The sequence below is a fragment of the Equus caballus genome, chromosome 5, assembly GCF_041296265.1.
Source record: "Equus caballus isolate H_3958 breed thoroughbred chromosome 5, TB-T2T, whole genome shotgun sequence".
NCBI classification, from domain to species: Eukaryota; Metazoa; Chordata; class Mammalia; order Perissodactyla; family Equidae; genus Equus; species Equus caballus.
The window spans coordinates 9,515,360-9,624,742 of record NC_091688.1 but is presented as its reverse complement, the minus strand read 5'-3'; the positions used below and the strand labels follow the sequence as shown (position 1 = coordinate 9,624,742).

At 39.9% G+C, this 109,383-nt stretch overlaps 4 protein-coding genes, 1 long non-coding RNA gene and 10 other non-coding genes across 34 annotated transcripts; 13 read left to right on the top strand and 2 right to left on the bottom strand.

Moving 5' to 3' along the window:
• The first annotated feature begins 8,556 nt into the window (after positions 1-8,556).
• Positions 8,557-18,961, top strand: SERPINC1 (serpin family C member 1). Of its 2 annotated transcripts, none has more exons than XM_014739461.3 (7): positions 8,557-8,829; positions 10,870-11,239; positions 11,556-11,771; positions 12,647-12,784; positions 14,496-14,886; positions 16,096-16,160; positions 18,706-18,961. In XM_014739461.3, the coding sequence occupies exons 1-7, from the start codon at positions 8,789-8,791 to the stop codon at positions 18,874-18,876; spliced, it is 1,392 nt and encodes a 463-aa protein (XP_014594947.1). In that variant the 5' UTR covers positions 8,557-8,788; the 3' UTR covers positions 18,877-18,961. The 2 variants fall into 2 exon arrangements, with proteins under 2 accessions (XP_014594947.1, XP_070123816.1); XM_070267715.1 differs by having other exon boundaries at positions 8,579-8,829; positions 14,496-15,037.
• On the bottom strand, positions 15,915-46,586 carry ZBTB37 (zinc finger and BTB domain containing 37). Of its 12 annotated transcripts, none has more exons than XR_011439011.1 (7): positions 46,420-46,586; positions 45,718-45,912; positions 43,653-44,612; positions 41,854-41,953; positions 34,547-35,575; positions 25,452-25,694; positions 15,915-16,322 (listed from the first exon to the last, which is right to left on the bottom strand). XR_011439011.1 is itself a non-coding variant. In XM_070267712.1 (5 exons), the coding sequence occupies exons 3-5, from the start codon at positions 44,573-44,575 to the stop codon at positions 35,087-35,089; spliced, it is 1,512 nt and encodes a 503-aa protein (XP_070123813.1). In that variant the 5' UTR covers positions 44,576-44,612; positions 45,718-45,912; positions 46,420-46,546; the 3' UTR covers positions 33,529-35,086. The 12 variants fall into 12 exon arrangements, 5 of the variants coding, with proteins under 5 accessions (XP_070123813.1, XP_014594943.1, XP_014594946.1 ...); XR_002807854.2 differs by having other exon boundaries at positions 34,399-35,575; positions 46,420-46,546; XR_011439012.1 differs by having other exon boundaries at positions 43,653-44,609; positions 46,420-46,546.
• Positions 46,587-46,637: 51 nt separating this feature from the next.
• Positions 46,638-50,663, top strand: LOC100630746 (uncharacterized). Of its 3 annotated transcripts, none has more exons than XR_001380702.3 (12): positions 46,638-47,125; positions 47,476-47,528; positions 47,725-47,757; positions 47,959-48,000; positions 48,319-48,350; positions 48,678-48,724; positions 49,007-49,052; positions 49,242-49,271; positions 49,459-49,510; positions 50,148-50,178; positions 50,373-50,412; positions 50,591-50,663. It is a non-coding gene; the product is annotated as an uncharacterized lncRNA (long non-coding RNA). The 3 variants fall into 3 exon arrangements; XR_001380701.3 differs by having other exon boundaries at positions 46,712-46,876; XR_011439015.1 differs by having other exon boundaries at positions 46,791-46,876; positions 47,959-48,724.
• Positions 47,097-47,176, top strand: LOC111773701 (small nucleolar RNA SNORD74). Its single transcript, XR_002808395.1, has one exon. It is a non-coding gene; the product is annotated as a small nucleolar RNA SNORD74 (small nucleolar RNA).
• Positions 47,590-47,651, top strand: LOC111773711 (small nucleolar RNA SNORD75). The gene has a single exon (XR_002808404.1). It is a non-coding gene; the product is annotated as a small nucleolar RNA SNORD75 (small nucleolar RNA).
• Positions 47,811-47,892, top strand: LOC111773691 (small nucleolar RNA SNORD24). Its single transcript, XR_002808385.1, has one exon. It is a non-coding gene; the product is annotated as a small nucleolar RNA SNORD24 (small nucleolar RNA).
• On the top strand, positions 48,174-48,241 carry LOC111773709 (small nucleolar RNA SNORD77). The gene has a single exon (XR_002808402.1). It is a non-coding gene; the product is annotated as a small nucleolar RNA SNORD77 (small nucleolar RNA).
• On the top strand, positions 48,547-48,607 carry LOC111773702 (small nucleolar RNA SNORD44). The gene has a single exon (XR_002808396.1). It is a non-coding gene; the product is annotated as a small nucleolar RNA SNORD44 (small nucleolar RNA).
• Positions 48,870-48,934, top strand: LOC111773710 (small nucleolar RNA SNORD78). The gene has a single exon (XR_002808403.1). It is a non-coding gene; the product is annotated as a small nucleolar RNA SNORD78 (small nucleolar RNA).
• Positions 49,311-49,395, top strand: LOC111773693 (small nucleolar RNA SNORD79). Its single transcript, XR_002808387.1, has one exon. It is a non-coding gene; the product is annotated as a small nucleolar RNA SNORD79 (small nucleolar RNA).
• On the top strand, positions 49,554-49,635 carry LOC111773703 (small nucleolar RNA snR60/Z15/Z230/Z193/J17). The gene has a single exon (XR_002808397.1). It is a non-coding gene; the product is annotated as a small nucleolar RNA snR60/Z15/Z230/Z193/J17 (small nucleolar RNA).
• LOC111773700 (small nucleolar RNA SNORD47) lies at positions 50,220-50,297 on the top strand. Its single transcript, XR_002808394.1, has one exon. It is a non-coding gene; the product is annotated as a small nucleolar RNA SNORD47 (small nucleolar RNA).
• On the top strand, positions 50,448-50,524 carry LOC111773692 (small nucleolar RNA SNORD81). The gene has a single exon (XR_002808386.1). It is a non-coding gene; the product is annotated as a small nucleolar RNA SNORD81 (small nucleolar RNA).
• Positions 50,664-61,809: 11,146 nt separating the features above from the next.
• On the bottom strand, positions 61,810-91,562 carry DARS2 (aspartyl-tRNA synthetase 2, mitochondrial). 2 transcript variants are annotated; one of them, XM_001493086.7, is made up of 17 exons: positions 90,849-91,562; positions 90,073-90,172; positions 88,316-88,382; positions 86,396-86,497; positions 85,920-86,015; positions 84,322-84,445; positions 83,576-83,622; positions 82,825-82,931; positions 81,949-82,018; positions 80,779-80,958; positions 79,596-79,703; positions 78,188-78,250; positions 67,832-67,984; positions 65,538-65,756; positions 65,208-65,318; positions 64,036-64,111; positions 61,810-63,255 (listed from the first exon to the last, which is right to left on the bottom strand). In XM_001493086.7, exons 1-17 carry the CDS (start codon positions 90,967-90,969, stop codon positions 63,041-63,043), a joined length of 1,959 nt encoding a protein of 652 aa, XP_001493136.2. In that variant the 5' UTR covers positions 90,970-91,562; the 3' UTR covers positions 61,810-63,040. The 2 variants fall into 2 exon arrangements, with proteins under 2 accessions (XP_001493136.2, XP_014595026.1); XM_014739540.3 differs by lacking the exon at positions 86,396-86,497 and having other exon boundaries at positions 90,849-91,365.
• Positions 91,343-106,849, top strand: CENPL (centromere protein L). 5 transcript variants are annotated; one of them, XM_070267711.1, is made up of 6 exons: positions 91,767-91,825; positions 92,180-92,271; positions 96,277-96,453; positions 98,774-99,025; positions 103,519-104,061; positions 106,266-106,849. In XM_070267711.1, the coding sequence occupies exons 3-6, from the start codon at positions 96,280-96,282 to the stop codon at positions 106,335-106,337; spliced, it is 1,041 nt and encodes a 346-aa protein (XP_070123812.1). In that variant the 5' UTR covers positions 91,767-91,825; positions 92,180-92,271; positions 96,277-96,279; the 3' UTR covers positions 106,338-106,849. The 5 variants fall into 5 exon arrangements, with proteins under 5 accessions (XP_014595033.2, XP_070123812.1, XP_001497154.1 ...); XM_070267710.1 differs by having other exon boundaries at positions 91,789-91,888; XM_014739547.3 differs by having other exon boundaries at positions 91,343-92,363.
• The last annotated feature ends 2,534 nt before the right edge of the window (positions 106,850-109,383 follow it).

The following is a 109,383-nucleotide window of genomic DNA, read 5'->3' as shown; positions in this document are numbered from 1 at the left end:
GGATTTTCAGAATGATAAATGAGCACTGGCTTCAACTTAAAGGCAATGCAACTTCACCAGCTACGTTAGCCCCTAACAAGAGAGTCAGCCTGTCCTTTGAAGCTTTGAAGCCAGGCATTGACTTCTCCTCTCTAGCTCCAAAAGTCCTAGATGGCATCTTCTTCCAGTACAAGGCTGTTTCATCTACATTGAAAATCTGTAGTTTAGTGTAGCCCCTTCATGAATTAGCTTCGCTGGATCTTCTGGAGAACTTGCTGCAGCTTCTACATGAGCACTTGCTGCTTCCCCTGGCACTTTTGTGTTATGGAGACGGCTTCTTTCCTTAAACCTCCTGAACCAACCTCTGCTTCTTCAAACTTTTCTTCTGCAGCTTCCTCCCCTCTCTCAGCCTTCACAGAATTGAAGAGAGTTGGGGCCTTCTCTGGATTAGGCTTTGGTTTAAGGGAATGTTTTGGCTGGTTTCATCTTCTATCCAGACCACTACAACTTTCTCCTTATCAGCAATAAGACTGTTTCACTTTCTTATCATTCATGTGTTCACGGGAGTAGCGCTTTTAGTTTCCTTCAAGAACTCCTTTGCATTCACAACTTGGCTATTTAGCACAAGTGGCCTAGCTTTTGGCCTATCTTGGCTTTTGACATGCCTTCCTCACTAAGCCTCATCATTTCTAGGTTTTGGTTTAAAGTGAGAGACGTGTGACTCTTCCTTTCACTTGAACACTCCGGAGCATTGTAGGATTATTAATTGGCCTAATTTCAATATTGTTGCGTCTCAGGGAATAGTGCAAAGAGAGGGAGAGAGACGGGGGAACGGTTGATCAGTGGAGCACTCAGAACACACATTTATTGATTAATTTATCGTCTTATATGGGCACAGTTTGTGCCCCCCAAAACAATTAAATAGGAACATCAGAGATCACTGATCACAGATCACCATAACAAATATAATAACTAAAATGTTTGAAATATTGCAAGAATTACCAAAATGTGACCCTGAGATACAAAGTGAGCAAATGCTGTTGGAAAAATGGCGCTGATAGACTTGCTTGATGCAGGGTTGCCACAAACCTTCAATTTGTAAAAAAACACAGTATCTGAAGTGCAATAAAAGAAGTATGCCTGTATTGTGATTTGAAGCGGAATAGGACATGAGGCAGAGGGCCCAGTTATGAATCTGTTGCAGTAGACTTACAAGAAATAAAAAGGACCTGCACCAGGACTTTGGAAGTGAAGAGGAGGGGAGGAATTTTGAAACCGTGTTTGAGTGTTTAACTTGAGAACAAATGGCACGATTGGCATTACTAAACAGCCACACGGGTACCACCAAAGTCAGCTGCTTCCCACAGTTGCCTTGACTAAGCTCTCTGTATGCTCCTGTATCACTAAGTTAAAGGGAAAAAATTACCTTTGCAGTATCAAAGCCCTTGAAAATAATCAGTTTCAAGGAAAACCTACAGTCATCTCAGTTTATCACTGCCTTCTTATCCTCCCAAGTCCAAAAATGTTCAGGTTATTATGGTCTAAAAGGTGTCCTCTAAGTTTCCTCAGTCCCTACCCTTGCCCTTGTCTTCATGTAACTGACTAGGCCTTCGGTTATCCTGACAAGCTAGGGAAACCGATGAAGTCCTGGACCTAGGGCCTGGCTCGGTTTCCTCTCCAGAGCGGGCTGGCCCATTTCTCTAACAGTGAGCAGCTCGAGGGATTTGCCTCCAGCACCATTCCCTGGTGAGCTGAGCTTGCATAGTCGCCCAAGATGACATCCCTGAACCTTGTTTCTTTCGGAGTTAGAACAACCTGTACCCAAGGAGCACCTGTTGGTTTTCAGCACTGGCTGTTAGGAGGGGCCTGAAACCAACCATGTGTCCTGATGGGATAAAACGTGCCAAGCCGCATTGATTCCTAGACCCTCGTTTCTGCCTCACTCCTGAAATGGACTTGGTCAAGTTTGCTGGAGCAGCCCTTGGCAGAGGTGCGTAAGAGGCACCCTCAGGTGATTGACCTCTACTTACCAAAACACAGACCCATGGCCTTAGCTTTACTATGAGTTTCTTTCTCATGTTTCTGGGTCTATCCAACCTGTCCCCTATCTCTCCAGGGAACTTTCTCCCACTCCCTCTGTCTCTGCTGTCTGTCTTCTCTCTCTCTGTCTCTTTTACCACCTACAACTTCCTGGGCTAATGTGGAAGCAATGAGCTTTGACTGCATGCAGCTCTCTCTTGCTCAACATCCCAAGAATACCCTTGCCCAGTGTTTCTGTTCATCAAGGTGTCAATTCCCTGGCATAAGGAAGCATTTTGACTTTCCTTGATAATCTTAACTTTCCATTTGGGACGAATTTAAAGTATTTTCCTGTTAAGTCAGCAAAGCTACTCTGAACCTTGGTTTCTTCAAACACAAATATTTATTCAGTACCTGGTACTTTCAAGACCCAGTGGCATGTGCACTGGACATGTTCAATAAATATTTGTTGTTTTGGTTTGGTTTCTCTGGAACTAAAACTGACCTTTCCAACAGTTATGAGAATTTGGACAATTTCCAATGAGATGCTTTGAGTGTCTCACCTGAAAGCTGCCAGGTGATAATGCAGGATTTATTTTGATAAACTTTACTTCGCCTTTATTAAAATGTCATAACCACCTAGTGAAATGGAAACCCAAGGGAGTTGGAGATGACTGTTTTTCGTGCTAGATGTTTGGCCAAATTTCTATGGAGGAGTTAAGCTTTGAGTTACTCAGTAACCACAGCAGGAGCTCGGCTCTACTGTTTGTCCCCTGCCAAGGTCTTACTCTTGGATCCAAAGAAACAAATAGAACAGCCCAGGATATGAGGCAATGGCAAGGTCCGGCTGAATTACCTGCTCATCAGAGTTACTGAGACTAGAGGCAGGGCTGGGGAAAGAGGAATTTTTTTATTATATTACAGACCTTAAAGGAAGTATTAAAAAAGGGAGGGGGTTTGAACGCGACATTCCTTCCTCTCCACAGCTCCTCAAATGTACCCCTAACGCAGCAAAGCACAGAGAGGTCCTTTGGGCTCCTTCTGAACTTGTTTCCACTCAGAGTAGAGAAAAATAGTGCCACACTAAAGTAGGGAATCCTTTTCAGAAATGAATTTTTACCTGATAAAAGTTCTTAAGAAGTCTGCTGCCAATTCCAGAAATGGTTAGAAGTTTCCATGAAGGATTTAAAAAATCTTTATATATTTAAATATGCACAATTGTTAAAACACTTTACAGAATACTGATAACAATGTGTGTGTGTGAATTTATTTACATACGGAGAGAGTCACAAATTAGTTTGCCAGCATACAAGCTCTTTTTTCCTTTACTCTTCAAGCCAGTCTAAGATGAACCAAGAGGAAAGGGATTCAGAGGTCATCAAAATCTGTGCAGTGAAGGCCAAGGGCAGCCGTGTGCAATGAGAGCCAGAGACTAGGTTAAAGACTGCCAAAGACGAACCGAAAATCTCATGTGGAATGTGCAACAGAGACAAACGCTTCCTAATAAAATATGGGCGATCAAAGAAAAAGATGGCAGCCCCTGGGTTCCTTTCTGGGCCTTGGATTTTGAGGGAATCATGGACAAACTTGACAGAGAAAAATGAAGAGGAGAAGAATCAGATGGTGACATATCTTGTCCCAAGGAAAACAATTGGATGCTGTGAGTTTTAACCTTGGAAATCATGGACGTTTTCTTCAGAGCTATCACGTAGGAGCACAGACATGTGGGAGCACACAAGGGTTTGAATCTCAGCTTTGCTAGCTTTGTGATTTGGGGCAAGTTCTTAGCCCTTGCGAATAGCAGTTTTGTCATCTGTACACTGGGCCTCATATCTTCCTGGTAGAGCTGGCGAGAGAATTATATAAGCTCGTGCTTATAAAGCACTGAGCACAGATCCTGGTATGTACTGAGTGTTTTTAAATGGCACCTATTATTATCATGTTCAAATATGTAAAGAACTTGACCTGAACTAACATCTAGCTGTAAAGTAATGGTTAAATTAGAGACAATGGATTATACAGCCTTTAGAAATCCGGGGCTTAGTGGTTAAGTTCACTGCAGCGGCCCAGGGTTTTGCCGGTTCGGATCCTGGGCGCGGACATGGCACTGCTCATCAGGCCATGTTGAGGTGGCGTTCCACAAAGCACAACCAGAGGCACTCACAACTAGAATATGCAACTATGTACTAGGGGCTTTGGGGAGACGAAGAAGGAACAAAAAACCCAATTATTTTGCTGGGCAGGCACATCCAAACACCTCTGTCCCTCTGCAGACACTCCCACCTGGGCTTCTCTCACTCTCCCTTTCTCCCTCATCACCAGTCAGGGGTTCAGCTGCCTGTCACGCCCTCTCTCCAAGCTCTGTGGAATGCCACACCAACACCCTTGTTGCTCACAAAGTCGAGACCTCTTTGAAGAGGTGATATACTGACATGTTCCAAATAGAAAACTAAATAGGAAGGTGCATATTGATAAGTCTTACTCCCACCCCGTCTGTCCAGCCCTCACCCCTAAAATCTTGCTTTGTGACACGCAGGGTAGCACAATATAAACACTGCTCTGAGCTTGATTTTTTTGCAGTTAATTATCCTGGAGATCCTTCCATATCAGTACAAAGCAAGCACCCTCCTTCTTTTTGACAGGGCACAGTTTTCCAGAGTGCGGATGTACTTTGGTTTATTTAACGAGTCCTTTGTAGACGGGAGTTGTCTTTAATCTTGTGCTGTTACAAATCAGGTACCGTTGGTGACTTCATTTATACCTATGCAGATGCATCTGTAGGAGACATTTCGTGAAGTGGGATTTCCAGCTCAAAGGGTAAATTCATTTATAATTTTGGTATTGCCAAATGTCCCTTCAAAGGGTTATAGCACTCTGCACTCCCACCAGCAATGAGTGAAAGAGCCCATTTCCTCACACTCTACCAAGAGAGTGTGTTGTCTAATTTAGTCAATCTCTTTTAATTCTAATGATTTTAACAATAATCACTTTAATGGAATCGGATGGGAAATAAGGAAAGTACAGTGCTTAAAAAGTCTTGCAGGGGGCCGGCCCGGTGGCGCAGGAGTTAAGTGCGCATGTTCTACTTCGACAGCCTGGGGTTTGCCAGTTCTGATCCCAGGTGCAGACATGGCACAGCTTGGCAAGCCATGCTGTGGTGGGCGTCCCACATATAACATAGAGGAAGATGGGCACGAATGTTAGCTCAGGGCCAGTCTTCCTCAGCAAAAAGAGGAGGATTGGCGGCAGATGTTAGCTCAGAGCTAATTTTCCTCAAAAAAAAAAAAAAAAGTCTTGCGAAAGAACCATTGAGGGATGCTAAAATTAGCAGGTGAAAGTTGGGTAAAAAATAGTATATTTACATATTCTCAAAGTATCTTACCACAAGATACTTATTTAAAAAAAAAAAGAGGAAATGTAATTTTACAGCAGAGAAAGAAATCTGGCAGACACTATCTTAACCAAACGATCAAAGTTAACACCACTGGTAATGGGACAAATCGACATCATGTGCCTCCTAATGCTACGCACCGAGAAGAACACACTAGTACTTCTGTAGTTTCCTTCCCAAGAAAAGTATAACTTGAATCTAATCCTGAAGAAACCTCAGATATACACAAATTGAGAGACGTTCTTCACAAAACAACTGGCCTGTACTCTCAAAAAACGCCAAAGTCATGAAAGACAAAGAAAAGAGAGCAACTATTCCAAACTAGACCAGACTAAAGAGACATAACAATTAAATGCAATGTATGGTCCTGGACTAGGAAAAGGAAAAAAAAATTTTTGGGGGGGTATAAATTGACATTTCCCAAAGTGTGGTCCATGCACCCTAGGATGGTCCCAAGACCTTTCAGTGTATGCATGAAGTCAAACAATTTTAATATATAACTATTTAAATAATGACATTTAGAGGTTATTCAGCAAGACTATACAAGGATCCTGAGACCAAAAGGTTTGAGAAGCACTGCTGTGAAGAAGACGAGCAGGATGCCTGACAAACCTAGACTAAGTTTATAGGTTTGAAAATAGTACGGTATCAACGTCAATCTCCTGACGTTGATCACTGCACCGTGCTATATAAAGTCCTTGTCTTTAGGAACTTCATACTATTTAGAGGTAAAAGGGCATTATATCTTCAAACTACTATCAACAGTACAGAAAAATAATTTATATTATTATTATATATGTATTATATGTGCGTGTATAAATATACGTATAGAGAGAGAGAATGGAAAGCAAATGTGGTAAAATGTTAACAGTGTTAACACCCGGAGAATCTGGGTAAAGGGTGTACAAGAATATTTTGTACTATTTCTGCAACTTTTCTATTAGTCTGAAATTATTTCAAAATAGAAAAAGATTTTTAAGCCTTAGTCTAGCAAAATCCTTACAACAGTCTCACCTCCAGATCGTCCTCCTCCCACCCCCGCTCCATTGACCAGACCCTCCTGTATGCCCTTCCCCTGCACACACTTCAGTCATGTGACCAGTAGCATTGATTGGCACGTTTATCCTCACGTCTCGGTTCTGCTATGAGGCACAGAGCTCCTTAAGGGCACAGTCATCTTTACATGCCCAGGCCAGCGCCATGCCTGGTACATACAGGCATTTATTAAATATTTGTTAATTAAATGATCATATGGCTTGATGAGTGAATGAAAAAATTAAACTCAACCTGTGATGTATAGTTCCCAATGACCTGGCCGGGGGTATCTGCACCCTTATCTTTTTTCCTGCAGATGCTCACCAAACCTCCTCCACCCCTGTGCTGGGCCCACTCATCTGCTCTCTTCTGAGGACCTTGTTTTCAAGGCACAAATCTCACGACTCCTGCAAGCTGGAACGACAGGTCTGATCAGCATGTTCCCACCTCAAGATCTTTGTATTTCCTGTTCATCTATGTGGACAGCTTTTCCCAAAGGTATTTACGTGGCTCCCTCTCTCATTTTGTTCTTGTCTCTTAATGTCAGTTCATAAGGGAGGCCTTTCGTACCACCCTTTTGAAAATGGCAACCTCCCTACCTCCCCCATCACTTCCTATTCCCTTGCCCTGTATTGCCCTGTATTGTTCTCCATGGTCCTTACTAACACTTGACCAACAGCCCATACATTTATTTATTTATTTATTTATTTTTAATTTTTTTGAGGAAGGTTAGCCCTGAGCTAACATCTCCTGCCAATCGTCCTCTTTTTGCTGAGGAAGACTGGCCCTGAGCTAACATCTGCGCCCATCTTCCTCTGCTTTATATGTGGGACGCCTACCACAGCATGGCTTTTGCCAAGTGGTGCCACGCCCACACCCGGGATCCAAACCAGCAAACCCTGGGCCACCCTAGTGGAATGTGCAAACTTAACCACTGTGCCACGGGGCCGGCCCCATATATATTTATTTTTTATAAACTGATTCTTTATTTGATTGCTGCCTGTCTCCCCTGACTGGAGTCCCCAGCCCCTAGAACAGCGCCTGCTGGTACAGGTAGCGCTCTTGTGTTTATTGGACACAAGTGGTTGAACAGGAGACTTTTCAATTGTCTTTAATCTAGAGTGACAAGGAGCCTCTGAGAGTTCTGGGGCCTTTTAGGACAATTCCTTGTAACTGTTGACACTGCACACAGGGGTCCTTGAGGTGTTCAGGGTCTAAATCATCCAAGAATTTGGACACAGCTTCAGTCTGGACAGAGATTTCCTGGCTAATGAATAAAGAACTTTCTAGAATTCCTATGACTGTATCAACTTCAAGGAGTCTTCAATCACACAGAAGTCGGCATACTTATCTTCTGAAAACTGTTGCAGCAATCCTTGTGATACTGTTTTTGGCTCTTTAGGGAGAGGGTTATATAAATAAACCTGCGCTTTATCTCCATTAGTTTGAACCCATGTAATTTTCCAATAACTAAAATAAGTAAAAATAATACACACAAAGAAATTGGTTTGTTTGCTTTTAAAGAAGTATTTCAGCGGTTGCTTGTACATTTTTCACCTGCCCCTCACTCTGTCTCCCGATCCCCTAGCAGGATTTTCCTACATGTCTCCCCAACCAGCTCATCCACCTTAGAATCAGCCTTGGCATGCACCCTGACGCCCCTGCGCTTGTCGCCCCGTCCCATCACTTCAGGGTTGAGTGGAGAAAGTTTCCATTCTTGGACCACAGGAGGACCACTGTGTGTCCTGGTCTGGGTCACGGACACGTTGGCTCTTAGAAGTCTGAAGGCAGCAACTTGTTTCAGAATATTCCTCTTCTCCCCTCTCTGATTAGATATTCTGGACTCTCTTCCTCTCTCTTTCCCTAAAGAAAGCTGTGAAAGAGAGGGTATTTCACTGAGCAGGTAGAAGGCTAGAAGTTTCTGGACATTCAACGTGGCTAGTTATAGTCATCTATTTTCTATCTCTTGGTTTGGTTCAACAGGAAAAAACTCCTGCAGACAAAGTCTTAGTCAGGCATTTTCTGACCAAGTTTGAATCTGTGAACATGTTCTCGTTTTCCTTTTCTGTAAAGATGAAGAAGAGAGCAGGGCAGTATGGGTAAGAAAGGTGGGCCTTGCGTTCCCTGGACCTGACTGAACTTTAAAACTTCTCTACTAATTAAACAACACTGGGCTCTACACTTTGCTTAACCCTGGGAGCTGGTCATCAGCCTTTGACCTCAGTCCTTCCCTCCTCACCAGCTCCCTCCCCAACCCCAGCCTCTGGAACCTCAGTCAGATTTAGAGGAAAGAACCAGTTTTCAGAGAGATTGCCTCACACCACACCATCTCCACTCACCCAGCCCTGTGGAAGATTAGCCACCATGTTTTCCAGTGGGATAGAAACTGTAGCTGCTGCAAAAAGGTAAGAGGGGTGAGATTTCCCTTTGCATGCCCTCACCGGGTTTTCTGACCTCTGAATGACACTTGAGGATGACCTTGACACCTTCGAGAAGACCAGCCCCTCTCTCTGGTAGTTACAATCAAAGACTTCTTTGGAAGACGTCATTCCAGGGGCCCTCCCTCCCACCCTCCTCTTGGGCTAAGGCCTTCCCTAAGCCACACCTTGGGTTCTTAGCTCAAGAAACAAAGGGGATGTCTTCCCTTGTGTGAAGACGCTGTGCCAGTGCCAGCCCTCACAGCAGCCAGGAGACACTCTAAGGGGAATCCCTGGGCCTGCCATACATCTGAAATGAGGGCAAATTTAATCTGTGAGGACCTCCTAACTCCCTTTTCCCTTCTCCTTCCGCTTGGTTGCCTTCCCCCATCCCGCCCAAGATCTCGGTGACATTTGACTAAAGGATTGCAGCCCTATTTCCTTTCCTCACAGTGAGATTCCCTCCTCCTGCGACACCACACGCTTCCCCTTCTTGATCTGGGCTATTACAGGAAGCTAGAAGTGAGGCTATGGCTCAATCATCTTGGGGTTTTTTGTGCTTAACAGAGCTCCCAGGGCCCTCTCAGCCTCCACTTGTTTTTCTTAAGGTAGCTCAGGGACAAAATGGGTATCAGAAGGCCAGCAAGATGGGGAGATGAACATCAAGGTACTGTCTGTCTGCGTCTTCACCCTGCCTTCCATACCTCCCTCAGTGCCTCCACTTCTCTCCCACTCGGTGCCTCTGCTCTTTAAGGGGCTCAGATCACGCATGAAGTCAAGCACCCTCAGCTGTCCCCAGCTTCCAGCCAGCCCCGCACGTGCTCAGCAGACCGCCTCAGCAAATCCTTTCTGCACTGCATGCCTGTCTTTTTCTGCCAGGCGAAGATTGAGAAGACTCAGTACCCACATCCAGACTCCCTTCTCTAGACCCACGGACCCCAAGTCAGCCAGAAGGAGCCCCTGGCCCACCTTGTCTTGTCTACAAAAATATTACAAGAGAGTTTATCTCTTGGTTTGCTTAATTGGGTCTCAATTCTCATAATATGCTAATCTCTTTTTTTTGAAAGTGAGATTAGTTTCATTTAACTTTAGTGAACCCATGTGGGAATGTATTAAAATTTCCAGGCAACAGACAATGATGAGTGCCTGAACTAAGGCAGTGCGAGCAGGGGAACAGAATTGATTGAATCTAGGGTCTGACTAAATGTGGAGGGTGAAAGGCAAGAAGCCAGAGTGGCCCCCAGATTTCTGGACTGGCTGACAGGGCTCATGAAGGGCCTGTTTGCTGAGTTGGAGGACACAGAAGGAGAAGTGAGCATGTGGGTGAGAGTTACGAGTTCAGTCTTGTGGTATTTCACTACGGAATCTGCAGGACATCCAGGTGGAATTGTCCAGCAAACAACTGGTCTGGAGCTCAGTGGAAGGGTTAGGGCTGGAGCTAGAGATTTGGGTTTCCAGCACATGGTAAAGCCTTTGCCCCACTCACTCCTTCTTACCCCACTTGTATTACTGTAATCTCTCTGCCGCATCAATCAAAATCTCTAATCCTTTACCAGGATTAAATTCCTGGTAAGTTTGGATTAAAGTCCAGGTTAAATTCCATCCGTCTTTGAGGTCTCCCCCACACAGCTTCTGTAGATGGCTCCTCCTACTGCCCTAACTCTTCACTGGGCACTAAGGTTCCTGGCCTATTTTTCTCCCCTGCGAGTCCCATCTCACCAAGTGGAAGCTCTGCATTCTTTCTCCCAGTATGGAGCCTTGGGCACACGATACTTCTAATAAGCATCAGTTGCTTCAATAGGTGACTCTCATTTCAACATGACTAGGTCCAGGCAAATGGAAACTTCCACTTGCAAGGAGTCTAGGACTGGACTTGTCCTGGGCGCTTGTACTTTTCAAAGGTTTTGGCCCTCCTGCTGGTTACCCCAGGTGGGCTGGAATCCTATGCTTACTGGGACAAGTCTGTGGTGGGCAGTGGGGATAGGAAGTCTCCTAGTCTAGCTAAACTCAGCTTTCTGTCCCCCATAGGAGGGTATGTCTTCTCTCCTTGCTGCTCTTCGGCCTCTGGGGCTGTGTGACCTGTCACTGGAGCCCTGTGGAGGACATCTGCACAGCCAAGCCTCGGGACATTCCTGTGAATCCTATGTGCATATACCGGTCCCCAGAGAAGAAGGCAACTGAGGATGAGGGCTCTGAGCAGAAGATCCCTGAGGCCACCAACCGGCGGGTCTGGGAACTGTCCAAGGCCAATTCCCGCTTTGCCACTGCCTTCTATCAGCACCTGGCAGACTTCAAGAATGACAGCGACAACATTTTCCTGTCACCCCTGAGTATCTCCACAGCTTTTGCTATGACCAAGCTGGGTGCCTGTGACAACACCCTCAAGGAGCTGATGGAGGTACAGCCTAAAGCCCTTCTGCCCAGGCTTGTTGCTGGGATCCCCAAGAAAATATCTGTGTATGGGTGAAGAGCCCTTCAGAGACTTTTGGTGGTATCCCAGTCTCTTTGTGTTTCTTTTTCCCTTTCTCCTTCCTACTCTTCTTTTTTCATTTAGAAAACATGAGCTGAGAATTTATGCTGTGCCAGGCATAGGGCTTGAAGGAGCTCACAACTGAGGTGGCTGTTAGTCAGGGGTTGACCGGCATTGTGCTCACCACCCATGTTAGCTAGGTGGCCTCACCGGACCCACTACCATTTTCTTTTGTTCTCCACAGGTTTTTAAGTTTGATACTATCTCCGAGAAAACATCTGATCAGATCCACTTTTTCTTTGCCAAATTGAACTGCCGACTCTATCGAAAAGCCAATAAATCCTCCGAGTTGGTATCCGCCAATCGCCTTTTTGGAGAGAAATCCCTTACCTTCAATGAGACCTACCAAGACATCAGTGAGGTGGTCTATGGAGCCAAGCTCAAGCCCCTGGACTTCAAGGTGAGTTGCAGATGTCACCCCTGACCTCAGAGTTCTTCCTCTCTACTGAGACTGAGGAGATGGAGAAGCGGGATCCAAATTAACACTCCTCTGCTAGTTGAAGGCAGGCGGAGGGAGTGACTATGAGTCAGAACCCCTGGAATACTTATTCTTGCTTGAAACTGAGAAATCAATGGTATCTACGGCTTGTAGTGGTTGCTCTGAAAAAGCTGTATAAATAATAAATTCTTCATTTCATCCATCAAGTTAAAATATATACCAAAACATATTCTGGAGATTCCAATCCTACAAGATTTCCTATTAATTTAATTTTAAAAAATTACCATGGTCAAATAAAATTGGTGTATGGTGCATGTTATAGTCTCCTCTTGGAGAACCGTGAAGCAGATGAGCCTATTAAGTGTTAAGAGAAGTCCTGCAACAAAGAAGTCTATTATTGCCTTTGTATTGTCATCATTTCTCACATTTTTTTGATCACATGGGTATCCCTCCTGCCATGCCACACTCCCTTGCCCCCCCAATCACTCATTAGCTTCCCATAGAACATGTTTTGGAAACCTGAAGTCTTGTGAGTTCAGGTTTCCAAAGTCAGAGAAGATAATATTTTGTTTTCTTTTTCCATGACTGTTTTCTCCTTTACTGTTCCTTTATTTCTTCCTATTTCTCTTTTTTTCTGTTAATATTTATTAACTGTATGGAAGATTCGTGGTGCTATACTATATATGTGAGGTTTCCCCAATCTGGGTTAGAGAGAGGGCTTAACTAGATGGTAGAAAAGGACAGAGGGATGATGAACAAAATAAAATGCTACACGGGGACATGGAGAAACTGATTGAACAGCACAGGTGGGTAGGCTTGTTTCCTGTCTCCCTCAGGAAAATGCGGAGCAGTCCAGAGCGACCATCAACCAGTGGATATCCAATAAGACTGAAGGACGTATCACTGACGTCATTCCCCATGGAGCCATCAATGAGCTCACTGTTCTGGTGCTGGTCAACACCATTTACTTCAAGGTACTCAAAATGGCCCTGGAGAGACCCCAGGGATGACCTCTTGCCCTCTAGCTCACCCTCTTGCACACCAGTGGGCATGTGTAGGTAGATCCTTTCTGAGAAGTGGTACATGAATGGTCTGGGCAGAAATACAAATTTGCTGAGACTCTAGAACCATGTCTAGGGCTATGGCTGCCGGGCTGAGCTCCAGGGGGGCCTGGTAGTATCTCTGGGCCCAATGCCCACACTCACAAATCCAGCATGCCAAGCAGAAAGGCATGCATGGTGACAAATTCTCATATATATGTGATAATTTCTGCTGCCCACTTAACTCCATTTTGAAATCTGGGACAAAGTGACAGAGTCTATCGATAAATGATGAGATTTTCGCCATCATCTAGCTCCTACAGTGACTCAAATTTCCCCTTGCCTGAAGCTTCTGAATCTCCAGGTGCCAGACTAACCGCAAACTTTGTGGAGGCCTGTGATTTGATCATGCAGATGGCCTTATCTTTCTCAGAGAGTCAAGAGTTCTAAAGACCGTTCCAACTCGATTGCATTCAGGAAGGAGGATGAAGGAGAGGGTACTGGGAATAAACATATCACTGATACTCAGGAGGGCCACCAATTTAAGGCAGGTAGAATTGTGGCAGATTTGCCCATCCTGGGTCACGCTCCATATGCATCCTTCCCCGCCACAGGGCCCAGAGGTTTAGCCAGTCACTGCTATTGCCAACCACTCTGTCACTCGGGGGTTCTCTCTCCCAAGACTGGAGTAGGTTGCGTTTCCATAGTGTGTATTGCCCTTTATGGTTCATGGAAAAATTTTCCAATTCACTAGCCGTCTTGATCCTCATAACATCACAAGTGAGACCTTGGGCCGCTCAGACAGATTATTTAGTTTAAGTCTTGACTCTTCCGTTTCTGACTGTGTGAACTCAGGCTAGTTACCTAAGACCTTTCTCTGCCCCGATTTCTGTATCTGTAAAATGGTAATAATGATACACCTCCCTTTCAGGGTTATGGAGGGGACTGAATAAGATAATGCATGTCAAATGCTTAGAGTGGTTTCTGGCACACAGTCAGCATCCTACAAATATTAGTGATCACCAGCCCCTAATTGTATAGATGAAGAACCACCACTCAAAGAGTTAAATGACTTGTCTCAAAATCAAAGAGCCAGAAGATGACAAGGAATGGTTATTACAACTCAGAAATGTCAAAGGAGTGTCTTTTATCCCCTCCCTCTTTGAACAGGAAGTTGGCCAGGACTCCCCCTCTGCCTGGTGGTACTCCCAGATGACCCCCTGGGTTATTGCCTGTGTCTAGCCTTTATTCATCAGGGGCAAAGCACAGCATTTTGGAGGATGCCCTTTGAGAAAGAGGCTGGTGGGAGGCAGAAAGCCTAAACTGAAGAAGAGTCTTGTGAAGAAGCCAGTGGGTTGTTCTTGGTTATAGTTCTTATTTTTCTCATTATAAAAGCAAGTAAATTTTCAGCAAATGCTGAAAATCTGGGAAATACAGAAAAGTTCACAGAAAAAAAATCATTCATAATTCCATCATCTGACACATTGTTAACCTTTTCATGCATATCTCTCTATTCTTTTTTCCTAATAATTATACTTACATATTAATGTAATAAAATAATGTGAGTATTTCCCATGTCAAAATTCTCCTACGATGTTTTTGGTCCTCTTGCTTTATGATTCTCCCACCTGGCATCTTCTTCCAGGGCCTGTGGAAGTCAAAGTTCAGCCCTGAGAACACAAGGAAGGAACCTTTCTACAAGGCTGATGGACAGTCATGTCTAGCATCCATGATGTACCAGGAAGGCAAGTTCCACTATCGGCGTGTGGCAGAAGGCACCCAGGTGATTGAGTTGCCCTTCAAGGGTGATGACATCACCATGGTACTCATCCTGCCCAAGCCTGAGAAGAGCTTGGCCAAGGTGGAGCAGCAACTCACCCCAGAAGTGCTTCAGGAGTGGCTGGATGAGCTGACAGAGACGCTGCTGGTGGTCCACATGCCCCGCTTCCGCATTGAGGACAGCTTCAGTGTGAAGGAGCATCTGCAAGACATGGGCCTTGTGGACCTATTCAACCCTGAAAAGTCCAAGCTTCCAGGTTCGTGTTGGAAAGGCTTTCCTCCTCTCTCTGCTGGTCTGACCAAAGGTGGAAGAGTTGGAGAAAGAGTAAAAAAGAGCAATGAGGGGCTGACCCGGTGGCCCTGTGTTCTCTGCTTCTGTGGCCCCGGGTTCACTGGTTCAAATCTCAGGTATGGACCTACGCACCACTTATCAAGCCATGCTGTGGCAGGCGTCCCACATATGAAATAGAGAAAGATGGGCACAGATGTTAGCTCAGGGCCAGTCTTCCTCAACAAAAAGAGGAGGATTGGTGGTGTATGTTAGCTCAGGGCTAATCTTCCTCAAAAAAATAAATAAATAAAATAACGTAAAATAAAATGAAACGTTAAAAAAAAGAAAAGAGCAACGAGTCAGGACATCTAGATTCTAATCCCAGTTCTACTGCTAACTCAGGGAAATCCCTTTCCCTCTCAACGTCTTAGTTTTCTCTTCTGTAAAAGGGGGAGTTTGCTTTTGGATCTCCATGGGTCCAGTTGGCACTGGAACCCTTTAAGTCTGTAACTGACAGAGGAGATGGGACCACATAGAGAAGAACTTGAAAAGACATCAAAATTCAGAGCAAAGAGACAGATATGATTAAGAACTGGGACATCTAGGACCCACAAACTAGGCATAGCTGACATTTAATAGGCTTTCACCTGATATTCCAAATGGCTTGTGTGTTTTCCTTAAAGTCACTAGCACAGACACAGCCAATTTTTCCCAGTCACGGTACTCCAGCAATGGTGTTCACTTGGTGTGGTTCCTCCAAGCCTCCACCTTTTAAAAATCTTAATTAAAGTATCTCTGTTTTTAAAAAGACATTTATAATGTTAGGTAATTTGAATTATCTTTAAATGGGCTATCTTTAAATTAGGTCTGAAAACCAATCCCTCTCTTAAAAATGTTGCCAAACTGGAAAGAAAGACATTCCTGCTAAATAGAGTGAGTTTTTCTTTAAGAAGACTGCCCCTCTACTCCCAACCAAGAGCTGAAGCATGATATTAAAGTCACATGAGCCAGGCGGAATAAGCCCAAAGTACTTTATTATTTTTAACATGTATTTATTTTGGGAGTATTATTAGGTGAGGGTTGAGGATTTCTTCTTATCTTTTAAAAAAGCTCCTTAATTCAAAGTGAATTCCTTTCTGTGGGTTAGAGCCAATTTTCTCCTATTTCACAGAGCCTTCTTGGGTCTTCCTTCTAGGTATTGTTGCAGAAGGCCGGAGCGACCTGTACGTCTCAGATGCATTCCATAAGGCATTTCTCGAGGTGAGTACACCTCCCTTGGCTCTCTCTTCTTATGCTGCTTTTTTATTCCCATGCTGCTTTATTATTTAGTACATCCATATCTCATGTGATCTGTAACTTTGGAGTTCTTGCTCCACTGGCTCTTATGGTATAGATAACCAATGCATGAACAGCAGAAGACAACTGTGGAAAAAGACATATTTCAGCATCTGTCAAACCCCAAATCTGTAGCCCCTCCTCCATGAGGATTGCTGCAATACAGCCCTGCTCTGAAGGGCTCATGGTCTAATTGTCCCACCCTCCCCCCCGCCACCTCTCCTGAAGCAGGTCAAGCAGGAACAACGTTAAGGAGAGAGTGACACAGGAAAATGAGCCAGCAAAGGCCACTGAGAAGGAATTCAGAGGAGGAGAACCAGGAGAGTATGAGCTCCTGGAAACCAGGGAGGAGCTTTAAGAAAATGGAAAGCATCTAGTAACAAGATTGACAAGTGATCATAGGTTACCTTTCCCTGAGGAATCTGGACAGAATAGTGGAGTCATATGCCTAACTGTAGTGGTTGAAGAGCAAAGGGAAGGTAAGGAGGGGCAGCTGGTGAGTGTGGATCATGTCCTAAAGTGTGTTCCAGAGAACTAGGTCTCTAGACTACACTGCAGATTACAAAACGGTGGGCGGTTAAATAAATGTATATCCTTTTCTTGGGAAATTAACAAGAATTAATACACACTGGCTTGTTGAAGTCTGAGAAGTTCCACAGTGAAGAAAACAGTTCAATATTGCTTACCCTGGCGTTGCTCCAACTAAGGTGCCCAGGGAACGCTTTCCTAGTGTAATAGCTGTGTAAAGCCTGGAGAACTTCTGGTTCTCAAACAAATACTGAATAGGGACCAATAGCATTAGTTATCTGGGGAGCTTGACTTTTGGAGAGTCCAGGATGGGGCCTAAGAATCTGTGTATTTATGAAGCTCCTCAAGGTACTTTCATGCACAATCAGGCTTGGGAACCACTTGTGTAGACTACTCTTTGGAGGAACCAGGCTGTGAGGGAAATGAGATGGGCCAAAGTCAGAGAAGGTCACAGGATTGAGGAAATTGCAAAGAAAGAAGGTTGTGGTTGAAGAGGAAGGTTTCAGAGCATGGTGCCAGTAAATATAGCTGCAGAGTCCAAGCTCAGTGGAAATATGTAGTTCTGCGGCAAGTGGAGGGATCAAGGGACAGGAGGAAGTCTGACTAATAGTAATGGGAGTGAAAAAATGCGACAGCTTGAAAAACAGAAGGTTATAGTCTGAGAGAGGATAATGTAATCATATTTTAAATGGTAGATTAGTTCTGAGAGATGGCAAGTTCAAAGTGTAGCCATGGGACTGGTTTGCTTAAGCAGAGCGAAAGTAATGCTCACTGGGTTTGATGAGATGAAAGAAATGGGAGGTTAGAGTATTGCATGAGTCTCCTACCAAGGAATTTTAATTGTCTAGGTCAAATGATAGCAGGAGTTAGGGTGGACAGAAAACCTACGAGCTAGGCGCCCAAATCCTTGATGAGGGGATATAATCCTTAGGACAATAGATGTCAGTGACCTGTAAGACAACAGCAAGAGTAGAGGGATGTATCTTACAGATATTGAGGTCAGAACAAGGCATTTTACATGAGGACTGAATGAATGATTTTGGAAGTAAAAACAACACAACTGACACCTTCTCAATATACAGGACCCCAACTAACTGTAGATCTCATGGGAGGTCACTAAAAACCAGAAATCTGATTTGAATAAAAGGATCTTGGTCTTACAAAAACTCCAGTCTGCTCCTAAATTTACTTCTAGAATGATCATGAAATAGTATGAGGAGATGGGGCTTGGGTGGTGGAGGTAAGGAAGAAGGGAGGGAGAGAACATCACCAACCAGCTCCACAAAGCTCAGGGATCTGAAGTGCTTTCAGTAACAGGCAGGCACAGAGTCTTAGTGATATTCTGGGGCTCCAAGGAAGACTTTCTGAAGGTTTTTCCCTCTAGACCTATGGCAGTTCTGCTTATCAGCAAGTTCGAATACCATTATTTCAGTCTATTACTCCAAGAAATACTCATCTCATCCAGCCAGAGTACCCTCCTGTTTTCATAGGCCTATGTCCTCAGTGGCTGCTTGACATAGTTACATATGGGATCTTGATGCTCCAAGAGTGAAACTCTCTTAACTATAGAGCTCTGATCTTGAGTCAAAAATCTCTTTTAGCATCTCGTACAAAATAATCCTCTTGTAATACCACGTACAATAATGCCAGCCAGAAATGCGACAACCTTGTGTACATCCAGATTTCTGAGTTCAGGGGTTATCTGAATGGAACCCTAGCACTTATTATCCAGCACAAGGCTTGGAAGAACACAAGTGCTTACATCGATATTCAAAGAATGAGTAAAAGTAAGGTTATGGACAGAACCTGACCTGACCCAATGTCCTTTCTATTGGATAACAAATAGCATTTTGAGGAATTGCTGTGTCCATGGATGATTTACCTGCCTATAATGAACTGCAGAGTAGTTAATGTAGCAGTTTCTTTCCTATTTGACCCACAGGTAAATGAGGAAGGCAGTGAAGCTGCAGCAAGTACCGCCGTTGTGATCGCTGGCCGTTCGCTGAACCCCAACAGAGTGACCTTCAAGGCCAACAGGCCCTTCCTGGTTCTTATAAGGGAAGTTGCTCTGAACACTATTATCTTCATGGGCAGAGTAGCCAACCCCTGCTAAACACTAAAGTGTTCCTATTCTTTGCACCTCTTCCTATTTTGGTTTGTGAACAGAAGCAAAAATAAATACTACGCCCATCTCACAATTATGAATGGACTTTGCCATCTGAAATGAAGACAAGGAAAGGAGAAACAGATAGAGACGCTATTGGGCATTTGGTAAAATGATGCTTTCAATTGTTCTCTACCAGTGAACATATCTGGGTCAAGAAAGTGAAGAAGGAGCTAGGTCACTGCTCCATCTTGAAAGATGGTAGGCATCCTGAAAGGGCAAAGGGAGCTTGAAATCTTGGTATTCTCATCATAGCAAAACAATCCAAAAATTTAAAACAAAGTAACCTCTATAGAGAAAAGACAGAGATTCAAATCTGAGTATTAAACCATTTAATTCTCAAACCACTCACATGCATAATGTTCTTTTACACAGTGTTAAAATAAAGAGGAAAATGTTTTTTTATACAAACAGAATTTCAAGTATACATTAATAGACTTTTCAGATTACCAACCAAGTTGCTAAGATTTCATTCACATTGTTCTTAAAGCTGTTCAATGAGAAAGCTTTTGCTAAACTGCTTTAAATATGTTTATATAAACCCCTATCTTCACTCTTTCTCTGTATCTCCCTCCCCCAGCCCGCCTCTGCCCACCCTCCTGCCCTACCCCTCCCGCGACACGACAGGGCTCTGGGGCTCTAGGAGACATGCAACCCCACCAAGGACTATTGGCTTTGTCATCAGGGAAGGACAGAACCTACAGGAGGAGAGACTGAGGACACCTGTCAAACGGAGGGAGAGAACAAATCTGATACTTAGAAATGACACAAATCAGGATACCTTATAGCCTTTGTGTTTTCACTTGACTTCTTAATAAAAAAAAAATCTCTGCCTCCCACAAAACCACCCAGAAGTTTCTGACAATTTGGTAGCTGAGAAAATAACTAAATGTTGGGTATTTTCTCCAGTGAAACTTCTAAAATTAGGGTAGGCATTTTTAACTTTTTCATTTTGGTTGTTTCTTTTTCCCTTTGGCAGGGGGTGGGGCAGCTTAAAAGCGGATGTTATTATTTGTGTGTTTACTTTAAGGAATTTGGTTAATTTCATAGGGCCTGGCAAGAGTTCTCCCTCCTCAACTCTCCTCCTGAAGCAATCTGGCTTCAGGGCCAGGAACAGCCACTCTCCTTAGGAATTAAAGTGCATTTTTTCAGGATAAGGGGGTGGGGGGAAGTGTGGTTTACACTTACATGATAATGATTAAAAGAGGGTGGGGTGAGAGAAAATGCTATTCCTATATATAGGTATTTATAATTAAGGTCATAATAAAAACAGATATTCTCTAAGGAAATAAGATGCACAAACCCAGTCCAGCATCCTCAGAGGTGCCAGGGCGCTAGCCTGGTTCACTGACTTCTGAGGCATCTTTACTAATGGAGCAATTGCTTCAGACGAAAGACACAAACCTCAAATGTTAGTTTTTTCAAAGGGAAAAAACAGACCGGTAGTTACAGTTAAAAACTCTATCTCATTCCCTTTCAGGGATAACAACATTTTAGAAATTGATTGTCTGTTTTAACATGAATCCTTGATTAACAAGTTGTGAAAAAATGTTAGCTAAGTTTGTTGCTTACAAATATTATGGTAGCTTTTAAAAACTCAGGAAGAGGGGGCATAGTTGATCGCTGCTCTCGATCAGTATCAGCTGAGGGGAAGTGAAATTTTCCTATAATCTCTTTATTCGATAGCTACCACCAGAATCTTATTTTCTGACTGTTTTCCTTTAAATGCTTTACTATTTCTTGGGGGACAAACCCAAGAGTTTTCCAAAGAGAAGTAAATGCTACATTATTAGCTGTACAGAGAAGTGATGGGCTCAAGATGAAAAGGGGGGAATTGTCCTGGATTCTGGCCTCTGAGTCCAGTGTGATCTACTTTTCACAGTGACCAGTGGGAAGGCACAGTGCCAGGGACAAGTGGATGGGAGACAGCTGTCACCCACCTTATAAGCACCATAGAGAACAGGTGGACAGATTTCCTTCAGATTGTGTCCATCTGAAGGAAACCGAATTTCGGCTACATTGACTTTTCCATCTTTGAACCCTCAGTCTTCTCTTCTCTCAGAGGCAGAGCATGAGTGGGGCCCACCTGGAAATTCTGAGGAGCTAGGAAATCTAAGTGCTCTTCCAATGTACTTCTCCCTTTACTCACTTACACTGACATGCCAAAAATGGAAAGTTCTGATTTTAAGATTTCTTAATGGAGAAGCCATTGGTTCCTGACTGAACTGGCAGATCTATTTAAGTTCTGCCCTTAGATCACAAAATAATGCCATGGGCTAAGACTGTGAACACAGACCATAGCAGATGAAAAGTTAATAGATCAAGACAAAACACATGTCTTCTGCCGATAGTCTGGGAATGATTTTCTTTTGTTAAGAGTACGGGGATGGGGCAGGGTGGTGAAACGCTAGTCAGACAAGCATTTGTTTAGCGCTTTCAGAAAGGATTTCTTAGAGATTTAGGAGGAATCACCAGCCAATCTAGTAGGGCAGAAGAACTTGACAGAAAGTCACAGTCCTGATGGAGAAATCCTGAAAGGGAATTTGTTTCATTCCTTGCTTAAAGCACGAGTTTACAAGCTTATTTTTTACCATTACTTTCCCATCCTCCTCTTCTACTCTCCCCCCTAAAATCTTAAAATCCAGTGCGGTACAATTTGCATAAAGTTCAACAAAGTTCACAGTACTCTACAATGTTCTTCAGTATGAAAAGTCTAGGGCTACTCTCTGGATGCATACAAGTCCCACAGGCTACTGCTTTTCTATTTCACTCCATATCAGGAAGCCTTTGCAAATTTTCTAAGGCATAGGAGACATTTTTTCTAACTGGCATTGCTGTATTTACATGCTAAGCAAACATCCAGGCCTTAATATTATTCTAATGAAATTTCATAGCCTGATGCTAATTTAGACCTCTGCACTAACCAATCTTTCCTTCCACCCACTTTTTCTTCTTGAACACACCACCTATTTGAAATTTAAATTACCCATTATTTGTAGGCAATATATGAATGAAAATTTCTACGGTGCCCAGAATTCTCTCAGAAGAGAGATTACTATATTTGAACTTGCTCTTAAACACGATTTCTTTCATGAATTAAAAATCACTTGGTAGCTAGTTAGTTTGAACAGTGGCTCTCACTCTTTGAGGGTACTCAAATTAGTTTTCCCCTCCCTACTACCATGTGTGAGGTTCCACGGGTGGGAAGCATGAAAGATATGGAACCTCATTTGGGAATTATTGGGTTAGGTCTTTGACATCCTGGAACAAAGATGCTAAAATGACGCATTTCACATTTCACATAAAATTCAGAACTATTTAAGCCTTAGCTAGTGCATTTCATTCACAAGAAACAAGGAAAAGTGAAAGTCACTTTACACTGAAATCCCACTTAGAAGACAGGCTAATAGACAAATAACCCAATGTGTCACCATCACCCCAGGAAGGATCTGTCTTTTTCTCCATTACCTTTAACAGTGCTACCTGTTTATCTTACGAATAGGCGGCTTGGGCTTGGCTCTTTTAATAAGTTCAAATGCTCTATTGTAGCTGGAAGAGTTGAGAAATCTCCTCAAATCACATATGCAAAGGAAAGAGGATTCTAGAGACCAGACTTTCAAAATCTGTTTTGCTTACTTACGCAAACTTTCTATTTGGTATAGAGAAGAAAATGGATGGATGGCAACATCTCTCTCCAGAATTACTCTGAGGACAAATGGATGATCCATTTTACCACCTGAGCCCTGGCCAGCTGTAAGCTTTAAACTCAGAGCCATGCCTGGCATACTATATCTTATGACAAGAAGAACCAGACTGAGGTTATTCTGCCAAAGACCACTCAGGATTATCTAGACAGTGATTCTCAACCTTGGCTGTCCATTAGAATCATCTGGGGAGCTTTGAAAGCCCAGGTGACGCAGCAGACCAATTAAAGGTGAACGTCTGGAGGAGGCCCCAAGCATCAGTAATTTTTGAAATGCCCCAGGTGATTCTAATGTGCAGCCAAAATGGAGAACTACAGGCCCAGGTCAATGGGCTCTGAAGAGAAAGCATTAATGCCAATGTTCACCTAAGCAGAGGGAAGAAAGACTCCACGCTTGCTCCCAGATTCATAGATTTAACATGCCTCAAAGAAATCACCTAGGCATTCCTCACTTTCTTTGCTTATTTTTAAAGAAATCACTTTGGCAGTAATAGGCTGCACTGCCAACAGTAACTTACTGATTTAGGTAAGACTGCTCCTTAAGTGTGTGTTACAGCAAAACAGCTGGGGACAGGTCTAGAACAAGACTCTGGGCACAAACAAAAGATGAGCCAGAGGGAAGAATATTCCTAAGCAGGAGTTAATTCCTGAGTCTAGGATACTAGCATGGCTTGTAGGCTGACAATTATTCTACAGTTAGGAAAAAAATAGCTGTGGTGAATAGATTCACATGACTTGACTTCCTCATCTCCCTACAGGGTTCATACTGTACTCGGGCAGAGGTTACCACCATCAGTTGTCACCTACGAGTAATGCTTGTCTCATTATTTGGAATTTCACACTGTCTGTATGATAAATGCCCTACCCAATCACCAGAAAAGTAAATACTTATCAGCTAGTACCTAAAACACAGATGCCAAACCTCTAAAAATCTGAAAATGGATGGCTCTCTTATTTTCACTCCTAACCAGAGAATCCCTGTTGACATTACAACCAGCCAGTGCATTAGGAGAAACAGGTGCAAAGCATTCTGCGCTATTTATTAAAGGGCCACTAGTCCTTCTTCAGCTGTAACAAATGTTCAAAAGGTAGGTAACCTGATTGGCTCAGTGTAGTAGTGTCCCAAAGAGCAAGTTAGGTGAGCGCTACAACTGGATTTAAAAATTAGGTGGTCTGTTTGCTGGCATTTTACTACTGAATGGAATTTCCTGACCCTTACATTAAAGCAAGGCCATCTTGACTATTTTACCAGTATCGGCATTAAAAACAGGAATCTCTCTCTTTGGAGTGACTACCAGCAAAACAAGTCATCCAAAAATCCATGTCATGCATACCTCCATGTTAAGGTATTGGCAGAAGGCTCATTATCAGGAAAATATGGTTAATATTCCAGTCCCCCAAAAGTGGACTGCAAATGGCAATTGAAAAAAAACCTCAGGATTCAAATAAATGTTTCACATCATTAAAAGGAATTGGGTGCATCTTTAAAAACAACAGAAAGACTCCATTTCCACTGGCTACTCTTGCCAAACAGAAGCCAGTGGATAAAAGCACTAAACCCAAGTGTTCAGATGTTGTTTGATTTGGGCAACAAAACCAAACATTAACATCTGAACATGACAAGGAGAACTGAGATACTGCAGCCTCTGTATTTTGCGCCTGGTTTTCCTTTGCTTGCTACAGAAAGCTACACTCTTTCTTCAGCCAAGGGCTCAGAGGTAGAGGAGCTGAAGCGAGTACAAAAAAGAATGGGGTGGACAGTGGCTGGGGAATCCAGCCTCCTGCCCAAAAGGCTACAGGGCAATCTTGGAATATGCTCAGTCTTTAATGGGAGGTAGAATATTCTATATTGACTTATCTGCCTTCATCAGACACCTTTTTCTCACATACACACATAAAGCCACATACACAGAGCTGGCAACTCATATTGCAACTTGCAGCAAGAGCACGCCTATCCCAACAGCTCCTTGCAATCTAAATTTTATCTATACCCCAGCTCATCTCAGGTAGATGCAAGCCAAATCTGTTATTCTGAGGTTCCTCCTTTCACCAGGCTTTTAAACATATATACCTACATCTTTGTCTCTAAAGAACAGCTGCACTAAGTGGGTGCAATGTATTATAACATCTTTATAAATAGAAAGTGCAAGAAATTATTTTCTTAGCTGAAATATAAACAAAGCAACAAAAAGCTCTCATAGCCTACCATGCCAAGAATTTGATTTTTAGAATCAATGATATAGCTGACAAAATGCTTCTAGTGCTACCAACGTCATAGTGGATGAGTAAATATATTTATAAACATACATTTATGAAAAAGATATTAAGAAAATAGCTAAACTTCCCACAAAAGTTATTTGCATGAACTATCTTTAGTATACCACTCTGTGTTCAATGCACATGCATATACAATTAAATTATATTAGTGTTATTTTTATTGGGCCAGTTTTCCAAAAAGAAAGCAGGCTCACTTTTTAAAACTTCAAGTTAAATGATTTAAAATATTTTTTGTAAAAACATTAGAAATACCATATAAATTCTCACTATCTCTGCTACCTGACTGACAGCCATTCTAGAGGTGGACTTCAGTCACATTTTTAGTGACCCCTGTTTGAGCATCTTGGCTTCCAGAGGAAACACATTTTAAGCTTTGTTCCCTGTGTGGTAATTCTGTTTTTGCAGTGGTTCTTAAAGAACCACTATAGTTAGGATTCTATTACTTTATAGGAAACTCAGTAGGTCATCTTCAAATATGTCATAAACATCTGCTTTAAGATGTGGCTTAAATCAGAAACCTAAACCTTAAGGAATTTCTACTCACTCAGGTTGTTGTGATTGGCCTGAAATAGTTTAGACTTGTGATGCTGAAAAGAACATTTTGTCAATCGACAGGTTCTCTTTCTCCTGACTTCTTCTCTTTTCCAATTCAAGACCACAGTACTGCGGCCTGCCCCATGGCCGAGTGGTTAAATTTCTGCTCACTCCACTTCGGCAGCCCGGGGTTCACGGGCTCAGATCCCAGGTGTGGACCTACTCCATTCATCAGCCATGATGTGGAGGTATCCTACATACAAAGTAGAGGAAGAGTGCACAGATATTAGCTCAGGGCTAATCTTCTTCAAGCAAAAAAAAGAGGAGGATCGGCAATGGATGTTAGCTCAGGGTGAATCTTCCTCTCTCTCTCTCTCTCTCTCTCTCTGTCACTCACACACACACACACAAAGGACCACAGTACTTAACTTTCATGCAACCACCAAATGATTTCAAATTTCAGAGTCACAGAATCTAGAGGAGGGCCCAAAGGGCTATAAAATACATGACAAGTGACATTTCTGTAGATCAGTATAAGATTTCTCATTCCCTCGGAATACATTTTCAAAGGCTTTGTCACAAAGAGCAGACTTTGAGTTACATCAGAATGGAAATGTAGATCAAAAAGAAAATGTTAAGGCTCATTTATTTTTATTCATTAAAATTTGCCCCAATCTTTACTTGATAAAATCTAATTAATCTTGATGCCTCAATGCCTTGGACAGTCCATCTCTGGTTATCCAACTACAACGTCAAAGTCTGCTTTTCCCCTTCCTGGCATTTTGCAGAGCCCTAAATTAAGTCTTCAGCCCTGAGTACCTCTTTTTATTTCCTATATTTGTCAAGTCTTGAGGCCTGACCTAGGAACAGATCTGTTTACAGTATAACTGGAGATGACCAGCAAGAAGGCCTCATAGCTAATTCTCCAGGAATCCACTGCACATGGAACAGACAGATAATCCCAAACTTTTCTTCTCTTAGAAAGATTTTTGATTTGGGGATGATTAGTTTTAGAGAAAATTTTACTTAAAGCCCATATTTCTTCTGAAGGCAGTAATAGTTTAATTACTATAAGCCAGCAGGAGTTTAAAGCATCCTAAATTTGACAAATCTAACTAAAAATCATTACAACTTCAATGATCTGTTATCTTAAATAACAGAGGCTGGTAGCAACTGCTAATTTTAAAGGATTAACAACATATAAAAGTAGGCAATGCTTTTTCCCATGAGAAAGATAATAAAAATAGGATGAACCTATTTGTCTTCTAGCACAAAACTGTGCCAGAGGTATTGTGGTGGCAGTAAAAATGGGACTAGGATATGCAGGCAAAACTTTCAATTATCTCAAAAATATGATCCATCTAGCCACTCAACAGAAACCCCTGTTGAAAGAGATTTAGTAGCCATACAAATTTTTCATACCACAGGAGTTTTCACCTATTTGTAAAGTTAAAATACAGCTGACATCTCTAATCAAGTTCTGCAACAGGAAGCTTTTTACTCCCTCGGGAGTATTTCTGGCTCAGCGTGTACAGTCACCGTGGCTCAAAATGCTCACATTTTTGGAAATGCTCACAACTTGGAACTTGGAACAAAAGAAGAAATGAAAATTTTTCTATAAGAGAAATGAAACTTGGAGGGTGGGTAGCTCATGAAATCTGTTTCAGGTATTGGTCTCATTCTCCTGCTGGTTCCTTTACTCATCTATGGGAGATATAACAAATGGTTTCTATGGCACAATCAACTGACCTAAACGAACGAACACATAAGAATCAAGACAAATCAAAAAACCTAATGCTACCTACAACAGATTAAAGATGGTCCCAAATCCTTGACACACCTTCCATCAGGTGATACGGTGTTTCCTCTCCTCTTGCATCTGGGCTGACCAGTGATTTCTCTGACCAATAGTGTATGGCAGTGACTCTATCATAGGTCTGGGCCTGGCCTTTAATAGGACTGGCACCTTCTGCCTAGTCTCTTGGAGGCCTGAGCTGCCATTTAATGCCTGACTACCCTGATGGAGAGACCACATAAGAGTCCCTGAGACTCCAGAGAGGGAGAAGAAGCCTGCTGAGCCCCGTCTTCTAGTCCTCCCTGCCAAGGTGTCAGGAATGTGGGTAAGGTCGTCTTGGGCACTCCAGACTAGTCCACCCATCTGCTGAATACTACCAGATGACCTGAGTCATCACCACAGGGAGCAAGAGAATTGCCTAGAAGAGCCCTTTCTGAATTTCTGATTCACATCATGAGATATATAAAATAGTTTTTAAGTCACTAAGGTTTAGCGTAGTTTGTTATACAGCAAGACATAACTGGAATGCTCTTTCAACTTTTGCCTTGGTAGTAACTCATTCACTCACTCACAATTAGCCCTACCAAATGGGTGACTCCTCTGAATCACTGGACAATATCCCCAGAAAATATTATTTACCAATCAACATCTGCTCAGAGCACAACAGCATTACCTTTGGAAGAAATCTTCCAATCTCTTATTCTTGAATTAAAAGTTCACTAAAAGCAGTCTTGTTACTGGCTATTGTATATTCCAGTACACCCCAACTCTTTGTAAGTAAACAGAGTCACTATGATGCAGTGGAGACAGTCCGGGCTTTGGAATCAGATTGGTAAATACTGGCTCTGCAATTTATCCACTGTGTAACCTTAGGCTCATCAGTTTCCTCACCTATAAAATGTGTCTAATTACACCTACTAAAGGCAACATAGTCAATTAAGAGGGTCAACTCTAGTGTTAGCCTGCCTGGGTCAGCCTGTGTCTCAATTGCTTCCTCTCTAAAGCGAAGGTAATAACAGGATATAGAGTAAGGGGATTGTCATAAGGATTAGATGAGTTAATCAATGTGAAGCACATAGAACTGGGCCTGGCACACAGTAAGCATTCAAAAAAAGTCGGCTATTTTTAATTCTTCTGTTACTACCTCATAGGATATTGTGAAGATTAACTGATTGAGTCACTAAAGCACTTAATGCTGTCCCCCTTTTTGATCTTTTATCTTTAGAGAAAGCGCAGGCTTTTAAAAAGCATACATCCAGACTCCAATCAAGCGGATTTAGGACTCTCAAGTATAGGAAGCCACACCTAAACTAGGTTTAAAATCAATTTCATTATAGAAATTCCAAGCACATTGTCTAGTACCAAGAAGTACTCAATATTTACTGAGTGGAACAGATTCTCCTGTATACTACCTATCACTTAAGAAAAGTAATTTCATCGACTAGGAAACATTTCCCATGAGATACTTTGACTTTTGGCATTATGGATTAATTCAGATTCTAAGTTTCACAGTATATTAAACTGTGCTGTTGGCCATGTGAAATACTGCACGTACATCTCTCTTAACTGGTTGGTGAATTCTACCCTCCTCAACAGGACTTACGGAGTAGATGTGAAAGAAGTAAGCATTAGAAAAGGTTTTTTTTCCATTAACTGCTTTGCCTTTATAACTTAACTTTGTTGTTTAAAGCTTCCACTATTTGAACTAGTGGGCCTTTCTTAACTGTGTTAAGATGGGAGGTATCTGTTATACAGATAATGGGGAAGATGTGAGATAAATTCATTGTATATGTACCCTCTGTGAAGATAATGTATATTTCAAGTAACATTTGCTTTCTAAGTCACTGCTGTTCCTCACAGCTGAGGGAAAGACCGTCTGCCTACACAACAGAAACAAAACTGGCCAGCCCGTACAGAAGTCTTCCAGGTTTTAACAGCACTGCTCCTATCAATAATTATATCCTTTGGAATGTAACTAAGTAAGGTGTTCAAAGTACTCATCGTATCCAACTTTGGCTTGTCCTGAACAAGAAAACCTACTTATTGCAAGGTAAAAACCCTGGCCCTGGGAAAAGCACCACATAAGAAGACGACGACTGAAAACTGAGAAAAAGACTAGAAATCAAAGAAGGCAAAATATAAGACTGATAATTATCAAAGGAGTCATAATGCTTGGCAAATTCCATTGTTTTTAAGGAATTCATATTTAAATAACATCTATTACCAAGACCTCAAATAGAATTGGATGCAGATGATTCTTTGGGCTACCTAAATCCAATTTCTTTCACAAGTCCTATATCTCAGATTAATCAGAATCCCCAGTTATCATAAAAGCAACATTCCACAATCTCAAGAGCCCACTATTACTCTAAGTCTAAGACAAGGCAGATTTAACCCAGGTGAATATTCTGGAATTTTATTATTATCTAATGCTCTGAGGGTATATTATATAAAACTTACTAATATCCAACTTGGAAAAACACAACTTTAAGAATAAAATGCCTAGTGAAGAGGTGCCCTATAGGAGGCTAGGTTACTCATCCAAACTCTGCAGGTATTGGTAGACTCCCAACAACGAATCAAACTCACTGTATTGCATCAGCATGGCCTAGAACCCTTGTCCAGATAAATACATTTAACTCAGAAGTCCATGTATTGTTTCCATGGGGAGAAATTAAATTCTCTTCTTGCAAGGAATTCTGTTTATCATCCTAATATTTTTCATTTTTTCCACATTTGGCATAAATAAGCTACTTGACCGATAAGAATAAACCTTCACAGCAAACTTATAATGGCCCAATATATATTTAGAGAATTACAGATAGTAACAGAAATTGGAAGATAGGTCTAAGAAGAATTTGAAACCCTAAGATGTTTCATAATGTTTTAAAATATTCATTAAAAAAAAGGGAAGATTTGGCTTTTTACTACTCCACATGGAACAGAATGAGTTTACTTGAGGAAATTAAAATGAAAATTTATAGTACAGGGAAAGAGTAGAGGTTTCTAATCTAGAAAAACAGTACTTTGGATAAGAATCGAACCACTTATTCATAACAGAAATTAATTTTTAATACTAGTGGGAATAAATTCCTTCTTGCCATCATTATGCAGACCAGTTCAAGTTAACTGAGAAGAACAGCAAAACTTAGTTATGAAAACATTTTTTTACAGTGTTTTATGTAAACATGGTACTCATTTAAGCCTACATTATTATTCATGGGAATTATTTTTAAAAATTACTGTTATATCTGTAACTACTGTTCTAAACTTTAATCTACTTGCATCTTCAAGGTAAGGACAAATCATAAAGCCTACTCTAAATGCTTTTAAAGCAACAGGGATCAGTAAGAAAGAGCACAAAGAGGGTTATGAGCAAAGGATCTAGAAAAAGATGGCAAACTCAAGAAACTGATGCATAGAGAGTAGGAATTTAAAACCTCAACTCAACTATTATAAAGGCAAAATGGCAGTAGTGACAAATTTGGGGGCTAATTCTTTCCAATCTAATTCTGGAGTTGGCAAACTTTTCTGTCAAGTGCCAGATAATAAATATTTTCAGGCTTTGTAGGCCATGTGGTATCTGTCACAAGTACTCACTTTGCCATTACAGTAGAAGGTAGCCATAAACAACACCTAAATGAATAGGTGTGGCCCTATTCCACTGTCACTTTCTTTACACAAACAGGTGGCCTCAGGATTTGGCCCGGGGGCTGTAGTCTGATGAACCTTGATCTAATTCATAAGTCTTAGGGATATATTTTGCTAAGGGGCATCCTCTCAAACTTAGGGATTTACCTGACTTAATTACTTGTCCCTTTTCTAAATCTCAGCAACCAAAATGGTTCAATATTTTGCACTCTTTCCCATATGGTATAAGTGAAGAGCCCCAATTTCAAAGACTGAGTTCAAGAGAGACTTATCTGTTATTCCTTGAACTAATAAGTACACAGATAAGGAGAAGGGCATTTGAGGAAGAGAAAAAAATCACATCTGTTGTATCTGAGAAAACAGAAACTTCCAGGATTCCAACTCCTTCCTAATTAAATGCCTTTCCACTGTGATTAAGAAGAGTTTTGTCTTTGTTTAATTTCCTTTCCATTACCCATTGCTTTCATTTCTTTAAACTAAATCTTCTAGTCAAACAAAATGTAGTTTTTTTTACCAGTTAAAAGAAACAAAGTTGGTGTCAAGTAACACCTAACACTTCTTAAAAGTTATTTCTTGCCTAAAGACTATTCAGCTATTAAGGACGAAGTTGACTGCTTCAGTCTTCCACCAGACCACGTCCAACCAAGGCCAGATTTCAGCGATGAAGTTAGGAGGAAAGTGGTTTATTTCTATCGTCATACCATCTTTGGGAATCCCTGTTTCAATGATGCAGAAGGATCTGGAAACATTAAAAAATACTAAAAAACAAAATAAAAAAATTTTCCTTAATTGCTATCTCCCTTCTTTTCCACTCTTTATCCTTTAGGAACTAATTTATTTTTATGTATTCAAAGTTAGATTCAACCTTCTGGTATAATGAAATGGGGTGGGGGTATTTTGCAACTTACATAAAATAAAACAACTCAGTTCAGAGGTAAATATGGTTCTGAGTAAAGAGAGAACAAGTCATTAGAAAGAGCCTTTCTGCCTAAGTACAGTGTTTCTGTTCATGCCAATGCTATATTTTATACTGGTATCAGAGTTCAGAGAGAATAAAAGGTACCTCTTAGAATGAAAGTAGATTATATATTGCCATCTCTCTTCTTTTGCTGAGAATATTAGGTAGCTCCTTTGCTATTAAGTGCCACTCAATGCATGAAAACAGTCCCAGTGTTTGCTATTTTATGGCATTAAAGTACTTAATGATGATTTAGCTCTCATTGCTAACGCAGTTCCCTTCACAAGGTGACATGTGCAAGTTAAGATTTGGTAATGACTTTTCAGCATTAGCTAAAGTCCATTTAGTATATCCTTAAGAGAGGTATCCTCTGTGCACACACCAACATATCTATTCATTAGTGTAGATAGAACACTACTAACTCCTATGACCTACAGTGACGTCAGCTAAGAACTAGGACAATGTCACAGTGAACCTGGATAAGAAACTTGGATAGTTACTTAGAATAATAACACCTCATATAACTAAAATGGGGAAATTGCTTTCAGAAACTTTAATTTGTTGAAGAGCTAGCCTGGCTTGAATCTTCATGAATTTCATGGCTCTAGGCAGACCAATTAAGAGGAAAAAACCAGCAAAGAGGATTGTGCTGATGTGGTCCTAGACGACCGGGGAGCACTCTATTCACAGTATCAATGCAGCAAAAACCTATTAGAAGTGAATGAAAACGGAGGGGGAACCCAACAAACACTCACGGCATTTCCACATCTATGAGACAGTCCCTACGTCATTTAAAATGTTTGTTGCTAACCGTGGATGGAGTACTGACAAATGCTGCAAAGTTTCTCTTTACAGAAATTACTGCACTTCACCTTCACAATTTGGTAATAGTTTTAAAAAGCTCTATTTTCTCACATAAAAATCTAAGAAACTAACACAGCAATAAAGAACTTTCCAGTATACTACTTCCCAAAAGTAGGATGGACTTAAAATTTTTTGGTAGGCTTAAAAGCTCCATCTAAAGCAGCATATTCTGTACTTCTCACCTCCCTGCCTATTTACTAATGGCAAAATCTGTCCACTGAAAGCCTTGATTACCAAATGTTTCCCTAAAGATTTTAGTCTAATTTCAACTCCACTTTTTCTATGCCACAGAACACAGCTGGTCCCAACATGGCCTAGGCGACAGTTTTTATCCTGTTTTGTCCTTGCCCAACTAAAGAGGAGAATGTCCCAGTCTGTTTTGTAAAGACAAAATACAGCTTCAACACTACATTTAAGGGTAGGTTCTTATCAAATGTAGCATCATTACATTCCTATTAAAATATGCATTTTAATGTTTTTCCAGGAGAGAAAATAACCATTCTCCAGTGATATGGTGCAGCTGTATGTATATGTACAATTCTCAGATTGCTTAAGAGTGACCCTTTGCATTCGAAATTCCTATCATCAAAGAAATGCCATTCTTTTCTACCCACCCTTTCCACATACCAGAAACTACTATCAGGAAGGGAGCACACTGCTAACATTCTCACAAATGGCTCACCAGTGCTGGCGTGACCAGCCCCTCTCCCAAATCTCTTTTACAATCATCTATGCCTCTGCACCAAAAGAGTTTCCTAAACCACTACATATTTAAATACTCTTTAAAAAAATTAGAGATCAATTAAGAGAAGATAGAGATTTTTCTCTTTTCTATTTGCACTGTAACTTGTAAGCATCTACTTGCCTGCATCCTTTAATAATCCTCCTTCATTCTCTGCATGCAAAACAGGGCATCTAAGGCTCTACAAGTTTGGTAAGTTCTCTCTGACTCTCAGTGCTGGATTAAGAATCTCAGAAATACCCAGAATTACCAAAAAGGTCCCTTGAAGTTTTAAAAATCTTAGGAATGATTAAGTAACCAAACCTGATCAAAATTGATGCCTTGATCAATTTATTGCAACACGATTGTGCATGATGTTTTCTGATAAATGCCCTGTAGTGTATTAAAAAGCAAAGCTCTTGGAGTCATCAGCAATTTGCTGATAGTTGGTTTATGAATTACTAGGTTTGCAGACGTGAGACATGGATTTAGTGAGGTTCTTCTATTGGACTGAAAATATAAACTATTACATGTGTAGAAGGAAATGGAATTTCAGTTGCAATAAGAACCATAGTGTTGAATTTCTTCAACCACAATATTGCAGAAAAAAACGTGTTTAAAACTTCATATAAAAGCTATCAGATATGGAGAACTGTGGATTTAAAAATACAATCCAGGCTCATTTCGCTGGAAAGTGACGTTTTGGATGTATAATATTGCTGTTATGTGAAGCTAGGAGCCGAAGAGACTGGATGAAACTTTGGTAGTCAGCCTAACACATGAATTCTTCTGGACTAGAGCCATTTCCTAACACCCAAAGACAGAGGAGTACTATGGTTTACAAACACCAATCAGGAAGTTGCAGTACTGCTCTGTGCTTTTGGACATTTGCAAAACAAAAACACTTCCTTCCCTGCTCCCCTCTTGCTCAACACAACACTCAAGCCCCTAAATGTAGCAGTACCTACTGCAAACACTTTGCTGCTCACTTCCCTTCCAGTTGCCTAAAGTGCTTCAGGTGATGCTGCCCACTAGAATACTGCTCCAAGGTCGCTGCTTACACGAAACAATCAGGCAAGTATCAGATGCCGAGTCAAGACCAAGATAAGGTCTAACCTTCCAAAACAGTAAGAGCTACCAGGATCTTTTGTTTTCTTGAAATGTGAAACTTCATGTTCTGGCAGGGAAGGAAGAGAAGAAATTCCTCCTCTTCATCACCATCATGATTACTTCCTTCTCTCTTGTGTCTGGCTGGTTCAGATGACCAAGGCTCCTGCTGCGGTTTTAGATCTGGGCAATTACAGCCACCAGGATGTATGGACCAAAGTACAGTGTTCAAACATGACTGGTAGATAAATGACCATTTATCACTGTTTTGTTAAAAAATTTTTTTCTTATAAAGTTAACAAACCAAGGCTGTTGATCCCTGAATTAGAAAGTTGATTTGCTTGATTATTTTCGAAAGTGTGAGGTGGGAAGGATCGGGGGAAGAGCGCTTTTGCGTATGTTGCTGATCCTCTAGTTTGGCAACATCTTGGGAGCATCTTCCGATCTAGTGATGTGGCATTTTGTGAATCTAAGTACCAGCCCACGGCCCTGATGCTGGCTGCTTACGGCCCAAAGGGGAAGAGGGTGTGCCCCCTCCCCCTCAATGTTTCAATCTGGCCCAGTGGTGGACACAGAGCCCTGGGCTGTTTCCCCAGGAGCAACTGTCTCTTCTTGTGAAGGTGACTCTTCCTCAGCCTGTCCTCGAGATGTGACAGTTGTTTCAGGAGAGATGCTATGAGGCCCCTCCAGGGGTATACAGCCAGGGTGATTTTTGCGAAAGTGCTGATTCAAGATGGCCTGGAAGGGGAAACTTTTGCCACAAACATGACAGTGAAAGGGCTTGTTGCCTGTGTGCTTGCGGATATGATACTCCAGCTGGTCTTTCCGGGTATATTTCTTGCCACACATGCGGCAGACGAATGGTGTGATCCCCATGTGTAGGCGCATGTGGCGGTCCAGGCTCCCCTTCTGGTTGAAAGATTTGGCGCAGTAGATGCAGGTGAGACGGGGGTTGTACCGGAACCACCGCTCAGATACTTCCTGCTCTCGGAGATACTCCACATAGCCACTTACTCCCATCATTGCTGACTCTTCTACCTGTGCAAGGTGAGGAAAATAAGCAAGAAAGAACATATACTATTAAGTACACATGTTAAAAGAAATCAAGGGCCAGCCCTGGTGGCCTAGTGGTCATGTTTGGTGTGCTCCGCTTTGGCGGCCTGGGTTTGGTTCCCAAGTGTGGACCTACATCAGCTGTCTGTCAGTGGCCAAGCTGTGGCGGTGGCTCACATACAGAAAAAAAAAGAGGGAGAGTGGCAGCAGATATTAGCTCAAAAAAGAAAAAAAATCAAATCTATTTTTAGGTTTGTTACTAAGTTATATGCTTATTTTTAGTAGAGATCCAAACAGGAAATTAGTTATGACCAAAAAGTAAAGATGTTAACATAATAATTAAAAAACAAAAATCCAAGGACACTCTTCCATTAGCCTAAAAGAGCAAGACAAACTGCATGCTTATTAACCCCCTGATGAACGTTCCATTTTACAGTGATAGGAGAACCTGAGCTCGTTCATACAATCCTCTTGGAATTTTCAATTATATTCCAGACAATCAGGTAGGTACTTAGGCAGTGCTAGTCCAACAGAACTGTCTATGATGACGGAAATGTTCGATAAGCTGCACCATCTAATACAGTAGCCACTAGCCACATGTGGCTATTAGGCATTTATAATATGGCTAGTGCAACTCAGGAAATGAATTTTTAACTTTAATTGCTTTCAATTAATTTAAATTTAAATAGCCACATTAGCTATGTGATATGGCTAATGGCTTCTATCTTACAGTACAGAATACATTATGGCAAGCACATTATAAATTATATTTATGGCATTATTAATACCAAAATTTAACCCAGCAGTAATTAGGTTTATAAAAATGTATACAATTTGTAGGACACAGTATTCCTTTTTACCCCAAAATATTTTAGTACCACACCAACATCTTCATTCTAAAGACTACCCAAAGTTTAACTGACCTCAGAACAATCTGGCAGAAAAACGGAGAAAGGAAATTAGACCTAGATATGAATTTACTAACTTAGTTATTCCTTCCTACAACCTTTTCACAAATTGATATTCAGTAAGTATTTACTAGCTGATTACCATCCACCAAATACAATGACAGATACCACAGCAAAAGAAGTACAAGACTTAGTTTTAGGGGCTAGCCCTGTGGCCGAGTGGTTAAGTTCCTGCGCTCTGCTTCAGTGGCCCAGGGTTTCGCTGGTTCAAATCCTGGGCATGGACATGGCACCACTCATCAAGCCATGCTGAGGCAGCGTCCCACATGCCACAACTAGAAGGACCCACAACTAAAAATACACAACTATGTATCAGGGGGCTTTGGGGAGAAAAAGGAAAAATAAAATCTTAAAAAAAAAAAAGACTTGGTTTCTGATTTTGCCCTCTGAACAAAAACTTCTGCACAAAAAAACAGCAAACACAGAAACAGGGGAAATACATATTCCTAGTAACTTTGTTAATTCACTTTTCAAACTGCTTATACTAAAGGTAAGTGTCCTTGACATACAGTGCACAGACACATTACCATCTAATTTTATACACCTATTATTTGTAGTGGTTGTGAATTGATTTAAACAGATTATTAAAAGAAAATAGAATAATCTGTGATTTATATATTATTTCTCCAATCTCTCTTAGTCTATAAAGTATCTCCCCTCAAGGTAAATTTCTTACATTGTAATAATAAATTTACTTAGGACAATTAAAAAAAGCAATTATTATAAAAGCAGCATTAGAACTATGCTGTTGTTAACTAGATAACTCTTTAAATTACTGAAAAATAAACGTTTTTTTCCCCTCTGATTTACTTTCTTTCTTTATGAAGGTCAAATGATACATACTTTTTAACTTTTTATGAAAACTTTTAGACAGAATAGAATATTGAATCCCCATCACCCAACAATCATCAAACTAAGGACAATTTTGGTTTTTACCCTCAACTATTTCTCTCCTTTCTCATATTACTTTCAAAGAAACTTCCAGACATAATTTCACCCATAAACATTCTAGTATCTGTCTCTAAAACATGAGGATTCTTTTTTCTTATTATAATCAAAATACCACTATTACACATAAAAAAAAACAGTAATTCCTTAATATCAATTAAATAAGACCTTAATTTTGTTTTACCTAACCTCAACATTAACCATCTAGATAGTTAAAGTATTTAATATATGAAATAAACATGGGTTCCTCCTATCTGAAAGCTGGGAGGGAGTAGGAACAATATATTCCTTTGAATGAATAATTTTAAAATCTTGGATTTATAAATGCTTTTCATTCAAAATTCTGTCGTATAATATCACTATTCAGAAATGACTGATGTTTTTAGCTTGCTGACTTCTGAAGCCAATATATGTATATATGTAGTATAAAACATATATATTATATATATAATGCTGTGAGCAAAAAACTTATGTATGTATACCAGCATTTTAAATATGTAGGAGGGAATTATATATGTCTAGCCGAGGCTAAAGTACCAAGGCAAAGAGGAGAAAACAGATAAGTTGACTCTGGATTAACTGGAGATTCATCTAATTAGCAATTTATCTTGTGTCCTCTTCTTGAATTTCTAAAAATGTGTTTTGTCTCCTTTCACATATGTTAGCTGACAATGCTCCTCAGCTCTTCCAACAGAAGCGAGGCAGTTCTCAGCAGGTTTGGGAAACAGTATGTGAAGTCAAGTGTTGAATAGGAAGACTGAGGTTTTAGACGAATACAGAATTGTTTTATATAACATTTCTTTCTCCTCCATATCCCTGGATAACCAAAACTGAACTCACATAAAGAATGAGGGATTATCGCACTAAAAGGTCCTGGGTGACCACAGACAAAGCACAGAAAAGCTTCTCTGAGGTTTAGTTTTCCCATCCATAAAAAGAAAAGGTTAGCATATACTTTGCCAGCTCTGTTGGAGAATAAAACATGGTAAGAGTACCTTGAAATATTTTCAGTGCATGTTGTTATACTGTATAGCAATTAAGAGTGCTGGAACTTGGGTTCAAATCTGTGTCCTACTTATTGTATGACCTTAAGCAAGTTATTTAACTACTCTATGTGTCAGTTTCTTCATCTGTAAAATGAATATAACAGCATCTAACCCATAGGTTGCTATGAGCATTGAATGAGTTAATATACTAAAGTGCTTACTGTAGCTCAATAAATGTTAGCTATTATTAAACATTACAAACTAACAATATTATTCATAATCTTGAGGGTACCAATTCCCTAAAAAAAATCTGCCTACCCTTAAGGAGAGTAATGTCATGCCAGCATTGTCCACAAGCAGCAAGGAATTGTATTTTAGTTATACGTGATGAATTATAATCACAAAACTCACACATTATGATCAATCTCACCTAAAAAATTACTGCAGTAAAGTTGTAATACAAGAGCAAAATAACTGAGCATAAAATGTAGATTAGGTTCCTGTCAAAGGCAACAATCTATCTTTGCTAGTTTTATTCCACTGAACCTTAAAAAGAGGCAGGAAGGAAAATGGCTGCCTCTGGTTCTGTCACTAAGAGGCAGATCATTTCACTCCCCACACTTGGCAATTCCCTACTAGATTATAAACTCTAAGCACAGGGACATTCTACATTGCAGAATATCCCAGAACTTGATCGGTGCCTGGTATGCAGTAGGTGTTGAATAACTATTTTTTTAATGAATTATTCCACATAAATAAATTCCATATAAATGAATGATTTCCATATTTTCTAAAACAAATACCAGTCTAAATTCTTGACATGGCCTTCAAAGCCATCTACCATCTTAATCTCAATGACTAATCAGAGAGTCAAAGAATTGAAGGGACTTCAAAAATCATCTGATTTGGTTAATTTTATTTAAAAATCTCCCAAACTGGGGATTTCATGGACAACTAAACAATCCCCTATTTAGTAGGTGCCTCTCTACCGGGCACCTACTAAGTAACTTTAGTTACTCAGAATTATTGAGGGGTAAACAACTCCTATTTATTGCATACCTGATAAGACATGTCATACATAAAGATTAGAAAATGTGCACTCTGCTCTCAAGGAGATTTCAATCTAGACGGAGACACAAAATTGATGCAAATGAAAAAAGAATAATTTATATGCATCAGCAGAGAATTAGGAGAAATTATATCACTATCTGTAAATGCTACAGTGGTTTAAGAAGGAGAGATGAGAGAGGACTGGGCTAGTTAGGGCAGATGGAAGTAGGAGTTGGCCTTGGGTGGACCCAGACACCTGGGAAGAACACGGCATCCAGAATTCAAGATGCAGAGACAGGAATGTTTGATGCAGTATTGGGACACAGAGAAAGTCTGCCTGTGTGGAACAGACAGTGAATGCTGATGAATAGTGGGAAAAGCTGGGTTAGAAAGATTACAAATTACTTGGAAAATCAGGCCAAGTACTTTAACCTTCATACAGTGAAAAAGGAAAAAGCCACAGAATGTTTTTGGGTAAAGAAGTGACCTTAGTAGTCTGTTCCAGTTTAATCACCGTTATAATCAGGAAGCTCTGCAAGTTTATCAAAACTTGTTCTTCCTGTAATGTAAGTCAACGTCCTGTTTTGCGACTCTGTGGCAGGGAAAAACTAACTGGTGAGAAGACTCACCATAATAAACCTTCATGCACATTAAGGCATACATTAACTTATCTCAATATCACCTCCAGACAATATTAGTTATCTTCTATTTCTTTCCAGCCTGCACCTTCTGCTTCAGTCAGGTAAACACCTTGTAGAATTCCAATTTTTATCCCTATCCCACTACATATAAGTTATTTCTTTCTACCTACTTCTTTAAAAACTGCATTTAAACTTTCCTGAAAACACTTCCTTTAAGTAGATATTGATTACAGTAATTACTTTTGTTTGTTTGTTTGGTTTTTTTTGGTGAGGAAGATTTGCCCTGAGCTAACATCTGTTGCCAATCTTCCTTTTTTTTTTTTTTTTTTTGCTTGAGGAAGATTAACCCCGAGTTTACATCTGTGCCAATCTTCCTCCACTTTGTACGTGGGATGCCTTCACAGCATGACTGAGTGGAATAGGTCCACACCTGGGATCTGAACCCGTGAACCTGGGCAGCTGAAGCAGAGCATACCAAACTTTAACCACTCAGCCACAGGGCCAGCCCCTACAGTAATTGCCTTTTAGGCACTCCTACTCCCACAACACTCTTACTGAAATCTGTATGTGTATTGTGCATTTATTAGCCTGTCTTATCTTTCCCTTATGTCGTAAGGTCTGTCTCACTGCTGTATTTACTTGCATAATAGTCACCTTCACACAGTCACCACATCCTATTTGACAGATGAGGAGAAAAAGGCTCCTAATTATATTGAGTAAACTGACTTTTCCTCTAAGCTCCTAACATTTTCTCTAACACCTTATTAAAAATAAAAAATTCTCTTGTAACAGTTACAATTCATTTTCTGGTACTGAAAAACCAGCATGATAATATGCAAATAAACACAGTTTATAACAATGCCTTGCTGCTGTTACTACACTATGTACACAATAAAGATCCAATGGTTTAGATAAAAATTAAACAAAATACTATCAGTATAATGCAGAAGCTAAAAATAATTAGCTATGTAATCTTAATCCACCAGTGTTTCCTTTTACAGTGCAAAAGTGTTTACAATTTATTGTGTTCTACTTGGTGAGTTCACCATCTTTTTAAAAATCAATCTTCAATGATAGAGACCTGTGAGAAAAAACAAACAAAAATATCAACCAACTACTTATACTACTTGCTAAGGAGAGTTGCAAAGAAAATAGAAGACATTCCTATCCTTTCTAGGACATTTTAGTCTAACAAAAGATTCAGGAAGAAAATAAATGAAAAGACACAAGAATACAAAAAAACAAACACACAAAAATGCATACGCAATTTGTTTACAAATACATAATACTATAAAAATTAGTAATTATGTAGTAGTATACCCACACGTGTATAAAATCAGACTCTCTCGATCCCAGGTCCTAAATTACCTGCATGTAGTTTTCAGGGGTTATTTCTATTACTCTCAGGACTACAAACTGGTTTCAATCATGAGGAAAGAGTTCCAGAATCTTATCTTTTTCTACTTCCTAAACTCTGTTGACACCAAAAGTGTATTTCCTGCATTCTCACAAGCAAGAATAAAGTAAAAAGTAATCAAATACAGTATTTATTTAACGGGGCCACTGTTGCCTCTCCTACATCTTCATCTTTCCCTCCTTACTGTGCTCTGTTCACACACACTGGCAATTTCTCCAACCACCGCAGCAATCCTAAATCCACAACTACATACCTGGGAGCTGGGCAGCTTAGGCTCATCCATTCTCCCAGGAGACTCACTTCTGGCTCTGTGTCTCTCAGTCAAGGGAACAACACTGCCGGAGGGGCTAAATCTGTCGGAAGAGGAACAAGAAGGGGACTAATAGAAAAGAAACTTAAAAAATGGTGATGTCTACCCTCTTTATCCCATGGCTGAGGAAGGGGGAACAAACTGAACAACACATTACTTAAGAAATACTTTCACGGCATCAATATAGGATCTGGTTTAAATAAGAAAGGTTTGCCCTAGTAAATTTAAGAAATACAAAATGACATTGCAGATAGACTATATGACCTGGTGAAGCTAAGACTAAATAAAACCTATCCTCACCTAAGTACTGGGAGACCATAAAAGGATAAATTAAAACTGGATTTATAACTTTGTTTCTTCCATGTAACTATAAGGGTTTTCGTTGTTCCTAGCCCCATGATAACTTGTTACATATTTCAGACTATTGCTATAGATCATGGAAATGAAAAGTCTCTGCATTTAAGCTATTACTTCTGATACAGTTTCAACATAGGGGACAACAGTGCTAATGGGGAAATAAGTATTATGTTCAAGAATATTTCAACTATCAAGGACACAAGAAGGAAAAAAAAACAAGACTGCCTGAAGTAGATACCGTATATACTCTCTGAATTTCTGTGACACATATGTCTCTCAAGACCAGGTGTGAACCAGAGTAACAGCTTCTTTAGTTTTTGCTGCTCATGCGGTCAATATATTTTCAAGAGAGGAAAAGAATATTACCAATCTAAGTTGGCAATATTTCTTTCAGTTTTCTTACATTAAAATTATTGTTATTTCCACCAAAAAGAAATGTTCTAACAACTGCAATGTATTAGAAAGAGAAAGTGAGGCAAAGGGCACAGTAGCACTGGTGGAAAACCAACTCTCAGGCTTGTGGTAGCAGCAGTCATCAATGAAAGAAAACGGGGGAGCTATCATCAAATGATAACTGAAAAAAGGAATGAAAAACATCCAAAAAGCTTTTCCTTGGAATTACGGTGATTATACTAATTTGAAAAGAACAATAGGGGCTGGCCTGGGGGGGCGCAGCGAATAAGTTCACACGTTCCGCTCCGATGGCCCAGGGTTGCCCAGTTCGGATCCCGGGTGTGGACATGGCACCACTTGGCACGCCATGCTGTGGTAGGCGTCCCACATAGAAAGTAGAGGAAGATGGGCACGGATGTTAGCTCAGGGCCAGCCTTCCTCAGCAAAAAGAGGAGGACTGGCGGCAGATGTTACCGCAGGGCTAATCTTCCTCAAAAATTTAAAAATAAATAAATAAATAAATAGAAAGAACAATCACTGCTGGTACCATACTTCCTCTAATTTGGTAGGTGGGGGCAAAGAAAAGTAAACAGTGCTACAAAGGAAAGTGAGACTCCCCGAGGCCACCTACCTGTTTGATAACATACCAAGGAAGGGCAATGCTGCCAGGTTCCCAGCTGATGATCAGCTCCCTGCCTGGAATTCCGAGGAAGCCCTGGCAATTACTGATCCTAGTGTGGCTGCAGATCCTATTCTGATTCATGGAAGTGTCTAAATTTACCATAGTTCTCACAACACTGTGAATACTTCAGGACTAGGAGCTTCCTGCTTTAAAAAAATAAGAATGCAAGTCTTTTTGGCACACCTCCAGTTTCCCCAACATTAATTTATTTTGGCTAAGAACATCAAGTAAGGAAGATGCTCTCTGTACCACACAGAGGGCCCGCTTTAGTGATGTCTGCCATTAGACGGGCAAACAAAACAAAACTTACCTGTCAATTTCACTGCTCGTTGGCCGAGCCACTTTGGCTCCCGAAGATCCTAAAGTGTAATTTTCCTGTCCTACAGAACCATGGCCGGTGGTGTCAATCACCATGGCTGTGACTTCCTCTGCACTACTCCCATCTTCTCCAGAAGGCTGATTCTCAGGCCCAAGCCACTCCTCGAAACTTTCAGTTTTGATGTGTACTGCTCCAAGAACCCTCACTTCATCATCACTCCGGGCCCCTCGGTCTGCTACTCCTGTCTCCACGTACCACTGTCCTGCTCTGTTGATCCGAAGAATGGGCTCCCGGCTCTCTACATCAGAACTCTGTTCAATTACCTGTGGGCTGGTGGACTCCTCAGGAGGACTGAGCTCCCTGATATCCAGCACAGCACTAACCTGACCTCGCCAGTTTCCCTTTGGGGCATTATGTCGTGGGCTGAGGGAGCGGTTTAGATTTGGGGTGACCCTGTGAGACTCTGGAGGTCTCTCTGGATGCTTTGTCCTCGTTTGACTTAATTCTGCTTCAACCTCACCCACGTTAATTTTGAAATGAATGCCCTCCAGGATCTGTGTACATTTGTCTATAATATGCTGCATCTGCAGAAAACTGGCAGCTGTCAAGTAGCTGATAATATCTGCCAGTTGTAGGCATATCCGCCCTGTATAACAGAAAGAAAGGAGCTGTTCAAAAACAGTAGGGTTTTTGATGACTGAAATGGAGACAGTACTCATCTCATTCAAGGACATGTGATCTCGGAAATAGGGGGAGCTGGCAGCTAGTACCACTTTGTGAGCCCGAAAAGCTTGTCCTTGCACATTGACCACGATATCACAGAGACGGCCCTGCATGCGCAGCTGGTTTAGATGGCTCAGGACGGAGTTGCTGAAGTCAGGGATCTCCAGTTGTATGTTCCCTCCTTTCTCCATGGTCGTGCCTGAGGGCGTAGGCAGGCATTCAACCCTGCTGAAAGAGGAAACCACATTCCCATTAAAAGTTGTAACTTCACTCCCCTCGTGCTTTCCAATTCAAACATATTTAAAAATATTATTTGGTAGAATTTCAAAATCTCCAAGCAAAAAGAGATACCATCCTTATGTTTAGATGTGGAAAAGAAATACCAACAGGTTTTTCAGTCTAGGTTTCATGGCAAGACACCGTTAAAACTGAAAAGCGATTATTAGACTCCTAAAAATTCAAGCTATGCCCATACTTTCCTTACTAATGAGATATGCAACATCAAAACAGAAGTTCAACAGAACAGACGAGGAAACAGCTATTGTCAGGTTTTTTTAAAGTGTTAATCATAAGGTATTTGTACACTGAATATAACATCCTGTGACAACTTCCCTTTGGAGGAAAGGAAGCAGCTTTTTGAATAACAGTAGTTATACACAGACGGGTTGATTAGATGTCTCTCTTCTTAATATTTTACTACGTGCTGCATGAGTTATGTTTATTATTTCATAAAGTGGCTAATATCCCACACGAATCTAAGACATTATTTCTAAGCTTAAGAGTCAGAGCACCCCAAAAGGCTTTGGGTTCAGGAGTCTGAGGCAAACCCAAGGTTAGGAAAAATGCCACAGCTGTGTCAGGACTCTGTCAAGACGAGGACTGGGAGAAGTTCACTCTCAGAAGTAGGAAAGGGTAGGCAAACCGGCCTTCATCTAAATTCGAAGTCGGGAATCTCAGAGTGGTGGTGATGTTTTGATTCTGAAATTTAGTTCCCCAAAGCTGGTAAAAAACTGACATCTACCAAATATGGCCAATATTTTAACATTAAAAGATTTTTAAAAACTTGCTAAATCACTAAGCCTATAACTGGATCCAACAGTCTTCGACGGTTTAGAGCACAGTTTGTACAAATCCCAACAGGAAGACACTGACTCGAGTCCAAGGTGTTTCCATTTATCTGTAAATTTGTAAGACATCACAGTTGCGTAGGACCTGCAACTTCAGAACTTAACCTGACAAGCTCGCAGTATGGCCATGCATTTACAACACACTTATCAGTAAATAGGGAAGTGTATATATACTGCTTTTAAGAATCAACTTTAGCCAATCTGACCTTTTTCCAAAGCGTTTTTGTTTGTTTTGAAACTTTTAATCCAATAAGAGCCTCTGTCGATGCCATCCTGAATTCAGATGTGCTTATTTTGGAGCCTACACCAGCGCCTTTTTGGTTTGCTCTTTCCGGCAATTCCCCAGTGAGGAGGAAGCCCCTGGAGTAAGGTCTTTACCGTCGGCACTGGAGGGGTGAGAGCTGTAAGAGGGAGAATCGGGAACGGCATGGGGTTGGCCACTCCGGTACTTGAGCGGCTTTCGCCCGCGTTAGGAAGCGTGGGGAGCGCGGGCTGCCTGAGGGGGGAAACGTCAGCGAGGCGCGGGGCCGGGGAGCGAGCAGTCAGGTGAGGGTAAAGGACCGGGAAGGGGGCGGCGCCCCGGGACCGGGTCCAGGCGGGAGGCGTAGGCGGGCGGGGAGCTGCCCAGAGGTGGGTGTGTGTGTCTGGGTGTGTCCGGGCTGCCGTGGGGGAGGGGGCCGCCCATCCCGGGGTCCTGAGGGAGGGGCCCGGCGAGGGGGCGGGTCCGGCAGCTGAGCCCGGCCCGGGGCCAAGGGGGTGGAAGGTCTCCGGGTGCCTTGAGGGGGGCTGAAGGGAAGTGGCTGGGCGCCCCAGGAGCAGGCTGCGGCGGAGACCCGGCAAGGCGGCCCCGGTGCAGGGCAGCGGGACCAGCGTGCGGGGCCCGAGCCCAGTCAAGGAGCAGCACCTACCTCCGGGGGTGGAAATGGGCCGGAATGGGCCGGAACACCGTCCCGGAAGTGAAACCCCCCACTCCCTCCCCCGGAGCGGGCGACGTGCCGGAAGGAAATCACTCACCCTTACACCGCTCCCCCTCCCTCTTCCCCCCTCCCCCCTCCCCCAGCGCTTTCCGTCTCTCGCGCCCCCTCCCCTCTCCTCTCTTCCTTCTTGGTAGGAGGGCGGGAGCCCTGCGTCACGCTGGCGCCGTGTCCCCGCCCACAATGGCGAGGTGGGGCGGGGCCCAGGGGGGCGGGCTTAGAAGACGGGAAGGGGTGTGGCTGGGGGAGGGGGCGGAGACAGAGGGAGGAGCGGGGAGGAGCTGAAGCAGACGCTAGCGGGGAGAGTGCGTCATGACGTCATGGAAAAGAGTCTTTATATACAGGTGCCTGGACGCCATCTCGGTCTTTCGAGGCTGGGAGTGAGTGGCTGGTATGTTTGTGTTTTTGCAGTTGCTGAATGGGTTCTTGGTTCTAGGCCTCCAGGCCTTGGCTGTCAAAGGCACCTTCAAGTGGCTGGCATTCCTAGTCCAGTTGCAAGCCTTTGCAGGACTCACAGACGACGATGGTGGAAGATTGCGCGTCGGGTGGTGGCGCGACCTAAATTACTGCAGTGGTGGTTAGGGCTGAACTGCGGGAATATCTCGGCTCGCGTGTCCTGCCTCTGATGAAGCCTGTGTTGGTAGGGACATCTGAGACTGTTGATGAATGCCAACGGTTCTGATGGCGGTGCATGCTGAGAAACCCGAGCGGGCCTTTGTTAATAATTTCGGCCGCTTGCTCTCAGGAAGGCGGGTGGTTGGAGTAGACCACGTGGTTCTCTAAATGGCTGCATTCCGCAGTGCACCATGGTTGCCGTCCACGGTTCTTAAACTTATCTTTTTGCATTGCTCTTTTATAATATAAGTGCACCCTTTACAGTCATGAAATCATGGGTGGTATAAACGCTCTGCAGACATGATACAAAAAAGACAATGGTTAAGCTTAATTTAGAACAAAATGAATTAAAAAAATCTCTAATTTTTAATCTAGGAATGGTGCGAGGCACGAATACAATGTGGCTTTTGATGGCACCAGATGGACAGGTAAGAAATTGATAAATACAGTGGGAAGAATGAAATCTGCTTAGAGGTGGTCTTTATGTTAAGCCTGTGATGGTTTAAGAGTAGTGGACAGAAAGGATTTCTGAAAAGCTGTATTCTGAGGCTTAAATACTTAAGACATTAATGTTTAACTTGGCTAACAGCATGTTTGATTGGATATGCTTTGCCTGTTTTGTAGGTCTTTGCCAGAGGGCTGAGAACAGCTGCTGGGGTAAGTTACTGGAATTCCTCACAAAGGGAAGTAGGTCGAAAATGCGCTGAATGTGCCACAATGATGACATTTTATTTGCTACTCTTGACTGTAAGAATGACGAGAATTATTACCACCGTTATCCTAACTGAGGCACACAGAATGGTGATTTGGAGAACATCGAGATTGCACGTGAGTTTACATGAAGCTATTTCTTCGCAGGTCCTAAAGGGCAAGCTTCACACACTAGCTGTGGGCAAACAGGTGAGAAGCCTTTTTATAGTCCACATTTACCCAGTACTTTTCAGTTAATTTTTTCAGAGGTTACAAATGGCCAAATAAGTGTTGATTGCATTAGGGTTTTCCTCCCCTTTTCAAATGTGAACTTCTGCACTCCACATTTTATATTTAATGCTGAGGGAAACCTGGAGAAACAGATACTATGATGGTTGCATAGTTCAGCAGATTGAATCATGAAGAGAGAAACCATTTGTCTGATGTATCTGGGATCTTTAGTAAAACTGGTTTGCTGTTAATATAACCACAAAGAAGTACTACTAATAGAGCTGCTCTTCTTTCTAGACATTAAACAGAATTAGCTGGAAGTTGAAGTGGTAAGTAAAACTATAATCAAACTAAACATCGGTAACTGGGCAAAGTGACAGAAATGGCTTTTTAGGGATGCCTTCTAATGCACAGGAAGCACTCATACTAGGAAGTGCTTGAACAGTGTGCTTAAATGCATTAAATAAATGCCAGGTCCTTGTCCTGTTATTGGTATTAACGTGCTATCATAGTTTGTAAAAGCAGCCTGTATGATGATAAGCGAATACTGACTGAACATGAAGGTCTTAATTAGCTCTACCTGATTTCAGGCACTTTTCAGATTTGTGGGGAGAAAATTTATCTTTGGCTATTATAAAACCACTCTTATTTCTTAGGTGGACTTGAGCTTTGACATGTCTGGATTGAGAGTTTGGTTTTTTTGGTAAGTGTTAATGGTAAAAACATTTCAGTAGGCTTAAGTGTTACTGAGAATGCTGATATGGTAGAATGCTTAGCTACCAAGCTACTAATTATGACTTATCTCCTATGTTGGTGAATGCATGTTGAGCATGCTCTGAACGGGGTTTTTGTAATGATGTTGATCAAATGTCTGACCTGAAATGAGCATGTAGACAAATTTAACACTGAAGAACCCTGTGAGAAATAATTGAGGGAAATTTAATGATATTTAGCATTTTAATGAAAGATCTCGTTTCCCTTCTAGCTACTGGGTACTACACAAGTTTTTATTCGCGGATGGCTTGCTTAGGGTAAGACATCAAAACACTTCTTTGTCTCCTGGTACTCAGGTTCATTGTTTCTGAAATGTGCTGGTCTTAGTAATTGTTGGCTATCTTAGTGTTTCTGTGTTGCAAAGCCAGTGGACAGTTTTGACAAGTAAAAGGCTTTAGTAGTCAGCTATGATGACGTACATCTAAAGCGTTACTCTCTTTTTTTAGGTGCAGATGTTGGTCACCTTTTATGTAAAGGTATGTATTTTATTAATCTTACATAGTTACTAAGTAAGGTGCTGTTAGTGATGATTTTTGAAAATAACAGATGGGAATCTCTCTGAAAAACAATGAAGATTAATTTTTAAAAACTGAAACAGTACCTGGAAAATTATATAACTGCCCCTATGACTACCTATGACTAAATTTGACTAAATTTCTGTAGGTGTGAAGAGTTGGGTCGTCTGCAAGGCCTGGAACAGGAGTTTTAAGCACAGGTACTGTTAGTCAAGTTTGGGTTTTACGTGGAGTGGTTTAAAGCCGATACAATGATGATAACATAGTTCAGCAGACTCACGGTGATGAGCAATATTAAGTCTTTCGCTCCTATCTGATGTATCTGGCTGCAACAATCTTATAATACCCTTGAAAAAGGAAGTTAGCTATTTATTGTCCCATGGAAAATGGTCAGGAGTTTGGATAACTAATGGCTCATATACAAACGTTCTGTACTCTCTTAATTTCAGGGTTAAGAATTCAAGATTTGGAGAAGTACAGGTTTTAATATATTTTAATTAACAAACATTTAGAGAAGTGTAGATGCTCAGCAAACCTGAGCCAGAAAGTAGAGTCCCATATACCCCTCTGTCAACATCCACCACCAGAGTGGGACTTGTGTTCCAATACGATGAACCTGCATTGACATGTCATTATCACCCAAAGTCTATAGTTTTTGTTAGGGTTCACTCCTGGGTTGTGCATTCTCTGGGTTTGGGCAAATGTATAATGACATACATGCACTGTTGTAGTACTGTACAGAATAGATTCAGGGCCCTGAATGTTAGTTTCAAAAACTTAATGGGGGGAGTTAAGTAGGCAGTTTTTAAATGAATGGCTTTTTTTGTCTTCTAATAGGCAGACCTTCTGTTACTCTGAAGATTTCAAGGTAAATCAGTCTTTGGTGTTGCATATGATATGTTAGAATGTAACCAGTGATGTGATGATTCTGCCAAATGAAATAGAATGATATCACTTATAAAACCGTTCCATTTTGATTCTGAGGTTACTAACAAGCATCACTGAAGTTTTTTGTTTGTTTCTTTTTTACCATGATTAACATGTCATCTTTACTAATTTTAGGGCATTTATGACAGCAGTTATGCAGCTTACCAGTTGAAAGGTGAGACTTAAAAATACAGTGCTGTTGTCTTATTCCAGAATACATGATGATCTCACCCCAACTTGAACTCTCTCACTGATTACTTGATGATGAGATAAGATCTGATATTCATATACTCCAAATACCATTAGAATTGAAATATGGAAATATGAGTAAAATGGCTTCTTTGTTTTTGCAGACAGCTGGATGGATGCTTGTGTGATAGAAGATTAAAAGCAACTTTCAGTTTTAATAAATTTTTATACAAAATATCTGATCAAGTGTGCTTATTTCACTTCAGTAGGATAAAGGAAGGGAAATAGGACACCTTGGTGATTAAGGCCCTCTGGCGTTCGTTTAACAACACATTTTCATATGTATTTTACAGGATGTCTTAGGATTGAAAGTGCAATTTGTGCTGAGAAATAAACTATAGCATTTATATTTAAAATGCTGTGCTTCTGTTGGAAACAGTGACATGATCTGAAGGATGAGCTATATTTTGCAGAAATTGTCTAGGGCTTGAATGTGAAATCACTTGGTCAATTTTTGCCCGAATTTTTTTTTTTTTTGGTGAAGATTGGCACCTGGGCTAACAACTGTTGCCCATTTTTTTCCCCAGCTTTATCTCCCCAACCCCCCCCCTGTGGGATGCTGCCTCAGTGTGGCCTGAGGAGCGGTGCCATGTCCACGCCCAGGATCTGAACCCTGGGCTGCTGCAGTGGAGTGCACGAACTTAACCACTTGGCCACGGAGCTGCCCCCACCAGAAATTCTTTATCTGAAAATCACCCTTAAAAGCCAGAGTGCTAGCTTGAGGCTGGAAAAGCAAAATTTGAGCTTAAGCAATTTTTGCTATGGAAGAAAGTGCCCAAAGAATGAGAATGTTAACACAGGAACCTCACCGGTGCTCTTACTGACCCAAATGGGCAATTGAACCATCAAAATACATGCCTTTATACAGACGAAATTGCAAAGAAAAATGAGCTCTTAGAGTGGCAGTAGGAATGCTGGAATTTGAAAATCTACATTTGCAATAAGTAGCATGGTGATGGGTCTGGCAAGTTGTTGATAGATGCCAAAGTTGGTGGGTGCAAGGGAAGTAACTAGTCTCAGAGACCTCCCCAAAGATGGATATTTTAAAAAGGCCTAGAAAAAACAGTGGGACAAACTAGATTTTAAATGAAGTGTAAATACTACTGTTATAGAAGTATCCTTGTGTTAGGAAATCGGTGTTTAGGAGTACTAGTTATGCAAATAAAATTCTGGGGCATGTACTTAGGTCAAGTTAATGAGGATAGTAAGATTAGTAAACCAGTGGGTTGCCAGTTAATTACTCCCAAAATTCCTGAAGGAAATAGCTCTGGCTTCTGGCAACATCCCAAAGCCTAAATATTAAATACTTCCTAATCAAATTTAAGCTCACTAATTAGCCCTTGAAAGTGGGTAGGAGCTTTTGAGTTACTGTTTTTCCTAAGACTTTAATACTTTTGATAGCTTAAGAATTGTGAACATTGCAAATCTGAATGGATAAAAACGGTCACTCCTTTTCTCCAAAATAAACCCTCTGTTGGTAGAAGTGAGTTCTAATGTGTTCAGGGTATGAGGGAATAGTATGTTTCAAGCTCTGTTAGCTCTAGCCACATGGACATGCCATGCTTTTTTGAGGTTTCTTCAGGCTTTTCATGCTTGCTCTTTCTCTGCAGGAAAGGTAAAATAACCTTTCAGTGCCTGGTGCTTACTCAAATGTCTCCCCCGGGCTCTGAGGCCCTATGTGAGACGGAACCACCTGCACCCGACTCGAGGTCTCTTATCCTTTTATTCTTCATCCTACCCCCACTACTTGGTGTTACATGTTGACTCATTTTCCCCTTTCTAAGAGGTAAAACGCCATGGAAGGGATTTGGTCTGTTCTGTTTGTTGCAGTATTAACAAGCCTGTTATACTCTGTATTTACTGGAATAACTGTAGATGTGATAAGATAGTCTTTGAGAAGTTGTGGAGATTGACCAGGTACCGAAAGACTGAGGATAAGATATCCTGAATGTGAAACGGGGAAAATTCTATTTCAACGAAATAGGCAGCGAAGTACCTCCTATCATGAAGGTCTATGGCTTGGGTGACTGCCTGGTTGAAAACTGTCCACAGTCATGGCTAATGAAACAAATCTGAAGGGCCATAAACGAATGAAAAAGAAAAATAATAGCTCCTTTTTGAATGCTTACTACATGCTGAGTGTGTGTTTTAGTTCATCCTTTTAATGATAGCAGGTTAGGAATTAGCCTCCATTTTATGGGTAAATAGGCTCAGAGGATAAGAAAGTTACCCGAGCCCACACAGGTGGTAAGTGGCAGAGACCAAATATACAAGAGCCTATCTCATTCCTAATTGACAGAATTAGAACATTGAAGAATAATTATCTTTGGGGACTGGAAGAAAGGACCAAAAGCACTAAATGAAACACTACAGGCAGGAATATTGAAGTCTTCTCTTTCTGTCTGAAAAGCCCCAACGGTGTCATCAGGATGGGGGGAAAGCTGGCTTGACCGAGGATTGTTTTGGAAAAACTTGGAGGCTTTATGGAGTACAAACTCAGTGTTATCCAATGGTGGAACTGAGCGGATTTAAAAAAAAAAACAAAAACCCGTTGTGACCTTAAGACTCTGGCACTGAGTGGGAAGTTGGACTACTCAATCTCGGGGATGCCTTCCAATCCTAGGAACCTGTAATTCTATATATAATCTCACACACTGCTCGAGCACTGGGGGTGGCGTGGGAGAATGGAATGTGTAGGTTGCTGTTATACCCTGCTATATTTAGTGTGAATCACTGATTCCCAGGTTTATAATTCCAATATCCTCCTCATTTATTTGAAAACTATATATATTCATGAAAAATTATACCCATTTACTAAGTGAGATCCCAGGTAAATTATTTTCATTGAAGAAAATGGAAATAACCCATTAGTTGACCCCAACCCCACCAGAAAGTCAACAAATGGCAATTCTAGTTTAGTCATGATCTGTTTCATTTACAGTATGTCCTGCCAAACACATTAAGGAAGGATTTCCAGGGTCCGGCCCTATGGCCGAGTGATTGAGTTCGTGTGCTACACTTTGGCGGCCTGGGGTTTCGCCAGTTCGGATCCTGGGTGCAGACATGGCACCACTCATCAGGCCATGTTGAGGTGGCATCCCATATGCCACAATTAGAAGGATCCACAACTAAAAATATATACAACTATGTATGGGGGGGGTTGGGGAGAAAAAAAAAAGGGGGCAACAGTTGTTAGCTTAGGTGCCAATCTTTAAAAAAAAAATAAAGGATTTCCATGTAATTATGTTCTCAAGCTGGAAAGTTGGGTTCCATGATTCAAAATCAGTGCTTGTTTATCCTTCAAATGTCACAGCTCTTAAAATACATGAATTGACTTTTTCAACTTTTATAAAGCTGTACATTTAGGTATTTTAAAGGTATCCTCATGCTCTTGAAAATCCCTGGGCTTAGAAATGATATATTGCATGCTTCCTTCCTCCCTCTTCTTCCAGATGTAAAACTAGGGAAAGTGTTGGTGTTCTGTGCCATATAGACGATAAAGCTGAGATTGGACTCCTGTTTAACTTTTAAGTGATCTCTTCGTCCCAAGCCATTTTAGTTAAAAACTGAAAGAAAGGTCAATGCTTGCTAAGAATTAAGCTACCATCAGCAACAAGCTGCCGACATTTGAGGGAGTATCTGCTTTAGGAGGTCTTCCCTATTGGTTAGGCTGGTCTCAGGGCTTCTCTGCCTGGCTTCATCTAACAATTTACTGCATCATCTCAAATATGATCTGTTTATGTGTCAGTCTCCCCTGTGATGCTAAAAGCCTCTCCAGGACGGGGACCACAATTTATTCATCTCCATGCCAGACCCACCCCTCGCCCCCAGCTCCTAACCCAGAGCTTGGCATGTATGGGTCAACTATCCATTTAATAATTCACCCAAAACGTGTTTATGGAGCACCTATTATGTACCAAGTAGTCTCTCAGATGCTGGGAATAGATACTACAGAGAATACAGACAAAAGCCCTGCCCTCCTGGAGCTGACATTCTAGTGGGGCAGACAAAATAAGTAAGTAAAACATAGAGTATCAGATAACGTGGTAAGTGCCAGAGAGGAAAAATAAAGCTGAGAAAGGCAGGCAGAGGGTGCTGGTGGGGGGCAGGGCTCTTTCAAATGTGGTTGTCAGGGAAATCTTCACTAAAAAGGAAGCATTTGAGCAAAGACTTGAGGATATTAGGGAGTGAACAATGCAATTATCTAGAGAAAAATTGCTAGGGGAAAGCTAGGGCAAAGGCCTGGACATGTGGTCACACTGGTCAACACCAGGAAAAGCAAGGACGCCACTGTAGAGGGAGCGGAGGGAGTGAGGAGGAGCGCGGGAGGAGGTGGTCAGGAAGTAGCAAGCGGCAGGTTATGGAGAGCTTGGGAGGCCACTGTGAGGACTGTTCTCTGAGACGGGAAACCACTGCAGGGTTTTGAGCAGAGAAGTGATGTGATCTGGAATGTCAGCAAGATTGTTAGGAAGCTTTTGGTGTAATGTAGGCATCAGAAGATGGTCACGTGAAACAGGGTGGGAGCCTGGAGGGGTGGAAAGTGTCAGATGCAGGATTGATTTTGAAGGTAGAGCTGACAGATAGTTGAGACAAATAAGTCTCTCCAGACTCACTTTCTTGCTCTCATCATAAAGCAGGACAATTAGGTGTTTACAAGACGACTTCAGAATAATGTCTGGACAAAGGAATGTTACACCCTAATAATAGCTACCTTTATATGGCGCTTCCTTTATGTCAGGGACATATGTCAGGGACTGTACTAGTTACTTCCATATATGACATCTTATTTGGTCCTCACAGCCCTGAGGAAAAGACCTGAGACACTGCGTAAGGCAGAACAAAAGATTTTTCTTTTTACTATTTCCAAGCTCACGTGTGATTTCGATGCTAATGCACTATGGCCTTTTTTATGTTTACGGTGTAGGTATTGGGTAACATGGTGGAAAAGACAGACACCTCTTAGACACAGATGGCAAAAGATGAATGTTTCTGATAACAGTGAGAAAAAGGCCCCTAAAGAAATGTATTGTTCTGTGAAGGTAATTTGAAGTTTTTCATATCTTGCTTTACTTTGGTCTTATCTTTCTTATAGACATTGAATTCAAGACTGATAAGTGGTCAAAGTCAGCCCCCTTAGATATGGAACAATTAAGGCCAGGTCTAGCAATGAGGCTTCTGCCCTTGACTTTCTGTATAGTCTCAGGCACAATGGAATTATAAGCCATGGATTCTAGACTCAACCTTTAAACCACTATTTGACTAGGCAAGAGACTTAAATTTGTATAATGTGTCCCAAGTATTCACCATCTCAGTAATGGAGTTTCCATGTATACAAAGGCCTGTTTCTGGGCTCTCTAATTTGCTCCATTGACTGACAGGTCTGTCCCTGCACCAATACCTGTTAATCAATATAACTTTATTGCACTTCTTGGCATCAAGTGAAAATATTTCTTCACCTTGTTCTTCCCCAGGTACAGACAGCAGTGTCTGGCTACTTTTGGATCTTTGCTTTTCCACAGAAATTTTACAATCAACTTGTCAAGTCCCCTCTACCCCCTAAAAAAAGAAAGAAGCCCTGTTGGGATCTAAATTGAAGTTAATATTTTGTATAGTTTTAAAAATTATTCTTTACAACGTTATAATATGACTGACATGCAAGAAACTGAACATATTTGAAGTGTATAATTTGCCAAGTTCTAACATACATATATACATCTGTGATACCATCACCACAATCATGATAATGAATACATCCAAAAGTTTCCTTCTGGGGCTGGCTGGGTGGTGTAGGTGTTAAGTTGTGTGCTGTGCTTCAGTGGCCCAAGGTTTGTGGGTTTGGATCCTGGGTGCAGACCTAGCACCACTCATCAAGCCATGCTGTGGCAGCATCCCACATAAAATAGAGGAAGATTGGTGCAGATGTTAGCTCAGCCACAATCTTCCTCAAGTAAAAAGAGGATGATTGCCAACAAATGTTAGCTCAGGGCCAATCTTCCTGAGCAAAAATAAAAAAATGTTTCCTTCTGAACTTTTGTAATCCATTACTCTTTCCCAACTCCCCTGTCTCCAGGCAACTACTCATCAACTTTTTTTTTTTTAAGATTTTATTTTTCCTTTTTCTCCCCAAAGTCCCCTGGTACATAGTTGTGTACTTTTAGTTGTGGGTCCTTTAGGTGTGGCATGTGGGATGCCACCTCAGCATGGCTTGAAGAGTGGTGCCATGTCTGCGCCTAGGATTCGAACTGGCAAAACCCTGGGCCGCCGAACGAGAGCATGCGAACTTAACCACTTGGCCACGGGGCCGGCCCCTCATCAACACTTTGTTACTATAAATTAGCTCGTTTCTAGAATTTTATATATCTGTCATTTGTCATACTGTGGTGGCTGCGTGTTGCTGAAAGCTATGGCACTGGTATTTCAAATACTAGCAGGGTCACCCATGGTGGACAGGTTTCAGCAGAGCTTCCAGACTAAGTCAGACTAGGAAGAAGGACCTGGCCACTATGAATAGGACCCTATGACTAGCATCAGAGCGTTGTCTGATATAGTGCTGGAATGTGAGAGGATGGTGCAAAAAGACCGGGCAGGGTTCCGTTCTGCTGTACACAGGGTCACTAGGAGTCGGAATCTACTCGATGGCACTAACAACATAGTATAAAGTAAACAATACAAGATGTATTTTTTTCTCTGGAGATTGGAATTGAATTTAATCTATATAACAATTTGGGAAGAACTGACATCTACATTGCATCTTCCAATCCATAAATATGGTATCTCACTTTTTCTGTTCCTTTTTTCCTGTCTTTTCTTCTCTTTCTCTCTCCCTTCCTTTTCTTTCTTTCATTGTTTCTTTTGTTATATTCTTGCCTTCTTTTGAATTGTTTTCCATTCTGTTTTGAATTGTTTCTTATTGTTTTTTTTAATTCTTTTCTTTGTAAGTTATGCACTTTAATTTTATGCTTTTAGTAGTCACCTCAGCCATTTTTGTTTGTTTGTTTTTGTTTTTGTTTTTTCAAAGATTTTAAATTTTTCCTTTTTCTCCCCAAAGCCCCCTGGTACATAGTCGTATATTCTTTGTTGTGGGTCCTTCTAGTTGTGGCACGTGGGACACTGCCTCAGTGTGGTTTGATGTGATATATATATTCTTTGTTGTGGGTCCTCCTAGTTGTGGCATGTGGGACACTGCCTCAGTGTGGTTTGATGAGCAGTGCCATGTCCGCGCCCAGGATTTGAACCAACGAAACACTGGGCCGCCTGCAGCGGAGGGCGCGGACTTAGCCACTTGGCCACGGGGCCAGCCCCCTACCTCAGCCATTTTAATATGAATATTTAAAGTCTAAAATAATGAACATCTTTACTTTCCTCCTTAAAAGTACAAGAACCTTAGAAAGCTATAACTTTGACACCTTCCCTGGATTCATTTACCATTGTGTTCAGTATTTTAGTTCTATCTTGTTTATTTTTTATCCCACAACTTAGATATAATTAATACTGCCAATGTTTGTTTACATTCAGTCATAAATTTACTGTTTTCTTTCCTAATCATTCCTTCTCCCATCTTTAACTCTCCCATATGGATAGGGCTGCTGGATAAAATATAAGACACCCGGTTAAAATTGAATTTCAGATAAACAACAAATACATTTTTTTAGTGTAAGTACATCCCATGCAACATTTGCAATATTTGGGACATACTTATGCTAAATTATTTGTTGCTTAGCTGAAATTCCATTTTAACTGGACTTCCTCTATTTTATTAAATTTTTTTTTTTTTTTGAGGAAGATTAGCCCTGAGCTAACATCTCCTGCCAATCTTCCTCTTTTTGCTGAGGAAGACTGGCTCTGAGCTAACATCTATGCCCATCTTCCTCTACTTTATATGTGCAACACCTGCCACAGCATGGCTTGACAAGCAGTCCGTAGGTCCCCACCTGGGATCTGAACTGGCGAACGCAGAGCCATCGAAGTGGAACGTGTGAACTTAACCGCTGCACCACCGGGCTGGCCCCTGGGCTTCCTCTGTTTTTATTTGCTAAATCTGGCCACCCTATTTGTGGATTAGTTTTCCTTCTTTCTAAAGCACAACCTTTAGAAATCTCCTTATAGAAGATCTATTAGTTGTAAACTTTATCAGTTTTTGTTTATCCAAAATGTCTGAAATTACTGAAGATTATACAAGGGCATATAACTCCAGGCTGAGAGCTATTTTCTCTGAGCACTTTGAAGACAGTATTCCACTGTGTTCTTCCTCCCATTGTTACTATTGAGAAGTCAGCTCTTGGAATACTTGTACATTTCCTGTCTTTTCTCTCTGGCTGCCTTCAAGGTTGTCTCTTTGGTGTTGGAGTTCTGTAATCAAGGTGTGAATTTAAAAATAATTTATAGTGCTTGCAATTTGTTTGCTTTCCTCAGTTTCTTTCATCAATTGTTAAATTCTCAATCCTTATTATTTTGAACAATTCCTGTCCCCTTTTTCTTCTATTGTTTCATTTTGGCATTCTAATTAGACATAGTTAGTCCTTCTTACTCTATCCCTCAAATTTTTCAAGCTCTTTTGTATTTTCCATCTCTGTCTCTGTGCTGCCTTCTGAGTAATTTCTTCAGGTTCATCTTTCAGTTCATTAATTCTTTTATCAGTGATGTCTTTTTAAATCATGCATTGAATTTTAATTTCAATGATTATATTATTTCTATAAGTTTTATTTTGCTCTTTATTTTTTGCCAAATTTGCTTCATCATTTTTATTAGTTTTTATTCCTTACAGGTTGGATTCTTTTATTTTATTTTTCTGAGGAAGATTTGCCCTGAGCTAACATCTGTGCCAATCTTCCTCTATTTTGTACGTGCTGGCCGCCAATGAGTGGTATAGGTCTATGCCTGGGGACCGAACCTGGGCCGCCGAAGCGGAGCGTGCTGAACTTAACCGCTAGGCTATGGGGCTGGCCCTCTCTTTTATTTCTATAAATATCATATATACTTTGCTTATTGTCAGACTCTACTCCAATACATGAAATATTAGTAAATCTGATTCTGTCTGTTGTGTCTGCTGATAATGTCTGACAATGTAGCTTGTTTCCTTGTGTGTTTTGTGATTTTTTTTTTTTATTGTGAGATTATGTTCCTTGGAACTTTATCCTTAGAAATTCTTTGAGGATTTGGTTTAAGGTGTTTTCATCTAGAGACAATTTTACATTTGCTTTTATATACCTAGGAACACTTTGAATCTCAGCTTGGAAAGTGTTCAAACTTGTTAAGTGCCAGCTTGTGGCTGTTACTACTCAGAGAAGACTTTTTGCCCCATTACTTAAAGACTTGTGATAAGACCAGTGGTGATAATGAATGTGATTTTTTAGATACTGTATAATGAAATGCATCAACATTTGAAAGATTTGCAGTGAACCAGTATTTTCCAAATGATCAATGGGTGGTATTACAAGATCATGCATAAAAGCTGTATTCAACATACAAGATAGACCAATGGACTTTAGAAAAGTTTATCAACATGATTTCAGAGTCCACATTGCAACTAACCTTTGAGGAACTTGTCAAGTTTCAGTGTAGTATCGGAGAAGAATATCCATAATTATCAGAGTAGGCTATTAAAATAATCCTCGCTTTTCTAACTTCAAATTTGTGTGAGGCCCGATTTTCTTCATATATTTCAACCAAAACAACATATCACAACAGATGGAATGCAGAAGCAGATAAGAGAATCCAGTGTCTTCTATTAAGCCAGACATCAAAAAGATTTGCAGAAATGTAAAACAATGTCATTCTTCTTACTACTTTTTGTTTTGGAAAATAATTATTTTTAAAATAAAAATGTTACTTGTGTTAACATGTAACAGATTATTATCTTAAAGTGAATTAATAAATATTTAAGAAATTTTAATTCCTAAGAGAGCCCTTTGGGGTCCTCAATAATTTTTAAAGAGTGTTAGTGGTCCTGAGATCAAAAAGTTTGAGAACTGCTATTCTTAGGTGAAGAAATGGGAGCCTAGAGAGGTTAAATGACAGGGGAAAGGTTGCATAATTAGAGAGTGGTAAAGCCAGGAATTAAACTGAGATATGTCCTACTCATATAGGTTCTTTCTCCTAAGTCCATTGTCTTACATACAGAAGACTGACTCAGATGTGCACTTATTGCATGACTTACATATGCAATTGTTAGATAGATATCCCATCTAATATTTTTATGATGTACCTGGTTATTTCTTGTGTTACAAAGTAACTCAATTTCCTTGAAATAAGAAAAAAGTACCCTTAAGGCAGCATGTTTAGGATGAGTTATGCTTAACAAAAAATCAGCAGCAAGGAATGTGGTCAGCGTCACCGACAGTTCTGGTTCTTCAGAGGGGGATTCTGGAAAAAGAGCGGCTGTATAGATGCATTGTTTTATTCAACCCAAGAGCCCAAGAGCATAAAACAATCCTGTCAGACTCATCATCTGACATATCTCTTCCCAACAAGGAGAAACTGTTTGGAAGACAAAGCTCTCTTGAAGCTAATAGTAACTATCAGTGCTGTAGCTGGCAATGGCTTACCTTGTTCTTAAAACTTGCAACATAGGATAAATCTAAATTCCCTCTGAGGCTGGGGAGATGGGATTCAAAATAAATTTGGCTTCCAGTTTACAATTAGTTCATGCATTCCAAAATCCTGGCTGTATTGTTTTCAACTTTATCAATAAGTAGTTTATCAATAAGTAATTTTTAAGAAAATATTTAATTTAAAATTTCACCCCACCTCAAGGATGAAGGTCTAAAATAGTGATAACTCCTTGGATTTCAGAATAAGCATTTTTTTTTTTTTTTTTTTTCTGACAGGACTAAAGAAAAGCTGAGTGATATCCAAAGTGATTAGGTCTCTGAGATGCCAACACAGGATTGTCTGATTTCTGGGGACATGGGAGCTTTAGTATTTATAACCTAGAAAATATTCTCCAGATTTTGTGGTCTTCTATAACTCTCATTCCCAGCATAGAAAGATAATATTCTGGTTAGAATTAGGCTCTACACAGTGAAGAGTGAATTTATTGTACTTAGAAATTAGGTAATGTCCATATGGGATAAATAGATGTAAAACTGCATTTCCCTACCCAATAAAGAGCATTTCTAGACATTCTCTCCACTGAGAAATGGTAGGGAGTTGGACACCATTTCTCACCATGAGAACCCTGCCAGCAAGGATTTTCTGGCTCCAGGATACACCCACAAATGGGGAGAGATTGTGTTAAAGGATAAACTTTAGGGAAAAGCTCCACCTAAAGGCGAATCAGCTTACTGCAGAAGTGAAGGACATTCACACTCACAAGCATCACAAATTGAACCTGAAGTGAGATGGATTTTATTTTCAAACAGAGAAAGATTACAGCATCACATTGCTTACAGCACTAGAAAAACAGGCAGGGGCATAAGACTGATACTTGGTGCTTATAAATTATAAATCTAAAGAATGTCAAGGCAAAAGTGAAGATAAAGTAGAAAAGAACAATTTCATTGATCGAGGCCTTGTTCCCATTTTATAATTATTAATTAATTATAAGCTTTTGTGTCAACAGAATGTGCAAGAAAATTATAGTGAGCTAGAGTTCACTCTTTTTAGATACCAGAGCTTCAGTGTTCACTGTTTTATACAGTGAGGTTGGTCTACGGTCAATTAATATTTTGAATTACTTACGATGAGGGAAAGTGTTCAGGGATTAACGATTACTTTTAAGAGTAGAAATATAAACAATACTGATTCATAAAATTACTGTTTTTTCCCCAATAGATACAGTTTTGCTTCATGTTAAACTATAAAATACTTATATCTGGATCTGTTTACAGATGGACAATATCATTATCTTACATTTGTGGAATGCTTTATAGGTTTTCAAAGCATTTTCACTCACACTATCTTCCACATACATCATCTCCTCTGATTCTGGCAACAAGAGCTCTGTGGGGCAGGCAGGGCAAGCACTGTTCGATTTCACGCTGGCGGGAAGGGAGGCTAGGAGAGGTCTGTGTAACTTGCTCAAGGTGAAACTCTGACTAAGATTATGTGACTTTCACTTCAGTGATTTTTTTGCATTATATCATGTTTCTTCTCACTGTATCATGTTGATAATTGAAATGTCACTATGTAGCTTAATTTGTAGGATTCTCTTGATGAGGCTGGTTGAACTGACCCCTCCATCAACTGACCAACCTAATGAGGCAAGCATTTTCCCATATTTCACACATGATTTGATTACCTCTGTCCGAGGCGAATAATCTACTGTCTGGGTATGAAAAACATGATTAGAAAACACTAAGCCATTATATTACTCCAACAAAGAGCCATCTTTCACACCTCTCCAAGTAAAAAGAAACTTCAAAAGAGTCCCAAACAAAAAAATCCTAATAATGCATGTTATCAACTCAAAATTGGATACCTTCTATCTGTTTCTTCATTGTGGTGAAGAATGTTGCCTGGATTTCTTCCTCCTAAAGGCCTGATTGTCAGATCTGTGGCAGATCTCAGGATCAGATTTTAGCCTTGGGGAAACAAAGAGAACAAAACTCTAAAGCTCAACTTTCTGGATGGTGTGGATGATCCAATGAGCTCTTTTCTGCTTCTGAGTCCGCTGGCCAGGAGACCCGGATATGATAGGGCTTCAGTTCCTCAGGAGGGATAGAATCTGGGGCATTGCTCATGAGGTCGTACCCCCGGAAGGATTTCGGGAAGGCTATGACATCTCTGATGCTTGGTGCTCCGGTGACAAGACATATCAGTCTGTCTAACCCTGTGAGTAAAATACAAAGTTAAAAGAAAAGAATGTAATCTAAGGTTGGGAGTGACTTAGTTTTTCTGTAAAGGTTGTAGAGAATTTTTAAATAAGAATCTTTAACAAGCTGCGGCTAAGCATAGTTCCTTGCCTTTTTAGGGAACTTTTGTTTGTTTGAGAGGTTCTTTTCTATCTCCTTCTAGAAAAAGGCTCAGAACTAATATTCACATGCTCCTGGGATTAACAGTCACAGCAATTAATAAGTCCTTAGCAAGGGCTTACTAAAGGTTGAACACAATTAGGTGCTGTGCAGGGCACTCCAAGAACACAGAAGGAGGCCCCTGTTTTTGAGGGCCTATACTCTAAGTGAGTTTCCTAGAATTTCACACACTCTTCCTTGCTTGATAAAACAAGCAAGGTGAGCAATCATGGCCACCAGAAGGGCAGTGAACATTCCTACTTTCACACAAGCCGAGTACTATGGAGCAGTGCTTTCCAGACTCCTATGAAAGTGTCTGTGAGCCCCCAGGGATTTGAGCAACATTGACTTAAGATGCTGCAGTTTTATTTTATTACAAAATATTTCAAATGCAAATTATGAGCCAAGTTTTATCTTTATAACTGGTAGAATATATTTTAAAAATATATCATTGAAATGAAAACACAAATTCTTATGGAACTCTTGGGCTTGCCCCCTACTTTCTTTACTCCTCCACCCACGCCCTGTAAGCTGAGAGCCCAAATTCAAGACATGGGGCTATGGAATGAAATCAGCTTGTAAAAAGACAGATGGTTTACCTAAGGCAATTCCTCCGTGAGGGGGAGCCCCATAATCTAAAGCCTGGAGCAGATGGGAGAGCAATTTCACATCTTCCTGAAATTCAAAAGATAATTCAATTTAAATACACACTGAATGTCCACTAAGTGCCACACAGTATGCTTGGGTGCTAAAGGGAAAATAGAAATAAAAAAAATACCTTAGGAGGTTTACAGTTTAGTAAGAGAATATGACAAGTCACGGATATTAAAACATGCTGAGAGATGCCTGGTGCTCAGTAAGTGCAGCTGTTATTATACTGATAATGCAAACGGAGTAAGACCAACCAAGGGCACCGAGGTGTGGGCTCAGAAAAGCAGGAGGAGAAGCAGGAAACTGCCCTGTCACAGGGGCCAAGGGGAGAGAACGCTATTAGAAGGCAGCGGCGCCAAATGCCGCTGTTTTGAGTTCTCCAATCCTGCTCTCAGAAACTGTTCTTCCATCCTACCTCACACCTGTTAGTTAACCCCACAAAATGATCTTTAGGATCAGACTCTCTTGGATCTTTTCTTTCCTGAAACCTACCCTAGCCTTCTACAGAATCAACAAACTGCAAATTCTCAGGCCTGCATCTGTATGGACTTTTAAAATCCTGATAAATGCTGATAGACAGTGGGGTCACTCTCTATCACTAAAGTCTACCCTCCCAATACAACGAAAGTAGTATCTATTAAGTGACACGAACTCCTTTCAAACCTCTCTTTCTCCAGCATTATCACCATTTTCAGCCGTTCTAGACTGCATCATGTTTTGAGCAGTGTAGTGATTAGGAGGTTAGGAGTTTGGGCTCAAGAGCCACCCTGCCTGGGTTAGAATCCTGGCTCTGCTTACTTCTGTGCTGTGTGACTTTGGGCAAATTACTTAACCTGCCTCAGCTTCTCATCTTTAAGATGGGCAGAATGAGGGTATCTTGTAAAGTCATTGTGAGGATTAGATGTGTCAATGCATCTAAAGTACTTAAACAGGGCCCGGCACATAGTAAGCACTAATAAATAGCTATTATTGTCATTTCCTTTATCAAAGTCTTACACTAAAGAGAGAGAGATAAGCTGACACTATTCTACATCTAGTGAATCCGACATTCATAACAAACATTTAACATAATTGACAAATAGGTAAAAAAAAAAAAGGCCCAGTCAGCAGATGATGTTACCTTTAGTAACGTTGCCAGGATGTAACGCTGTAGCTCTGCATCGTGAATTCGGATAGAACCACCTCCTATCTCACTGCCGTTTAAAACCAAGTCATAGTGTTGACTACGGACCTGGAAGATGCACAGAGCTTTTATGTTAGAGAAAATTTCTGGTTTTCTGTTCTATAGACTGAAGACACTGTGGCTACTTAGAGACAAGGTTTTTTTAACTACTGGCTCAAACCCAACAATTTCTTCTGGGGCTTCCAGAACTGGGTCAGACCGTGAAATCTGAAGTTCTTTGCCTTTATTTCCACATCTCCTTTTTATTTGGAAGTATTCATATGGTACCTTTTCGGGCTCAGTGTATAGAAGCTGGATGTCACTCGGGTGGGGAGCAGTAAATGGATGGTGGGCTGACTCCAGCTCTCCAGGATTTTCCTCCTTGGGAAGGAAGAGTGGGAAATCCACCACCCAAAGGAAAGAGAACAGAGCTGGGTCACGGAGCACCACTCCTCTTGCTTCTAGAAGGTCAGCACATTCCAATCGTAATTTTCCCAACAAAGAGCACTAAAAACAGAAGATACAACATTGAGTTAACTGCTGTGACAGAGTGGGCAGCAAATGACACAACCTGGATTCTGAAGCCAGGCCATTCTCTGAGGAGGGAATAACCAATTAATAGTTGAGAATGACTGTCAGATTCAGTTGACTGGGCCAGTATCTGATAACACAGTGATTGAGAACACAGGTGTCAGAGCTTGAGAGACCTGGGTCTGTATCTCAGTTTGGCTACTGACCAACTTCTCTGAACCTTTTCCCATAGTCAAATGGGGATAAAACTATCTACTCCAAAAGACTGTTGTGAAGATCAAGTGAGAAAAGATATGTGAGGTGCAATATGAATGGCAGCTATTACGATAATTATTTCCTTACTGCTTCTAAAGGGTTGGTGAGGATTTGAGGAGTGCCTAGCACAGAGTTAATGTTCAATAAATGTTGGCTATTATTAGAGAAGAAGTATAGAGGAGAGGTTAATTTAGGATTAACCTCTTCTTCTGAATTAACCTCGTCTTCTGAAATAACCTCTTCTTCTAAAACTAGACTTTGTGGGTTAGAAATCTGGCTCCTCCACTTCCTAGCTGTGTGAGTGTGAGCAAGTTTTTAACCTCTGTGCCTCAGTTTTCTTATCTTCAAAATGGTAACAGTATGAGTACTTCTCTCATAGGGTTGGAATGAGGATTAAATGAGTTACTACATACAAAGTACTTAGGACAGTGCTGGGCAAATAGGAAGTACTTGATAACTACCAACTGTGATGCTCAGGGCTTCCCTGAGAAAGGGCAGTCACAACAGTGAAACACACCTGGAGACATGGATAGTGTTGCTTTGTGGCCTATTCCGTCTTACATTTAAATATGCACACAGAGCACTGTGATATTTTCAGAATGTTAATGTTATTCCTCGTAAGTCTGGTTTCCAGCATTCTTTCAAGAAAGACCCAGTAGGAATTAGAATGATACCTTCCTGAGAAAAGAACACCAGCAGTTTTGGTTCATACCAGGGGAAAGTTTAATAGTCTACTGAGTTTGCAGCAGCATTTTTATATAATACAAAGTCTCAAGTTGTTTTAAGAAATGCATTGAGGATCAAATTTGTAATTAAATAGCTTTCTTCATTCTACTATTGCAGGGGAAGGGAAAGACAGTGGATTACATTTAGCTTTGAAGCTGAACTCTGAGACTTTTCCTTTGAAAAAAGTAATGATAAATAAGTACAGTGTAAATACAAATTAGAAGAATGAACGTAACAAAGTACTAACTAGACAGTATTACTATAAAGAAACCATATTTTACTATAGTGCAAGAATGAATGTATAAAATAGTTAAGCCCTGGGGATGTAATGTACAGCATGGCAACTATAGTTAATAGACCGTATTGCATATCTGAAAGTTGTTAAGAGACTATATCTTAAAAGTTCTCATCACAAGAAAAAAAATCCTGTACCCACGTATGGTGGGTGACATGTTAACTGGACTTAACCTTTACAGTATATTTTCAATATTCATGTTTGCCTTTTATGCCACACTTTTTTATATTTTATAATGATCTCTAGAGCTAAATCCAGTCTTCATATATCCCCTGAAGTGCACGCAGCACTCACCACCTCCCAGCTGCCGCTCCTGAGGAAAAATGGTCCTGCCTCGACCAAGGAGGCCCAGGGGTGTCTGCCAGCCCAGCAGCCCCCAGCAGTCTCATCTGTCCCTCTGCATTTTCAGGAATGCATTATATACAAAAGTTTGGGACTATTAAATTTTCTTCATCTGCAAAACCTTGAAAATAAAACTATTTTGCCAAGGCTGTACAACGAATACCAGTAGCTCTCTACCTAAGTGGCTTTCCTAATCAGCCAGATCTAACCTGTGTGAGCAAGGCCAACGGAGGCTGGTGGTTGATGAAAAAAATTCTAGTTTTTCTACAATGCATTATAGGTTGCCAGAAGATATTCATTAACATAAAAACTCACGCAGAGCTGCTCCATTTTATGAAATTAACAGTCAATTTCAAAATGTACTGTGCACACAGGAGAAAAGAGGCATCATTTGGCATCAACAGCACAAACGTGTGGAGGTAATTTTTCTTACTGCTTTCCTGTGTTCTCCGGCAGTCAGCAGGATGACATCTTCCTCTTGGAGCTCCATTAGTCTGATTAGTTCCAAGCTTTGCTTTTCCAATATGAACTCAGCAACTGGAGAATTCCAGTGTCTACTGGCTTTCAGGAATACAGGTAAGACCTCCTGCAATACAAAAAAGACTCATTCACATTTTTTAAAAAGTGGGGTTGATTTCTTTTTCTCATAGTACAAAGACTCCTTGTTCCCAAGAGAAGAGAATCTATGTAAGATTACCTCTATTTCCTCCCTGAGCCCATTCAAAATGATACAAAAGGAATTTAAAAAAGTAATCTCACCATAATGGGAAAAAAAAAAAAAGGAATGAAGGGTGGGGAATGATATCAGCAGATAAGAGATTTCTATAAATTTCTGGCAGATTGCAAGTGAATGGAACAGGAATGATTAAAGAAGCAAGACACAGGAAGCTCTGGCCTAGAGGACATGGAACAGCCCCAGCACCACATGGAACTGACTTTACCCTGCGGAATCCTAGAGAGGCTCAGGGTTCTTACAGAGCCATGGGCCCCCAGGGTCATGGCCAATGGTCCTGATGCTCACCCTAAACTAACTAACCATTTACAAAAGCCCCTTTAAACAGCTTTTTAAATACTTCATTCTTAAATATGTACAATTAACAATCACCACACACTGAAGAAACCTTGTAGCATTAAAAAAAGAAAAAGAGAAAAAGGAAATGGAAATAAACAGAAAAGAATGACCCTAGAGAAAAAGAGATAGGTTACGGACCAAAAGAAGACCTGAATCCTGAAAGGCACTCAAAAAGATATTCTATCAATAAAAGCAAAATAAAACCTAATGAAAAAAAGCAAGACAGAGCTACTGAGGAATAAAAACATGATTTCTAAAGGAAAAAAAATCAACAGAGAAGGCGAAGAAATCTCCTAGAAAGAATAAAAAATACAAAGAAAGTGATGGGAAATGACATGGGAAAAAAAGAGACATGCAAGTTAGATAAAGGAGTCCAACATAAAACTAGTAGAAATTGAAAAAAGAGAGATGAGAGAAATGATGAGGTCAAAATAATTAGATAATAAAAGAATTTTCCATAGATGAATGATATGAGCTTTCATATTGAAAGGGCCCTTCAAGTGTGCAACACAATGAATGAGAAAAGACCCAAAACTACACAAAATGTGAAATTTAAGAACATTAAGAATCAGGAGGCTGAAAGATTGTAAAGTGAAAAAAATCAAGTCTACTATAATGAATAAATACACACAAACATCAGACTTCTCAATAGTACCACCAGATGTGAGAAGAAAATAAAGCAATGCCTTTGATGAGCTATGGCTGTGCTGATACTGTAGCCACCAGCCACATGTAGCTATTTAAATTTAAATTAATTAAAGTGAAATAAAATTAAAAATTCAGTTCCTTAGTTATACTAGCCACATTTCAAGCATTCAATAGCTATGCTGGCTAGTGGCTAACATATTGGATGATGCAGATATAAGACATTTCCATCATTACAGAAAGTTCTGTTGGACAGCACTGTTCTAAAGGGATATGACTGCCAATTCAGAATTTATACTAAGCCAAATTATTAATCAAGCATGAAGTTGTTTTTTTTTTTTTATAAAGATTTTAGGGGCCAGCCCCGTGGCCGAGTGGTTGGGTTTGCGCACTCCGATTTGGTGGCCCAGGGTTCAGATCCTGGGCGTGGCCATGGCACTGCTCATTAGGCCATGTTGAGGTGGTGTCCCACATGCCACAACTAGAAGGACCCACAACTAAAATGTACAACTATGCACTGGGGGGATTTGGGGAGAAAAAAGCAAGGGCAAAAAGAAAAAAAGAGATGGGCAACAGTTGTTAGCTCAGGTGCCAATCTTTAGAAAAGAAACAAAAAAGATTTTATTTTTCCTTTTTCTCCCCAAAGCCCCCAGGTACACGGTTGTGTATTTTAGTTGTGAGTCCTTCTAGTTGTGGCACGTGGGATGCCGCCTCAGCATGGCCTGATGAGCAGTGCCATGGCCGCGCCCAGGATCCACACTGGCAAAACCCTCGGCTGCCAGAGAAGAGCATGTGAACTTAAACACTCAGTGATGGGGCTGGCGCCAAGCATGACGTTTTGGACATAAAGACATTTCTAGACATATAAGAACTCAGAAAGTTTCTCTCTCACATGCTTTCTTAGGCAGTGACTTGAGGATATACTCCAGCACAGACAAGAAAGAGGAGGATCTGGGGTCCAGAAAAAGAGTGGGTTTAACTCAGAAGAGAAATGTAGAAAAGGTCCAGAAAGACAGCTGTGCAGAAGGTAGAGTAATAACTAGTTAAAGGCTTGTGTATGTGCACCTCTTCTCTCACTGCAGGAAGTTAACAGATAAAGTTTAAAATGGAACGTAAAAAAAAAAAAAAAAAAAAGGAGCATGTAGACATATTTCTAAAACAGAGACACCCTGGTGTGGGATTGGAGTGGAGTGAGTTACAGCAAACACTTATTGCATTGACTTATTGACACTTCTTTAGTATTTGTTATTTTAACCATGTGTATTCAGCATATTGCTAAAAATTAATAAACATATTAAAAACAATTTAAACCAAATTAAGTGAAAATTTATTTTTAGAGGCCGGCCCCATGGCCGAGTGGTTAAGCTTGTGTGCTCCACTTCAGCGACCCAGGGTTTCGCTGGTTCGGATCCTGGGCGTGGACATGACACCACCTATCAGGCCACGCTAAAGCGGCATCCCACATGCCACAACTAGAAGGACCTACAACTAAGATATACAACTATGTACTGGGGGGACTTGGGGAGAAAAAGTAGGGAAAAAAAAAGAGGATTGGCAACAGTTGTTAGCTCAGGTGCCACTCTTTAAAAAAAAAAACCTTATTATTAGGGGCCGGCTCTGTGGCTGAGTGGTTAAGTTCGCGTGCTCTGCTGCAGTGCCCCAGGGTTCGGATCCTGGGCATGGACATGGCACCGCTCGTCAGGCCACACTGAGGTGGCGTCCCACATCCCACAACTAGAAGGACCTGTAACTAAGATATACAACTATGTACAGGGGAGGTTTGGGGAGATAAAGCAGGAAAAAAACCCCACCTTATTATTAAATTAAAAAAGAAGTAGTACCTATTTGTTACACAAAAATTCAGGAAATTAGGGAAGTAAAAAAGAAAAGAGAAGAAGAAAAGAAGAAAACGTAATAGTCCCATCAACTAAAAGCTGAAAAGTTAACCTTCAGGCTTATTTCTTGGTCCTGTGATTCCTAGAAGCAGATTTCAAACACTAGTAAAATTAAAATAAAGAAACAAAATTGGGAGATATAGGTTGCCAATTTTGAATTTTATCAAGGGCATAAAACAAACTCAAAATATCATCTACTATTACCATCATTTCATAAAGGAAAGAACATTTCTACAGCAAAAACCAAGAAGTAAAGATAGTCCTTTAAATTCATTTAACTTTATGAAAAGCTTTTTACATTGCCCTGATTTTTCTCATTTCGCCTTGACCAATTTTGGAAATCACTATCCTAATCCCCTCCTCTCCCCTCCTCTTCCCTCCCCTGTCTTTCTTTCTCAAAGGGAAAAATCCCTTTGAACCTGAGGTATGAGGTTTGGGATGTGGTGGTGGTAGAGGTGGGGAGTTCATTTTCAATACACAAATACAGTGTTTTTACACGGTTATGATCAGTGTCTATATATAATTCTGTATTCTCCTTTTCTTACAGATCATTACAACATGAACATTTTTCCCATATTACAAACTCCTAGTAGACAAAGTTTTAAGAAGAAACTTTAATATTAATTTTTTTATTCTACCTCAGTTTATTAAATCATTCCCATATGCTTTCATTTTTTTCCTGTTATAAATGATAATGTGATGAGCACAAAGTCTCCTCATATTTAAGATCCTTTCTTTAAAGTATATCACAGAAAATTACTGACTCAAAGAGCAGGACCATTTTTAAAGTTAGTCATTCCAAAATGGCCAAGGCAATTGACACTTCCAGTGACAATGTAAGAATTCCCTACTCCTGTTCCTCCTTGTTTTAGTTCCACCAGTCACCAAGCCAAGAACACAAAATGTGTCTGTCAAAGGTGTACTCAGAATTTAAAAAAGGGTATGGGAAGAACAAAGAATACAGGATTTCTTTCATACTTGTCTTGCCTTCATTTAAACCTTGAGCACATGGGGCTGTATTTATTTTCCTAACTAAATTAAAGTATCTTTGTTTATTTAATGACACTATAATTGCACTTTCACATTCTTTTTTTTTTTAAACATTTTATTTTTCCTTTTTCTCCCCAAAGCCCAATACATAGTTATATACTTTTAGTTGTGGGTCCTTCTAGTTGTGGCATGTGGGATGCCACCTCAGCATGGCCTCATGAGCGGTGCCATGCCTGCACCCAGGATCCGAACCAGCAAAACCCTGGGCTGCCGAAGCAGAGCGCGCGAACTTAACCACTTGGCCATGGGGCCAGCCCCATACTTTCACATTCTGATTAATGGTGAATTCAACCATCTAAGTTGAAGTCTTAGAGTTATACCCAGGGGAAAGCTAACTTTAAAAATAAAAAGAAGAGAGTGACATCAGCATCATGGCATAGTGAGTTGTTCCTTTTGTCTCTCCTAAGTTACAACTAAATGGACATTCATTAACCAGCAGAGGATTCCCTGCACAACACTACAGGACATCTGAGAGATCCATGCAGCTGTGCATCTAGAAGAGGTGGACTGGATCACTGGAAGGCAGTGGAACTAGGTGAGTGCACCCCTCTCCATCCCCGGCGGCAGTGAGCCAGGGTGCAGATCCTCACACAGTAGCCAGCCTGGGGAGACTGTAAGTGGAGGTGTGGGCAGCCTGGCCCACACAAATGCTTTCAGTGTGGTAGCCTGGTCCACGGAAGTGCCCACTGAGGTGCGGTGGCCACGCCCATGGGAATGCTCTCCACCGAGTAGTGGCTTAGACTTCACGAAGGTGACTGCCTGCCAAGCATGGCACAGGTGAGAAGGCAGCCCACCTGCTAAGAGGTCACCCCTCCTGTGGAGCACAGCAGCTCGTGGGACCCACCAAGTGGTGGCTCAGTCCCCGCGTAGGTGCCCCTCCCGCCCAGCGCAGCAGCTCAGCCAGTCCCTTGCTGAGCACAGCAGGTTCCTCCTGTGTGAGGGTGACCTACCCACTGAGCAAAAGAGGCCTCCCTACAGTGCGTGACCTGACTGTCCAGTACAGAGGCCCTGTCCACATGACTGCAATCTGCAGAGCAGCTGCAGCCAGTTGGGGAAAACGCAGAGCAGCCCTACCCACACAACTTCCAAAAGATGGGGTGGGGTCAGAAAACAAAGCCCCTACTGGCCCCCAGTGGTGGAAGGAGGAATCTGTGACCTGATAGTACCACAAATAAGCCAGCAAAGGATCAATTCATCAAATACCATGAAGCACTACAGGAACACTTCAGACCAGAAGGAAAATGACAAGTCTCCAGAAACCAATCCTGAAATCACAGAAATTTACAATCTAAATGACAGAGAATTTAACATAGTCATACAGAAACTCAACAAGTTACAAGAAAACTCAGAAAGACAGTTCAATGAGCTCAAGAATAAAATTAATGAGTAGAAGGAATACTTCACCAAATAGACTTAAGCTCTAAAAAAGCCCCAAACAGAAATCCTGGAGATGAAGAACACAATTAATGAGATTAAAAAAAAATCTAGAAACCATAAAAGACAGAGTTAACATTATGGAGGATAGAATTAGTGATTTAGAGGATAGAAATATAGATATGCCTCAGGTGGAGGAGGAGAGAGAACTGAGAATTTTAAAAAGTGATGAAATTCTTTGAGAAATATCTGACTCAATTAGGAAAAGCAATTTAAAGATTATAGGTATTCTAGAGGGATAAAAGAGGGAGAAAGGAGCAGAGAGCTTGTTCAAAGAAATAGTAGCTGAGAACTTCTTAAACCTGGGGAAAGGAGTCGACTTACAAGTACATGAAGCCAATAGAACTCCTAATTACATCAATACAAAATGATCTTCTCCAAGGCATATATTAAAACTGGCAAGTCAATGACACAGAAAAAATATTGAGGACAGCAAGGCAGATAAGACAATACTCCAAGCAAATGGCAAGCAAAAGAAAGCAGGTGTTGCCATACTTACAGGAGACAAAGCAGACTTCAAGATAAAAAAAAGACAATGAGAGACAAAGAAGGGAAGTATATAATGATAAAAGGGACATTCCACCAAAAGAACATAAGACTTATGAATATATATGCACCTAACACAGGAGCACCAAAGAGGCCCCAAAGTATATAAAGCAACTATTAATACCTAAAGGGAGAAACTGACAGCAATACAATAATAGTAGGGGACCTCAACACCCTACCTACATCAATGGATAGATCATCCAGACAGAAAGTCAACAAGGAAACAGTGGCCTTAAATGAAATACTAGACCAGATGGATTTAATACATAGAGAACATTCCATCCAAAAACAGCAGAATACACATTCTCAAAGAAAGACTATATGTTGGGAAACAAAGCAAGCCTCAGTAAATTTAAGAAGATTGAAATCATATCAAGCATCTTTTCTGACCATAATGCTATGAAACTAGAATTCAACTGTGAAAGTCACAAATATGTGGAGACTAAACAACATGCTACTTAACAACCATTGGATCAATGAAGAAATCAAAGGAGAAAACAAAAAAATACCTAGAGACAAATGAAAATGAAAACACAACATACCAGCTCTTATGCAATGCAGCAAAAGCGGTAGTAAGAGGGAAATTTATAGCAATACCTCAACAAACAAGAAAAATTACAAATAAGTAATCTTAAACTACACCTAACAGAACTAGAAAAAGAACAAACAAAGCCCAAAGTCAGCAGGAGGAGAGAAATAATAAAAATTAGAGCAGAAATAAATGAAATAGAGACTAAAAAAACCAATAGAAAGGATCAGTGAAACTAAGAGCTGGTTCTTTGAGAAGATAAACAAAACTGACAAACCTTTAGCCAGACTTACTAAGAAAAAAAGAGAGAAGGCTCAAATAAATTAAATTAAAAATGAAAGAGGAGAAATTACAATGGATATTACAGAAATACAAAGGATTACAAGAGAATACTTTGAAAAACTGTATGCCAACAAATTGGATGACCTAGAAGAAATGGATAAATTCTTTGACTCATACAACTTCCCAAAACTGAATCAAGAAGAAATAGAGAATTTAAATAGACAAATCACAAGTAAAGATATTGAAACAGTAATCAAATACCTCCAAAAAAACAAAAATCCAGGCCCCAATGGCTTCTCTGGAGAATTCTACCAAACATCCAAGAAGATCTAATATCTATACTTCCCAAACTATTCCAAAAAATGGAAGAAGACAGAACACTTCCTAACTCATTCTATGAGGCCAGCATTACCCTGATATGGAAACCAGACAAGAGTACACAAAGAAGGAAAAGTTCAGGTTAATATCACTGATGAACACGCATGCAAAAATCCTCAACAAAATATTAGCAAACCATATACAGCAAGACATTAAAAGGATCATACACCATGATCAAGTGGGATTTATTCCAAGGACGCAGAGATGGTTCAGCATCCACAAATCAATCAATGTGATATGCTATATTAACAAAACGAGGAATAAAATTCAAATGATCAATTAAATAGATGCAGAGAAAGCATTTGACAAAATCCAACATCCACTTAGGATAAAAAATCTCAATAAAATGGGTATAGAAGGAAAGCACCTCAACATAATAAAGGCCAAATATGACAAACCCACAGCTAACATCATACTCAGCATTGAAAAACTGAAAGGCATCCCTCTGAGAACAGGAACAAGACACGGGTGCCCACACTCATCACTCCTTTTCGACACAGTACTGGAGGTTTTGGCCAGAGCAATTAGGCAAGAGAAAGAAATAAAGGGTAGCCACATTGGAAAGGAAAAATTGAAACTCTTGCTGTTTGTGGATGACAGGATCCTATACATAGAAAACCCTAAGGAATCCACCAGAAAACTATTAGAAATAATCAACAACTACAGCAAAGTTGCAGGGTACAAAATCAGCTTACAAAAATCAGTTGTATTTCTATACACTATTAACAAACTAGCAGAAAGAGAATTCAAAAATATAATCCCATTTACAATCGCAAATTCATAGGGAACAACAAAAGACTCCGAATAGCTAAAGCAATCCTGAGAAAAAAGAACAAAGATGCAGGCATCACAATCTCTGACTTTAAAACATACTACAAAGCTATAATAATCAAAACATCATGGTACTGGCACAAAAACAGACACGTAGATTCAATGGAACAGAACTGAAAGCCCTTGGGCTGGCCCTGTGACTGAGTGGTTAAATTTGTGCGACCTGCGTTGGCAGCCCAGGGTTTTGCCAGTTCAGATCCCGGGTGAGGGCATGGCACCACTTGTCAGGCCACTTTGAGGAAGTGTCCCATATGCTACAACTAGAAGGACCCACAACTAAAATATACAACTACATATTGGGGGGATTTGGGGAGCAAAAGCAGAAAAAAAAAAAGAAGATTGGCAACAGTTGTTAGCTCAGGTGCCAAACTGTAAAAAAAGAAAAAAAAAAAAAAACGGAAAGCCCAGAAACAAAACTGTACATCTATGCACAGCTAATCTTTGACAAAGGAGCCAAGAACATACAATAGAGAAAGGAAAATCTCTTCAATAAATGTTGGTGGGAAAACTGGACAGCCACACAGCCACATGCAAAAGAATGAAAGTAGACCATTACCTTACACCATACACAAAAATTAACTCAAAATGCATTAAAGACTTGAATATAAGACCTGAAACCATAAAACTCTTAGAAGAAAAAATAGGCAGTACACTCTTTGACATTGGTCTTCACAGCATCTTTTCAAATACGATGTCTACTCAGGCAAGGGAAACAAAAGAAAAAATAAACTAATGGGACTACATCAGACTAAAGAGCTTCAGCAAGGCAAAGGAAACCAGGAACAAAACAAGACAACCCATCAATTAGGAGAAACTATTTGCAAATCATATATCCGAGAAGGGGTTAATCTCCAAAATATATAAAGAACTCAACAACTCAACAACAAACAAACAACTCGATGAAAAGACGGGCAGAGGGAACTGGCCCAGTGGTGCACTGGTTAAGTTCGCATGTTCCGCTTGGGCAGCCTGGGGTTCGCCGGTTTGGATCCTGGGTATGGACCTATGCACCGCTTGTCAAGCTGTGCTGTGGCAGGCATCCCACATATAAAGTAGCAGAAGATAAGCATGGATGTTAGCTCAGGACCAGTCTTTCTCATCAAAAAGAGGGGGATTGGCGGCAGATGTGAGCTCAGGGCTAATCTTCCTCAAAAAAAAAAAAAAGAAAAGGGCAGAGGATACGAACATACATTTTTCCAAAGAAGCACATGAAAAGATGTTGAACATCACTAATTTTTAGGAAAATACAAATCAGAACTACAACAGATATCACCTTAAACCTATCAGAATGGCTGTAATTAACAAGACAAAAATAACAAGTGTTGGAGAGGATGTGGAGAAAAGGGAACCCTCATACACCGCTGGTGGGAATGTAAACTGGTGTAGCCACTATGGAAAACATACGGAGATTTCTCAAAAAATTAAAAATAGAAACACCATATGATCCAGCTATCCTACTACTGGGTATTTATCCAAAGAACATGAAATTAACAATATAAAGAGATTTATGCATCCCTATGTTTATTGCAGCATTATTCACAATAGCCAAGATGTGGAAGAAATGCAAGTGTCCATCGACTGATGAATGGATAAAGAAGATATGGTACATATATATATGATGGAATACTACTCAGCCATAAAAAAGGACAAAATCATGCCATTTGTGACAACATGGATGGATCTTGAGGGTATTACGTTAAGTCAAATAAACCAGACAAAGACAAACACCATATGATTTCACTCATATGTGGATAATAAACAAACACATGGATAAAGAGAACAGATTAGTGGTTATCAGAGGGTAAGAGGGTAGGGGGGGTGAGTGAAAGGGGTAAAGGGGCACATATGTATGGTGACGGATAAAAACTAGACTATTGGTGGTGAGCAAGAGGCAATCTATACAGAAACTGATATACAATAATGTACACCTGAAATTATACAATGTTATACACCAATATAACCTCAATAAAAATTTTAAAAATAATAATAAAAAAGAAAAACAAAAAGAAAGCGATCTGAAATAAGAAGACTCTCAAAACTAATGATACGGTAGGAGATCAAGCAATTAGTCAAAAATATTGAATCCCTAAAAGAAAGAAAAAAAAACTGCTCTAATTAACTTCTTACCTGATTAAAATGGTCAGCTGCAACTTTTCTAATGGACTCAATGTCTTTCCTTTTCAAGTATTTCTGATGAAAAAAAATCAAAGTAAACTCATTAATATGATGCTAAGCTTCATAAACATGTTTAAGATATCAAATGGGTACAAATCTATTTTGCATCTTTCCATCATCATAGTAGGATTCAATAAAAATTTAATTTCTGTTGTGAAATGAAAAGACTTTAAAGCTTGTTACTGGGCTTATTTTTTTCCATTGGAAAAAATGCAGCTCTCATTGGAAATAGCTGTGAATGTATTCCACAGAGGATCCTGCACATGTAATATGAAAGATAAGTGTTCAAAATAAATCTTTACAACTGAATTGTGAAAGAAAAAATAACTTTGAGATCAATAAGAGCATTCAGAATTTGATATTTCAGGTTTCTTAAAATTCTTTATATCTTACTTTTTCTAAGTTATCTCTATGTCTAAGTGAGAGACTACGGTTATTACTATTATCTCCACATCTTTCTAAGTGAGACACTATGGTTATTACCATTAACTAATATTCATGGGGCACTTAACTAGGTATGAGAAATATAAATGGTAAAAACATGCTTCACAGTCCTGCAGTTCCTATAATCTACTTGGGAAGAACGGATATACTCAAATTGGGGGAAATAATAATTATAGTCAATATATGTTATACTAAGCTTACCTTAACACCTTCACTATGTCTGGACTGGAATATGGATACCAGATTACTTTCCACTGAACATATGAAGTGAATAAAAAGCAATGAGACTGAATTCTTAGCCCCATTAATATACTAATATGGTTATGTATCCAAATGAATACAGTCTTTCAAAATAGTAATCTTATTCAAAACACTTTTGGAACTCCTCTTATTAAATTACCTTCAAAGTAAGTGTACTAACTACAGAAAACAGATGTGTCTTGTTACTTTAGCGTCAACGCTTGCCCAGCCCAAGCATTCTCTCTCTCTCCTACCCGCATTTCCCTTTCACAGCTCCACCTCCTTTCTCTTCCCCTGTTGTTAATGCAACCTAGACGAGAGCCCTTAGAAGACCAAGAAACAATATGCAAGGGCTATGCTGGAGCTGATATGGGCGGAGAGCCTTTGGACAAAGTAAGGCTGGAGACAGAATACTGAATATTACTGTATGCTCCTCACTGGTGGAAATCATCCCAAGTGAAGTAGAGAAGTACCGTATAGCATTGTTTAAAAGGAAAAAAACCTCTAGATCTCGAGTGTAAACTCATATTCATAAGGTTTTATTGTACTCTATGTTATAGTTTTAGGGACACCATTAGACTTTATATAAAAAATAAGTACTCTTAATTAAAGAGAATTATTCTTTCTGAAGTGTAATATACATTCTAGAGAAAACCCAGAATTGTATTCCACTTACTGCTCCTTCAGGGATACGTATGGCTTTAACGGTTCCTTTGGGTTTACTGAGCACATCCTGAAGAAATCTAACCTCTGTGTTTCTGAACACATCACTGATATCTACAATCTGGAAAATGAGTTAAAAAAAAGGGTAACTAAATGTAAAGTAATTTTTATCTCAAAACATTTTATAAACAAAATTTTAAAGAAGAAAGTAGATGTTAAGTTAACATTTATCGAGTGTATTCATAGAGAGTTTACCATGGGTTAGGCACTATGACAAGTGTTAATGTCTAATGTATACTTCATTTGTATTAATTCATTCCATTCGTACAAGAGTATAAGGCAGGTCCTCTTATTATCCTCAGTTAATAGTTGAGGAAACCAAGGCACAGAGAAGGAAGTAACTCGCCCAGATGACAGAGCCAATAAGCGGCAGAGCCAGAATTTAACCTAAGTAGTCTGACTTAAGACACACTATTCCACATTACAAAAGGGGAAACAAGGAGTACTCAAGTTGGCAGCTGCAAGTAGGCAGTTATGACTTTTTGTGTATTGTATTTTTTTCCATTCTAAGAACTGGGCACTGGCTCTTCACAGCCCTGGCAGAATTCAACTTCTAAGAGATTTGCACTGGTGACTGAGATATAGAAATGTCACAAGCATTACAGACACAAAGGGCTACTGCTCTTAAGAGCAAAGAATGCGAGGCTTGCTGATGGAAACTGCTCTTCATAAATTCTACCCTTATCCTTAGTTAAACTGTGAAGATCTTCATAATGTGAACAAATGTTTCCAAATGTTTGAGCTCTTTACAGACCAGGGAAAAAGAACCAAAACCTCTTAACTGTTTACCTTTCAGGTGTCATTTTAGCTTAAGAAAAATTGAAGAGGAAAAAAATAGGGTTTTTTTCTTTTTCCTTCAGTTACCATTCATGTCCATACAATTAATAACTTGTCAGTAATAAAAACTTTATAACAAGAACCTTGCCCTTGGAAACTGGTCTTGGAACACAGTAGATAGAAAGTATTGTAATGCTAACAAGCTGTTGTTCTCTCCTGCTGTAGCTTGGTAACAACAGTGGCAAAAAGCTGAAGTAACAACAAAAAATACAGTGTGTAACTGGTTGTAAATTTCAAAGCGGTTCGAAAGACTGCAAGACTATTTGAGGGCAGAGTCCTGAAAAAGTCAAGAGAAGTACCTTCATCCCAAAGCGAGTGTCGGGTTTATCAGTTCCATAGGTGGCCAACGCCTCAGCAAAAGTCATAGAAGGAAAAGGAACCACCACAGGATCTTTGTCCCTGGGCCAGGAATACTGGAGCAAACCCTCAATCAGACTCTGGATCCCAGTCTGGTCTACAAAAGACATCTCTATGTCAATCTGAAACCAAAATAATATACAGAACTAACTTGAACAGCTGCAGTATTAATATGTACATATTTATATATTTCTCTGGTTTCAAGTTACCATAGGATTCCGCACATAAATACTTAATACATGAGGGGGGATAAATATTATTGTATATCTGTTTTATGTCAGGCACTGTGCTAATGCTTTACACACATCAACTTGTTTAGTTCCAACAACTGTCTCACGGCTCACGGCTCAGAGAGGCTAAGTAACCTGGCTGTCTACGTGCAGTTAGGAAGCAGTGAAGCTACATTTGATCCCAGGTGTGTCTAGCTCCAAAGGTGATGATTTCTGCACTTTACCACACTGATGAATATGCTAGCATACAGAAAATAAATCGCTTTGACGAGTCCACTGATTAGATAAATAGGTTAAATATCAACATACAGAATGGTTGTTTTTAATGTACAATAGATTTAAGAACTTTAATCATGACCATTAAAACACTGTAGGAATCTCTGGCATTCCTTTGCTGATGACCATACTCCTTATAAAAAGGACACATGAAATGGATAAAAAATTAAATAATTAGCACCTCGGCTGCAGGCTAGTTTAATTAAATATCTGATGGATAGGGGCTGTCCCGGTGGTGCAGTGGTTAAGTTTGCACGCTCCCCTTTGGTGGCCCAGGGTTCGCCGGTTAGGATCCCGGTTGTGGACATGGCACTGCCTGGCAAGCCATGCTGTGGTAGGCGTCCCACATATAAAGTGGAGGAAGATGGGCATGGATGTTAGCTCAGGGCCAGTCTTCCCCAGCAAAAAGAGGAGGATTGGCAGCAGTTAGCTCAGGGCGAATCTTCCTCAAAATAAATAAATAAATAAAAATAAATAAAAAATAAATACATATCTGATGGATAAAATGTAATGAGAAGTAGAGTATGTATAATTACCATGCAGGTCTTAAAATACAGTTTCAGGCTTGCTACTGCCAAGTAAGAGACAATAAATATGACTTAGTACCTGAGTAAACTCAGGCTGTCTGTCTGGTCTTGACCCTTCATCTCGATAACATCGGGCAACCTGAAAATATCTACAATTGAAAAATAGCTTTAATTCAGTCATGATTCTAGGAAGACGCACATACTTTTCCCCAAGAGTTCAATTAACATAAGTTCATGGCTTATGAAATAAATTAATAATGATATTTAAAGGACATAAGAAATTTTAAACTTGTTTATGATGCTCTAATCTCATCAGATACACAGCTGACCCATAAGAAGTTAACTATTCTATATATTGGTTTTAAAAATATACAATGGCACCTTTGGATATTCATATACTACACTGGCATGCAAGGCAGTCCATGCTTCTTTATACATACTCTTTGCATCAGCCAAATTGAAATACTTATTGCCCCATGAATCCACCTGAGCTTTCCTGTGCTATGCCATTCCAACTCTCATCTTGATCTGCTGAAATGCAGCTCTGTCCTAGAAGGCCTAGCTCACAAAGTTTTCAATATTTTCCCAAACAATATAATTTCAAACCTCTTAAGACCTAGATTACAACTCTCAATGCACTTATATTTTGGTTTATGTCACAACTGGTCTTATTTATTTCCCTATTCTGCCTTACCAGATTCATTAACTCCTTGAGAGCAAAACCTGTTCTTTTTTGTTTTTAATCTCCTGCTGCATCTACTAGCATAGAGCTTTGCACACAGTGGCTACCCAATAAATATTTACTAAATGATGACTACACATTTTTAGAGTATTTTACAAGTACTTTCTAAACTGTCTTACCTTTTCTAGCCTTCTTTTAAGAGATCAGACAACTTTGTGTTTCCTTTTTTTCTCTTTTCCTTTACTGACAACTACTAGCAGAAAGAGAACTCACCTGTCTAAACCACCGACCATCAGAAGCTGCTTAAACTGTTGAGGACTCTGAGGGAGAGAATAAAACTTCCCAGGTTCCCTGGATGGTACTACAAACTCTTTTGCACCCTTTTAGTGAGAAAGAGGGAGAGCAGATATTATTTAAAAAAACAAACCCAAGGACTGATAGAAGTTGATACTTCTATCAATGAAAATAACTAAAGAGCAGAGTTCCCATGATGACAGAGATCATCTCTTGCTCATCATTTAGTTCCTCAAAAGGCACGCACATAGTAGGCTTTAAATAATGTTTGCACACAGCAGGTATTAAATGTACACTTGTTGAAATGAATTCCCAATTCTGTTATTAGCTAACAGAATTTAGTGCGTCAACTCCTATTCAAGTAATTCCTAACTGCTTTCCTAAATCAAACTAGTTTGATAAGCCATAGACGGCATAAATAGATTAAACATCAATGTTTAGAAATGTCAGTTCTTAATGAACAAGGGATATGTTTTTAAGGAACCAATTCATTATTGATTTGTATCTATAAACCTCAAGGGAAAGAAAACTCATGTAGAATAAAAGGATTCTGACTCAAAATACTAACCCATATAATTTTCTCAACTCTTAAGAAAACCTTGTTACTGTGATCATCCTAAGGCAGTAAAATAAATAAAAGAAATACAACCAAGTGAATATAAAAGCAAAGTGGTTCAGTTTCATAGCTAATAGGACATTATTAACAGGCTAATTTAAGGACTATACATACCCCTGGAGTCTTCTTAAATAATGTTGGTGTTTCTATATCCACAAACCCTAAAAAGAGAGAAACATCAGGATAGGAATTTGTCAAATATGATGTCTATGGACAGTCCAACAAATCTGAGGCTATCCTTTAACTAGGAATTTTGACTGAAATAAGTTACCACACCTATTGGTACTAGTTTCTACAAATCCAAGAAGGAAGCTTAGGATTTTCATAAAATCCTATTCTGTTCTGAAAGTTGATACTTTTGTCATGAAATAATTGTATTTGACAGATTCTTGTCTACTGACCTGTTCTGGTTTGCTAAATGTTCTGCTAGGGTAGCAAAAATAACACAAATACTCTGATAGGAAAAACCCAGGACTGGTTGAAGAGTCTAATTTAACTCACATGACATTTCTGAGGTGCCAACAAATGATACACAAATATGATAAATTAAGAAAACCTACACATAACAGCCAAAGAGCTGTCCTACCTTCAGCAGTGATAGAAAATATATTTAAACAATGAAACAGGCACTATCACCTTTAAAAGGCTATATTTGTGATCCAGTAGGGAATTAAATTATGCTCTAGGACAAAATATCTGGAAATTAAGCTTTCTTCAAAAACTGCTTTACACACTGAGTGAATTCCAGACCTCTGGCAACATCTGATCCACTGATGCTAAGGAGAGGATACAAAAAAACTGCTGAATAAAACAGAAGAGATGCTAAAAAGCTCCAAAGAACAGTGAGGTATTTCCCTTACCATGTAGATTACAGAGATATTCCCGCATTTTCATGACCATCTGAGACCTCAGCCGCAGGTTATACTGCATTTGGAAGCTACGCAAGTCTAAGTAGCGATACTGCAAACGAAGAGCCTCTGTTTTCTAAACAAATGTAAAGATTTTTTATGTTTAAATATTTTTAAAATATTGAAAAGATATTAACTTTAGATACAGAAGTTGAATTTTCAAACACTTTCTATCTTTAGCTTCCACCATTTGTGTATACAACACCATCCTTAATTCATACAACTTCTAAGTTTGTTACTAGTACAGATTTTACATTTTTTATTACTCATTATTAATATCACCCTTCATTATTGAAATTTCTCTACCTTACTAAACATTTATCCATTCCTTTAAACCTATAGTTGTCTCAAAAAAAAATTAAACATTTCAAACATCTTTTAAAAATACACACCAGAGTAAAAACAGCTACGACTTTGTCACCTGAAAGGGACGACAAGTGTAAGAAATGCAAGGGAACAGGAGAGAGAATCGCCAGGCTGCACTGGCAGGAACATGGTGAGGTTTGCTTATTGTCAAGGCTGTAAATCTCTGCATCCTTCTTTGTGCTGAGAGCCTTTTAAAAAAGTCCTTTCCCCGGAATAACTTATTTCTTTGAGACTAGAAATAGAAATAAAAGAACTATCTGTCACTTCTCTTTCTGAAAGCTTATCTGGGGGAAAAACTGTATATTTTATTTTTTTTTTTATAACAAGGTCAGGTCTGTAATTATACTTCTTTTTTGAATGAAAAGATTAAGTATTGGGAACTTAAAGGTAAGACTAAGTGGCTATGCAATTAATTTAAAAGTCCCTTTATATGCAGGTCTACAACTGTAGATACTTGTAACAAAGCTAAAAATTATGTGGGTGTACTTACCCAGTGCTGTCTAGCTCATCAGTCCCTCAAACTTAGGCAAAGAAAAATTACAGTAATCATATTTATATGCTTAGGAAGTCTAGCAAACATTTTATCACTGTTAGAGGCTTAAACTCAATAGATGCAGGATCTCCTTTGCCATTTGGTCATTTCCAAGCTAGACATAACTTCCTTTCAAAATGTCAAACAATAGCAACAAAAAAACTTGAACAAAACAACACAAGTCTTAAAGATAGAACCATGTTTCACGCTGTCTGAAAAAGCAGTCTAGGTGTTTAGGAACTGCAGCAGCTAATGAACTGTTGCTATTTAAGAATAGATCACAAAGACATTGTAGAACTAACAGAACCATTCAGGACACATCTACAGTCACACCTTGCTTAACAACAAGGATATGTTCTGAGAAATGCATCAGTAGGCGATTTTGTTGTTGTGCAAATAGTATAAAGTGTATTTACACAAACCTAGATGGTATAGCCATTATACACCTAGACTATCTGGTACTAATCTTATGGGCCCACCATCATATATGGGGTCCGCTGTCGACTGAAACATCGTTACATGGTGCATGACTGTACAATAAAGTGCTGAATTTTGTAGAAGTTAAATTTCTTGTTTAAAAGACTCTGAAAACACTTTCATTGTCATCAACATTTTCTAGATATTCTATTTTATTAATAACAGAGGATGGCACCTTCACAAAGTCCTTAATTTCAAAAGGCAGCTTCTTGCAGGAATTCAGAAGTTCGGCTGTTTTAACTTTGATTTCAATCTCACCTGTTGGCATTTTCTTAAAGAGAGAGAGAGAGAGAGACACTTATTTTAAAAATCACTCATCAGGACACGAACACGATGAACACTTGTAAAACACATGCATTTATTTACATATGTAAAATGTATGGGTGCTTATAGTGTGTAGTCTAAAGCATAAATGTCTGCATGATTTTGACATTCTTTTGCAATCTGTGGCTGAGGTGCTTTTAAACAAATGTCTTAATGTGCATATTTATATAAGTATATATGTTTGTAGTGAAGATTTTGAAATCTGTAGGTTCATTCATAGAATGCCAGATGTCTAATAGGTGCTCAGTCTCTGATGCCTGAATGTGTAGATAGACAATGCAAATGTACACAGGTAAAATTTACACAGACAGTTTCTAAACTACTAACTGGATTCTCTTGTCCTGGAGGTCGGGAAATGACTGTCCCAGACACCCGCACCACAGATTCCACAGGGGCTTCACATAAAATCTTCTTCACAGAAGCAGCCGACTACAAAAATAAGATGGGAAAACAGTTCCAAAAACCAAATGAACTTAAAGGAATCTGTAGTAAGTGTAGTCTGTGGTTTAGAAAAATGTTAATATCCATAGCTTAATTGCCATAAACACTGGGGCTGCCCTTAATGACTTTATTAAAGAATTTGGTAAACTGCATCCCCGTTTTGACTCCATATAACACAGAAAGCAAAACTATTAGCTAAGAGTTTTAACATTTTTTTTTTAAAGGAAAATAAGGAGAAGAACGGCTTAATGCAAACAAGCCCCACATACTTTAAAGGCATCTTCTCCAGGGTTAGTCTTAGGGACAGTTAAATCCAATAGCTATAACGGAGTCCAAAGTGAAAGGAGTGCTCCTGGATTAGCTATGCTCATCTCTGGATCCTGTCCCTGAAAGATAATTCATTGCTCTTTACTTATTTCAAACGGTAAGAGCTGAGCAAATAATATTTTTCTTCAGCATACAAGCATTTGTAAACATTACCACAATAGAAACCAATGCTGTCCAACAAGCATGACAAGAGTTCTTTATTTTATCTAATTTTAATGGTAATTATTTTTTGAGCAGGTAGTACCTTCACATGGCTCAAAATTCAAAGGGTACAAATAGATATATGGTAAAAAGTCTCCCTCCTATCCGTGTCCTCCAGCTCCTTAGTTTCCCTCACCAGAGGTACCCAGTGTGACCAGATACTTATGTATCCTTCCAGGGCCATTTCATAACATACATACGCATATGCATGCCCTTGTTCTTACAGATAATAGCACTCTACATGCTCTGCTGTATCTGTCTTTTCTTCTAACAATATACCTTGGATTTTTTTCCATATTAGGACATACAGAGCTTCTTCAATCTTTTTTCTATGGCTGTAAGGATGTACACTACTTTTTATACCAGTCTTTTATTGGGGAACATCTAGGTTGTTCCCAGTTTTTTTCTATTAAAAATAATCTTCGGGGCTGGCCCAGTGGCGCAATAGTTAAGTTCACATGTTCTGCTTTGGCAGCCTGAGGTGTGCCAGTTTGGATCCCGGGTGCAGACCTACCCACCACTTAGCAAGCCATGCTGTGGCAAGTGTCCCACATAAAAAGTGCAGGAGGATGGGCACAGATGTTAGCTCAGGGCCAATCTTCCTCAGCAAAAAGAAGAGGATTGGTGGCAGATGTTAGCTCAGGGCTAATCTTCCTCCAAAAAAAAAAAAAATCCTGCAATGAATAACCTTTACGTCATTTTGCATCTGTGTAAGTTCAGGTGTGATTGACTAGACGGGGAATGAATGGTTCAAAGGACATATGCATTTATAATTTTGAAATTGCCAAACTGTCCTGCACAGAGTTAGTGCCAATCTGTATTCCCTCCAAGACTCTATGAGTACTTGTTTTCCCAAACACAGCATGCTGTCAATCCAGTGTATTAAAAATAACAATTCTGGGTAGTTTTAATTCACATTTCTCTATCTATGAGTGAGGTTGGGCATATTTTCAAATGTCTATAAGCCATTTATATTTTCTTTTCCATAAATTTTATGTTCATATCCTCGGTTCATATTTCTATGTGGTCATTGGTCTTTTTTTTTTTATTTGTAGTAGCCTTTTAGATATTAGAGAAATTAGCCCTTTGTCTGTGATACGAGCTACACATCCTTTTCCTCAGTTTGTCATCTGCCTTAGTGTTGGTTATGGTAGTTTTTAGTTTTCACTAACAAACTTCTGAATTTAAAACTTCAAACATACGTAGCCAACATACTGAGTTTATTCTAACCACAGCCATCAAAGAGGCTTCAGATAACACTAGGAGCCCTTCTATTACCTCATCCTGGGGAATGACAAGTTGAATAAGCCCGTGGAAATCTCTGAGGACCAGGAAGGTGTTTTGCCTGATTAATGAAGAAAATGAACATGTTAGGATAAAATCTCTGAGCCCAAAATGTAAGCAGGCAAAACAAATTAAACAAACAAAAACCCGTGCAATCTCTCATGTTCCTTTTTATAATAAATAATTATGTGCTTTCATTGGCTACATTCATGCAATTGCTATCTGTGTAGCTTATTAATGAAAAAGCAGACTTTTTTCATTTTCAATTTCAATTTTTTTTTTAAGATTTTATTTTTTCCTTTTTCTCCCCAAAGCCCCCCAGTACACAGTTGTATATTCTTCGTTGTGGGTCCTTCTAGTTGTGGCATGTGGGACGCTGCCTCAGCATGGTTTGATGAGCAGTGCCATGTCCGCGCCCAGGATTCGAACCAACGAAACACTGGGCCGCCTGCAGCGGAGCGCATGAACTTAACCACTCGGCCACGGGCCAGCCCCTCAATTTCAATTTTTATTGGCTATATATATAGCTCACTAATGTTACCCTGATGGCTTATTAATGAAAAGGCAGATTTTTTCTTAATTTTTAATTTTCATTGGCTTAAATCTTTATAAGAAAATTTTATTAAATTTGCAAACTTTCCACATATTAAAACCTGGAGATAATGTTTAAGGCATTAGAAATATCTGATTGATCATTTTTGAAACATAACAATATAAGGTCTTCGGGCTGGCCCTGTGGCCAAGTGGTTAAGCTCGCGTCTTCCGCTTCGGCGGCCCAGGGTTTTACTGGTTTGGATCCTGGGTGCAGACATGGCACCACTCATTCGGCCATGCTGAGGCAGCATCCCACATGCCACAACTAGAAGGACCCACAGCTAAAATATACAACTATGTATGGGGGGGATTTGGGGAGAAAAAGCAGAAGGAAAAAAAAAGAAGAAGATTGGCAACAGTTGTTAGCTCAGGTGCCAATCTTTAAAAAAAATAAATGTTCTAAACAATATAAGATCTTTTCCTTAAAAAAAAAGATACAATCTAAAATTTTCTAGAAGAGGTCCAACTACTAATTTAATACCTCTATAAGCCATCAAAAGTTCCCCCAAATCTCAACATTTTAGCATTCAATCTACATTTCTCATACTGTCCTTAGTACCAGGAAGAGGTACAGAAAGCCTCCTCAGATTTTGAGTTCAGGGGCTAAAGTCACCACATTTACGGGTCAAATATCCATCCATTTGGGGCACGTTCTTTATGAAGGTCTTTATATTCTTTAGGAAGGCTACACAATCTATGTTTTTTGGATCTCTTCATTGTGAATTAATGTACCATTCAGATATGTTCTGGAATACAGAGATGAACAAGAACAAAGAAATGGACTCAGATAATCTTAAGGAATCATTATTCATGTTTTTAGGCTTGATCTCTATCTAAACATAGAATAAAATAAGCTTTTTCATGCTATTGAAGCTTAAAAGCTGGCCCATTCCCAATTACTGGTCCTAGGAAGTCTTCAACCTTAGTAACCCAAGGGACATTTCAGTCCATTGGTGGATCGCACTTCATTGTATTCAACAGATGTTACTGGTACTTACTGAGAGTAACACTATTTGGGTCTTTCAAAACAAAAACTAACCTAAAATTAAAACGTTGCAAAGCTTTTATTCTTCTGACTGGTTGAAAATTAATAAAGGTTTGGAATTGCCTTAGGAAAACCACCACCATGCATTCTTAAACCACCTGCCTCAATTCACCTTCGGTATTGAATCCATCCAAACAAGGTGACTTCTTGGCCTAAGTGAGAAGAACGCAACTCTCCACACGTGTTGGTCCGGGCAACAAAGCTACTGAATTCTTTAAAAAAGAAAGGAGAAAAAGGTAAGATTAAAAATATATCATTTGCAAACTGCTTTAAAAATACAGACTCAATTACATCATTTTAGGTCTTTCATGTCAATGGATGAAATTTATAAAGCAAGCCGAAGTAAGTAATTTGATTCAATCACTATTAAATTTACCTGCAAATGTGTCAAAGCCATGTGTGTAACTGTCTTAATGTAAATTTTTGCCTTGTGTTAGGAAATCTAAATTTTTTTGATCACCTTGTATTTGCCTTGACCTAAAATTACCCTATTCTTAATAGTGCACATTGCTTACCAAAATGAAACAGGATGTTAGGAATTACAGAAGTTTGATGGTGTAGTAACTAGCTTTAGTACAAATCTAGAGTGAAATAGTCACTTGTATACTAAAAAATACAATTCAAAGTATTCTCAAGTGTGAAAGAATTTTTTAGGCTGCCTATTAGTAGCATCAACTAAAAGTAGAATAGCCTATCCATGTGGCTACTTTTCTGGTCGTTCTAAACACCAAGGAAAAACCTACATTATATGGAATGAAGAAAGTGAATGATCTGCTTCTACACATAAGGCTATCCAGTTAAGACTAGGGGAAAATGGAATAAAGGGCCTCTAGGTGCAGAAAACAGGAGGAAGTCTGTGCTGGGGACAGCGCTCTTCATTGCTTTCACCTGGAATTCTCCTCCGTGAACTCAGCACCAGACTTCTGGAGAGAGAACCCCAGATCAGCTGGGTGGTCCTTCCGGTGGGGCTGGATAAACCCCGGTAGAGCCGATTTAGCCAACAGAACATGTTAGAGCCGCAGGGTGGCGAGAGGCGCTCACGAATCCCACTCTGCCGGTTTTGGATGGTGGTCAAAAGTCAGTTTTGGAAAAACACACAAATCCTTTAAAAATGCTAGGAGTTCTCACTCTCTTTTCCAATATTTAAGCCCTTCTCTGCTGAACATTCAAGTACACGTGTCTGGAAACTAGAAAAATCTTAAAGGTCTTTGGGGCCCTTGGGGGAGCGGGTTGGGGAAAGTCCTTCCAGCCCCTCTCAGTGCCCCGTTTTCCACTTCTATTAACAAAGCTGCGGCCAGATGTTTCGGGAGAACGATTCCACACAGCAGCGCAAGGCGGGAGCCCGTGACCGTGCAGAGGCGGAAGGGGCCGGTCACCTGGCTACGCCCTTCCACGCTTCCCCGAAGGCAGAACCGAAAAACAGGGAAGAACCCGGCCTCGAGTTTCAAATCTCCCAAATTTGGCGGCCGAACTCGAGTCTTCAGCAGGAGGAAGGCGAGCAAATCGAAAAGGTTCTCAGCACCCGAACCGATAAACGCCCAGCCGCTGGGAGCCAAGCGCTGCCCAGCCCACCCCACAGAGCGCCCAAGATACGGCGAAGGCGTTCGACCAATCACAGCAGAGGTGCCCCCGCCATGCTTACTACGGGCGGAAATGTGAAGGAAAGCGCACCGGAAGAAGAGAGCTGCGGGGGGCAATAGCGCGTAATTATGCCAGTTGACAATAATGGTTAGACGGCTCTACCTTGCCCTCAGTTAACATGGCGACCTAGTTGCTTCACCGACTTGGAATCGGCGCCAGGGAGTCTTCCTGCGTCGGGCCGCAGAGCGAGTCGGGAAACGATTTTAAACTGAGGAGGCGCCGAGGTTTGAGTTGCCGCTTCTCAACGGCGGGATTTCCGAGCTGGCTTTAGTCCCTGAAGGGCTCAGGTGGAGAGGGGCGAGTTGGGACAAATTGTCCCTTGCCCTTCCCCTCCGCGGGCAGAAGCCAACTCCGCAGGAACGAGGGTCGCAGAATTGGGTGGCTCTGTCAGCGGAAATATCCCTCCCGGGGTGAAGGCGCAGGGCTTACCTGGCGACGGAGGGCGCGGAGGTCTCCTTACTGGGCGCGTTTGTGTCCATCGTGAACCCATTTGTTGGGGATCGAGAGGGATTTTGGGAGGGCCAAGGCTTCCTCCGGACGCTCTCGTAGCTGTCACTTTGGCGGCTTTCTTGCTTCAGGGGACTTCAGTCTCGACGTAGTTTTGGACCCGGACTTGAAGCATGATTCGTGAGGCTGGAATGGGTGACAGCGTCATCACGGCATTTTAGTGGTAAGATGCTTCGTGTTGGGCCAGGACTGGCAGCAGACTTTATATTTTGTCCTGTTGTACGGTCGTTCTCTTTACAATACTTGTGTCTTGAGGTGAGTTTCACACTACGTGCTTAGCACTCTGCTAAGCGTTGGTGTTGGGGCGGTTGGATTTAGGTGTTGGTGGCAATGTAGAAAAGTGATGTAAGTCAGGGTCCCTTCCTTCATGGACAGGCCACAAGAAAAAATAACTCAGTTGTAATTGTGTGTTATGAACTACAGATGCAAGAGGAGTTGGCGGATTGGTTTCAAAAGGAATGAGATGACTTGGATTTAAACAAAAAACGTTTAGTGTTAGGAATACTATCATATCTAGCTCTATGGATATGGCAGAGCTTCTCCTGAGGAAGTGAAACGTGCAGGTCGGATTGGATTTGGTCAGACAAGTGGCAGGAGAGAAGTATTCTTAGTTGGCGATAGGTTGAATAAAAATGTCGGGGAGCAGAGAAAAACATGACAGGCGTGAGGAGCAATGGGGTGATCATCAGTCTAGGGTAGGGGGTGCCTGTTTGGATGTAGGGCAGTGGTTCTTAACCTTTAAAAAAGTTGTCCATGTATACTGGACTTTTCCTCACCTGCCTCTGCCACCAAGTACACGTGCATACAGCGTTTTGCTTACAACCTTAGAGCGTTGTTGGATTTTGGAGGCCGTTTGTTTGTGGGTCTTGGGGTAGGAACTCCTGAAGTAGTAGAAAATGAACCTTGATAGGATCAGACAATAAGATCAGATAATGCGGTGCCCTGAAACCCAGACAGAGCAGTTCTGACTTCATTTCAAAGATGTGTGGGAATTGTTATGGAATCTCAGGCAAGGTAATGACAAGGCAAAAGTGGTGTCTATGGAAAGACTAGTCATGGATTGGGGAAGGGGGTTAAGATTTGGAACGAGGTAGGTGGCTGTAATCAAGAGTGGAAGTGAAGGCCAAGTCTGAGAGGGCTAGTGTATATCCTTTTAAGAAGTATGTGAGAATTTGATAATAAACTGGATGTAAAGGTGAAGTTGAGGGAAGAGTGAAAGATGACCACGATGTACTTTAAGGGGCAGGGAAGAAAATGAGAAGGAAGAATGGAATTATTACTGAGAGAAACAGGGTAGTTGGAAAGGAAAGACTGGTTGTGAAATAATGTTTAGCTTTGAACTTAATGAGTTTGAGGACACGAAAGGTTTAATGTCCTACAGGAAATTGGAAATGCTGGTGCAGAGGTCTGAAGATAGAGATTTAGGAGTCATATGTAGGACGAATGTTTTCATATGCAGAATGAGTGATTTCAGAGGGACACCCACTGTTGGGACAAGAGGAAGAACAGAAATCAGCAGATAAATCGGAAGGAACTATAAGAAATAAGGAGAAAAAAACCCTAAAAATTGAGTGTCTGAAAAAAAAGGTAACAGAAAGTTTAGAGGAGTAAGGATGGACAAATTTGATGAACCAAGTATTTGGCCATGGTTTTAGCAAAAACATTGTTGGTAACCTTCAAAAATGGAGTTTCTTTATAGTGATGGATACAGAAAAGAGATTGCTGAAGATTTCCAATAAGATATTCATTAGTAATTGGAGGCAGTGGTTGTATACCACATTTCCAGGAGATTGGTCTCAAGAGAAATGAAATGAATTGGATTTAAACAAAAAATTTTTAGCGTTAGGAATACTAGAATATGCGTGGCAGTGGAAGAAAAATATCCTGTGTAAGAGATTAGAGATAATAGAGGTTTGAAATAAACATGGGAGGTGGTGTCCAAGGGCGATGTAAAGGGATATGGGGACCCAGAATATTGGTTGAGGGATTAGCTTTAGAAAGCAAGTAAGAGGATCTGTTTCCTTACAATTGGAAGGAAGAATATTGGGACAGTAAAATATTGAGTCAGGATATATTTTCAACCTCTTAATTATTGAGCAGGGCAAAATTACACATTGACTGTGGAGTGAGAAGGTAAAATAGATATGTAGTTTTCTAATCTTCAGTGCATGGATTGTGCTATTTCACATTACTGTTAACATTAAATACTCAAGCGAAATGTCTTCTCAAAACCAACCCTCTCAGTGCTAATAGTCTTTTTCTCACATAGATAGACTTTAAAATCTTTTTGGAATTCATAGCATTTCTCTTTTAAGGAGTCAAATCCGGTAGGGCTTATTTTGCCTTGAAGTTGGTCCCTGTTGAAAAGCAATGTGGAAGAAGTAGGTAAGAGCCCCTGCTCTCGAGTTAGACTGTCTGGGTTCAAATCCTGGCTCTTTTGCTCTTTAACTGTATGACTTTGGCAAGTTACTTAACTTCTCTGTCTTCCCATCTCTCAACTGGGAATATAATAATCCATCTCATGGGGTTGAGGATTAAATGAGAAAATATTTGTTAGGGGCTTAGAAGAGTACCTGGCACATGATGAATAGTTAATAAATGTTACCAGTCATTCCAAATAAAAAATTTGAAAGAAACATTCGGTGTAGACAAGAATTTAAAACTCCCTTTAAAATAGATAATTTAGTGTGCATTTGAAGATAGAATACTTTAGAGTAGCTGCTGTTTAAATTGTATGATATATGATCTTGCTTTGGGCGTTACTGGAGCTTTGAGAACTGTATGTTTAATTTATGGAGTTTTGTGCAAGATATAGAGGGTATCCTACTTTGACATATTGAAATTTAAATATAGTAACAAATATAACTTTCCATTTGTGAAAAACTTTTTAAAAAGGGTAACTATGCCAGTACTTGGGAGTAATTATTATAACTTTTAAATCATAATTCTATTCAGTGGAAGTTATATCATAATTTTGGAGTTCTGTGAAATACTTCTGTTCAATGAAACCAATACTATTTAACAATTAAGGAGCACTCAGCATTATATTAAGGTAATTATACAAGAGAAATATAAAGCATGGTTTCAGTCAGAGTAGTTTAGTCTTGCTGGGAAGAGAAGAAATGCACACCATAAAAATAGTGCAAGGACGTCTAAGAATACTGGCCAAAGTGAGTGGCACAGACTGGGTGATAGAGGAGAGCTGCATAGGCTGGTATATTATTAATCTCCAAAGATTTTATAGAATGTTTTTGAGAGATTTTATTGACTCATCTAGAGGGTTTGGGGGCTTTTTCAAAATATTTACCCCTCAGATCTCATTCTACACACACACGTGCACCCCCCCCCCCCCCCCCACACACACACACTGCTTCTAGGAATGAGACACTGATGCAGACAGAAGTCTATAACAGGCATTCTAGGGAAGAAGGTTAACAGAACTCTACTACTTGAAAGGGGATCAAATTCAAGCCTGGTCTTAAAGGAGGTGGAATGGAAAAAGGATGCTTCAGATAGGGAATATAGTTGATAGGTGAAAACATGAAGACAAGAATATGTTTGTGTGTAGGAGAAGTAGGAGGGTAAGGACAAGCTGAATTATGAAAGATCTTAAATATCCAGCAGAAGAGTAGAATTTATCTTGTCGTTGTAAAGTTTTTTGCACAGGTGACTAATAATAAAGTTCCGTTTCTGAAGAATGAGTTACCCTTAGATATAGAAAGCACTTGGTTATCCTAGCAAGAACCTGGCTAAGGAAGTAGCTTTGGGAATGGATGACAGAGAGACTATTGAAGGAAAGACTCTAAAGAATGTGCTTAATGACTACATGTTAAAGAATGAAAGTGGGAGACTACTTAAATGAATTTAAATTAACTTAGAAAATTGACAGGAATTTGAAAATGGACCAGCTAGCTTTTGGAAGGAGGTGGCTAGGAAGCAGGTGAATTTAGTTTTGAGCTTACTGTGTTTGAGGTATCTGTAAGATAGTCATAAAAAATAGCCTGTAGCCAATGAGAAATACAGGACTTGGTTGAAAAGTCAAAACTGGGGACAGGGAGGGGGAGGGAGAGAGAAATAATTCCTTTATAGAGAGGAGAAGACTCAGTGAAACTGAGCGTGAATTAACTCTTTGGTGTTCAAAACTTTGGTTTTATTATCGTTTACGTAGACCATGGATTCTTGTGATACACCAGAATCGACTCCTAGACAACGTGCATCCTCAAGGCTTAAAGATTACTTTATAGGTGCCACCCCTCTGCAGAAACGATTAGAATCGGTCAGGAGGCAAACCTCTTTTGTCCCAACTCCACCTCGAAGGAAAATTCCCCAGTGTTCACAATTGCAGGTATGCTTTTTGTGTTCTTTCGTGTTACTCAGTAATTGAGAATATCTCTGAACAAAGAATTTCAACTTTTGATAGTATTTATAGTATCTTCTTAATCCCTCAGGTAATAAAATAAATGAGAAACAGCTAAAACAATTATTCACACTATCAGTACCTCCTCTGTTATATCTTTTAACCTCCTTTAATCTGGAACATCCACAATATTTGTCTTTTATTGACACTGACATTTTTGCAGAATATAGTTTCCTCCTCTCTCCTTTTTATTTATTTATTTATTTATTATTATTATTTTTTAAAGATTTTATTTTTCCTTTTTCTCCCCAAAGCCCCCTGGTACATAGTTGTTTATTTTAGTTGTGAGTCCTTCTAGTTGTGGCATGTGGGATGCCTCCTCAGCATGGCTTGATGAGTGGTGCCGTGTCTGCACTGGCAAAACCCTGGGCCGCCAAAGCACAGCGCTCGAACTTAACCCCTCGGCCTTGGGGCCGGCCCCCCTCCTCTCTCCTTTTTAAATAGAATATTCCTCATTTTGTATTTGTCTGATATTTCCTCACGATTAGATCGAAGTTATGTTTTCTCAGCTAGGATACTGCATAGGTGGTGTTGTGTCCTTCTTGGGGAAAAACATCTGGTAGCACTTGGTGATGTTAATTTTGATCATCCTGTCAAGATGTTGCCCAATAATTACCTTTTTGTTCCCCTCTGCAGCTAATAAGCAGTCTGTTGGGGAAGACATTTTAAGATAATGCAAATATCCTATTCCCTGTCAAAATTTCTCCTAACACGTAACGTCCATTAATAATTTTTGCCTCATCCCATCTTTATCGTGATGGTTGCAAAATAATGATTTTCCAACTCCATTTGCTCCATATTTACTAACCAGGCTTTGGCATTCTGTTGTAAGCCCTTCTCACTTCTACATTTATTTATTTATCTCTTTATTGGTATGGACTCATGAATTCCCGTTTTTCAAATTTTTCTAGTTCCTCACTAAATTATTTTGATGTTTAAATTGTTCCAGATTTGTCTGGTGACAACAGGCTCTTGATCATTCATAAACAACCCTGAAGATATATAACATTATTGATTTGTAATTTTACTGAAACATGAAATAAAACCCTGATCAATACAAGTTTTGTGTGTGGTTTTGAGTCACCTAGCAAGGAGCCTGCTGATCCATCACCCACATGCTCTTATAACTTTGTTTTCTTGTCAGTGTTGAGTACATAGTATCTTCTGCGATATGAGAAAACTTTTGTTTCTTTGTGAAAACTTTCTTAAAGAAAAATTACTAGTGCTGGTAATGAAAGTGATGGTTCTTAACCAGAAAACAGAAAGTGTATATAAATTAAAGGTTGGAGTGTCCAATTCAGTGCTTCCTTCTGTCTATGATATAAATAATTTTGTTGTACCTTTTGATAGTAATAAGAAAAAGGTTTATCACTTTTTAATAAAAGTATATAACTGTTTCCATGAATACTCTAATCAGAACAAATATTTTTGTCAAGTAGACAACTGTGGTGAAAGTTCCAAAAGATATTTGGAACTGTGAGACTATGCCAGGAAGTATGAATTCTATAGAAAAATTCAGTTCAGGATAGAACCAGGAGCCTATATGGGATGACCCTCAATAAGGCCTTAGAGCCAATGCAATTGATGGTACGTTGGTTCTAATAGAGCACGGCCAAAAAATTTCCATGTTATCTTTTAATTTAATCTATTGAATTAGGCATTGTGTCAGAGTAGATTTACTAGAAACAATTTTAAAAATCACTTAATTAAAGTCAACCTAATTAGATGCTCCAGGAATAGTTACTATTTTCAAAATCTGTAATTTGAAGTTTCTAAATCTGAAACATAGATGTTCATCCAATAAATATTTACTGAACACCTGTTGGCGTTGTTCTAGGTGCTAGAGGTGTAATAGACAATAAAAATCAGATAAATATATAATGCCAGTAGTAGATGCTGTGAAAAAAATAAAACATGTTAAGGAGATGTAGAGTGACAAAAGTTGGAGTGGGTGCAGGTGCTACTTTAGATAGAGTGGCCTCTTGAGTGACATTTGGGCAGAGACCTGAATGAAGGAAAGGAACATACCAGTGAACCCCTGTGGGAAGAGCTTTCCAAAGGGGGAGGTGCAACAAATGCAGAGGCCCATTCAACGATCTTCAAAGAGTCCTGCAAACTCCAGTTTGGCTAGAGTACAAAGATCAAGTATCCACTAATAGATTTGTATTAAATATGTGAAATCTTATGATTAAATTCTTTACTCATGTTTCCTAATTCTTAAACTTCTTTTGTTTTGATTTTCTTTTAGGAAGATGTTGATCCTCAAAAGGTTGCATTCCTTCTGCATAAACAGTGGACTTTATATAGTTTAACTCCCCTATATAAATTCTCCTATACTAATCTCAAAGAGTATTCTAAACTTCTGGGTGCATTTATTGCTGCTGAAAAGCAGAAAGGACTTGCTGTAGAAGTGGGAGAAGACTTCAACATCAAAGTGATTTTCTCTGCTCTCCTAGGAATGAAAGGAACACAAAGAGACCCTGAAGCATTTCTTGTCCAGGTATCATATATAAGCAATACTTGCTTCCTAGGGGAAAAGAATCTGCATTGTCTTACTGTTTTTAAAATTCTTAGGCTTGTGATTTATAACCTATTGTTTAAGTTATTTTGTTGAGGTCATATTGGCTTACAACATTGTGTAAATTTCAGGTGTACATTATTATATATCAGTTTCTGTGTAGACTGCATCATGTTCACCACTGATAGTCTAGTTTTTATCCATCACCATACATATGTGCCCCTTTCTCTCGCCCCCTTCCCCTCTGGTAACCACGGATTTGTTCTCCATATCCATGTGTTTATCTTCCACATATGAGTGAAATCATACAGTGTTTGTCTTTCTCTGGCTTATTTCTCTTAGCATAGCACCCTCAAGGTCCATCCATGGTCTTGCAAGTGGGATGATTTTGTCCCTTTTTTTATGGCTGAGTAGTATTCCATTGTGTGTGTGTGTGTGTGTGTGTGTGTGTGTGTGTATACACACACCACATCTTTTTTATCCATTCATCCATTGATGGGCACTGAGGTTGCTTCCCCTTGGCTACTGTGAATAATGCTGCCATGAACATACGGGTGCATAAATCTGTTTGTATTGTTGATTTCTTGTTCTTTGGATGGATACCCAGTGGTAGGATAGCTGGATCATATGGTGTTTCTATTTTTAATTTTTTGAGAACTCTCCATACTGTTTTCCATAGTGGTTGCACCAGTTTGCATTCCTACCAGCAGTGTATGAGGGTTCCCTCTTCTCCACATCCTCTCCAACACTTGTTATTTCTTGTCTTGTTAATTCTAGCCATTCTGATAGGTGTGAGGTGATGTCTTAGTGTAGTTTTGATTTGCGTTTCCCTAAGAATTAGTGATGTTGAACATCTTTTCATGTGCCTGTTGGCCATCTGTATATCTTCTTTGGAAAAATGTCCGTTCATATCTTCTGCCTGTTTTTTTTTTCATTTATTTGTTTATTTTTGGATGTATATCATAATATATTTTGAATTCTGTGTAGATTACATCATGTTCGTTCTGCCTGTTTTTTGATCAGGTTGGTTATTTTGTTGTTGAATTGTATGAGTTCTTTATATATTTTGGAAATTAACCCCTTCTTGGGCATTTGGTTTGCAAATATTATCTCCCACTTGGTGGGTTGTCTTTTCATTTTGTTCAAAATTTCCTTTGCCTTAGGTCTGCTCTGTGTTTTATGCTTTTTGCATTATTTTTTAATCTCATTAATTGTGTTCTTCATCTCCAGAATTTCTGTTTGGTTCTTTTTAGAATTTAGGTCTCTTTGGTGAAGTATTCCTTCTGTTCATTAATTTTGTTCCTGAGCTCATTGAACTGTGTTTCTGAGTTTTCTTGTAACTCTTCAAATTTCTTTGTTCCTGTTATTTTGAATTCTTTGTCAGGTAGATTGTAAACTTCTGTGACTGCAGATTTGGTTTCTGGAGAGTTGTCATTTTCCTTCTGTTCTGCAGTGTTACTTTAGTTCTTTATGGTATTTGATGAATTGGTCCTCTGCTGTCGCAGTTGTGGGAGTAATCACCTTCTGTCATTTGGGTATGGCCTTGATTACTTTGGTTCTGGTCACCTCAGTCTCCTGTTCCTCCGCTGGCTCTCTGCAGGCTTGGATGCTATTGTCCTTTGCACCGTCTGTGTTGCTGTTTCCCAGTTGTCTGGGGGTGCTTGTTGTACCACTGCCAGGGGTGCTGGGTTCATGGGTGTCACTGGTGGGGTCTTGGGGACCTGGGTTCTTGTATGCAGTCCCTGCTGCTGGTGAGTTGGTGTTGGGGGTGTTGCCACTGGGGGCTGGGTGCTCCCACCTTGTCTGCTTGTAGTTGTGCAGTTTGGGTCATTGCTTCTGCTGTGGCTCCACCGACCATACACTGTTGTGGGGTGGGGCCACTGCCATGCTGCTACCTCCTGCCTTGGACATTTTCAGGCATGGAGCTGCCACTGGTCATCACCATTGCCCTTGGGGCGTTCCCACATTCAGGGTTGCCACTGGCTGCTGCTGCCTCTGCCGCTGCTCCTTGGGCATTCCTACACGTGTGAGGCCACTGGCTGCCGCCGCAGCCTCCCAGGTCTTCACATATGTGGGGCTGCTGCCACTCCACCAATGTTTGGGTGCATGGGGCTGGGCCGCTCTCACCTCCGCTCAGTTGTGTGGGCCACTGTGTGAGGATCCACATCCTGGATTGCTGCCATGGGGGGTGAGGAAGGGGGTTGTTCCCCTAGTTCCACTCTTCAGGGGAGTTGCGTCCCCCCACCTTCAGATGTATAGCCGCCTGGTCTCTTAGGTGTCCTGTTGTGCTCTGTAGGGAACCCTCTGTTGGTCAATGGATGTCTGGTTGTACTTCAGAGGCAGGAGACAAAGGGAACCTCCCACTCCGCCATGATGCTGACATCACTCTCCTTGTTTGTTTATTTGTATAGATCAGGGGTCAGCAAACTATGGCCAGATCTGACCCATTGCTTGTTTTGTAAATAAGGTTTGGTTTTTTTTGTTGGAACAGAACCCCTTTAGCTTTCTTTCATATTGTCTATAGCTACTTTTGTGTTACAAGAGCAGAGTTGAGTAGTTGCTGCAGAGACCATGTATCTTGCTAAGCCTAAAATATTTACTACCTGGCCCTTTACAGAAGAAGTTTGCTGACCCCTGGTATAGATCATAGTATTGACAAGAATCTCAAGATTCCTAGGAGTAGGTTCAGGTGCATATAACAGAAAGCCTAAATAATGGTGGAGTAAACAAGATAGAGGTTTATTTGTCTTATAAAAAGCTGTCTGGAGATAAGCTGTCTAAGGCAGGTATATGCTTCATGAAATTATTAGTAATCTAGGTTCCTTCTGTCTTCTCTGTGATCCTTGGTGCATGGGTCCCATCCATGAGGTCACCTTTTAGTCTAAGATGGCTTCTGGAGCTCTAAATATTATATTCAAGTTCCAGGCAGGCAGTAGGAGGAAGATAGGAAGGACAATCAGGATGCCTGCTGCTGAGTAAATCTTTTATGAGACTTGCTGAGACCCAACAACTTCTCTTGACATCCCAGTTGGAAGGGAGACTAGAAAAATTTTCTTTTTTAGTGGGTACTTTGCCACCTTGAGTAAAAGCACAGTTTTATTGTGGAAGGAAAAATAGACACTGGGTAGACAATTAGAGGTAGTTGATGCCCAGAGAAGTTATGTGGTTTGCATGTCATCAGGCAAGCAGATGTTCTTGTGAGGAATAGAAATGACCTCTTGAATTCCTAGTATAGTGTCCTAATAGTTTTCAAATTAAATCTCATTTCTTGACAGGGTTACAGGACTCTTAGATCATGAAAGTGTGATAGGCATAATATATCCGGGCTTTAAGGTATTTGAGAGTCTCTTATAATCCCTTGAACAAGAAGGAGAAATATGGTAAAATAACTACTTAAATGATCATCTCTAAAGGGATATGATACTGGGCTGTGATCTTCACCTTGCCCTGGTCAAGCTTTAATTAAAACTTCTATGAATATCTGGAAGGTATGTTTGTCATGTAATTTACACATTTAGATTTTGAAGCATTAGTTAATCTGCTGGAAAATATAATCAAGATTCTAAAAGATCTGAATGTGTTGGCACAATGGGCCAAATTGAAAGAGATTAAAATTTTAAGCCTCAGTACAGGTTGGGGAGGATTTACCTGTTACCAGCAAAAATGAATATGTTGGGCTAATTTATGTAAAGTTGTCAACTAAAAACCAGAGAACTACTCTAATCTAAGATTATGTTAATAGGAGTATAATCTAGGTTAAAGATAGTGACAGTCCTGTAATTAATCAGACCTCTTTGAAGTAATTAGGTTCAGTTATGAGTGACTCCCATGCAGAAGAATTTCAGAGAAGAGTGACCAGGATAGTTTGAGAACTTGAGTGTATGTCCTAGGAGGAATGGTTGAAGAAACTGGAGATGTTGAACTTGGCAGTACATATGATAGGGATCATCAGACATTTGAAGGGCTTTTCCTGTAGAAGACAGGTTACATTTGATTTGTTCTATATGCATGTAAGGAAGAAAGCAGGAGTGGAAACTGTAGGGACTAACACATTGAAAGAACATTTTAAGTTGATAGAAAGAGCTGCTTTAGGAAATCTTGAAGTTTTCCTCGATGAAAGAATTCAAGCACTTTGGATTTGGTGACCTTTTACAGTCCCTTCTAAAGTTGAGATTTTGAGGTTCTTTTCAACATACTGTACCTCGTTATGCCATATTGGCCTTTCTTATTTTGCATTTTGGTTGCACCAAGATCTTAGCATATACCATGTCTCTAGTATATAAGAATATTAGAAGAAAGGTCAATTAACTTGATAAGCCCTAATAATGATTAGGGAGGCTATTTTCTCTGTGTTTTTTGGCAAGTAATACAACGTATCTTATTTTTTAATGTGCAAATTAGTTTTGAGATTGTGTAATTTAGGGGGAAATGTACTTTTGAACTTAATGAACCTGTTTTCTTTTCTTTCTTGGTAGATTCTGTCAAAATCTCAATTGCCGTCTGAGAATAGAGAAGGTAAAGTGTTGTGGACTGGTTGGTTCTGCTGTATATTTGGAGACAGTCTTCTGGAGACTGTTTCAGAAGATTTCACCTGTCTACCCTTATTTCTTGCAAATGGAGCAGAGACTAATACAGCCATGATTGGAACCTGGTTTCAGAAAACTTTTGACTGTTATTTCAGTCCCTTAGCAATCAATGCATATAATCTTTCCTGGATGGCTGCTATGTGGACTGCATGCAAAATGGACCATTATATGGCTACTACTGAATTTCTTTGGTCTGTACCCTGTAGCCCTCAACGTCTGGACATTTCTTATGCCATACATCCAGAGGATGCAAAAGCTTTGTGGGACAGTGTCCACAAAACACCTGGGGAAGTTACCCAGGAGGAAGTTGACTTGTTCATGGACTGCCTTTATTCACATTTCCATAGGCATTTCAAAATTCATTTATCAGCCACAAGATTGGTTCGTGTTTCAACATCTGTAGCTTCAGCACATACTGATGGAAAAATAAAGGTTAGTTTGAACAAATCTAGTTAAGTAATTTTTCCTTATTGTTGCATAGATTCCAAAATGTATGGTGATTGTATTTTCCACATTGAAGAAACACATTTGAATGTCTGCCAATTCAAGACAGTAGAGAAATTTTATTTTATGCTTTATAAATGATTTACTAAAAACTCTTCAACCTTCTAGATGCATTTTTATAATGGGAGGATACTATATGCTGTGTGCTACAGTTTTGGCAATAATATGAATTATCTCTAGTAACTTTGAAACTTTCAAAATTGTTTCTTGTCAAACTTGGAAATAATTATCAGAGTAACAGTGGATTTTGTGTGTTAGATGAGAAAATTACAGCCAGAAACACAGAACTAAGATATCATCTTTATATTTCAGGCTTTTCTATCCCTACTGGGAAAGAAATAATACAGATATTGTTTTAGTCTCTATGAAGTCCTTATCAGAGGAAATATCAGAAATAAACTGAGAGTAGGTACTTAAATATATTAAAAAATTAATATATTTAAAATATACTAAAATACAGCTAAAGTAAACACTCAGTGAATATTGGTCTTGTTGCTATTCCAGAAGTTAAACATATCTTAACTCTAATCAGTAGAGCATCCCTGTAGTTAGGTGTTTTATCCACATTTTATTTTTAAAACAAGGAAACTTAGGCCAAGATTGGTTTAAGTGACACATGCAAGATAGCTCAGTAAGAGGAGGAGTCAAGATTTGAATGCTTATCTCTTAGGTTGCAAGAAGTTCATACTCTGTTCATAAGCACTGTATTAGTGCTTTTCAAACTGGAGGTCACAGTACAGCACTAGGTTGGGAAATAATTTTGATGGGAAGTTACCAGTTTTAAAAAACAAAAGAAAGAAATAGAAAATATAAAAATGAGAGTGTATTGCATATGGTAAGGATATACATTTGCTTGTACTGGGTCATGATGTTAAATTTATTTCTTACTATGGTTTGCAGTAAAAAATTTGAAAGATTATACTATGCCGTATTACTTTGACATTATAAAGAAAAAGATTTACATTTTAGTACCTCAGAATTCAATGTTCATGAAGTCCTTATATATTTTAAAATTTGGTTTCCATATGCCCACACTCTATTAATAAACCGCATTTAAAAACTATTTTATATAACATGTTCTTATCCATCTATGAATATAAGGATGTTCCTTAAACACATTTATTTTATCTGGTCTATTCTAAATCTAAGAGCCTCTCTTAATGAGGTAAGATAGTAACTGTGCGTCCTAGGTTCAAATGATGCCATGATGTTGCTAACATTTATTAGGCACTAACTTGTACCAGGCAATATTAAGCATTTTATGCATGTTGTTTCATTTAGTTTTCATAACAACTTATTTATATAGGTTGTAAAGAGGAAACTGTAGCACAGGGGATAAGTCGATTCCCTAAGATCACACAGCTAACCAGTGGAATCGGAATTTGCACCTAGTCACCTGACTCAAAAGCATATGCTTTAAACTGCAATACCATAGTGCCTCTCAAAAGTTTGAAATTAATGTGTTAACCAGGTTTCTGCCATCTGCTTAGTTTCTAAAAGATACCTTTGGAATTGTACATCCCTTTAAGAAAAAGGAAGCTATGGAACCTCTTTGTAGAAAATGTAGATACTTTTTTTTTAAAAGATTTTATTTTTCCTTTTTCTCCCCAAAGCCCCCAAGTACATAGTTGTATATTTTAGTTGTGGTACGTGGGACGCTGCCTCAGCACGGCCTGATGAGCAGTGCCATGTCCGCCCCCAGGATCTGAACTGGTGGAACCCTGGGCCACCAAAGCGGAGCGTGCTAACTTAACCACTCGGCCACAGGGCCAGCCCCAAGAAAATGTAGATACTTAATTTGCATACAAGTCCAAGGGGTTCATAGATAGCCCTTCCTCCCCCTCACTCCTTAGGCAGATGGTCAGTCCCGCCATGGAAGCCAGGATAAATAAGAACTCTTGTCTAATTACCTCTAAGCACCATTGACTAATAGTTGTAAATTTAATTAAAGTTAGTAGTCTTCATTAAGTGAAATCTATTTGACTTAGAGCAGCAATGGTTTGGGTTCATATTTGTATCTTAGCTTGCAGATATGGAATTTAAAATAAGCCTGGAATATTTATCAAATATCAAACTGCTTTGTTATCATTATTAATTCTATTTTAATTTTAAATGTCTTTTTTTTTTTTCAGATTCTGTGTCATAAATATCTTATTGGAGTGTTGGCATATTTGACAGAACTGGCAATTTTTCAAATTGAGTGAGGCCTTGTGGGGACGATAAGTTATGGATTATATACCTTTTTCTCACTGATTATTTACCTGATTCCTGTACTGAGAGGGACTGCAGGAGAAATGAGCATCTATCTCTACATCTGTTTTCCTCACAGTGCCTTTAGAGTTGCCCAGATGGAAGCCACGGAGGATCTCGAAGAACAAAGAAGGTGGTAGTGGAGGACCCACAGCCAGGTGGTCATGTAATAGTCATGATCTGGGATGCCAGTCTCTAGAAAAGGCCAACTTGTTAATTTTTGAGCCATCTTTCTATAAAATATATAATGTTTATTATGTCAAACTTTTAGGGTTCAAATGAGATTAATATTGAGTAGTTCTGATTTGGGTCTTTAAAACTTTTAATCCCTTTGAAGCATTTTAGACTTGCATTCAGAGAGAATTTCTCTCTTCTAAAGATGTATTCCTAGCATCATTTTGCTGTGTAAAACTGGCAGAGTCCTCTCTGAAGGAAACTAAAGACTAATATACGTTTTTAAGCCACTAATATGCTTCTGTTTTTATTACTGTTCAATTCTTATTGCAATGTTGAATTAAATATTTGCTTTTAAAGTGAAGCAGTGTGTTTATCAGTGTCTTGGTGGTAGATCTTTAGTTAATGTCTCAGGAATGGGAAGTCCTATGCTTTTTCCCTAGCACAGAAGTTACAAACCAACAATTATATAGAATCATACAAATTGTAGAGTTGAAAGGCACCTGTGAGCCTCTTTTGAGGGCAGAAATTATCTTGTTTAACTTTCAAGTCCCTAATTTTGCTTTAGTACAATGATTGGTAAGTATCTGTAGGTTAAGTGAATGAATTTTAACCAACTCTTCCATTTTACAGATGAAAACTATGAGATCGAGTAATTTAAGAGACTTGCCCAAGATGTTGTATCTAAATCTCTTTTTACTTACTGAGCGTAGGAAGATTTTGTTTTACTTTGGAAATAATGTTCTTTTAAAATCTTGTTTGAAAGAAAGTAACTTTAATAGGCTGTCATTCTAAAAACAAAGATTAACTTTTGAAATGAGGTATTATTTCACATATACTAGGAACAGAAGAGGTAGTAGAAAAAGCAGGGTGTTGGGAGTCAGACATTCATTCATTCAAGTAATATTAAGCTCCTACTGTGCACTTAGAATTGTATTGTAATAGGCATACAGAGTGAAGACAAAAAAGATCTCTGTCCTGTGGAAGTTGTGTTCTAGTGGAGGAAGGCAACAGATAATTTCAGATGGAGATAAATGCTATAAAGAAAATAAGGCAGTGCAATATGAAAAAGGGTGACTAGGATGGGGCCTGCTTTACACCCAGTTGCCAAAGAAGGTCTCTCTGAGGAAGTGACATTTGAGCTGAGTCCTGAATGATGAGAGAGAACTGGCCATGTGAAGATCTGAGGAAGGCTGTGCTAGGTGGGTGAAACTGCAAGAGCAAAGGCCTGGAGATAGATAAGAGCTTGGCTTATTTGAGGAACAAAGGAAGTCTGTGTGGCTGGAGCATAGTGAGTAAGGGTGGAGTAATATGAGATGAAACGAAGAAATTGTGCAGCAGAGACTTCTTCCATGGTGTTAGGTCTCCCAGTTTTTGACTGGGCATGTAGCTGTCCAGAATCAAGGCATTTTCCAGCCTTCCTGATAGGTAGGTATAGTCATATGGTAAGTTCTGACCTATGGCATGTAAAATGCAAGTGTTATGTAGAGTCTCCAGGAATCTTCCTTATAAGATAGCAGGCATGTACCCCTTGCCCTTTTCTTATTCTTCTTCCAACTTTGCTGCTTGGAACAAATATAATGACTGGTACTTTAGCTTCTGTTTGAGGTCACAGGGATGAGGGTCGGGTCCTAGGGATGATGGATCATGGCATGGAAGGAGTTTGTGCCCTGTGGACTTCTTGAAGCTGAACTCCAGTGCCGGCTTCGGGCGGTCTTCCTCCAGACTTATGTCAGAGAAGTAAACGTCTATCTTATTTAAGGTGTTGTTATTTTGAATCTTTTACTCGTAGCCAAACCTAATCCTAACTGATACAGAGAGGTAGGATCCATATCATCTAAGTTTTTATAGGTACTGTGAATAAACTGGATTTTATTTTAAATGCAATGGGAAGCCACTGAAGTTTTCAGGAGAGTAATATGACCCAATTTATATTTTATAAGATTTTATAAGATATGAGAGAAAATGATTTGTAGGTAGACAAGAGTGGAAGAAGGAAAACAGTTAAAAAGGTTGTCAGAAGTGGCATAATCTCTATGGAGAAGTTAGCAATATCTAGCAAAAGTATGTGTGATTTACTTTTTGATAAGCAATGCCACTTACAGGATTCTGTCCTTAGTATCCACTGGCAAAAATCCAAAATGAAGCATGTACAAGGCTATTTATTACAAAATTATTTGTAATAGCAAGACTAAAAACAATCCAAATGCCCATCAGAGGGGGACTGGTTGAATAAATTATGGTATTGCTGCACAATGGATTAGAACCATGCAACTATGAAAAGGTTTGAGGAAGATCTCTAATACTGCCATGGAGTGATCTGTAGGATATATTTTTAAGTAAAAGAGCATGATTTGGACAGAGTATATAGTTTGCTATCTTTTATGGAAGGAATGGGGGAAATATGGGTGTGTGTGTATTTTCTACATTTTCAAAAAATAGTGGAAGGATAAACTGAAAATGAATAAAAGTGGTTACTGATAGGGGAAGGGAAGGAACTGGGTAGAGGGGACAGCAATGAAAGTTAAGACTTATTTGAATGTTTCTTGTTTATAGTTTGGAACCATGTAAGTGTTTTATATAATTACGAAACAAAACTAGATCAAAAAGAAAAAAACAAAGCAATCCTTAAAAATTGAAAACAAATCAACATAACTATATTAAGTACATGCCATAATCACACAAAGAATTATTTTTAGTATCTTTAAATTTTAGTATTTTGACTGTACATTGTCAATGGGCTATATCCTAGCAGGAAAGGAATCTTAAATTGCATTCAGTTATCTTGTTATTAGTAATATTGGTATTGTTATTTTACCACTATTT

Bases quoted from the DNA above. Each gene is read 5' to 3' on its own strand.
- SERPINC1 (XM_014739461.3), top strand. From the start codon at position 8,789: ATGTTTTCCAGTGGGATAGAAACTGTAGCTGCTGCAAAAAG. The intron at 8,830-10,869 runs GTAAGAGGGGTG...TGTCCCCCATAG, and splicing joins ACTGTAGCTGCTGCAAAAAG to GAGGGTATGTCTTCTCTCCT. The intron at 11,772-12,646 runs GTGAGTTGCAGA...TGTCTCCCTCAG, and splicing joins TCAAGCCCCTGGACTTCAAG to GAAAATGCGGAGCAGTCCAG.
- ZBTB37 (XM_014739460.3), bottom strand. From the start codon at position 44,575: ATGGAGAAAGGAGGGAACATACAACTGGAGATCCCTGACTTCAGCAAC. The intron at 41,954-43,652 runs GTAAGTTTTGTT...CTCTTCCGACAG, and splicing joins ACGAGCAGTGAAATTGACAG to ATTTAGCCCCTCCGGCAGTG. The intron at 35,576-41,853 runs GTATGTAGTTGT...CACCTTGCACAG, and splicing joins CTAAGCTGCCCAGCTCCCAG to GTAGAAGAGTCAGCAATGAT.
- DARS2 (XM_001493086.7), bottom strand. From the start codon at position 90,969: ATGTTCTGTTGGCTAAATCGGCTCTACCGGGGTTTATCCAGCCCCACC. The intron at 88,383-90,072 runs GTGAATTGAGGC...TTCATTAATCAG, and splicing joins GGATGGATTCAATACCGAAG to GCAAAACACCTTCCTGGTCC. The intron at 83,623-84,321 runs GTAAGGGAAATA...CTCTCTTTTTAG, and splicing joins ATATCTCTGTAATCTACATG to GGTTTGTGGATATAGAAACA.
- CENPL (XM_014739547.3), top strand. From the start codon at position 92,277: ATGCTTCGTGTTGGGCCAGGACTGGCAGCAGACTTTATATTTTGTCCT. The intron at 92,364-96,276 runs GTGAGTTTCACA...TCGTTTACGTAG, and splicing joins TACAATACTTGTGTCTTGAG to ACCATGGATTCTTGTGATAC. The intron at 99,026-103,518 runs GTATCATATATA...CTTTCTTGGTAG, and splicing joins CTGAAGCATTTCTTGTCCAG to ATTCTGTCAAAATCTCAATT.